Source organism: Bubalus bubalis, chromosome 13, assembly GCF_019923935.1.
Source record: "Bubalus bubalis isolate 160015118507 breed Murrah chromosome 13, NDDB_SH_1, whole genome shotgun sequence".
In the NCBI taxonomy this organism is placed as follows: Eukaryota; Metazoa; Chordata; class Mammalia; order Artiodactyla; family Bovidae; genus Bubalus; species Bubalus bubalis.
The window spans coordinates 67,941,758-68,063,078 of NC_059169.1; the positions used below are offsets into that span (position 1 = coordinate 67,941,758).

Genomic DNA, 121,321 nt, shown 5'->3' on the forward strand with positions numbered 1-121,321 from the left:
GAAGGGGACGACAGAGGATGAGATGGTTGGATGGCATCACTAACTCCATGGACATGAGTCTGAGCACACTCCGGGAGTTAGTGATAGACAGTGAGGCCTGGTGAGCTGAAGTCCATGGGGTCAAAAAGAGTTGGACATGACCAAGTGACTGAACTAAATTGAGACTGGTATAAAATTAGTAAGAGGACCAGAAAGGACTAGAAAACAAATCCAAAGGATACGCTAATGTTCACACTAATCCTGCTGGCTGGAACATCCCAGGGAGCCAGCAGACACAGTCGAGGATTGAGCGGGTGGGAATCAGGCTGTACTCCACACAAAGTCAGGCTGAAGAAGGCATCTCAGTGAACGAACCGGGTCACGCACCACGCTAATGCTGGTCGTGAATCTGTTAGGAGAGAACGTGTGTGAGTGCTAAGTCACTTCAGTTGTGTCCAACTCCGCCAGGCTCCTCTGTGCATGGGATTCTCCAGGCAAGAACTGAAGTGGGCTGCCATGCCCTCCTCCAGGGGATCGTCCCAACCCAGGGATCAAACCCACGTCTCTTATGTCTCCAGCAGTCAGGCAGGTTCTTTATGACTAGTGCCAGAGGGGAAGCCCCTAGGAAGGGATATTGTGAATAAATTTGCTGTGAGTCCTTTTAAGGGTAGGCATCCCAGATTCACCACTCTAAAAGCCATGCATCAGAGAGGCAGATCTAACCCTGGTTAATAGTGAGAGCTCTGGAGGAAATGGCTGGAGTACTAGCTTGATTCCTTCATTTTCCCAGTGTGAACATGGACGAGCTCTTGACCCTCCCTGGGTCTCAGTGTCCTTGTCTGAAAACATGTACCTCACAAGGTTGATGTAAAGATTAAATTATTTAACACATGTAAGTGCCTTTACCAATGTCTCATAAGTAGCAAGCTCCCAACAGATATCAACTGTGTTAGATTCAAATACTGGTCCCTGCAACAAATCCCAAGCAGACAAGCTTCTTTGAACTTAACCTTTAAATGTCCAAGTTATACCCATTGAGCTCTAACATTTAGATATAAAAACAGTGGTATTCATCTCTGGTACAAACACTGGCAGGTTATTTCTTTAACGTTCTGGAAATCTAAGTATATACAGTATATTGCCTTGCAGCTACTTTTTCATAGAAGTGTAACTCTACATGCTAATTTCAAAGCCCCATTTATTCCAACTTGGCCTAGCGCCTCCTTCCTGTCCTCCGTCCTTATCTCCAGCCACTGGCCCATCGCTGCCAGACACTGTCTCAGGAGGGTTTGCAGCCCCTCCCAAACTCAAACGTTCCCTAGTACTGCTGCTGCTGGTTTTTTGTTTTGTTTTGTTTTGTTTTTCCAGCTTTGTTGTTGGTCAGTTGCTCAGTCATGTCTGACTCTTTGCCACCCCATGAACTGCAGCACGCCAAGCTTCCCTGTCCATCACCATCTCCTGTCCATCTCCTGCTCAAACTCGTGTTCATTGAGTCAGTATTGCCATCCAGCCATCTCATCCTCCAGTGCCCCCTTCTCCTCCCGCCCTCAGTTTTTCCCAGCATCAGGGTCTTTCCAGTGAGCTGGCTCTTCACATCAGGTGGCCAACGTACTGGAGCTTCAGCTTCAGCATCAGTCCTTCCAGTGAATATTCAGGGTTGATTTCCTTTAGAATTAACTGCTTTGGTCTCCTTGCAGTCCAACGGACTCTCAAGAGTCTTCTCCAGCACCACAATTCAAAACTGACAATTCTTTGGTGTTCACGTTCTTTATGGTCCAACTCTCACATCTGTACATGACTACTTGCTTAGCTTTTTAAAAAGTACTCTCAGAATTTCTGCCTTGCCAAGCTTGTATAACTTCTGCCTACAGTTAATAAGCAGTTGTGTTTATACTCACCACACCCTTTTAAACTCCAGAAAACAGTCAAATTCCATGAAAGTAAATTTTGTGCTTTAAAATTGTTTTTAAATGGGGGAAGGCCTCCTCTTTCCCTTAAGTTGTTTCTTATGGGATGGGTCATAAAACTTAAACTAGGTAATAGAACTCTGCATAGGTCACCCTAGCACCAAAAGTATATCCTGTATTCCATTCACTAATCACTTCCTGATGTTATTAGAGGCTGGAAAGGAACACCCCAAAATGAAAAGCACTGTTAGGGATCTGGGATATCTTTTCTCTTCTTCAAAAGCTTCCTTGAGTCTTAAACCAGAATTTAAATATATATGGAAATTAAGTTAAAATTACTCATAATGACTTTTCTCTTTTGACCCATGTAAATTTCAAACATTCATTATTCATGACTCTCACCTCTTCAAACATCAGAATCAATTGTTTTTTTTTAAAGGTAGGTCAAACAAACATCCTTGTCATAACATTTTTTTTTTTTTTACGACTGTGAGCAAGGAACCCATAGTAAGTTCCTGCTACCCCTCCTATTTTAGAAGAAGTCTTTCCTGCAATAGCTCAGACTAGAAATTTAAATTTTTTTTCCTGGGACTTCTCTGGTGGTCCAGTGTTTGGGACTTCACCTTCCAAAGCAGGGGGTGCAGATTCCATCCCTTGTCGGGGAGCTAAGATTCCATACGCCTCTCAGCCAAAACAACAAAACATAAAACAGGAACAATATTGTAACATGTTGAATAAAGACTTCAAAAATGGTCCACATCAAAAAAAAAAAGAAAATATTTTAAAAATAATAATAATAATAAAATATTTTTTTATGTCATGCTAAAACCCAAAGTTTAATATAGTGAATGAAGGGTCACACGACTGATTGAGAACACAGCACAAATGCCTCAGATGAATTGTGTTTTAATAAAGCATGGCTCAAAATAGCCAAAGTCCAACCTCCATAAAATACTGCTCTGCCTGGATGTTCTTGAACAAAGAAATTTCAGTTGGAAAACATTCACTGCAGGGTTTGTGCTCGGAGGTTTGGAGCATCTGGACTCAGCGATGGTTGGACAGAAACAGCTGGTCACCTTCTGGGAGCAGTGCTGGGGCTCTTGCACTGCTGATCACATATAGATTATAAAATTACTATTCTGCTCTTCAGTCAGTTCAGCCACTCAGTGGTGTCTTTGTGACCCCATGGACTGCAGCACACCAGGCTTCCCTGTCCATCACCAACTTCTACTTTTCAGTGTCCCCCAGAATGATGGGAAATCGTGTGTTGCCTCAGGGATCTGTGGAAAGGACATGGTATTCGGTCCAGGAGATCGTTCCTGGCCTGGATGATGGTTGTGTACCCTTGAGCAAGTTCTTGTTCTCTGAGCCTTCCACGGCCACAAAATTCAATAAGACAGCATACACCTGTGCAGCTAAAAAGTGCTTTTTCATTACTGGAAAAAAAAAAAAAAACACGTCTCTGTAGGGTCTTTTGGGAAATCACCCATAACAAGCCCTTCTTTGTAAACTGTTTCCATAAGTTGTAGCAGTCAACAAGGCTCTTAAGAGAAATCAGATAAAGACACAATGCCCATAAGTTCTGAAATCTCGGCTAAACCAATGTTGAAGACTAAATTCTAATTTTAGGCCAGTTTGATGCCCAGAGGTCCCTCTCCGGTTTCTGCTTCCTGTAAGCTTGGGTTTCCTGCCTTCAGGAGTCTCGTGCAGTCTGTAAACGAGTGAAGCAAGATCACAGGGAGTACTAGGAACTGTGGAAAACTGGACTGTATCAGCCCCATCAAAAAAAGAAAGATTCTAATTCAAACATTTTGTCCAAAACTCACCTGTAGGCTAAAGCCAAATCTCAGGCAAGCAGACATTAGCTTTTCCAAAAAATTTTTATTTACTTATGGCTGTACTGGGTCGTTGTTGCTGCACTCAGGCTTTCTCTAGTTGCGGCGAGCAGGGGCTGCCCTAGTTGCGATTCACAGGCTTCTCACTGCGGTGGCTGCCCTTGTTGCAGAGCACGGGCCTCCAGGGGACGTGGGCTCGGTAGTTGTGGCACACACACTTAGTGGTCTTGTGACACATGGGATGTTCTCGGGCCAGGAATTGAACCTGCATCCAATGCATTGGCAGAATTCTTAGCCACTGCACCAGCAGGGAAGCCCTGCTTTTGTTCTTTACTGGGTATACCTTAACAGAATGAAGTGGGCATTAACTGACATTCAGTCTTGTAGTCATACGCAGTGCTTTGCTAAACTCTGAGTACTACATTCCTAGATGCTCACTCAGGCTTGGCCTTTCTCTTCCTGCATCATCTAGCCAGTATGCTAACACATCTTGCAGCTGTCAGCAGGAAGACATTATTAAAGGATGTGTGGCCAGCTGCTCCTGGGAGCTCATTCAAGCCGTATCCGGCAGAGTAACTGGACTCATTCAACAGGCATTTGTAGAGCACCTACCCTGAGCAGAACCACACACCACACATGCATCTAGGCAGGTTTTCCTACTTTTCAGACCCTATTTTACTCCAAGGATTTGGATTTAGCAAGATTTAGCAAGTCATGTCATCAGTTTCCTTATTCCTTTAAATAAACAGGCACCTTCCAGTTATCAGCAGCAAAATGTTTTACTGTTGTTATTTGTAAGTAGAATCATAGCAAATCTGCTTCTAATCTTGTCATTTCTTTTGTTTTTTAAATATTTACTTTATTTATCTAGCTGCACCAGGTCTTAGCTGCGGTAGATGAACTTTAGCTGTGGCAGACGAATGCTTAGTTACGGCATGTAGGATCTAGCTCCCTGGCCAGGGATCGAGCCCTGGTCCCCTGCATTGGCAATGCAGAGTCTTAGCCACTGTACCACCAGACAAATTCCTAATCTTGCCCTTTCTGAGCTTGCTTGAAAGTTGTTTTGAACTCTGCTTAAGTCACCCCAGATGTAGAAACGATGCACCAGGCACTCTGCTCAAGCATTGCAAGGCTTTATCCCCTTCTGGAGTTTGTGATCTAACATGACCACCTGTGACTCTGGTGAACACAAAATGGATAAACGGAATTATAAATGCCCTACAAAAGCAGACAAAATACAGAGATTTTAGAATGGTAAAATGTATACACTGGTTGTCACAATAGACTTCTTGGGATGCAATGTGAAATAATGATTATAAAGTTCCAGTGAGCAAGGGCAAAGATCTTGAAATTAGAGAGACTTTTTACTGGAGTCAGTTTCAGTCTACTGAAGGTAAGAGCCAGATGCAATGAAGTTAAGAGGGAGTGGGACGGGGAGAGAAGAAAAGAGCTGGTAGAAGGGAAGAAAATAGCAGAGAGAACTCCTCCAAGAAGCCCAGTGGGATCAGAGAAGGCATGCGCTCCTTAGCACAGGTGGAAGGGACAGCAGAAATGTAGACTGAGAAGGGTTTGGAAGCAGACAGTTTGTAGTTGGAGACCAGGAAGCAGGGCTTCGAGGTTGCATAGGTCCTGAGGACTTGGTTCACGGTGTAGACAGTGGGCATGTTGCACCCTGGCGTTGTGAAATTGGGTGTTTCCATCTCACTCTCTCCATTAACTCCATTTTAGTTCTGAATTATGGAGAAGGCAATGGCACCCCACTCCAGTACTCTTGCCTGGAAAATCCCATGGACGGAAGAGCCTGGTAGACTGCAGTCCATGGGGTCGCTAAGAGTCGGACACAACTGAGTGACTTCACTTTCACTTTCATGCAGTGGAGAAGGAAATGCCAACTCACTCCAGTATTCTTGCCTGGAGAATCCCAGGGATAGAGGAGCCTGTTGGGCTGCCGTCTATGGGGTCACACAGAGTCGGACACGACTGACGCGACTTAGCAGCAGCAGCAGCTCTGAATTAAGAAGCAAAAACACCTATTTCCAACAGAGAGAGCACAGGGACAATCATGATGGGAGTTGCCTGGTTGGGACAAGGTAATAGAGAAATATGATCTCTTCCATGCTTCCCTGGTAGCTTATATGATAAAGAATCCTCCTGCCAATGTAGGAGACCTGAGTTTTGATCCCCGGGTCGGGAAGATCTCCTGGAGAAGGGAATGCCTACCCACTCCAGTATTCTTGCTTGGAGAATTCTACAGACAGAGGAACCTGGTGGGCTATAGTCCATGGGGTCGCAAAGAGTCAGACACAACTAAGCAATTAAAACTACACTTTCAAATATGTCAAGTCTATCAAAAGAGTTGATGTCATGGGAGGACATGGGGAGTTGAATCTTGGGACAAGTCAAATGGTGGCCAAGGGACACCAGGAGCTTGGAAAATGGCTGGACCACACGCGGGGGTCCTTCGCTCATAACATCTCACTCAATACAATCAACAGTCTAGCAAGAAGAGATGATTCTTCCTTTATGGATAAGAAACCTGAAGTCCATAATGGTGAAGTCCACACACAAGCTCACACAGTGGGGAACTTGGAAGAGCCAAGACTCCACAGACAATGAACCTTCCCCCTTTGAGTGCTTCAAGTGCTGCTTGAGACACAGAGGAATAGTGTATCCGATCCCTGCTCCCAGCTCTCACATGCTGTTGGGAACAATAGCATATGAATAACCATAAAGCAATGAGATGAATGCAAAACTGGTTTATGAGCAAAGTACTGTGGGAACACAGGTTTGGAAATTCTCCCAGGCAGCTGTATATTTATGGTTGGCAGGGAGGGAGAGTGAGAAAGGGATAAATGATTATAAAATATTTACTTTTTAAAACTCCATGAGTTTATGGAGAGGGAAGGTGGCCATCACCACTTTCATCAGGTGTTTAAGCATTGCTAATTATGGGGCACCTGTATCTCTTGCTGTGATGTGACACAGAACACCCAAACTCCCTAGGAGTCTTCAAATGAATCCAAGCAGGGCTTTAGACATGACTTTCTGGTTACAAGAAATATAGAGAAAGAGGAACACATTACCACTGTCAGCAGGCAATCGGATTTGACAGGACATTTGACAGGACAACTGGCAAAGTCAGTGTCGTTTTTTTACGTATGTGGAGGAACAATCCAGGACACAAGAAAATATAATCAAATGCAAAGCAAGAATCTCAACTAGATTCTGAGTCAGAAAAAGACATTTAGGGGACAACTGGGGAAATCTGACATGGACTGGATATTATTCGGGGGAATTGTTTTGTTGTTCAGTTGCTCAGTGTCCAACTCTTAGCAACCCCATGGACTGCAGCACACCAGGCTTCTCTGTCCTTTACCATCTCCCAGAATTTGCTCAAACCCATGTCCATTGAGTCAGTGATGCCATCCAACCATCTCATCCTCTGTTGTCCCCTTCTCCTCCTGCCTTCAATCTTTCCCAGCATCAGGGTCTTGTTTTCTTAGGTGTGATAATAATATGGGTTTTGTAGAAGAATGTCTTTATTGTTAGAAGATACATTTTAAAGGGTCATGTGTATCTGCAACATATTATTTTTCCTTTTCTTTTTCTTTCTTGGTCACACCTTAGAGTTTGTGGGAACTTAGTTCCCCAAGATCAGGGATCAAGTCCCTGTCCCCTGCAGTAGAAGTGTGGAGTCCTAACCACTGGACTTTCAGGGAATTCCCTGCAACGTATTTTTAAATTGTTCAGCAACACACATACACACACAATTGAACTATAGGAAATTATTTATATTCAACTATTTTCTATTACAATTTCATATGGTCCAACCTAATAAATGGAAGAAATTTCCCAATTGGAGCAAAAATATGTAAAGTATGAAAGTATGAAATAGACATATACACAAGATCACTCCAGAGGGGGTCCAATAAAAGAGAAATAACAATTCCAGGAAGAATAGAGAAGACTGAGGGGAGAAAGACACCAAAGATACACCACAAAGAAAATTTTCAGAACTAAAGAGACATGCTTTCCATTAAAAAGGGCCTCCTGAGTTTTAATTAGGGGGACTGGAAAAAGCCACATTTAATTTGGAAGATATTAAGGAGGTTATACAGGAGAGGTCTTAAGAGTTTTCCTGGGACTGGGAAAAATCAACTTCTACAAGAAAGAAGGGGCTTCCCCAGTGGTTCAGTGGTAAATAATCTGCCTGCCAACACAGAAGACTCAAATTCAATCCGTGGGTCAGGAAGATCCCCTGGAGTAGGCAATGACAACCCACTCCAATATTCTTGACTAGGAAATCCCATGGACAGAGGAGCCTGGCAAGTTACAGTCCAGGGAGTTGCAAGAATTGGACAGAATTTAACGACTGAACAACAAGAAACAAGGTTAACAGTGGCATTTGATTTCTCACTAGCTACACTAGAAGCACAGGTAGAATAGCTTCAGAATTCAGGGGCAAAACTGGTTTTCAATCTGGAAAACCCATACCTAGTCAAATTACTTGTGAAAGCAAAATGAAGATTTTTTTTTAGTCGTGCGAATACTCAGAAAGCTTCCTTGCCACAAACCTTTTCTTAAGAAGTTATTTGAGCACGTACTCCATCAGCAAAACAATGTGACCAAGATCGTCTGCTGTTTGAATGGATGAGCCACCAGTTCATATCTGAGCCAAGAGAAGGGCTCCAGGAACAAAGGGATTTCATAAGACATAGAATCAAAAGAATTTACAGATGCACTACAAGCAGAGGATGCCTGGAAAGAAGAAAAGCAACTAGAAATTTTTTTTAAAGACTCTAGACAAAAGTTCCAGTACAAATACGAATCAAGTTAGAAGAGGAAATCAATGGACTTCAAAAAGGAAAAAAAATTATTCCAAGCAATAGATAGAATGGAGAGAAGCCACAGATGTCCTCTTTCAACAAGAAAACACTAGGAAAAGAAAAAAAAATAACCTTGATTTTGAGCAATTGAGAAGCATAGGGTTGTGATACGTTACAGAGCAGGAAACATACTTCTTGTCTCTGCGATGAATTTATATCATAAACAAATTAGCCTTCATGCTGTTTATTGGTTACTGTCAGACTAGACCTCAGACAGTAGAGGTTACTAGACTCGCACCCGAGGACAAATTTTATAAGACTTAATTATGCTTACAGACTAGAATGCAAATATCCTCAGCCACAGAAATCTAAGAGTTGGAGCACATCTTGATGAAAAGTTTGGAAGCGGAAGCACAGGTGGAGAGCCTAGGAGAAGTCAGGAGCTCAAACACCCTCTTCTCATGAAATGGAAAGCCAAGACATGTTGTCTATATTTAGGAGAACTAAAAACAAAAGTTTAAGGAAATTAAAGTTGCAAAAGTGAACAACAGAGCTAAAAATAGTGATGTAACAATCACATGTACAGGGGTGATATGAAGTTAAGATGAATCTTTAGCACCAAGAGTCAGTAAGCAATGTCATGAAATAGCAGCTCCATCATTTTAACACAGTTGGAAAGCTTCAGCAGTGGTTGCCCTTGCAAAGTGGAACTGAGGCTATGGAATTAAAAGGAACCATTGCTTCCTGTTGTAAATCTTCCTGTACTATTTGTCTTTTTAAAAACTGTGACCAAACCAAACCAAACCAAATATATCTTACAGGGTTATGGTGACGGTCAGGGATAATCTATTATGAAATAGTGTTATTATTGGACGTCCCACCTCCCTCTTCCTAGATCTGTTCCTTCCCTGGGGATCCCAGATGGCTCCACTGCCCAGCTGCCCTGTCAAGCCTACTGTTTCTGCAGCACTCCAGCTTCGAGAATGGTCTCTCACTGCCCACCTCTACTCCGGATGCCACCTCCGCTGCTGGGGCGAGTTCCCATCCTGTGTTTACAGCTCCTGTCACTTCTCTCCCTCCTAACACACATCAAGCTGTGTCTTATTATTACACATCGACTGATATAAATTTATCAGTTCAAATGCAGGCACTTGAAAACTTAACTTTAGCACACAAACATTTTGTTTAGTTGCTAAGTCATGTCCAACTCTTTGCGATCCTATGTATGGTAGCCCTCCAGGCTCCTCCGTCCATGGGATCTTCCCAGCCAGAATACTGGAATGGACTGCCATTTCCTCCTCCACACCATCATATAAATATTCAATTAAAAATATAGCTCATAATATACAACACTTCATAGCAGTTTTTGCTGTTTCTGAACTTTACCCCAAAGGACTGCTTTAAAAGAATTTCTCTTTACAAATAAAGCAATATAAGCTCACTATCAAACATTTGAAAAAGAAACATAATTGCTTCATTCCTCTCCATCAGCTTGGGATACAAGCAGAAATCCTGTTTTGTTAAAATTAGATGACTTGGAGTCCCTACACCACTTTTACAGAAGAGGTCATCTTTCCTCTTTGAGCCCTGTGTCCTGAAATAATTCCCAGCCCCCTTTGGATGCTTACACCTCCTCTTCCTGAAATGTCATGCTGGCCAGAAATCTAGAAGCCATCCTTTCCTCTTCACTCTTCAGATTTGCTCAACACTAGGTCCATGGATTGGAGGAGCCTGGTGGGCTGCAGTCCATGGGGTCGCTGAGGGTCTGACACGACTGAGCGACTTCACTTTCACTTTTCACTTCCACGCATTGGAGAAGGAAATGGCAACCCACTCCACTGTTCTTGCCTGGAGAATCCCAGGGATCGGGGAGCCTGGTGGGCTGCCGTCTCTGGGGTCGCACAGAGTCGGACACGACTGAAGTGACTTAGCAGTAGCAGCAGCAGCAGGTCCATGGATAAATTAAGTACTTCACCCAGGTGACACAGATTTTGGTGGGTGGGCTTTAGGAGCCAAAATCTAGTGTTTAGGAGGTTTGTTCCAAAACATGCTGTCCTTATGCTTCTGGGGAGGCATCACGGGGGCTCCACGGAGGATCTGGGTAGTCAAGTGTCGCCCAGTTCCCCTTCCCTCCCCAAGAACCTTCTTCCCTTGGCATCACTGCTGTCGTGCAGCTGTGTGTGTGTGTGCTCAGTTGTGCCAACTCTTTGCTACCCACCAAACTCCTCTTGTCCATGGAAATTCTCCAAGCAAGAATACTGGAGCGAGTTACCATTTCCTCTTCCAGGGGATTTTCCTGACCTAGGGAATTGAACCTGTGTCTCCTGTATTGGTAGGCATATTGTTTACCACTGAGCCACCTGGGAAGTCCTGTCATACAGCTGCTAAGTGTCAAAAGCGAGAGAGTGCATTTTTATGTGAAACTATTACTTTTTAAATTTTGCTACTTCAAAATGTTATAAATGAAATTCCCAAGTATCCAGAAAAGCTGGAAAAAAAATAATACAGTAACACATATATCCACCATGAGACTCCACCAACAACTGTTAACAAGTATTTGCTATACTTGTTTCATTCATCTACTGATCTAGCGATTGAGCTAGATTTCCTTTTCCAAGGGTTCCTTCTCATTTTCTGACTCTTCCTTTTCGTAACATGATGTTTTTTGTTTAACAGATGTAATATCATTTCACATCTCGTGCAGTTTAGTTCAGTTCAGTTGCTCAGTCGTGTCCGACTCTTTGCGACCCCATGAATTGCAGCATACCAGGTCTCCCTGTCCATCACCAACACCCAGAGTTCACTGAAACTCAAGTCCATCGAGTTGGTGATGCCATCCAGCCATCTCATCCTCTGTCATCCCCTTCTCCTCCTGCCCCCAATCCCTCCCAGCATCAGAGTCTTTTCCAAGGAGTCCACTCTTTGCATGAGGTGGCCAAAGTATTGGAGTTTCAGCTTTAGCATCAGTCCTTCCAAAGAACACCCAGGACTGATCTCCTTTAGAATGGACTGGTTGGATCTTGCAGTCCAAGGGACTCTCAAGAGTCTTCTCCAACACCACAGTTCAGAAGCATCAATTCTTCGGCGCTCAGCCTACTTCACAGTCCAACTCTCACATCCATACATGACCACTGGAAAAACCATAGCCTTGACTAGACGGACCTTTGTTGGCAAAGTAATGCCTCTGCTTTTGAATATGCTATCTAGGTTGGTCATAACTTTCCTTCCAAGGAGTAAGTGTCTTCTAATTTCATGGCTGCAATCACCATCTGCAGTAATTTTGGAGCCCAAAAAGATAAAGTCTGACACTGTTTCCCCGTCTATTTCCCATGAAGTGATGGGACCAAATGCCATGATCTTTGTTTTCTGAATGTTGAGCTTTAAGCCAACTTTTTCACTCTCCTCTTTCACTTTCATCAAGAGGCTTTTTAGTTCCTCTTCACTTTCTGCCATAAGGGTGGTGTCATCTGCATATCTGAGGTTATTGATATTTCTCCTGGCAATCTTGATTCCAACTTGTGCTTCTTCAAGCCCAGTGTTTCTCATGATGTACTCTGCATATAAGTTAAATAAGCAGGGTGACAATATACAGCCTTGACGTACTCCTTTTCCTATTTGGAACCAGTCTGTTCCATGTCCAGTTCTAACCGTTGCTTCCTGACCTGCATACAGGTTTCTCAAGAGGCAGGTCAGGTGATCTGGTATGCCCATCTCTTGAAGAATTTTCCACAGTTCATTGTGATCCATACAATCAAAGGCTTTGGCATAGTCAATAAAGCAGAAATAGATGTTTTTCTGTAACTCTCTTGCTTTTCTGATGATCCAGCGGATGTTGGCAATTTGGTTCCTCTGCCTTTTCTAAAACCAGCTTGAACATCTGGAAATTCATGGTTTATGTATTGCTGAAGCCTGGCTTGGAGAATTTTGAGCATTACTTTACTAGTGTGTGAGATGAGTGCAATTGTGCGGTAGTTTGAGCATTCTTTGGCATTGCCTTTCTTTGGGACTGGAATGAAAACTGACCTTTTCCAGTCCTGTGGCCACTGCTGAGTTTTCCAAATTTGCTGGCATATTGAGTGCAGCACTTTCACAGCATCATCTTTCAGGATTTGAAATAGCTCAACTGGAATTCCATCACCTCCACTAGCTTTGTTCGTAGTGAGGCTTTCTAAGGCCCACTTGACTTCACATTCCAGGATGTCTGGCTCTAGGTTAGTGATCACACCATCGTGATTATCTTGGTTGTGAAGCTCTTTTTTGTACAGTTCTTCTGTGTATTCTTGCCACCTCTTCTTAATATCTTCTGCTTCTGTTAGGTCCATACCATTTCTGTCCTTTATCGAGCCTATCTTTGCATGAAATGTTCCCTTGGTATCTTTAATTTTCTTGAAGAGATCTCTGGTCTTTCCCATTCTATTGTTTTCCTCTATTTCTTTGCATTGATCGCTGAGGAAGGCTTTCTTATCTCTTCTTGCTATTCTTTGGAACTCTGCATTCAGATGCTTATATCTTTCCTTTTCTCTTTTGCTTTTCACTTCTCTTCTTTTCACAGCTATTTGTAAGGCCTCCTCAGACAGCCATTTTGCTTTTTTGCATTTCTTTTCCATTGGGATGGTCTTGATCCCTGTCTCCTGTACAATGTCACAAACCTCCGTCTATAGTTCATCAGGCACTCTGTCTATCAGATCTAGTCCCTTAAATCTATTTCTCACTTCCACTGTATAGTCATAAGGGATTTGATTTAGGTCATACCTGAATGGTCTAGTGGTTTTCCCTAATTTCTTCAATTTAAGTCTGAATTTGGCAATAAGGAGTTCATGATCTGAGCCACAGTCAGCTCCTGGTCTTGTTTTTGCTGACTGTATAGAGCTTCTCCATCTTTGGCTGCAAAGAATATAATCAATCTGATTTGGTGTTGACCATCTGGTGATGTCCATGTGTCGAGTCTTCTCTTGTGTTGTTGGAAGAGGGTGTTTGCTAGTGCATTCTCTTGGCAAAACTCTATTAGCCTTTGCCCTGCTTCATTCCGTATTCCAAGGCCAAATTTGCCTGTTACTCCAGGTGTTTCTTGACTTCCTACTTTTGCATTCCAGTCCCCTATAATGAAAAGGACATCTTTTTTGGGTGTTAGTTCTAAAAGGTCTTGTAGGTCTTCACAGAACCATTCAACTTCAGCTTCTTCAGTGTTACTGGTTGGGGCATAGACTTGGATTACTGTGATATTGAATGGTTTGCCTTGGAAATGAACAGCGATCATTCTGTCGTTTTTGAGACTGCATCCAAGTACTGCATTTCGGACTCTTTTGTTGACCATGATGGCTACTCCATTTCTTCTGAGGGATTCCTGCCCGCAGTAGTAGATATAATGGTGATCTGAGTTAAATTCACCCATTCCAGTCCATTTGAGTTCATTGATTCCTAGAATGTCAACATTCACTCTTGCCATCTCTTGTTTGACCACTTCCAATTTGCCTTGATTCATGGACCTGACATTCCAGGTTCCTATGCAATATTGCTCTTTATAGCATCGGACCTTGCTTCTATCACCAGTCACATCCACAGCTGGGTATTGTTTTTGCTTTGGCTCCATCCCTTCACTCTTTCTGGAGTTATTTCTCCACTGATCTCCAGTAGCATATTGGGCACCTACTGATCTGGGGAGTTTTTCTTTCAGTATCCTATCATTTTGCCTTTTCATACTGTTCATGGGGTTCTCAAGGCAAGAATTCTGAAGTGGTTTGCCATTCCCTTCTCCAGTGGACCACATTCTGTCAGACCTCTCCACCATGACCCTCCCGTCTTGGGTGGCCCCACATGACATGGCTTAGTTTCATTGAGTTATACAAGGCTGTGGTCCGTGTGATTAGATTGACTAGTTTTCTGTGATTCTGGTTTCAGTGTGTCTGCCCTCTGATGCCCTCTTGCAACACTACTGTACTTTAGTGATAAGTAATTCATTTTGTATGTTTTTATTTGATTCTTCTCATATTCCCTGAATTATACATTTCTTCTGGGGTCAGTTTTTCTCTTTTTACGTTTGTCATACTGTTTTCAAGTGTTTCATGAATCCAGTTGTCAGGCTCTTCTTATGACTGAGAGAGGAGAAAGGCTGACCAGGACACAGTGCACGCGCAGGACGTGCTGAGCGGCAGGCTTCAGTTGAGGGTGAACAGTCCGAGATCTGAGTGCTGAGACTTCTCAAATGCTGGAATGAGATGGCTTTGTGCCAGGTTACCAACGACAACTACTGCCGTTCAAGTTTCCTTGGAAACAGGCTTCGCTGTCTTTATAAAAGTCGCCTCTGGTCATTGGTTGGTTGTTTGGTTTTGGTTTGGTCTGTGGTTGAACATCCAGTTGCTGGGAGTTCTTGGCACCAGCGCTGAAGAGTAGGAATGGAGGATGACCGTTTCATATAGAGATCTTCACTATTCTTCTGTCTTCTCTTCACTCCAGTGACTTTTCTGAGTCCCCAACCTCAGTGAGGGGCTAGCACAGAGGCAGGGCCCCCATGTTCTGCAAGACCCTCTAAACATATCCTGGACTAAAGCTTCTTCCATTCCATGTTCTTCCATGTACTTTGTCCTCTAGAAATCCATGGAAATCACTTCATCTCTTATTCTCTTAACTGCTTTTGGTATTGTATGTTTTATATTCGAATCCTAGGAGGGCGAGGAAATAAATATATATACTCAAGTCCCCATCTTGAACCAGGGATGGACATTTCCATTTTACACTGGGAAAAAAAAGAGGCTCGTGTGATTAAGTGACTTACCTAAGATCACACAGCTAGAAAGGGAAGGGCCAGAATTAAACCTGTGTGCTTTTGACTGTGCCAAATACTTCTTTTTGTACAAATCATGACTCAGCTGGTATGGCCTGGAGAAACAAGCCCTCACATAATACAATATGTTTAAAATACACTGTCATCTGTGTATAAAAATGACTCATAAACTGCCTGGACTAAAAATTGTACAATTTTTACAAGTTATGTATCTAGAATAAAATGAAAAAAAATCATAAAAGTAGTAAAACAGCAGTTTGATATTTTGTGGGTCAGTCTGGAGTGGAACAGACCTCGAGGAGAGAAAATTGGGAGGAAGCCTAGGTCATCGTTTGGGCAGTAGTGGCAAGGGCTTGGCACACTGAGTGCTCTCAGGTCTATGAAATAAATCCACTTTAGAAGTCACATCTGGGCAGCAATTGACCAAACGAGATGGTGCGGACTCCAGGCAGTGGGGTGAAAAGAAGACTTGCTAGGAAGACAGGGCACCCTGTCCATGTGGAAGCCACTCTCTCATATACACTCAATACTTACTTACTTGCACAGACACTGCAAAAGGCTCTGCAAAAATGCCTTCATCTTTTGCCAAAGCATTATCCTGAAAAGTTAAGGATTTCTTCATTTTGGAATGCTTCCAGAAATTAAAAACCCCACAGTATCTCACAGGAACCCATCCCATTCACAATGGTTTAAGATTTAAAGTGTCGTAAGAATTGTCCCAATTCAACCACAAATATAGTTTGAGGGCTTTTGAATAGCTGTCATTTATTCAACAAATCTTTATGGAGCTTCTACTCTATGGCAGCCACTAGGGCTAGGACCTAGGGACATTGTGGTGAGGAATAGGAGATTATTTCTAAGGAAGTTAAACACTTCTCCATCAAAGACAGTGCTGAAACATCCACTTTTCTCTTTCTCAGAGACAGAGGCCAAATTAGCTTAATTCTGAAATGTAGAGACTGACCCACAGAAAACTGGGCTAGGTGGTTGGTGAACATATTACATGTTGTTATTAATTCACTGTGACATTAATTTAGATGCGTGATATACAGGGGAAAGATATAAGTTAACAGAAAATCTTTCCATTCACAGTGTTTTCCTCTAATTTTCACCTTCCCCATAGCTGTTTTTATCTCAGTCAGATGAAAACAATTTTTTGGAAATCCATCGTGAAGTTCAGAACAAGCAAGTACACCCTCTGTTAAAGGTTGGCACATAATCCTGTGAACTCGGAAAGAGAACAGAGCTTTCCAGTAGGACAAACAAAGAAAAGGGAGATTAAGAAGTCTGATTTCCTCTTCCTCCCATCAGTTGTCAGACACCATTGAATAATCAATTTCTCCTGTTCCTGAAAAGTAGATAGCTATTATTAAAGCATTTCCAAAAGGAAATATATTTTGGTTTTCATTAATAATGGAACAAATGAAGTGGTACTGAGACAAAATAAACTTTTTGAGGTACAGTAATTGCATTTGTGATTTTTACTTTTCCCCATCTAATTGCACTCTCTCCAGTGGTCCCTGAAACCTCGCCAGCAGGCTGACAGCCTGATAAACTCTAAAAGGAAGAAGGAAAACAGAGTCTAAAAGGCAGGGTAGGTGTGGCAGCTAACAAAGGTCAAGATGAACAAAGAAGAAAGTGCAATTACTGAAGTGTATGCAGATAAGGCGTCAAGTTCAAGGTCTGAGAGGAAGTACACCAGATTGCAGTGTCCACGTGGCACCTGATGACAGTGCAGTGACGGAGCCCAACCTCTAGGTTCTTCTCAAACAGGAGGGAAGGGGGCAAGGCACAACATTTAAAAGAATGACATACTCCAAGGACTGGACACAAACTGATTAGAACCAAATAGGTCCAAGATGGCAGAAGAGTCCAGTTCCACTAGACTTTGAGCCTCAGTGTATGCTCATTGTAACACATCAGCATGCTAAATGACACACTCACAGGCATGACAGTTCCAAAGGCTGACATAAAGATCAAAATGTGGGTGGTGGCCCAATTTCTGGAAATCCCCACCTCTTTCCCAAAAGAGCTGGAAAACTCCTTCCACTTCTTAGCTTATGAAATGACCCACCCCTGAGTATCTTTCCAGGTGGCATTAGTGGTAAAGAACCTGTCTGCCAGTGCAAGAGACACAAGAGACATGGGTTCGATCCCTGGGTTGGGAAGATCCCCTGGAGTAGGAAAAGGCAACCCACTCCAGCCTTTTTGCCTGCTAAGTTCTATGGACAGAGGAGCCTGGCGGCTACAGTCTATGAGGTGACAAAGAGTCAGACGTGACTCAGTGACAACATGTGTGCTAAGTTGCTCGGTTGTATCCAACTCTGCAACCCTATGGACTGTAGCCTGCCAGGCTCCTCTGTCCATGGGATTCTCCAGGCAAGAATACTGGAGTGGGTAGTCATTTCCTTCTCCAGGGGATCTTCCCAAGGCAGGGATTGAACCCGGGTCTCCTGAATTGCAGGCAGATTCTTTACCGTCTGAGCCACCAGGGAGGCTCAGACATCACCCAATTCTCGCCTGAAAACTATTCTGGAATATCTATGGTATCATTATTTCTAGGTAGGCTAGAAATAGCCATCATTGACAATCAGCCAAATATGAAACCTATTTAATTCCGCCTGTGCAGGAATCAAATTCTGAATTATCTATAACTTAATAAATTACAATTCACAGTTGTGTTAGTGAGCTTACTTTGTTCCAGCACTTCTTACATTGAAACACTCAGATGTGTTTCCAGTTGGAAGCTGCCAATGAAGTGTTCATAGCATTTCACACTCACATGCTGTATCTTGTCATTTTTGATACTCACATGAGAGACCAAGCCCTGTTTTGCTCTTGTTTAAATTTTATTATCATGGTTAGTAGTGATAAGCTGACAGAAACAGGCTAAGGAAGGGGAAAAGTTTGAGATAAATAACTTCTTATGAACTGAAACACATGTGCACACTTGTGAGTTACCGCCTCGCCCACATCCTGCCCTGCTGTACTTAAGAGTCCACAGAACACTGTAAGCAGCTGATCCCTGGATCTGGGCCCAGGACCCCGCTGTGGGAAGTCTAGGGGGTGATGTCGGTCTAGATAACCAGCTTCTCCACACTCAGCGTACTTGTGGTTTCATCCTCTTCGTTCGACCCAAAGTATCCCGGGAGATCCAGCATCCGCTGCTCTGCCTCGGTGAGGCCGAAGGACGTATTGTCGTAGAAGGCGAACTCCGGGTGGGCGGGGAAGCTCTGACACTTGTCTTTTCTGCCCTGAGAAGGGCTCAGGGGGCTGACCCTCTGGTAACCATCTTTGGGCGCCGGCGGGGAAGGCTGCTTCCTTGAGACACTCCTGTGACTGGGGGACGGCCCCCTCCGAGCCCGGGGAGGCTCCGGTCTCTCACCTGCCCCCACGAATCCGGCCTGGCGATCCCCCAGGTCCGGTTTTCTTGGGGGCGGCCCCAGGGAGTGGGGTTTGGGGAGAGGGCTTAAGGGACCACTGGCCCCCGCTGCCCCTGGGCCATGGTCCCGTTTCTCCAGGAACAGGGCAGCGCCTCGACTCGGAGGCCGGCCTCGTTCTCCGGCCTGGTCCCAGGTCCGGGCCCTGGGGCCATGGGCGGGGGTTGGCCTAGGGGTCAGCGTGGACAGGCTCCTCTCCCGGTACGGCCGGGCCTGCCTGGCCTCGTGGAAGCTCGCCGTCCTGCGGAAGTGGGACCCCCGGGAGTGGCTCCTCACCTGCGACTTGCGGAGGAGGGTCTGGCTGGGGCTGACGGCGCAGCTGGCCGCCGAGAGTGGATGCTCCAGCCGGGAGGGGGGCCTGTCTCCAGCGCCCACCGCGGGGGGGTGCTCTAGGAACGGGGATTTGATCCGGAACTTGCCAGCCGCAGCTTCCTCGGGGCTCTCGGACCCTCCAGGGGATGCTGTTGCTGCTGCTGCTGCGGCAGCGGCGGCATCGATGGCCGTGTCCGTCAGGGGGCTCTGGGACACGTGGTACACCTTGGTGGTCTCCGTCAGGCCTTTCTTCTTCATCTCCTTCAGCTGCTGCTGGGCCAGGCGGTAGCTGAATAGGGGCGGGATGATCTTCTGGGCGTTGGCCTGGAAGCTCTCGCTCCCCGAGGCCTCGTCATCGGGGGCCGCTGGCACGCTCCGCCGGTAGGTCAGCGGGATGCCTGGGTCCCCGGGGCTCCCCGCAGGCCCGTCACCCGCATCCGAGAAGCTGCCGCGCGGCTCGCTCAGCTCACAGATGTTCTCTTCGTCGGAGTTCTTCCGGCAGCCCGGCCCGTGCAGCGAGTTGTGGCGGGCGGGCGTGCTGCACTTGGGGGCGCGGCCCAGCTTCCGCCAGAGCGTGATGAGCACGGTGGCCACGATGATGAACAGGCACAGGGATATGCCAGTGACCGTCACGACGTTGTTGGACTTCACGGGAGCCTGGGGCTGGAGAGGAGATGGGCTGGATGGTTGGAAAGCTACCAAAAAAAAAAAAAAGAACAAATGCATCCTCTGGTATGGTTCTCTCTGCGTGGGTCTAAGGTCTCTGGGTGGCTTGCTCTAATTATCTAGCAGTTAAAGTGAAATAAACAAGGACTAGGACTTCTGGTCGTGCATATTTCTACAGACGACAACTTAAGTCAAAAGGAAAAAGAGAGACCGGTAGAAAGAAGTGCGGTGACCAGATGGGCCACATCAGGGTGACTCCTGGCCACACTCAGCGTCTGCTGACACTTGAACCCGAATTTCTACACAGAAGCCTCAGGAGGAGCGTTTCAAGGTAAAAAAAATCAAGGTTTTTCACTTAAGGTAAGGTAAATAAGGGCTTCCCCGATGGCTCAGTGGTAAAGAAACTGTGTGCAATGCAAGAGACTTAGGAGATGTGGGTTCAGTCCCTGAGTGGGGAAGATCCCCTGGAGGAGGAAACGGCAACCCACTCCAGTATTCTTGCCTGAAAAACTCCTTGGACAGAGGAGCCTGGTGGGCTATAGTCCAAAGGGTTGCAGAGAGTTGGACACAACTGAGCACTGGGCTGCTGCTGCGGCTGTTAAGTTGCTTCAGTTGTGTCTGACTCTGTGCGACCCCATAGATGGCAGCCCACCAGGCTCTCCCATCCCTGGGATTCTCCAGGCAAGAACACTGGAGTGGGTTGCCATTTCCTTCTCCAATGCATGAAAGTAAAAAGTGAAAGTGAAGTCGCTCAGTCCTGTCTGACTCTTTGCGACCCCATGGACTGCAGCCTACCAGGCTCCTCCGTCCATGGGATTTTCCAGGCAAGAGTACTGGAGTGGGGTGCCATTGCCTTCTCCACAACTGTGCACTAGAGCAAGGTGAACATGGGATATCGACAGTTAAATGTACCTTTGAGATGAATGTTGGAAAATTTTCAGTAACACTTGAAGTGCAAAGTAATTTAGGCAGGTTGCAGTTACATGTGCACATCTCAAGAGAAATTAGTAGGTGAAAATAGGTCTTTTGGCAATATATTACAACTCAATTTTTCTCTCCCGTGTCCGGGAACTGCCTTTCCTAGCTACTGGAGCCTCTCTTTTCCCACTTCTGCTTTCTCAGCTCTCTTATCTCCTCCCTCCCTTCCATGTGGTGCTGATTTTCCTCCTTCTTCCCTGGCCTCTCAATCTGGCGTGTCCCACGGTCATCAGAATGTTTCACCAAGACTCAGACGCCACTTGGGACCTCAGCCTGTACTGCCACTAAAGTACCCAGGAACCTGAGACCACCCAGTTCCACCCGGCAGGACCTCTCTTTCAACTCTTAGGCCACTGTCCATCATTTAAGCCCTTCCAGTCACTCTTTTTTTTTTTAACTAATTAATGTGGTGTGCTGTGATTCATGGGGTCGCAAAGAGTTGGACACGACTGAGCGACTGAACTGAAATGGACTGAGTTAATGTATGTATCAGGAGCAATCAGGGTCTTGCAAGTCGTGAGCACGCAGAGCCATTAATCATGAATCATGTGAGCTCCAATCACCACATTCTATTCTGCCCTCCAAAAGGGGGAACAGGTAAGGATTAGCCTACCAGATGATTTTTTAAATTTATTTTTAATTGGAGGGTAATTGCTTCACCACAACGCTGTGCTGGTTTTGTCCGGTGTCTCTCTTCCCCAGTCGTACCCCCAGCTCCGTGAGTCATCTCCTGGACCCATCCCCAATGCTCCCCTCCCCTTTCCACTGCACCCTATGAGACACCTATAGCCAAAGACCTCACCATCCAGAAACTTTCCACAAAACACTGCTTGTCTCCTTGCCTGACCTGAGGATGGGCCCTCCCGCAGGGCACAGCCTCCTCCACCCACTCTTGGGTGGGAGCTTTATTAGCAGAGCCAGCGGCAGGGCGTGTCCCTCAGCCTCCTCATCCCTGGCTGCCATCTCAACCAACTCTTTCACCTCCGTGTAGAAGTTCTACTCTTCTGATGCCCATGTCCATCCACCCAGACACCCCACTACCTCTCCTCAACTCTTGTCATCTCCCCACTTCCGGGCAGTCATCAGTCAGCGGTACCCGGGTCCAGTCTCCCTCACCATCCCAGAGCTGGGACCCATCCATGCAGTTGGCAGCAACAGAATCCTAAGTTTCATCGGGATGCTCCCCTCTCCACGCTTGCCACATCCAGAGTTGGTAAATCCTCTCCTCTGCATCCCACTGCCTTGGGTCACTGACAAACTCTTTTAACAGGCCTCCCTGCAGCCATTCCTGCCCCTTCTGATTTCTACTCCACACTGCAGCAGAAAGAGCCCTCTACAGCACAGGTCCAATCTTTCAAGGGCCCTCAGGACCTGGCTTGTCCAGCCTCATTGTGTGTGTGTGTGTGTGTGTGTGTATTTTGCAATGCTATGCGGCTTGCAACATCTTAGTTCCCTGACCATGGATTGAACCCAGGCCCTTGGCAGTGAAAGCACTGAGTCCTAACCACTGGACTGCCAGGGAATCCCCCTGTCCAGCCTCATTTTTATCCCTCCTTCCTGACACTGTCCGCCAGCCACATCAAACTGTTGTCAGTTCTCTGGGTTTCTTAAGGTGCCCATCATTTGCCGAGCTTTCATCTATTGCTCCCTTTGCTAAAACTCCCCTTCTCACCTAGTTCACCAGGTGACACTTATTCAGCTTTCAAACTTCAGCTCCCATATCACTTCTTCCATGAACAGAGGTGTTCCCAGCCTGGATTGTCGCCAAGTATCCATAGCAAGCTGTGGATATCTTCTATTGTACTGGACGCTACACCTGCTTAGCACACCTGTGTCTGCTAAGTTACTATATCATACGCCCCTTCCAGACAGAGAGACATGGCTTACCTATATATTTCCAACTCCAGTCAATAACTGGCACAGAGCTGGTACTCAATCAATGTTATATTCAGTAATTGATTCATTATCTTAAAGGTAGTAACAAAATGTTCAACATCCCATCTGATAGAATGTGGGTACATGGCAACTGGATCCACCCACTGCTGCGGTGAACAAGAAGGGCCAAATTAATGTAGAACCTCACTTAGACCTTGGCATAAAAACATCCTTTCAAAACCAAACAGAACTCTAGACTTTCAAACAAGTGAAAATAGTTGCATGATGAAAGACTTGTTTCCTGGATGATCATGTCTTCGTCTGCAGACATGATCAGCTGCCCCATCAGTGGCAAACGTACATGACAGACCTCTTAGCTGTCACCTTGGACTCTGGTTGGAATCCTTTAAAACCACAGCTGGAGAAAAGCCCCAGAGGTGCTGACCTCACCCATCTCTGCCTCATCTCGTCTTTCCCTGAAGTGAAGGAGAGCTTCCTGATGCTAAGCAGCCTGCAAACAGGTCTTTACACTTCCAAGGAGTGGAAAACAGCCTAAACCGCAAGCAGAAACACTTGGGAGAAATGATCATTTTTATCCACATGAGCATTTATCTGAGGACCACTGACAGTAGAAGCAGGGGTGTCTGTAACACTTACCCTTTTTGCTAATTTATAATGCACAAATTTCTAGTTCCCACCCAGGATTAAAGAGATTAAGATGCCAAAACATGAAATAATACCACAGCCGCAAAAACGGACTGCTAATTCCAGGATGCTTTTAGAAAGCTAGACTGACCTGTAATATATAGACGCAAAGTATTCAAGTTAGGGAGCTTAGGGTGAGGCCAGATCTAGTCCCTTGCTTTCTAGCTCTATGGTCTTGGGCAGGTGGCTTATCCTCTCTCTGCTACAAAGTTCGTACCTGTATATGGAGATAATGATGGACCGACTTTATACATGCAAGGCACTTTAAAAAAATGCCTGGCAGCATCAAGCTCTCAAAATCTGAGCCCAGCATAAGAATCCTTGTCTTGTAGAATTATGAGTTTTGAGTGAGACATGTAGTAAATGGTTGATATTGCTGTTGTTGCTAAAGGTGCAGTAAAAGTCAGGGGCAGTTGATTTTTACTTCATTTGAGTATCATGGAACTCTAGATGGAATAGCTTAACACAGCATGCCCTCCCAGAATGAAAAGCAAGAAGTTACACACAAGGAAGGATCTATGGAGAGTAAGGGGACTTATAAAGAAAAGGGTAGATGGAGAAGAAGCCTTAGAAGACAGTATGAGATGCAACTGGAGAAACAGATTTGGGGTGGGGCCCAGAGCTGATGAAAGAGGAGGGGAAAGCTGGGGCCTGGGAGGACAGCCTGCGTCTGAAGCTGTAATAGGAAAATCACAGAAGAGAGAATGGCCTTAGGATGCTGGAATAAAGGGAACAAGGCCTACAGCATGGGCTGCAAAGAGGAGACAGCAGGATTTTGGAAGGTCACAGGTGGGGACACCGGTCAAGGTACTGCCAGATGCTGGTGGTTTGCTCAACAAGCTACTCTGAGATCAAACACAGAAAACATCTAACTCCTCCAGGTCCCAAAGGGACAGGAACCGGGGATGGTTTTCAACCTGGAGTTGGAGAATGGAAGAAGTCAGGACTGGAGAGGGGCCTCACCTAAGGGTCAGGACCAGAGCAAAGGCTGGTCAACTTAATGGAGAGCTGGCTGTGTCTCAGATGGGGGATAGTGTGTGCAAGAGCAAAGATTCCCTTTTACTGTAACCTATGGGAAATGAATGGGATTCAGCTCCATAAGCTGCGGCAAACCCAGCTGAGTGACCTGAGCACCCCACCACAGACCATCCACATCAAGTCCTCACTGAGCACCTGCTGGTGTGGGCCTTCGAGATGCTCAGGAGGATGAATGACAGGCCAGTCTCCAGGTGATGGTAACGTGAAATGCCCCACCTTCTCTTCCCAGGCAGGGGAGTAAAGAATAAATATAGGGCCCTTCAGGGGATAAGGCAGGGCATCTTGCCCCATTTTGGACAATTGATCTATATGGTTCCCTGGGACTTCTTGGAGATGAGGAGGAGAAAAACAATTTTTTAATGTTTCCCCACAGTTTTGATGGAGAGAAGTTAAAGGAGGGAGAAACAGCAAGAAATCTTGGGAAGAAATGATCATCCCTCCCAATTTTGCATTTTTAAAAATGATTTTGTATGTCTGAACCTTTCATTTAGACCGATGTCCTTGTCATGTTACCATTTTTGACAGTGTTAAGTCCCCGGTCATCTTGCTGGCAAGCCAGCCCCAGCTGTAGATACACTGAGGGGCACAGAGTCCGTACAGCCAGCAGCAGCGACAATGCAGTTAAGTCCACTCCTGAACGCAGACTGGCGACTGCCAGGCAGCCTGAGTGCAGCAGCCCCTCCGGGAGAGGCTCGGGCGGGAGGATGGATACCTACCAGCACAGTCCTCCAGGGAACACGGGGAGGTCTCCGAGGACATTCCGGGGCAGCCAGGTCGGGAGGGGGAGGAGGTCAGGCACATGCGGCGACGCTCTCTGATACCGTCCCCGCAGGAGGCGCTACATTGGCTCCAAGGCTGCCACAGCCCCCAAGTTTCTGCAAGGACACCGGCCAGGCTTTTAATGCTAACTCACCTGGAGAATCAGAATGTCAGCGCACCCAAAGGAAGCGGCAAAACTCAAATCTCAGGCCACGAAAAGTCAGTAACGCAGAACATTCCCAAAGATGGGCAAAGCTGGAATATTGCTGCTACCCTTACAACAAAGGAAAGTGACAATGTGAGTAGCTCAGTTGTGTCTGACTCTGTGCGACCCCATGTGCCCACCAGGCTCCTCTGTCCCTGGGATTCTCCAGGCAAGAACACTGGAGTGGGTGGCCATTCCCTTCTCCAGGGGATCTTCCCGACCCAGAGATCAAACCCAAGTTCTCCTGCATTGCAGGCGGATTCTTTACCATCTGAGCCACCAGGGAAGCCTGTATAATTTATCAAATAGCAACCATTCTAGAACCCATCAGATAGCAAAGGTCACAGGACAACCAAATGGCCTGAATTATAAGGAAAGACAGACTCCTCCAAGGAAAGTCAGGATGCAAACATTATTTCCTGGGGCAGACGCCAGGCCTCACACAGCTGGTGAAAAGCAGTCATCTAAAAATGTAATGAAGGGGCTTCCCAGGTGGCTCAGTGGTGAAGAATCCACATGCCAATGCAGGGTACATGGGTGTGATCCCTGGTCTGGGAAGATCCCACACTAGGCCCGTGAGCCACGACTACTGAGCCCACGTGCTGTAACTACTGAAGCCCGCACGCCCGAGAACCCGTGCTCCACAACAAGACAAACCACTGCAGTGAGAAGCCCAAGCAGAGCTTACCGCCATTGGAGAAGGTCCACACGCAGCAACGAAGACCCAGCAGGGCCGTAAATTAATTAATTAAATTAAAAAAAAATGTAACAAACTATCAGAGGCCTGGTGAAGGCTAATACAGAACCCCTAGGAGCCACACTACCCACGGGAGATTTATACCCACTGGCAGGCTCTTTGCCACCGAGCTCACCAGGCGTTCACCAAGAGGTCTGAGGGCAGGTTCAAGACCGGAGAGAGCCTCCCTGAGGTGGAGACCAAGGAGGGGAGGAGCAGCTTGTGGGAAAGACACAGACCTCATCCAGATCCTCCTCTCCGTCTGTCATCAAGAGCGCCAACCACTAGGGACAGGCCGGGAAACCCCGTCACTCTAAGAGCACCAGCTGAGCCCTAGTGCTGCCCAGGAATAGAAGAAGAAGAGAAAGCTTCACCCTTAGAGAGGAGACCCAGGGCCGAGACTAATACAGAGCATCTACCACTGGTGAGGGGCGGCATCATCACAAAGACCCCACGTGGTGATAACGTTAAACACAAACAATCTAAAGACCAACTAAAAGACAAAGACTGTGAGGTCGGATAAAAAAGCATAACCCAGGGACTTCCTGGTGGTCCGGTGGTTAAGATTCCACGCTTTCACTGCAGGGGGCACGAGTTCAATCCCTGATTAGAGAACTAAGACACCTGCATGCTGCCCAGCGTGGCCAAAAAAAAAAAAGACACAACTATATGCTGTTTAAAAGAAACACACTTTAAGTATAAATACAGAAACAGGTTCAAAGTAAGAGGATAGAAGTTATACTTCATAAACATTAATGAAAAGAAAACTCAGTGGCTACATTAATATCAGACAAAGTAGACTGCAGAACAAGGAGTATTAGAAAGAAAGTGAAGTTGCTCAGTCGTGTCCGACTCTTTGCAACCCCATGGACTGTAGCCTACCAGGCTTCTCCGTCCATGGGATTTTCCAGGCAAGAGTACCGAAGTGGGATGCCATTTCCTTCTCCAGGGGCTCTTCCCAACCCAGGGATCAAACCTGGGTGCTCCGCATTGGAGGCAGACGCTTTTTACCCTCTGAGCCACCAGGGAAGCCTAGACTGCAGAACAAGGAGTATTACCAGGGACAAAGAGAGATGTTTACATAATGATAAAAGGGTCAATTCAGCAAGGAGACCTAACAACCCTAAATAGGGATACGCCTAACACCAGAGGGCTTGCAAAAAGTCAAGATATCTGAGTGATTGAGCACGCATGCACTAACTTCAGAGCTTCAAAATACATACAGAATACATCCAACACAGTCATTATTGATTGGCAAATGCAACCTTCTTCCCCAAGCATATATGTAATCACTGCCAGATAGAATAATTGAATAACCCCCTATAAATAATTATCTTACGTCCCTTCTCTATCAACACCCATCCAATCCCAAGATCTATCAGATCATGCCCACACTAGGCACCAAAACATCCTGTGCATAAAAGTCTCTCTTCATCATTACAGACAAAAACTCATCATGCAGTCAAGGGTCTACAAAGCACTACAAAAACATAAGGAGAACATGCAGGGCAGATACATTCTCAGGTGAGCCAAGTGGTGCAATCCTTGGAGTGAGTCATGGAATATGACTTCTTTACAGCAATTAAAAGTCTTGGATTTTCACAAGAGTGGGAGCATTACAAACCAGTATCCTGGACCAATGTCAAGTGAGGTGTGGTAATTATGTTCCATCCAGAGTTCCAACTGAACACAATATTGGTTCTGTGTCTCCCAGATTCACACTGCAGCTCCTCAAATGGCTGAACAACAAGCCAGCTTTGTCCTCGAGCTTCAGAGCTGTTCAGACACTAAGCTTCCAGTGCTTGTAAAGCTTTGGGAAGCTCCTAGTAAGTCTCTCTGAGCTAAAGTACTGTGATTTATTTCTGAAAAATCTCCTGGGAATTCCACTATTGTGACCTCTAACTGGCAAATTAAGTCAATGTATAGTTTATCCTTCTCTTGTGCTTGTATTTAAGACCACAAAAGGTAGACTACAAAAGCCAAGAATCCTTTTGTTATTCTTTCTTAACTCTTCTACTTTATATGCGCTGTTTTCATTTTTAATCTCTAAGTCCCATCCGACTCTTTTGGGACCCTATGGACTTATAGCCTGCCAGGCTCCTCTGTCCACGGGATTTCTAGGCAAGGACACTGGAGTAGGTTGCCATTCCCTTCTCCAGGGTATCGTCCCAAACCAGGAATCGAACCCAAATCTCTTGTATTGGCAAGATTCTTTACCATTAAGCCACCAGGGAAGCCCACCCTTTATATTACATAGATATTATTTAAATATATAGTCATATGTCAAACCAAAAATAAAAATTCCATTAGTAGGAACCAGAAAAAAAAATCAAAGTTCTGGTAAAAGCATGAATCTTAATGTCAAAAATCTCATTATGAAATGTGCTTTTTTCCTTTGAAAGTACAATCATGACTGGTAGGATCATTAGCCATTAGAAAAATATAAACATTTAAACTAAGTTTTAGTTCTTAAACTTCTAAACCAAATTAATCGAGCAGAAAATAAGAGAAATCACTCAAAGCAATAAACAAATTTAATCAGGCAAAATTTTTAATGCCTTAAATAACTCTATCTGTTCCCTAAAGATTTCTGTTAATAACACTGAAGAAAATACTTAGCAAAATGGGGACTGACTGGATAGCTACAATAAACATGGTAGAAATGAAGAGTAAGATGACCAATTTTCTAAATAGTCTTCCTTCATGAATGACAGGCTGTTTGTTTTGTCCTGTTTAGATGTCCATACATCATACTACATAGCAAACCTGTTTGGCCAGGATAAATGCTTTACAGGCCACTCTATAGGATATTAAACCTGAATGAGCAAAATGTGTTCAGAATAGGAAAAGGGAGATTTGTTTCCACTTCAAGCATATTTGAAGAGTAGGAAATGTTTACATTTGCAAGACATTTTGTCGAGTCTAATGTAACGAAACAAAACATGCTTATAAGAAAATTCAAGAGACTTTAGTGAGTAGCTAAGAGCAGCCGTGGGAGCAAAGACTCTTGGATCAGCAGTTCAGATTTTCTGAGCCTGACACAGGCTCATTCACATGAGACCACGCATGCTCATACCTGGGCCAGTGGGTTCCAAAGTGGGTAAGATGTCTTCAAGAGGGGTGGGCAGCACAAGATGAACCAATGAGGTGAGGAGGAAAATACTGGAACTTTTTTTTCAAAGAGTTTCCTATTACTTAATATCTAGATTGATAGATGACTGTATGGTAGGCAGCATGTAATATCGGTAATATAGCAAATGCTGGACTTCCCTGGTGGTCCAGTGGTTAAGAATCTATCTGCCAATACAGGGGACATGGGTTCGATCCTTGGTCCAGGAAGATTCCACATGCCACAGGGCAGCTAAGCCTGTGTCACACAGTTACTGAGGCTGCACCCTAGAGCCTGTGCTCCGCAACGAGAGAAGCCGCTGCAGTGAGAAGCCCGTGCACTGCAAATAGAGAGCAGCCCCTACTCGCCACAGCCAGAGAAAGCTTGCGCGTAGCAATGAAGACCCAGCACAGCCAAAAAAAAAAGTGCTCAAGCCAGTCTAATCACCAGCAGTTTTTAGGCCACCAACCTAACCTTTCTATGCCTCCCTTTCTTTACCTATACGGTTGACAATAAAATAAACCTAACCATACAGTTATTGTAAGGATTAAATGGGCTAATATTCATAAAGCACCCAAAACAGCTCTTGGTGCAAAGTAATCACTGTATAAATGTGACTGTGCCAAATGGTCACATAGGGTATGTCAGCTATTCTTAAAAAATCCCAAAGGAAGAGCAGGAGTTCCGCCAAGTGGAAGGGTTTACTGGTTCCTTCATTGTCAGAGAACTGCAGAGTATTAAAGCATTAAAGGGCCTGCTTACATTAAATCATATTTTCCAGTTTTAGGTAAACTAACTGGATGAGTAGTTTAAAAAGACTCTGGCAAAGAATTAAAGATGAAACAGTAATTAAGCACCTGCAAATAAACAACAGTAACAGGAGGACAGTACTCCTGTTCTTGACAAAAGCTCTTGTCCAGTCACACTGGGAATGAAAAACAAGACCAACTAACCAGTCAGAGAAAGAAGAACAGCCAACAGACTTAAATTATCGAGAAAACTATGTGCTGAATATTTACAATTTTTACTTGTCAAAAACACTATGTGACTCTGAATTTATACCCTCTATCAGTAATTCTCAACTTAGCCCTAAATATATGTATTACATATATATTTGCCTTGAGAAACAGGATCCATTATCCCTTATTTGACACCATTGGGGCAGATGAGCACAGAATTCAGAATTTCTCAATTTAGATTTTTGCATATTACTGCAGCACCTGTGCCCGATATTACTAACACTCCCCTTGCAGCATCTCATAACCACATATAACATTTCTGCAGAGAAACTCATAAACATTCACACTAAGTAGTATAAATGAAGATCGCAAATGATCATTTTTGACATTATCCTGTTCCTGTAAATTAGTATGTACATGTTTAAGGTCCTAAGACATATTTTGAAAAACAGACAAACATATCAAACCCATTTTCCCTTTTCAAAAGGAACTAATGGGAAATTCATTGTGCGTCAGTGAGTCGCAGCTCACGGTGGGCTCAACGCGGGGCGGGGGAGGGTTCCTGAACGATGCCATTTGGCAACAAGGACAGTCTTTACTGGTCAGAGCCAGCAATTTAAAAGGAAAGTGAAAGGAACTTGATTTATTCATTAACTTTTATACTAGAAACACAAAGGCACCGAGTTTCCATCACTAGCATAAATTTAATCGACCAGCCAAGCAGAGCCCTGCTGGGTGGCCACACACAGAGAGAGAATCTGAGGTTTCCAGGATCGGTTAGCCCCTCAAGGTTCTCCTTCCAGCCCTACTGCCTGATTGTATCTAGTGGCTGCAGCCCCAGAGGGAACCCTGAGCACCCTCAGCCTGGACACAGAGCTCTACTCCCTGTTCTGCCCACCCCCCACCCCAGGGTCTTCCCTCTGCTGCTGGGAGGGACTCAGTCTTTAGACACCTGTGGAGGAGTCAGCGGGAAGCCCCACAGCTGGGAGAAAGAACCAACATGGAGACCTCCTGCTCCCAAGGTCTTTCATCAAGTGGCCTGAACTCCTTTGCCTGGCCATGCTTTGTTTCCATTGTGTGTGTGTTCAGTCGCTCAGTCGTGTCCGACTCTTTGCAACCCCATGGACTGTAGCCCAGCCTCCTCTGTCTGCGGGATTTCCCAAGCAAGAATACTGGAGTGGGTTGCCATTTCCTTCTCCCCTGACCCAGGGATTGAACCCGAGTCTCTTACGTTTCCTGCAATGGCAGGCAGGTTCTTTACCACTAGGGCCACCTGGGAAGCCCTTGCTTCCATTAAATTCAGTCAATTAAAATTTTTTTTCCCCTCTTAGCAACTTCTTTTGAAATGGCAACCACATCTTGAATGATTAAATTAACATAATTGTTTTTCCACTGACACCTAGCTGAGACCTGTCACATCAGAGTACAACTTTCCCTTTACTAAATATGTACTGAGCACCTGTTAATGTGCCAGGTATATGAAGTGGGCCAAACAAAGATCATAAATAGCTTCATGGCAGCACAAGTCGGCTTTTGTCACCAAAGGAGCTTCTGTAATCTGGAGTTCAGGGAGGTGTGGAAATGTGGGAGAAAGACACTGAACAAGCAATGACCGAGGGATAAATGCCATGAAGGAGGGTCTAAGGATGCTGGGCCAGTTTATACCAGGGAGTTTACCGAGCGTGGTATCGAGGAAGAGTACCCAGGAGGAGACTTGGGGGATGGGTTAATGTAACCAAGTGAAGGTGGGTAGAGGGGTACCCAGTCTCCAGCCCATGGATGGGGACTGTAGGGGGTGGGGGGCAGCTGGCCACGGAGGGAGCATGGATGCTCATCCTCATAGGTGAGGTGTCAAGTGAGGTGACTGACAAGTTTCAAGCAAGAGAATAGCCCTCAGTCGACCTGAATTTTCAATAATCCCTCTCTGGCTGCCTTGAGAGAATGAAGGGGACGAGGGAAAAACAATTAGGGATCTATTAAAAGAGTCCAGGTGGGGGGCTTCCCAGATGGCACCAGTGGTAAAGAGCCCGCCTCCCAATGCAGGAGATGAGATGTGGGTTCAATCCCTGGGTGGGGAAGATCCCCTGGAGGAGGGCATGGCAACCCACTCCAGCATTCTTGCCTGGAGAATCCCACGGACAGAGGAGCCTGGCAGGCTACAGCCCATGGGGTCGCAAAGAGTCGGACAGGATGGAAGCACCCGAGCACACACACACTGGGAACTAAGATCCCACAATCCGCACAGCACAGCCAAAAACAGAGTCCAGCGGGGAGATGATGGAGGCTTAAAGCAAGGGGTGTTGGTGGAAATGAAGAGACATGGAGAGATTCAGGGATTTTTTGAAGAGACAAAATCCATAGGACCTAGTGATTAGTTCATAGGAGGTGAAGAAGAGGAAGGCTCCTGAGTTTGGGGTTCAAACAATGAAATGGTGGAGTCTCGTACTGAGGAGCAGTGTTGGGGGGTAAGCTGATGAGTCCAATTCCTCGCTGCTTTTGAGGGGCCTGGAAGACATCTGGGGACAACAGCTGTTCAGCTCTTGGATGCAGGTGAGAGACGCTAGCCTGGAGCCATCAGCAACAGGACAGCAATCACCTAGCAACTGTGAGAAGAATGAAAAAACGCAGAGGTTCCGATAAAGATGCAGAAGGCCAAATAGAAGACTCAGAAGTCCGAGGCTTAAGGGATGCAATGGGTGTAGAACAGGCTGGCAAAGGAAGGAAAGCCAGGGAGGTAGGAGGCAAACAAGGCGAGTGTGATGTCATAGAATCAAGGTCAACGAAGACATCGACGAGAAGCATCCCAGGTTTGGGGACCTAGAAGTCATTCACTGGCTGCTTTAATGAGAGCATTTGCAGGGCAGGCGTGAGAGTCAGGAGTGGGCTGCAAAGTGAACGGGGGTGAGGAAGTAAACCCCAAAGTACAGGTGCCTTTTTCAAGACCCAGGGCTACACAAGGAAGACGAGAGGAGGACGGTGTGTTCTGGGGAGAATGCAGAGGCGAGGGGCAAGTTTGTTTTGTTCTCAGATGAGACGACTAAGGACATCTCAAAGTGGATGCAGATGAGCCAGTAAAGAAGGGACAGTTAGAGACGGAGGAGAGGAGGGTAATCACGATTAACAGAAGGTTCCGGAGAGAGCAGAGGGGCTGGGATCCCCAGGGCAGGGGAGGGCTGACCTCGCACTGGAGGAATGACGCTGCTTCTCTGGGGACAGCAAAGGAGAGGACAGGACGGATGCCTACAGGCTTATGGGGATCTCAGTAGGAGAGTGAGAAGGCACGCCCCTGATGGCTTCCAGCTGATCTGTGTGGCTGCGTGAGCTCTGGGCGTGAGGCAGGGGTGGGGGTGAGGACAGGGGAGGGCCAACAGAGCAGAGCAGGACAGCAGGGGAGCGAGCAGCAGGGGGCGGTACGCTGGGTCCAGCAGGAGTGGAGGCACGTGTACCCCCAGTGGGCCCGCTCTGCCTGGGTGCAGAGGGCAGCAGCAGGGGCATCGGGACAAAGAGGCAGGGGCATTTGGGGTATTGGTAGGGGAGTTGTCAAAGGAACAGGCCGCAGAACGTAAGCTAGAGAGAGGTAACCACAAGCAGGGACGTGCCAGTGGTAGGGACGGAGTCACAAGCATCTCTCAGGAGAAGTAAGCAAATCTGGAACAAAAAACACGTGGGGCACCGAAGATCCTCAGAGGCCTGGGCCATCAGGGAGCACAGGGCCTAGTGGGAAAGTAGATGAGGGAATGTGTATGTGATCAGGAACATCTCTGCTAGATTAACCTCTTGCCAAGACCAGGCCTGCACCCAGGAAAAGGGAAAGAAATGCAAAGAGGAGCCTGGGGCCTGGGTGGAACCATAAATAACCCTACTTCTTTGTGCAAAGAATTAAGAATCTGAAGACGTTTCTAGAAATCTGGCTGTGAACTCTCACTAAAGAAGCATCATTCTTATAACAAGGGACTCATGACAGCAAAGAGACAAACTTGAAGACACTTTCTAGAAGAAACACAACACTACTCACTACAATTTGGGATTTAGCTATGAATCCTGACTTGCCATATGATGTAATCATATAATATTTAAATACATACAAAAGGATGAAACTAGAACATTCTCTAAAACAAAAACAAACTCAAAATGGATTAAAGACCTAAAAGTAAGACAGGCTACTATAAAACGCTTAGAGGAAAACACAGGCAGAACACTCTTTGATATAAATTTCAGTAATCTTTTTGGATCCACCTCCTAGTGTAGTGAAAATATAAACAAAAATAAACAAATGGGACCTAATTAAGCTTAAAAGCTTTTTCACAGCAAAGGAAACCATAAACAAAATGAAAAACAACCCACAAAATGGGAGAAAATATTTGCAAATGAAGCAACTGACTCCAAAATATACAAATCACTCATGTAGCTCAATATCAAACAAACAACCCAATCAAAAAGTGGGCAGAAAATCAAAATAGATATTTCTCCGAGGAAGACATAGAGATAACCAATAAACACATGAAAAGATGCTCAATATCGCTAATTATTACAGAAATGCAAACCTAAACTTCAATGAGGTTATCACTTCACACCTGTCAGAATAGTTATCATCAAAAAATCTACAAATAATAAATGCTGGAGAGGGTGCAGGGAAATCCTCCTACACTGTTGGTGGAAACATAAATTAGTACAACCACTAGGGAGAACTGTATGGAGATTCCTTAAAAAACTAAAACTAGAACTACCATGTGACCCAGCAATCACACTCCAGGGCATATATCCAGAGCAAACTATAATTCAAAAGATATATGCACCCCAAAGTTCATGCAGCACTATTCACAATAGCCAAGAGATGAAAGCAACCTAAATGTCCATCAACAGAGAGATGAATAAAAAGATGTGCTCATATCAAACCAGCCAATCCTAAAGGAAATAAACCCTGAATACTCATTGGAAGGACTGATGCTGAAGCTGAAGCTCGGATACTTTGGCCACCTGATGCAAAGAGCCAACTCACTAGAAAAGACCCTGATTCTGGGAATGACTGAAGGTAAATGGAGAAGGCAGCAGAGGTTGAGATTATTGGATAGCATCACCAATTCAACGGACATGAACTTGGGCAATCTCTGGGAGATAGTGAGAGACAGAGAGCCCTGGTGTGCTGCAGTCCATGGGGTCACAAAGAGTTGGACATGACTTAGTGACTGAACAACAGCAACAGTATATATATAATGGAATACTACTCAGCCACAAAAAAAGAATGAAATAATGCCATTTGCAGCAACATGGATGGACCTAGAGATTATCATCCTAAACAAAGTAAATCCAGAGAAAGACAAGTATCATATGATCTCACTTATATGTGGGATCTAAAAAAAATGATACAAATAAACTTATTTACAAAGCAGAAAACAGACCTACCAACTTTTAAAACAAACTTATGGTTACTAAAGTGGAAAGGTGGCAGGAGGATAAATTAGAAGGTTGGGATTAACATGTACACACTATATATAAAAAAGATGATCAATAAGAACCTACTTCATAGCACAGGGAACTCAGTATTCTTTAATAACCTGTATGGGAAAAGAATCGGAAAAAGAATAGAGATAAACATATACATATAGCTGATTTATTTTGCTGTACACCTGAACCTAACACAATATTGTAAATCAGCTATCCAATATAAAATAAAAGGACAAACATACCTGAAAAATAAAATACAGTGTAGTAATAGCTGAAGTTTATCAGTGCTTCCTACATGCCAGGCACCATGCTAAGAAATGTACACACTGATTTTCCTTAATTCTCACAACTCTCTGAGGCAGATACTCTTATTATCCCCACTTTATTGATGGGGAAGCTGAGACCTACAGCAGTTAGCAGTGAGCTGGATATGCTTACCAATATTTTTCATTTTTCAGATAAGGATGTTATCATTTGGAACATTACATCATAAAAATGATGGCAGTTGATAGAACATTCAGGTATGACCTAAATCAAATCCCTTATGACTGTACAGTGGAAGTGAGAAATAGATTTAAGGGACTAGATCTGATAGACAGAGTGCCTGATGAACTATGGATGGAGGTTTGTGACATTGTATAGGAGACAGGGAGCAAGACCATCCCCATGGAAAAGAAATGCAAAAAAGCAAAATGGCTGTCCGAGGAGGCCTTACAAATAGCTGTGAAAAGAAGAGAAGCGAAAAGCAAAGGAGAAAAGGAAAGATATACCCATTTGAATGCTGAGTTCCAAAGAACAGCAAGGAGAGATAAGAAAGCCTTCCTCAGCGATCAATGCAAAGAAATAGAGGAAAACAATAGAATGGGAAAGACTAGAGATCTCTTCAAGAAAATTAGAGATACCAAGGGAACATTTCATGAAAAGATGGGCTCGATAAAGGACAGAAATGGTATGGACCTAACAGAAGCATAAGATATTAAGAAGAGGTGGCAAGAATACACAGAAGAACTGTACAAAAAAGATCTTCAAGACGCAGATAATCACGAAGGTGTGATCACTCGCACTCACCTAGAGCCGGACATCCTGGAATGTGAAGTCAAGTGGGCCTTAGGAAGCATGACTATGAACAAAGCTAGTGGAGGTGATGGAATTCCAGTTAAGTTATTTCAAATCTTAAAAGATAATGCTGTGAAACTACTGCACTCAATATGTCAGCAAATTTGGAAAACTCAGCAGTGGTCACAGGACTGGAAAAGGTCAGTTTTCATTCCAATCCCAAAGAAAGGCAATGCCAAAGAATGCTCAAACTACCGCACAATTGCACTCATCTCACACGCTAGTAAAGTAATGCTCAAAATTCTCCAAGCCAGTCTTCAGCAATATGTGAACCGTGAACTTCCAGATGTTCAAGCTGGTTTTAGAAAAGGCAAAGGAACCAGAGATCAAATTGCCAACATCCGTTGGATCATCAAAAAAGCAAGAGTTCCAGAAAAACATCTATTTCTGTTTTATTGACTATGCCAAAGCTTTTGACTGTGTGGATCACAATAAACTGTGGAAAATTTTGAAAGAGATGGGAATACCAGACCACCTGACCTGCCTCTTGAGAAATCTGTATGCAGGTTAGGAAGAAACAGTTAGAACTGGACATGGGACAACAGACTGGTTCCAAATAGGAAAAGGAGTACGTCAAGGCTGTATATTGTCACCCTGCTTATTTAACTTCTATGCAGAGTACATCATGAGAAACGCTGGGCTGGAGGAAGCATAAGCTGGAATCAAGATTGCCAGGAGAAATATCAATAACCTCAGATATGCAGAGGACACCACCCTTATGGCAGAAAGTGAAGAAGAACTAAAGAGTCTCTTGATGAGAGTGAAAGAGGAGAGTGAAAGAGCTAGCTTAAAGCTCAGCATTCAGAAAACTAAAATCATGGCATCTGGTCCCATCACTTCATGGCAAACAGATGGGGAAACAGTGGAAACAGTGGCTGACTTTATTTTTCTGGGCTCCAAAATCAATGCAGATGGTGATTGCAGCCATGAAATTAGAAGACACTTACTCCTTGGAAGGAAAGTTATGACCAACCTAGACAGCATATTAAAAAGCAGAGACATTACTTTGCCAACAAAGGTCCGTCTAGTCAAGGCTATGGTTTTTCTAGTAGTCATGTATGGATGTGAGAGTTGGACTGTAAAGAAAGCCGAGTGCAGAAGAATCGATGCTTTTGAACTGTGGTGTTGGAGAAGACTCTTGCAAGTCCCTTGGACTGCAAGGAGATCCAACCAGTCCATCCTAAAGGAGATCAGTCCTGGGTGTTCATTGGAAGGACTGATGTTGAAGCTGAAACTCCAATACTTTGGCCACCTGATGCGAAGAGCTGACTCATTTGAAAAGACCCTGATGCTAGGGAAGATTGAGGGCAGGAGGAGAAGGGGATGACGGAGGATGAGATGGCTGGATGGCATCACTGACACAATGGACATGGGTTTGAGTGGACTCCGGGAATTGGTGATGGACAGGGAGGCATGGAGTGCTATGGTTCATGGGGTCGCAGAGCTGGACACGACTGAGAGACTGTACTGAAGTTCATAGAAAATCAAGTTCATCTAAATTCAAAAGAATAATTTTGATTGTATGAAGATACCAATTTCATTAAAAGAAAAAAACGGTTTTAAAATCGCAATACCAACCTATACTTCTCCGAATTAGCATGCACTCCTTCTCCTTTGCAGAAAACTGGCTTTGGCTTGAAACGCCAAAGTCAAAGCAGTATTTATTCCTCCCCATGTCAAACAAAGTGCAGTTGAATACTGTTCTCCTCTCTCCCAAGGCCAGGCTGTTTTCAGCCAGCCGATTGGTCCTCTCCCCGGGGAGTCTGGGGGCTTCCTTGAAGACGGCGATCACCCCTTGGACGAAGATGCAAGGCGGAGGCAGCACTGTGACCTCCACCCCGGCCTCGCAGGTGAGCTCCGGCTCCATCACCAGTTTGTACCCAAATTTCTGGGCCAGGTCAATGGGGCCTGTGGACATAATGATGGAGTCTCGGCCCAGCAGCTTCAGCACCACGGTGACCGTGACGTAGGCTTCCGGCCCCACAGGGGGGCAGTCGAACTCAACCCACTGGCCTTGAGCGAGCTCCACCCTCTTGCTGGCCCTAATCTCCAGCGGCAGGGCCTGACCCGCCCTTGCCTCCGGGAGGCTGTTGGTGAAGGTGACTTCCAACAAAATGTCGGGCTTGTCCCCGGGGAACGGGCACAGTGGCTGACTGGTGAAAAGGCCCACCTGGAAGGTGCCTTCAGCCGCCATGGACGTCCTGCTCAGGTCAACGTGGAAGACGGGCCATTCCACCTTGAGAAAGGCGCTCCTCTCCCTTGGGGGGACCGGGAGGCTGCTGTTTGTCGCTTCCCGGGTCATCACGAACCAGTAGTCGCCTGCCTCCTTGAAGTAGAAGCACTCAAACTCGAGGGTCCCCTGGGACTGGTTGGTCAGGAGGTATTTGGTGGTAAGAGTCTGGTTGGAGCTGGCCTCCACCAGCAGGACAGAGACATTCCTCAGCGTCCCGTTGGCACCATGGATATCCACCATCACTGTGCTGTTGCTTAGTGCTACATGGCCCGGCTCCCCCAGCACGAGATACTCAGCCTCTCCAAGAACTGAAAGGAAATGGTCATAGTGAGTTTTAAAAAGGGACATCTGAGCGGCAGTACTGATGACATCGATGAAAACAGCATTTTAGACACAGGAGAAGTTTGAACTGAGCCAAGGATGACATAAAATGATGTTGAGTGCTAACCCTGGGAGCTGGGCCCTGAGCCTCTTCCATTCTAAAACGGCTCAGGTCCTTCATCTCCATCTTTCGTGATTCTCGTTCAAAATAATGAATGGATACTCTGAATTCTCAACAGTCAACAATAGAATCTATCCGCGAAGAAAACCTAATAAGGCACGAGTAACGATTGACAATTCTCATGATAAAAATCCAACACTTCACTTTGCTCACTTTAGTCATATTGTAGTATTTAGGTATTTGCAGGAAATAGCTTTACACCGAGGGCTTCCCCAGTGGTAAAGAATCCATCTGCAATGCTGGAGACACAGGAGGCGCAGGTTTGATTCCTGGGTCAGGAAGATCCCCTGGAGGAGGGCATGGCTACCCACTCCAGCACTCTTGCCTGGAGAATCACATGGACCGAGGAGTCTGGCGGGCTACAGTTCATAGGGTTGCCAAGAGTCGGACATGACTGAAGTGACTTAGCACGTGCGTGCACACACACGCACACATCCACAGGTTTACGGTGAAGTGAAAGAAAGCCTGATTTAAATGATAGAATATGAAGTACTCTAGATTACTTAACATGGACGATTCTAAATATACAGTTGATGCTTGAACAACACGGGTTTGAACTGCAAGGGTCCACTTATGTCCAGATTTGTTCCAACAGTAAATAGTAACTAGATGATCTGCAGTTGGCTGAATCTGCAAATGCAAACAGCAGATATGGAGGGCCAACTATAAGTTATATCAGGATTTTCAACTGTGCAGAGGATCAGACTCCTTAAACCCCACGTTGTCCAATGATCAGCTGTACCTGTAAGTTACTGCTTTCTGACATTCAAGACAAGTGTGTGAGTATTTTTACCAATAAAGAAACTGCCTTTCGTTTGTATAAGGCAGAAATTTTTAGATGAATAAGAAATGTTGACATTCTATCCTACATGGATTAATTCAGGGGACAGAGTGAACATTCATGGCATAACTAACCATGTCCTTGGTGATTTTAATGACATTATAGTAACAGGCCTAGACAAGATAGATGACTACTAGCCCAAAAGTATCACTTAGTTAGGATAATCATATCTTTTTTTAAAAAAGAGACCCACTGGAGCAGCTGAAGTAAAAAGCAGAAAGAACACAGACACACAGGAATCCTTGTTTCTATTTTGAACCCTATCCAAATACATACCAAAAGAGACAGAATTTGGCAATACAACAATCAACTGGCCTGTGGCTAGGGTAAGAAGCATTCTAGATTTAAGAAAGTGCAGTGCCCTTTGGTTTGAAAAATAACATGTGTAAGTAGGAATTTGTAAGTCTTCTTATATATACATGATAATAAAATATATTAATATAATAACAATAATTATATATGTCAGATATGCCCAAAGGACCTCACTGTGTTGTCTGGGCTGGTAGTCCTTAAATACATTCAATCTATAGCAGAGACTGACATAGTATTGTAAATCAACTATACTTCAATACAAAATAAATTCACTTGGCTATACAGCAGAAAACAATCAACACTATAAATAAACAATATGCCAGTAAAAATTTTTTCAAAAAGAAAAAGTAGACTATTCAAGGATATTAAAAAATGAAATTATTTTTATTAGAATCAGCACATGAAATACTGTCACATGTGGGTCTGTTTTGATCGCCTCAGCACTTCACTCATTTCTTATTTAAGATAAGGGGAAATAAAATGTATAAAACTCGGATAGATCTGGACACTTGAAAGACCATAATAGGTTTTTTTTTCATCAACATACAAATTGAGGAATACTCCCTGTTGGATGGTGGTGACTCAGGGTTAAGGAAGGCGGTCGCTTTTGATGTAGCTTCTGTGCGCATTCAGAGCTGACCTCCAGTGCTCACTGCAGCCCAAGGAGGAGTAAGGACTGGGAACAAAGCTTGTATTCATTTGCGTCCGATGGGGCAGAATGGTTCTGTGATGCATTTTAAGACTGAGAAGCACACCACACTTAGTTAATTAATGAAAACCTATTGTCAAGGATACGGTTACCACAGAGGCAGATCAGATTCTAATTTGCTGGGCAGCTAGTCAATGAAAGAGACACATGTGTCCCTTTGGAAATGGACAGGAAAGAGACAACTGATGAATCTCAACAGCAGCAGATAGAAGGTGTGTACTGAAGAGGGAACTTGGCTGCTTTACACTTGAACTCTAGTTTCTACAGGCAAGAATATATTCTCATTTAGAAAACTACAATTTGGTCATACCATCAAATTGACTACTGCAGTTCAGTTTTCTCCATTCATTCATTTCCTCTCTCCCATTCCTTTAAAGGAACTGGTGTCTCAATATAAACATGGATTTCAAAAGAAATCTAACTGGTAATAGTCTGTTTTGATCAATTTCAAATGGAGAAGGGGATAAAACCCCACATATATGAAAATACCTCCATTTTTAGTAGCAGCCTTTGCACTCAACTTTTATGCTTTATTTTCTGCTCAATCAACTTTTTTATGTGCTGGTAAAATATTCTGTTCTCAACAATAACAAACATCCTTGCAGACTATTTAAAGAGAAATTTTTGATGTCTTTATCTTTATGAAACAAAGTACCCTTTTATAGCTTTTTGTATAAGGCTGTTAGATGCAGAGCAATGTTTTCCCCAGTGGCTCAGTGGTAAAGAATCTACCTGCAATGCAGGAGATGCAGATTCGATCCCTGGGTTGGGAAGATCCCCTGGAGAAAGAAATAGCAACCCACTCCAGAATTCTTACCTGGAGAATCCCATGGACAGAGGAGTCTGGCAGGCTACAGTCCAGGGGGTTGCAAAGAGTCAGATACAACTGAAGCAACTGAGCATACACGAGTATGCACACAAAAGACTTTAAAAGAAATGAATCCCAGAGACTTCCCTGGCGGTCAAGCAGTTAAGACTCAGTGTTTCCACTGCAGGGGGTGTGGGTTCAATCCCTGGCTGGGGAACTAAGATCCCACATGCTTTGAGACACAGTGAAAACAAAACAATAAACAAAAACAAAACTAAAAAACAGTACACACACAAATGTATAATACTGAAACACTAGGAAATCAATCAAAGTGAGGGCAACATGTTTGTCTCCAACTTGTGAAATGAAAGTGAGTTAAAAAAAAAAACTTTAAAATATATTTTAAATGAAATTTGAATTAATAATGCAGAACCTTAAGAGAACCTAGGGTTGCAAGAATCATGGTTTAAAAGGCACTGAACTGGAGTCCCTGCCCTGCCTCCTTCATAGAGAGGCATCAACATTCATGCATTTAAAAACCTCCCATTTCTGTTTCTTCACTGAGACCCACAGCATAAGTGCACTCAACACTTACCATAGTCACAGAGCACCACCAGCAATAGATTTGAAAAGTCTTTCAACGTTTGTTTCATTCTGATTAGCAAAATCCCAGGTCTTTGGTCTCCTCATGTCCTTTCTCACATCCAAATTGTGGAGTCTTCTTTCAAAAACACCTGCAAGGAGAACCTCAAAGAAATATTGGCTCTGTTCAATGTGATTCATAAAATAGTAACCCTGAGATGACAAGACCATTCTAAGAAGTCAGACTTCCTAGTTAATACTGAAAAGAAAACAGGAAGGACATTACTGTTGCCCCCAGGGAAATGATCGGTAATTATACACGTTCCTTTCCTTTCATTATAGCTCACCTGCTAAGAACATTTAGGTCTGCCCACAGCAAGACTTTCTCTGCAAAACTCCATGTCTTTTATCTTTATAGCAGGCCCTTAAGTGGACAGTTGGTTGCTCTCTGCTTAATTTTATTGAAGCTCATACCCAACCTTGATAATATATCTTCGCACATTTATACGCATGGCATAGCAGGCTAACCAACTGATTAACATTTTGCCAAATTTTTGAATCTGTTGTGTAGACCCGCCCTGCTTCCACAAATGGACTTATATTAACATTGTCTTACAAAATTGGTGTGTTATCTGGATTGCTCCACTTCTTAATGCCTAGGAGCTATATCAAAATTATTAAGCCTTAAAAAAAAAGGTACTCAGATTATTGCAATTAAATGTGAACTTCATGTGGCCCTGACTTCACTTGGTTAGGGCATTCTAAAGACAAAACAGCTATCATCTTTGGCAGCCTTCCAATACTTGTTGCTGCTGGCTGGCATGCATCAGGAGATGTACGATTTCAGGCAGCAATCTTCCCAGACCACCTAGGAGGGCAGGGAAGACCTTGATGGCCTGTGGTTCAGAATGATTTGTGAGAAGTGGCACTTTACTTTGATATAAACAAACTAGTACACAACAGAATGAGATGCAGGGCATTTAAGAGCCAGTTTTTTTCATACTTGAGTCTAGGAAACTATTGGATACTAAACATTACCAAATAGATATTTTTCTTAATGTCTACATTCCCCCCTATTATGCACAGTTAATCTACTTTTAGTAAGTTTTTAAAAAGCATATTATATTCAAAATATATGTATGTCACATCCCTTCAGATAAGGCAGGAATTAAGGGAATTAAGAAGACTGATTGAAATAATCAGAAATTCGGTGGAAAGGAAACAGGTCTGTCTCTATTAGCTTTCTCTCTGTAGGAGCTGGTTGAGCAAAAGGAAATGCTGAACTTCCTCAAGGAGAAGCAGAGATATAAAGTGTAATTATGCAGACAATTAGGGCTCTCGCCCTCTCCAAAAACAACCAAAAAAGAAAATTCAGTTTTGTTGGAATTAGGCATAGATTTGACCCAATCCTTTCCTTTTACATGAATTGGGAAACCTGGCCAAAGACAGCAGATGAGCATCACCGCATCTCTGGGGCAAGTGTGGGCACATAGGGCAATTAAAATGCTTCCTTTAAGTCACTGATACTCAGTAACCAAGGTAAGAAGAAACAAGCAATCTCTGGCCCCCAAAAGTGGAACCGACTCCTCCCAATTGCTTGTTTCCGCATGACAAACAGGCTTCCTTGGTGGCTCAGATGGTAAAGAATCTACTGGCAATGCAAGAGACCTGGGTTTGATTCCTGGGTTGGCAAGATCCCCTGGAGAAAGGAATGGCTACCCACTACAGTCTTCTTGCCTGGGAAATCCGATGGACAGAGGAGCCTGGCGGGCTAGTCCACTGGGTCCCAAAGAATCGGCCGGCAACTGAGCAACTTTCACTTCACTTCACCATGCCATGACAGACATTTTCAAAGAAGTTCTTAACCACAACTGATTTTCTGATTATAACACATTTTCTTTCTTATGAAAAAGATCAGTAAAACAGGATAGTGATAATCTATATTTAGAGCTATGTGGAAATGGAATTATAAAATAATCCAGGCTATCTGAAACCAGGCTGTTTTATTTTATAAGACATAATATGGTTTGCATACTATGGATTTTTTAAAAATACTCTCAAACTTTTGAAAATAAATCCTGATTTTTTCATTAATATGAAGATGTTAACAGAGCACCCTAGAATATCATGGAATGATGGGTTAAAAAAAGCACTACTTTTTTTTTTTAAAGAAAACAGCGAGCTTCTTTAATTTGTTTTAAACCTTGCTTATTTTCTTTCAACAGGTGTTCCCAATACCATGACTAGCTACTTACAGTGTTTGGCTTGATAATCGTTCTTTGAGAAAATAAGAACTTGGGCATCCTTTATACACATTTAAAGAAAAAAACTTATATACAGCACTCACATAGAGAAATGTTTAGAGACATTCTAAACATAGCAGCTACAGGGTAGGGGCATATTCTCAGTGGCTAATGACATGACGCAGAACTCAGATCCCAGTACTTTGCTGAAATCTGCTAAGATAAACTCTTATCTGCCCCCTAGGGCGTCTTCAGAACTCAGAAAAAGAAATTGAATTACGCTGAGGTTCATGAGACCAATGACTTAGGAAAGAATAAAAGGAAAAATGATCCTATCCCTTCTGACAAACGTGCACACGCTCGTGTGTACGTCTAATGATATTTATTAAGAGGAAATCCCTAAATTCCAAGCAGGGTGCATTTATGTATTCAGCCGAGTCGGCGGTGCCTGGTCCCCGCGTCCACCCAGCTTTTCCCAGGCCCGCAAGTCAAGGTCACGCTTGGAAATCTAAGGCGGCCGGTGTCCTCAGCCCAAAGTCCTCCTAAAACGGCACGTATCTCATACTGCTTGTATCCCAGAAAGGATTTCTTTCTGGAAAGACGCAAGCCACTTCTGAAACGCAGAATATCCCAGACGCTGATTTTCAAGGGTCCCAAACTGTCCGGACTCAACGCCCATCTATCTGCGGTCAGCCTGGGTCCCTCGGCCACGCCTGCGCCAGGTGCAGGTTGAAGTCGGGACTCGGAGAGGCGGAGACGACACTTTTTAACGCGCGTCCCCGGGGCTGAGCCCCGGGGAGCCAGCGTCGCGGACTGGGTGCGTGGAGGGGGCAGTACCGTCCACCTGCGCGTTCCGGCGGCGGGGAGTGGGGCAGCAGGGTCCCGGGAGCCTCCGGGAACCCCGCGGGGAGGGCGCAAACCAGGTCGCTTCCGGAAGGTCCCTCTTACCTCTGGGACGGGCGGGCGGGACGGCGAGGCGGGCGGAGGGCGAGCGACTTCACAGGCGGCGAAGCAGCTGGCGGAGCATCCCGCGTCCCGGGACTGCGCCCGGGGCAGCCGCGCCGCTCCCGCAGCCCCGCCCGGGACCGCCCTCGACGGCGCGGGGAGGGCGGCACCCGGCGGGCGGGGACCTCCGGGAGCCCGCCAGAGCCGCCCCGCCCGCTCCGGGCCGCGCATCCTTTCCTGCCCGCGCCCGGCTGGCCCGCGGCTGGACAGGAAACCCGGCAGGAAACGCGCGGCCGGCCGGGGCCTGCGGGGAGGAGGCGCGGACCCCAACCCCGCGACCCGGAGCCGGGTTTCAGGGCGAGCCGCCTTCTCTCCCTGCATTTGAGATCCAGTCTCTTCTCCCCCGACCCCTCCTCCGCCCCCTTGTCATTATCTTCTGGGGGACCACGAGGCAGTCATTGAAGTTGGCTGTAAACTGGGTTTCCCAGACGTCATTGAAGAGCTTAAAAAGAGAAGAGCTCACGAAGGTGCCTCTTCATTTTTCTCCGGAGCCAGAATTGGTTATTTACATTAAAAATAACATTTTAAAAACTCGAATCCGAAAGTGTTCAAGTTGTGTTTTTAAAACAATAGGAGAGGATAGAGTTCCACCATAACAGCCGGGCTTGTTTTTGAATAGGGTGTAATGTGCAAGACAGTTTACCATTAGCATACCAATGTGTGGTAAGGAAATCGGAGCCCAGATTTGGTGGTCCCTGGGGAGCAGGTGATTGGAACGAGGCTCCAGGAATCTGTGCGGGGAGGAGGGGCGGTGGTGTGTGCGGAGTGGGGATAGATACATTCTGTTGGTTGAGGTGTGATTACACGGATTCATTATGTATTTGTCAAAACATCCAACTTAATATCCGTGCATTTCACTGTTTGTAAATTTTACCTCCATTTTTAACTCAGAAACGTACCATTTGCAGGTCCTTGAATCTATCACTTAATTTTTTAAAAGGTAGCCCAATTATTCGGTTATCAGAGCTATCAGAGGTTATCAGAGGTACCAAATTTGCAAAGCACTGTACTGATTCAATCCAGCCAAAGATTCAAAAAAGGCTTTAATGTGTGGAATGAAAAAAATATTCAATGTGAGAGTTGTGAGTTGTTTTTATTTGGAGCAAAATGAGGACTAAAGCCCAGGATTCACCTCTCAGATAGCTCTGAGGAAATGCTCCCAAGAGGTAGGGTGGGAGGTCTGTATATATACGTAGTTTGTGCTAGTCACCAGGCACAGATGTCTCTGTTAATAATTTTAGTGCTATTCTAGATATAAGAGGCAAGAAACTGAGCTCATAAAATCTGAAAAATACCTAACTACCTGAAGACCTGTTCTGATATTGTTTCCCAACGCACATGCATGCATGGATGCTCAGTCACGTCCGACACTTTGTCACCCCATGGACTGTAGCCCATCAGGCTCCTCTGTCCATGGGATTCTCCAGGCCAGAATACTGCAGTTGGTTGCCATGCCCTCCTCCAGGGGATCTTCCCAACCCAGGGATGGAACCCCCATCTCCTGCGTGTAGCTTCCTGCATTGGCAGGCTGATTCTTTATTGCTTTGCCACCCACGTGGCCTTCCAGGGCAGTGTCATTCTTGATCTCCACCCTAAACTCCTTTCAGGGGTGTGTTAGGGTCAGTGATTGCAGGGACAGGTTACCAAATCCTTACAGAGGCAGGTAGCAGGTGACAATTTTTAGTTGGCAAAGGTCACCATCCAATTTCAAGGTCAGAATTATCTAGTCCAACATCTATTCATCAACCAAGTGAGAACTCCTTTTAAATACATGCCACAAGCCCTGCCATTTTTGGTTTTGAAAGCAAGAGCTCATTTTAAGAGTGGGAGTTAGATGCAGCAGAAATAAAGTCCAGCCTTGCCTCCATCAGTCAGTTCAGTTCAGTTACTCAGTTGTGTCCGACTCTTTGCGACCCCATGAATCGCAGCACGCAAGGCCTCCCTGTCCATCACCAACTCCCAGAATTTACTCAGACTCATGTCCATCGAGTCGCTGATGCCATCCAGCCATCTCATCCTCTGTCATCCCCTTCTCCTCCTGCCCCCAATCCCTCCCAGCATCAGGGTCTTTTCCAATGAGTCAACTCTTCACATGAGGTGGCCAAAGTACTGGAGTTTCAGCTTTAGCATCAGTCCTTCCAATGAACACCCAGGACTGATCTCCTTTAGGATGGACTGGTTGGATCTTCTTGCAGTCCAAGGGACTTGCAAGTCTTCTCCAACACCACAGTTCAAAAGCATCAATTCTTCGGTGCTCACCTTTCTTCACAGTCCAACTCTCACATCCATTCATGACCATTGGAAAAACCATAGCCTTGACTAGACAGACCTTTGTTGGCCAAGTAATGTCTCTGCTTTTGAATATGCTATCTAGGTTGGTCCTAACTTTCCTTCCAAAGAGTAAGTGTCTTTTAATTTCATGGCTGCAATCACCATCTGCAGTGATTTTGGAGGCCCCAAAAATAAAGTCTGACACTGTTTCCACTGTTTCCCCATCTTTTTGCCATGAAGTGATGGGACCGGATGCCATGATCTTAGTTTTCTGAATGTTGAGCTTAGGCCAACTTTTTCACTCTCCTCTTTCACTTTCATCAAGAGGCTCTTTAGTTCCTCTTCACTTTGCCTCCATAACCTCGGGCAAATACTTAACCCCTCCTTTCCTCCACTGCAAAAGACATCTAATGTAGTCATACTGAAGTTTTGTGGTGATTGAGTGAAATGTATAGAAAGCAACTTGCTCAGTGTTGATCTCTCAGACACACACTCTTCCTAGAAACCCACTCTGCCTCAATTGAAGTGCAAGGGCCTGGGATCAATGTGCTTGGTCAATTTTTAAATAAGAGCATTATTGAGATGTTTGGTCATTTTTGCTTTAATTTGAATTCTTGCCAAACTGTTTACTAGATAGTTAAGACAGTTTAATCCTTTCTAAAAAGAAGCCAACAGAAATTTAAAGGAAAAAAGCTTTCAAAAGAACCGTGGTATGGTCTTAGCTGTATTAAACTAAAACAAGCTGGCTGACAAAGATATCTTGAGTAAGTGACTGGTCAAGGGATCTTTTGCAAATTGTGTAAAATGTGTTCACTATCTCAATAACACCCTTTATATAAATAGGGAGATTTTCCCCCCCTAGATAACACTCTTGAGAGACAAGCTTTAACTGACTCGTGATTATTAGAGCACAAGAAAGAAAATGATTGACCCAATTGTCACATTGTGAAAGTAAGACCTTATGTGTGTGTTAATCTAACTTTTCTGGAAAGCTTCCCGCATCATGGACCTGGCCCATGTTATGGAATTTGAATAAGACAGCGTATCTCAGACAGGCTGAGGCTGGACAAGTGTGGATAAGAAGCCTCTTGGAAAGAGGGTAAAGGACACAGACTAAGGTTTCAGACTCAAGACACACTATAATTCAAAAGCCACTCAACTGAGTGAATACTTAACTAGGAATCTACCATGTACAATTATTGATGTAGGTCACTGGGAATTCCAAAGAGGTGCTATGTGATATTCCTTATAACTTAAAGAAATCTAATTTCTCTGTTTTCTTGTGGCATCGAGATAACAGAGAACAAGATAAAAGACAGTCAAGTGTTTGGGCTGGCCAAAAAGTTCATAAGAGCTTATGGAAAAACCCAAAAGAACTTTTTGACAACCCAAAATATGGTTAATTGGGTTTCAGAATAGTAGTTGTGTCCCGGAAACAGATTTTTCTAGAGCAGGTGGGAACAAGCAGAGTATGGTTTTGATTATTAGGGTAGGGGTGGGTGGATGGGAGGAAATAACAAAGGGACGTCTGAACAAGGACAATGTGGCCCAGGGAGAGGAAGGGCCTGACCCAATGCCTTCCCCTGACCATCTCTTGGTTCTCTTGAGCCTAGTGGATCAGCTCCTCCTCTCCCACCAGACCTTCTCAGACCATCTTCCATCAGAACAGAAGCCTCTCTCCTCTGTCCTCCAAGCATGGCACCCATGCCCCTGCCATGGCACAGACTTCATTCCCATCTTCAGTTAAGGCTGCTCACATGTCTATGTCCCAGTGAGGCTACCCTCTTAAAAGCAGGGGCTGCATCTCATTCACTTCTGTATCCCCCAGTGGCCCAGTTCCTCACACAAAGTCAACAGGTATTCAAAAATGTTTCTTTTTATTGAATTCAATGAGAGATGAAAGTAGGGTGAAGTGAAGCCCATTTATAAACAGGCGCACACAGGGGGTCACTCGTTTGGTCGTCATTTTGTTGGACGCTTACCGTGTGCCAGGCCTCACTCTAGGCGCTGAGGGCACATCCGTGAACAAAGCAGAGAAAAATCTCCGCCCCCGTGGAGCTGACACTTAAGATCTCTCATAAGGAGTAGGATCAGCGATACATTTACATAAATTCAACCATACCTATCAGCATAGTGAAGAAAAAGGAAAAAAAAAAGACACATTTAAGTACTTTAATTATTGGTACTACAAAAGTCTACTGTTGATATATAATCTTTTATTATATATTTTACTTGCTATAGTCATAAAATATTCATAGCCATGTATCACTTTACAGCCATTCTACTTATAAGATTATATACAGAACTTTATTGGCAATTTCAGAGATTTTCACGGATCATTTTGAGCATGCTTGATTCCATCTTTAAGCATAGTCCTTAAAACCTACCCATCATAGAAGTTGTGACTCTATCAGATGGAAACTCGGAGGTTGTTGGGCAAGGAAGAACCATTCTAAGTATCTGAACATGAGAATAATGACATGATAAATCCATGTCTGGTTGGCTTAGTCTGGTAATAGGGAACAAGAGATAGTACCTTCACATAAATACACATGGTCAATCAACAGTGGAATTCACATCAAGAATTAAAAAAAATAAAAAAGAACAGTTTATGAGTCATTTCCCATTTTTTTAAGACAACTAAAATAGTAAGACCTTGAGGTCAAAAATATTTATAATCAACTCGATTATAAAATCTAAAAGAAAAAATCTTAACATACTAGCTTAGTCTAACTAAACCTTTATCATTTTCATACATTTTTCAAAGAGTATTTAAAAAGAACACCAAGTCAAGAAAAATCATTTTTAAATTTTGCAATAATTTTACTCTGTATACATTAATACCAATCATTTAACCCTGAAAACATTCTTCACTTGTACAATGTAAAAAATTGGACAGTATGTGACTAGAAATATTCCATTATCATAAAGCTACAGATTTGTGCTTTGAAGAGCAAAGTTAGAAAGCAAAAATAATAATATAACAGTGATAAGCACCAAGAAGACAGAACTTTTTTGCACTTAGGGCCTGACTGGTTGTATTTAAACATAACCTCTACCAACAAAGGAATGAAAATGACACCTTATTTGGCAAAAACAAAACAAAAAGATATACATATAGAGGTCTGGAAACAGTGAAGAATGCCCACTTTAAAACAATAAAATCAATCATACCTGTTTTTTACTTAATGTGACATTTGCAAAATTAGATTCATGTCACTTTATATAATTCCGACTGCTCCATTTTTGTTAATGTGTTGTCACACTAGTATAAATAAATATGCTGACTCACGAGTCTGCTGTAATGAATCAACACCATTACAGCTAGAAGACCCAGTAGCTCTAACAATCTTAGTTGCAACTCATTCCAACTGGTGAAACAGATTATTTATCTGTGTAATTTTTAAAAATTTTGGCCAGATGAGATATGGAGTGAATGAGATGAGTGTGTGTGTGTGTGTGTGTGTGTGAGAGAGACAGAGTGCCTCCAGAGAGGAGTGACACGCAAACAACCATACACAATGGCTCCAAAGACTTGGGCAGCCAGACACTGAATTTCCCCCCAAACAAACGAGAGGGGATGTTAAGGGGGGTGTCATCACCACGTGGGATCAGCGACGGATTTGGAACTAAGGCAGGATGCCTCAGCCACGACGTTCCCGTGACACTGGAGGATGTGAAGCAGCAACAGGGATCAGGCAGGGGTCAGGGATCGACTCTGGCTGCACGTGGAGGGTTTCCCTGGGTCTGCAGCTGAGGGTCCCCAGACCTTGCCCCTAGGGCATCTGCAGCGGCCCGGCAGTGGTCCTGCACTTCTTAGTGAGGATGTCTCAGGGAGCCCAGAGTCTCAGCCTGAGCGTTCCCGCCTCCTGCTCTCAAAGGTTCTCTCAATACAGATACCACCCCTTTTAGAGGCTTGGCCAAAACCTATCAGTGACCTTCCACTGCCAACTCAGCCTTGAAAGGGGCTCTCCCTGTGGTGTCCCTGAGTTTGAGGTAATGCCAACGGACTGTACGCCGTGTTGCAGTAATGAAGTCAGGCGGTCACTAGAAAACTCAAGCGATCTTGATTCAATATTTGCCAGTCATCTCAGTAATACTTTCTAGTGAGAGTTTCTCCACACAAATTATAATGTGTGGAACAAAGGAAAAAAATATTGCTAGAGGATGATAGAGTTTTTTAAAGTTCAGCAGTAAAACTCCTTAAGGGAAGGAAAAGGAGACATATTAACATTTCCACTTTCTATTTGTCCATCCTTGGCTTTGAGGTAAAAGAGCACCAAGGTTCATGTAAAGCTAGTTAAAGGTTCTTCCAGGCCCCTCCACCCACACAACAATCTGAGGGAAATCCTGAACAGTCTACTTCCCAAATTTGTAACCTTATCTCTGGGCATGTCCATACAGCTCTTTAATTCACTAGCAAAATCCATAGCAGTTTTTAAAACAGAATGACATAGTTGCATTCTTTAAATGCCAGCCACGAAATCATCACTTAAAAAAAAGAAAAAGAAACTAGTCAGATTATATATATGGAAGTCAAGAAAAATTCTTTTTTTTAAGCTGCTTTATTTGGTCTGCTGAAGACATGCCTATGGCTGCTTCTAAAAAGCTCTTAGGAAGAGCCTCACGTGACATCCTGCAGTTGGATGTTGTCAGGTTCTTAAACTACACTGTAGGTCTAAACTTCTTCATGAAAACCCCTCAAAGGTGCACACTAAATGCAAAGAAAAACTTCTTTTATAACTCAGTGAATTTCAGTCAAACCAAAATAACGATCTAACCTGTCCAAACACGCAACTTCTCTTTCTCCCCCAATGAACTAAATTCTTTTCTTTAAAAAATGGTCAGATTTGAAGATCGAGTTAAAATCCACCAAATTTCCAGTTAAACTCTGAGGGTTTCTATACAACGGTAGCATGATTTTGAATTCATACTGGCATTCAGCTTTCTGTATTTTTCCTATATATAGCCTAGAGAAGCTTCCTGGATCATAATATTTGGGGAGAAATTAAAAGGGTCTTGTATGATACTGCAAAGTTCCAGTAATTCTGTTTATCAGGGTTTACCCTTAGCTCAATGGCATTCAACCTCTCCATGATGCAAGTATATGGATAACAAGTTATTTCAGATACAAAACTCTTAGCTCTGTGTCATAAATAAATTTGGGTAAAACCGCAAGCCTTCCACTGAATCATCTCGGCAAAGATGGCCCATCTTCTCAGCAAGAAGCAACCTAGGAGTCAAGGGGAAAAAAAACACCATCATCCATCCATTCATTCAGAAACACGAATGATAGCTACAAGTGAGCAGCAGAGAACTCGCTTACCTCTCTTTAGCCAGAAGGACAGACATTCCCACGAGCTTAGCAAACTCTTCTGATGTTAACGATCCCTTCTCTGAAACCTAACAGAAACACAGAGCAAGAAAAAAAATGTGATCATTTAGGCCACCTTGGTACTAACCTGAGAATATCTATGTGTATACTCAGGAAATAATTGACTGAATTTTCTACTAAAATCACTCCAGAACTAAAGCTTCTTCACTAATGCTTAAGTCTACAAAAGTGGAAGGACCCAAAACAAACACTGTAGACTAAAACATTGTGCAATAGAGCAATGTGTACATATGTGTGCGAGGTCCCTTAAGTGCTGTCCAACTCTTTGCAAACCCATGGACATAGCCCGACAGGCTCCTCTTTCCATGGAATTTTCCAGGCAAGGATGCTGGAGTGGGTTGCCATGCCCTCCTCGAGGGGATCCTCGGGACCCAGGGATTGAACTTGTGTCTCTTAAGTACCCTGCATCCGCAGACAGGTTCTTTACCACTAGCGCCACCTGGGAAGCCCAATAAAGGCAATGTACTTCATCGTCTGAAAAGGAACATACAACAAATTCTAACTGAGTGCATAGTATATGCTCCAGTGAAGGACCCTTATCATAGGATTGGTTTTAAGTATGTGATCGGAATATGTATAGTCTTGAAACTTTCATCAAATTTAAAATAAGAGGTATAATAAATGTGAGTTATTCTAAGTATACAGGCTCACCAAAGAAGCTAAAAGGCAGTAATATTTCAAGGTCCTAACAAATAATCAGTTTGGCCAGCAAAATCCACCTAAACTACAGTTGCTTTCCATATTTTTTGAAGCAATTATTTTACAAAACAATTTGCAATGTTTACAATGCAGCTTATGTGGGTATGACTAAAAGAAAAAGTTCAATCATGGGTAACACTCTGACAAAGTTAAAAACTTACTCTCAAGGCTGAGTTTCAAACAGAAAGGGAGTAAGCACCTCCCTCATTCTAGCTCCCCTTACTTACAAGATGTTATGAGTGTTGGCAAGTTTCAAAGAGCTTTCAAAGTATAAATGTGATGAATAGTCGCTCATTGTTAATGATCAACCGTTTTCAATTGGGTCTGTGAACATTACTTTTTAGCAAAGTTAAATTCAAAAGGAAATCCTGTTTCTCAAGTTGCTAAGTGCTGGGGGCTTCGGGGGGCAAGCTCTAACGAGGGAGGGAGGAAACGGGGTCCCCGTACCGTCTCCAAGGCTGAGGCCACCATTTCCTCCTCCTTGTGGGACTGAAGTTCAATGACCATGACGCCGCTGTCAAACACGCGGAGTCTAAAAGTCGCAGAAGGGAGAACAAAGCCGTGAACATCTGGGATCTTGGACCCTCGGAGAGGCGAAAATATTTTTTTACTTTCATTTATGCCCAGGTCTGAGGGCAATATTAACACAAAACAGCATTTCAGATATAATGACCATGGGTGACTAAAGCATAACCAAAAAAGCTCACGAATAAACAGTTAATGAAATTCTGAACTGTAATCCACATGCTAAGTAAAATATGCCTGGCTACTTTTTTTAAAACCTGAGGATAAGGAAAATACAATTCACAGCTGACTGTACTTCCAGGTCTCCAGAGACTAAGACAAAAAAAATTGTGTAAGGACAGAAAGACTGGTCACTGTGACCTCATGGGAGGAGCCCACATTGGCAAGAGTCTGACCACCTGCCCCTGAGGCCCTGCACAGCCCTGAGAAGGATGGAAGCTGGGATGACAGATGCCCATGGTGCCAGGTGATTCCTGCCCACATGTGAGAGAAACTTCCAGAAGAGTGATGTATATGCTGGCTCACCACGCAAGAGGACAGACCTACAGGGCTGTTCTGTCTACTCAGGGTGGAATTGTGACAACAGACGGCAAACTTCCCACAAGGTTCTTTTACCTGAGAGGTAATTTCAGAGCTTCCAGCATCTTGCACGCATTCACTAAATCTTCTGGTGAAAGCAACTAGAGAGGGGGAAAAAAATACAAGTTTACCATTTACACTGCAAATTTAATAGAGTGATGCTATGTAATTATGATGACCACTCAAACAGAAGAGGTAACTGTAAAATGATCATGCATCAAGGATTTTAGGTGGCTTACTCACTTACAAGGCAAAAAGGATTAACAAAGAAGCAAAGACGTCTATTCATTAGAGCAGTGCTATCCAAAGAAATATAATACAAGTCATATAGGTAATTTAAAACCTTCTAGCAGCCACGTTAAAAAATACACAGGTTAAATTAATTTTAATGCATATATTTTATTCAACCCAACAGAGCCAAAAATTCACCATGTAATTGATATAAAAATCATTAATAAGAGAGTTAACACTTCTCTATTCTATATAAAGTCTTCTAAATCCAGGGCGTAATTTACACTTGCAGCACACTTCAGTTTGGACCACCTGCATTTCAAGTTCACGATCGTCACCCATAGCTACCTAGAGGCTACCTTCTGGCTCACGTGGCCTTGAAGAATCGGCTCAGCACAGTGGTGACCAGCAGCTGTGAGTCACACGGAATAGCTCTGGAGCCAGTCCAGCCTGAGTCCCAATCTCTGTCAAAAGACTGTCTCCCGGTAGAGCCGTGGTCAAGCTTTTGAATCTTCCTGAGCCTCGGTGTCCTCATCCCCTAATTGTCCGCCAGATGGGGAGAGTAATAGCTACCACACTGAGTGATGGGGAGGATAAGCAGAGAACACGTGCAGAGCGCCTGGTGGATAATAAGTACCCACCAGGATGATTACTATGACTGCTCAAATTAAAACACAGAGCAGAGGGACCTCCCTGGTGGTCCAGTGGTTAAGACTCCACACTTCCAATGCAGGGGGGTGTGGGTTCAATTCCTGGTTGAGGAGCTAAGATCCTGCATGCCGTGTGGCACAGTCAAAAAATTCAAAAAAACAAAAAAACACAGAGAAGAGCTTTGACTTGGGGAACCCGGGTGAGCACTGGAAACACATGTGTGAGCTATCTGCGTGGAGGGCAGAGAGACTGCACAGACAGACCCTTGGAGGCCAAGGACATGTGGGTGGAAAGGACAGCGAGAGCTGAGGTGTAGCTGGGGCTGATTCTAAGCCAAAGGAACAGAGCAGCTTCCCCGCTGTGTTATCAACAGGCAATCTGAGTCCAGCCAGGTTCATTCAAAACAGTTAACAATCACAGAGTGAGGTCACCAGGCATAGTCTTGCTCATCATGACACAAACACAGGCTATTAGAACGCTGAGGTATCACTCAATCTAAACCCTATCTTAAAGGTAAAAAACCTGAGTTCCAGAGAGGTTAAGGAAGCTACTCAAAGTCACTGAGCAAAACTAGGAACAGAATCTACCCTCTAGATCCCAGGGCAGTGTTCTTTTCACTGCACCACACTGCTTTTCAAAATATCAATACTTTTGATACTCACAGCCCTTCCTCAGATTGTATTCATTGTAGGAGAATTTGTATTCTATCAAGAAAGTCTATAGTTAGCCAAAAGCATATCTAAAAATTCTTACTTCCATTCCTCGAGCTCGGTTTACTAAACAGTACACCTCCGTAAGTGACATTATTCCCCCTCGTTCCTGTTAAAATATGAAATAAAAAGAAACATTATAATTAGCACTAGTTAGCACTTCCTAATAGAAATCATAATCAGAGCAAAATCAGAAATTATAAAATTTCTTAAGAAGCTTTTGAAAACTATATTTACATACCAGGAACCTATTCAGATACCAGGAGGCACTTCAAATTCCCTATTTGGACTTTAATACCATAATTACTGTTTTAACATTTACTTAAATAAAAAGAGGGGTTGGACACTACGTTTCAAAAAGTGTATTTAAATGTTTTAAGTTATTCCAGCTAATAACTAAATAAATGATGGAATTAAATATCACCATTTTGCAACCCCTAATGAAGTAACAGATATAGATAATGACTGTCAGTAGCTGTTAATATCACACAAACAAGATAATCAGATATAACATACCTCCTGATGGAAACGCACAAAACCCTCTATGGAATATTCTTATTAGGACAAAAAAAAAGAACTTCTAGATATAACTACCAATTTACAGGGAACACATAAGACGGTGAAGCATGGTAACTTACAGTTAGCAAAATCCAACTCTGAAACACTATAAGATAAACTACTAGCTTCTTCAGTAAATAAATTGTATGATGGGAAAAAAGAGATGGGAGAAGGAAAAACCCATAGAATTAAAAAAAAAACAAAACAACCTTGAGAGCAATCAAACATTTGCAATGTATCTTGGCTTGAACAAATCAACTGCAACAGAAAATGTGAATACTAACTAGGTATCCGATAATACTAAAAAATTATTTTTTAATTTTTAGGTGTGAAATGGGATTATAATCACATTTAAAGGCATCTTTATCACTATAATTACATAGTTAAATGTTTACAGGTAAAGGGATATGATGTCTGGGATTCGCTTTAAAATAATTTTGAATGGAGCTGGACAATGGGGACATAGGGATTCATTATGCTATCCTACTCTGTCATCTGTTTGAAATATTTCTTAATACAGGTGCTTTAATAAAGTTTTGATTCCCTGAATAATGTTAAACTAGAATACGAAACTTTATTATGAAGTTATTAATAGCACACAGTATATGAAAAAAATGTGTCTAAAATATATACAGATTATATATTTCCTTTTGAAAATAAGAGATAAGAAAGACTTTTTGCATCAAACAGATTTAGATATCTGAAATGGAAATTAAAAACAATTTAGAAAATTATTGACAAAGAATCACTGTTAAGTGCTAAGTCGCTTCAGTCGTGTCCGACTCTGTGCGATTTTATAGAAGGCAGCCCACCAGGCTCCCCCGTCCCTGGGATTCTCTAGGCAAGAACACTGGAGTGGGTTGCCACTTCCTTCTCCAATGCAGGAACGTGAAAAGTGAAAGTGAAGTCGCTCAGTCGTGTCCGACCCTTAGCATGGACTGCAGCCTACCAGGCTCCTCCGTCCATGGGATTTTCCAGGCAAGAGTACTGGAGTGGGGTGCCATTGCTTTCTCCAAAGAATCACTGAACTAGTTTAGTTTATTACTGCAAGGAAAAATAACATGTTGGTTGAATAGAAGCCACATCATGAAAGGAGTTAAGCTCTTAAAACCTCTGATGACACAAAAATAATTTAACACAATTTAAAGAGACCATTAATATTTTGTTTTTACCTCCAAAGGTGCCTGCAGTATTCCAGCCAGCTGTTTGGCCAGCTGCATGTGGTACTGTGTGCCAGAGCCGTAGGTTTCCCTGGTAACCGGGTTAGCTATCCCCATGCTCAGCAAATAGGATTTAAACCTGATGGTCTATAAGGAGAGGGAAAGATACACAAAAAGACTATGCAGATTTAGTCTCTCTACCCAGTATCTGAAATCCATCAGACATTCAGTTCCACTCAATTATTTCTATATCTACCCATCTCTTCTACTGTGTTTCTATGCTGTGAAATATATGAGTGAATTCCTAGTATTTCCTAGCATACATCGGATCATTACTCTCCTCCTGCCTTAGTATCTCAGTCTCTATTTACCCCACAGGGTTGGTGGCAGATGAGACTCAGGTAACAACCATCCTTCTGCTTAATGTCAACCAAATGATAAAACCAAAAACCTAGGAAAATGGCTGTGACCAGATTGTAGACAAATTTAATGAAACATATCAAACTTAAGGGTATGTCAAGAACAATCTTCCACATTTCAGTATCTCTTATTTTCTACATTCCAGGAAAAGTACTGAAATATCCTTTAATTATGCTAGAGCTAACAAAGTTTTTATGGCTGACTTTTTCTTCCACATTGTCATATATCCTCAAGTCCTACAAGAAATCAAACACTATTTTAAGAAACAGCATGCTGGTAAACCACCAGAATGCCCTTGTGTTATCTCTGTAATCTAGTTCTCAAAGCCTTAAAGAGGCCACCCGTGTACCTCATCTTCTGTGATGTCACCTTGCTTGTCTTTGATCTTATTAGCAATGGACTTTGATAACTCCACCATTTCCTTAGCCTGTCAAGAGAACAGAAAAAGAACAAAAAGAAATAATGTCCCTAAATGTCTGCTAACAAAATATATTTTCAAAAGTGTATTATAATTGGTATGAATTTAATACATGTAAATGACATATACCTTGACCATTAGCTTGCTGAGGTCTTCGAAGGCCTGAAATGAGAAATGAGATTTTGTTGGAATCTGCCTAAAGAACTGAGACGTTTTAAAGCAATGAAGCACTCTATTTTCTTCCCTATGACAGAAATTTATGAAATTTTCTGACAAATATCAATTTATTTATATGAATAGTTATATAGTCATAAATCTACCTTATCCTAAAGAATTCAGTTTAGCTTAGAAGCTGTCAAATTTCCAAAACCAACTACAGAAAACAAATTTTCAGAAAGAAAACAGTTACTGATTAAACAAACAAAAGGTGACATAATAGTTTAGAAAATATTATTTCTTTGACACAAGTAAGAAAATTTGTCACTGGTTTTTCCCAGATAAGAGGTCAGGAATCACAGGTGTTGTACAGTTTTCCTGGCCGAAAATGGCAACATGCAGCTGCAGGAATACTTATTTGGGTCCAACAATTTCGGCTTTAATAGCAGGTATGATTAACTAAAACCATAAACCTCAGCCTTGAATATTACACAGATTATACTTGTAGCCTTGGCTAAACTGGATATCACAAGAGAACATTTAAATACCACCAAAGCATGTCTAAATAAAACCCATCAACTACAATGAACATCCATCCCCTCCAAAGACCTCTTCAAACTTAATCAGATATATTTATAATTCAAGTATTTGTGGCTCAATGATAAAGAAGTTGCCTGCCAATGCAGGAGATGGAGGTTCGATCCCTGGGTCAGGAAGATCCCCTGGAGGAAGGCATGGCAACCCACTCCAGTATTCTTGCCTGGAGAATCCCATGGACAGAGGAGCTTGGCGGGCTACAGTCCATGGGATCACAAAGAGTCGGACACAACTGAGCACACACTCACACACTTCCAGTGCAGAATAGCATCTAACTGATGTGCACAGATGTTACTTTTTAAAACCAATTAAGCTGCTTATCATTAATTGAAAATTCTTTCAATCTACCGAGAACAGTGGTCCACAGGTTCAGCCTGGCTGGTGCCCGTCTTAATGACATGCAGGAACATATCCCCCATCTGCAGAAAGATTTTGCTAAAAGAATAGAGTGCTGTGTACAATTCTTATGGTCAACTCACTGGGCTGCTACCGAAAACAAAGGGGAACGAATGTGCACACACCTAACAGGAATTTCCTCAGATAAACAAAAGGCTTAAACACTGGATTCTTATCAGCAGTGGCCAGCAGATGCAGGAAACCTTTTGTGGGAAACTTTGGGCAACGGCCCTGAAACTCAGGCTATTCGAATGTTTAAATGGAGGGCAAATCGCATACCAACCTCATTTTCAAATAAAATTAAAATGCAGACACTTTACACACTTAGACTTGACTTTGTATATACAGTTACTAGATTTCTTTTACCTAAGTGAAAAGAAAAGACAACATTTCTAAATTTTTATATGGTAAGTCATTTTATTTACTGTATTATATTTTCATAGAAAAAGTCTGCTGAAAATAATGGTAAGTCTACGTAGAATACACAAATTAACCCTTAATGTGCATAGTCCATAAAAAATAAATACAAATATTTTAGTATTTTGGAAGAAGTACCTATAAAAAATTCTAGATAATTATAAAGCATAATTAAAAGCGTCCTCACTTCTATTTCTATTATTATTCTAAAATTTGGTATTAGCGTTGAACATGTTAGTCGCCCAGTCGTGTCTGATTTTTTGTGACCCCATGGACTGTAGCCCACCAGCTCCTTTGTCCATGGAATTTGCCAGGCAAGAATACTAGAGTGGTTTGCCACTTCCTACTCCAGGGGATCTTCCCAATCCAGGGATCAAACCCACACCCCCTTGTGTCTCCTGCATTGGCAGGTGGGTTCTTTACCACTGCACCACCTGGGAAGCAGAGCAAGGACCATCTGGTGAAGAAATCAATGACCTGTACAAGCGCCCAATGCTTGTGTAGACTCCTCTGACTATGCAACTCTGAAAACCACACTGAAGTGGAATAACAGTTCATAAGCTAAGAAAAATGTTATTCTGAACACCAAGTTAGTATGGCAGCCTTTAGAAAAAGGAATACTGATAATGCAAAATTGGTTCATCGCTCCATGCCACCTCCAAGTGTCACACAGAAGGGTGACTACAAAAGCCACCGCAAGAGGACAGCGACAGCACCTTCTGGGTGGCAGAGAGCGCTCGGGACGTAGCAGACCACACTCGTCTGCAAATCAGGAAACCCGAGTCCTCATAACCCTGGTTCCAAGTCTCGTCACCAGCCCTGAGATGATCCCCTCTCTGGACAGTAAGAAGTGCTCTCAAGAGAAAATGCTGGAATTTTATGGGACTAGAGGATTCTGGGAAGATGGGGGCTGTAGCAGCATCATTTTTGAATCTCTCCAAATCCCACCATGAAAATGGGCCAACGAGATCTCAAAACCTCTAAGACCCACAGGCAGCATATACGAAGAAGCTGAGTGACGAGATCTCCACAAGAACCCCAAGACACAAGCTAGTGGAGACAAGCCACCGAGAGCCCCAAGAGCTGCCTCATCTTAACAATGAGGCAGAGAGAGAAAAGGGAGGCAACAGAGCAACCGACAGACCTAAGGAGAGGAGACCCCGAACCAGCCAGCGGGCATCACTCGAGAGCAGACGGGCAAACCTGAGGTCAGGAACTGAAATGGGGAGAGCTTTGCCCACTTCAGCAGTGGGTGCGAGCAAGGGGTCCTCAGGCAGGGCTGAAGCAGCCTGTAAACTCTGGAAAGGGCTCCTCCACCCCCAGGCTTCCCAGCCAGGACAGGAGCCCACACTGGGGAGAAACTACTGAGACAGGAATCAAAACCTGAGTGAGGCTGGAATAACAGAGGAAGGGGGGAAAGGGGCAGCTAAAGACAGGGGTGGGTACAGGGCCTGGAAACCACGGACGGCAAGTCACCTCCCTTGTGTGCCCCGCATGAACAGAGCACAAGAGAGTGAGCTCTGTGGAGTAAGAGACGCCACCCTGAGCTAGGCCTTCCTCTAAAAATTCAGGAAAACTAATTTCACATGAAAATTAGCAACAGCAAAGTATCAAGGTCAAATCCCACACAAGGTTATTACAAGAAAAAAAGAAAATCAGGAGCCGTGTAACATTACAGATAATGAAAGAAAGCCAGAAAGACACGTTCACAGATCGGATCAAAAATTAACCTTTGGTTTCAAGATGAGCTGATAGATGTTAATAAAATGATAGAAGTTGTGAAAGAATAACATAAATCAGGAATGAATTTTTTAAAATCATTTTTAAAATAAAGCCTATACTAGGGACTTCCCTGGTGGTCCAGTGGTTAAAGCTCTGTGCTTCCAATGCAAGGGGACCAAGTTTGATCCCTGGTCAGGGAACTAAGATCCCACATCTAGCAGGCCACGTGGTGTAGCCAAAAATAAATAAATACAATGAAAAGTTAAAGAAAAAAAAAGACTATACTACTAGATGAACACAGGAGGAATAAACACAACAGATAATATCTTAAGAGAAACAACAGGTGAAAAAGAGGACATTTTTCTAAAATAAAAAAGCCAAAAAGGGTTGGAAAGAAAGTCACAAAGAGGGAAGACTGGCAATAAACTGCAACATACAGCTAATAGGAGTCTCAGAAGAAAAAAATACCAAAGCGATTATTGAAAATTATAGAAAAACTTCTCTGAAATAAAAAGAAAACATGTCTGAAATCAAATACTGAAAGCATACTGTGTCCCTGAGAATAACAATCCGGAAAGACTAACACTTAACATTCTAGTAAAATGACAAAAGATTAAAAAAAAAAAAAAAATCTGTTGAGCATCTAGAAAAAATAGCAAGTGACTTTAAAGAACGGAGAATATCAGGTTTTCACTACTCTGGCGGCAACACTTTATGTCAGACGAAAAAGTAAAAGTCACACATTGAAGGCACTCAGGAAAGAAAATGTGAGCCAAGGACTATAAATCCAGCAAAACTGACCTTCGTGTACAAGAAACACAGAGATGCCAGAATTCAGGGAATATTATTCCCATGAGCACTTTCTCAAACATCTATGAGAGGATGAGCGTCAGACAACAGAAATGAACAGAGGGAAGTGAACGCAAGGACCAGGCGTATCACACACAGTTATTATCACGAATGAGACTGAATGACAGGGGAAATGGAAGAGGGTACATGGTGGCTGAATGCACAGACAGTGTATTAATAGATACAGCATACCTATGTTTTACATTTGGGAAGAAAGGGAAGAGCATATACAAAAATACATATATATACTTTTTAACTGTTTAAGTAATTCTTCGCTAGTGTAGTCCTGAATTTGAATAAGAAGCATCAGTGTGACCTTTTGACACACTTTTACTAAAAAAAAACCCTAGCTTTTTCCAGTGGAAAGGGCTACAAATAAAAATCAACTCAATAGAGATGCAAATTTCTAGCAGGCAGATTACGGTTTTGAAATACTGGGCCTGCTGCTGCTAAGTCGCTTCAGTCGTGTCCGACTCTGTGCGACCCCATAGACGGAAGCCCACCAGGCTCCCCTGTCCCTGGGATTCTCCAGGCAAGAACACTGGAGTGGGGGTGCCATTGCCTTCTCCGTTTGAAATACTACTTCTCCTTAAAAGAAACCTTGACTAACACAAGTATCTGGTAACTATTTGCAGTTTGGACTTTATTTGATTGAGGTAAATCTTTGAAATTCTATGAACAGCACTCATCAACGGAATTTTACTTACAAACTATTATAAAAAATTCTAAAAATTACTTCATAAAATCATCTCATAAAAATGTAAGACCATTTTCATATAAACATGGGAAAACTGATGATATGTTTTAAATGTATTAACTGACTGCCCAAATCTAATGCACTGCTCCTTTTTTAAACTAGAGTTCCTTCCCCTTTACTTGCTGCTGCTGCTAAGTCGCTTCAGTCGTGTCCGACTCTGTGCGACCCCATAGACGGCAGCCCACCAGGCTCCCCCGTCCCTGGGATTCTCCAGGCAAGAACACTGGAGTGGGCTGCCATTTCCTTCTCCAATGCATGAAAGTGAAAAGTGAAAGTGAAGTCGCTCAGTTGTGTCCGACTCTGAGGGACCCCAAGGACTGCAGCCCACCAGCCTCCTCCATCCATGGGATTTTCCAGGCAAGAGTACTGGAGTGGGGTGCCATCGCCTTCTCCTCCCCGTTACTTGAATTTCCTCAAATATGATGAGGTTTCAGAAGCACCAAAGTGCAAGCTGTGCTCCTAGAAGACGTAATGTGCCGGTCTGAACCACTCTTACTACCTCCGTGCCTGGTGCCCGAGTGGTCCTCAGTCCGGAAGCCGATGGTGCCCAATCAGACTCAGGGCCGCAGAATAGCATTTGCCCCTTAACTAAGTTAACCGAACATTCAAAATAATTATACAGGGGACTTTGAATTCATTATGAGTACCATCCAGTCAATGCCACCTAGACTTTAAAATATATGCACAATAATTCATGACGTTTTCTAACATCACAAAATCAAATCTGTATTTCTTTTTTATTCCTTTCTGGAAAACCTTTTTAAAACACATTTGGGCTTAATTATGCCAACCTGAAGTAGACACATTCAGTGGGAACTGTGGCCTCAGGAAAGCTATATTCCAATACACAGAATGGAGGCAGCCACAGCTGTATCCCAAAGAATAAGCAAGACGGCTGACAAAGACAGCTGACAGGAACTTGTGTAAGAATTACCTCAGAAATGTTTTTGTCAGTTTCTTTTCTTTTTTCTTCCAGTTTCCTTTCAATACCTACGATTCCTACAGCCCTTATTCTTCCTGGCTAAAAAACAAAAGTAGAAAATAAAACGTCCCAAATAGGAAGAACACACTCTTTTGTAACCCCACCACACCGTGTGTTCAATGGCGAGAGAGGACGCGCAAAGAACCAAGAAAAACAGCACACAATTACATCCAGTTTCCTTTCAAAACGTTTGTCGGTTTATGGCCACACATAATGGCCTTCAAATCATTATAAATAAAAACTGAACACAACAATAGATGGCATATTTTTACTCTGTATTTCAGGTATAAATTAAATTTCCTCTTCAATTTTGTTTTCTGGCAAGTCATCATGCATGTATCAGATATTTAATAGGGCCTCAAATGTGCAAAAAATTAAGAGTTAAAATTCTGGTACTTGACAGTTATTATACAAGCTACTTTTACACATTTGAGTGCCTGTCCAGAGTTGGTGGTGAATGAGACTGGCCTGGAAAATGTCACCCCGTGGTACTGCTGTCTGTTCTGTCAGATGCCACGCTAATTATGAAGAACAGAATGCCAGAAGATGGACTCTAACTCCTGCCACCCTGAAATTACATTAGTAAGTAGTTAATCATGTGTTATTTACAAGTGTCTACTGTCTAGAGAGTACTAAGTCAGGTTCTGTGAAAATAAGGTTCTAATTAGAACATCATCATTTTGCTTCTGGCGAGCTCTATAATCAGAGAACTCTTTTTCCTTTAATGAAGATGCAAAGACAGAGCTGAAAACACTGGATTAGGAAACAGTTAAAAAAATACCTGGGGTCCTCGATTTGTTTGTAATGACTGGGGAACTGGCATATTCTCCCATCTTCGCTGTGTCATCTCCTCTGATAGACGCCTGTAAAACTGTTATGCACATACAAAAGCTTTATTTTTTTAATTTGTTTAATTCTTTTTAATTGAAGGACAATTGCCTTACAACACCGTGCTGGATTCTGCCACACATCAACAGGAATCAGCCATAGGTATACATATGTCCCCTCCCTCTCAAACCTCCCTCCCACCTCCCAACCATCCCACCCCTCTAGGTTGCCGCAGAGCACTGAGCTGAGCTCCCTGCGTCACATAGCAAGTTTCCACGCTGATCTAATTTTACATATGGGAGTGCATATGTTTCAGTGCTACTCTCAATTTATCCCACCCTCCTTCCCCCACTGTGTCCACAAGTCTACATTTCCACTGCTGCCCTGCAAATGGGTTCATCAGTACCACCTTTCAAGATTCCATATATATGTGTTAATACACGATACTGGAATCAGGCAGGCTGTGCCATCCTCATACACATCATTACTTAACATTTGTTTAGTTGAGAGGTCTGTTCGGTCATTTGTGAAAAGCCCAGAATTCTCAGAGACATCAAAGGAAATCAAAGGAAGTTCTTTTCTTGGATCAACTTCAGAAAACACAAAGAAAAAAAAAAAAAAGAAGGAACTGACCTTCTACATAAAGTGAACTATTCTCAACAAAGAGATGAGTGACAATGAAATAAATAGACTGACTTTAAACAATCCTGCATGTGTGGATTGTTTTCGATCCATACTGAAATTGACCCAGTGCCAAGAAAAATACACAACCATTATCCATGAAGGAAGCAGAGAATAATTTGTCTAGTTAAAATGTGAGGCCAGATTTTAGGGCCAAAACATGCCTATGCTCGTAAAAAAAAAAAAAACAACTGTATCTTTCAACTACAGTGAGAATGACTTGAGTTAGTCACTTCAATTTGCTCAGAGCTTGCGGATCGAGAACACTGGGTCAGATGCTATAAAGAAAAAGAACATACATACTTTATGATCCTGGTGGGGAGATAAACACAGGCTTATCAATGTCTAAAGAATATTTACATACCAACTTAGCCAGAACGTATAAACCATGATACTGTGGAATAAGAACTTACACAGTTAGATTTGTATGGAGTTAATAAAGGTAGACTGCCTGGTGTAAGGCTGGTGAACGTTCAGGCACAGAGGAAGTTACACATTTCACTGCATCATCCTCTGTCCCTTCATCCAAACAAATTACAGCACCGAACCCTTCACTAGTCACCTAGTGCCACGACTTAGCTCATTTCCAGCCTCCGATCTTTCCTGTTCCCACATCCTCCTGCTTCCTGTTCCCACTGAAACCTAAACTTCATATTCTTCACTGATCAGGTTTAAGAGATGATGAAAATTTCATTGGAAAGTTATGGTGAAAACGGGTATGTTGAGCAATACTGCCTTCCATCCTATAAACAAACAACAACCAGAATTTATACAAAGCCACTTTTCTAGTTCAGTTTTATTCATAAGGAGACTTACTTCAATCTGGCCATGTTCCTTGAAGGAGAGCTTGATGTAGGAGTTCTTACTGCTCTGGAATGGGCCGGGTTCTTTGTTAGAAGCAGCTGGGTGAAGATGAACCACTATTTTGGCACTGAAGAAAAAGCAGATGGAATGTATTGGATTGCCTTTTAAGAATCACTAATTTGGCAGCTTCTTTAGTGGCCCAGTGGCTAAGAATCCACCATGCAACTAAGGGAATACGGGTTTGATCCCTGGCCCGGGAAGATCGCACGTGCCACAGAGCAACTAAGCCCGTGCACCACAACTACTGAGCCTGTGCTCTAGAGCCTGGGAGCACCAACTACTGAAGCCCACGTGCCCTAGAGCCTGTGCTCTGCAACAAGAGAAGCCACCGCAGTGAGAAGCCCCCACTCACCCCAGCTAGAGAAAGCCCACATGCAGCAATGGAGACCAGCGCAGCCAAAAAAAAAAAAAAAAAAAAGCCACTAATTCTATTTTTGTAACTTTTAACGTATTTCAGATCACTTAAAAAATTCATGTAGAAACAAAGAACATCCTGAAAGGAATCCTTTTAAAGTCTGTATCAATTCAGTATTAATGAATCTCTCAAAAATTTCTCTACTTAACATGTATATGCTGTGCACCAAAAAAATTAAAGTTACCAGCTCTATAGATTAAATAAAAATGTGGTTTTATGAAATCAGTTCAAAATAAACTTGCAGAATGTGGGGTGGTTTATGATGCTGGTTGACAATCAGGTTTTCCACCCACAGAGTCATCTCCAAAGGTGACTAGGGGGCCGATCATCTCTGCCAAGGCATACGACCGTACTCATTTGAAAACAAAATGTGATAACTTATCTGCGTAAAACTGGCCAGCTGACATTTTATTAAAACTCCATCCAAAACTAACATTCCACAGTGTCATTTTTGGAAAATGCCACTCAGTCAATGACATGATTTAGAGAGATATCCTGCAGCAAAAACAATTCTCAAAACGCTGCTGCCCCAGGATCACAAACTGCCAGGATCTTTATGACAACTGCTATCTTCTATGCCATTACAAACACCACTGTGTTTGTTCAGTGCTGTGTCTTTTCCCCCCCACCAGCTCAATAAACAATCTCCTAGCAACATGAGCAAAACTGAAAAACTCAAAGTATCTTGCGTACCTAGCTTAGACCTTTTTCTCTATGACCACATTATATTGGCTTGGCCACAACGTTCGTTTGAGTTTTCCTATAACATCTTCTAGAAAAACCCAAACAAACTTTTGGGCCAACACAAGGAATATACCGATTACGCAGTATTACTTTGTTTAGGCCCATAGAGCTGCCTAAATATCATCCTAAAATTGAACAACCACGTGTGGGGCCTCCGTGACGTCACAAATGCTTTGGTTAGTGGACTGGGGCTAGGCGTGGACGGACTCTCCATGGGTTCCTTCTTGGGGACTATCTTTAAGTGAAGCGAGCAAATAAAACCGTGTAAGCAGAATCCCAAGACTGTTTGAAATGAACTGTCAGGGAAACAAACAAACTATGACAGTCAGGATCAGTTAGGAATGAGCACAAGCACCATACAACCCATAAAACTAAAAAAAACCTGGAGCCCTAACTATCAGGACTTTTCAAAGGAAACTCAATGAAAAGCTAAAAGATGATACAAAATGAAGTATAAACAAAGTCAGCATAAAAAGAGTCATGCTGGAAATTCCCTGCCAGTCCAGTGGTTAGGACCCTGTGCTCTCGCTGCTGAGGGACCCGGTTCTTTGATTGCAGGATCTGACTACATGAGAGCTAAAGATAAGCCCAGGTAGGGGAAAAACTCCTTACCAGCAATATTTGTTTGCAAGTTGTCCTCAATTACATGCGCCCAAGTATATATAAGCCAAAATGTCTTATATACTTGAATAAACAGAAACATTTCAACCTCTGGCTTTAAAACAGGGTGACTACATCTCCTGGTTTGCTTGGGGACAGTCCTGTTTTTTATACTCGTCTGGTCTAATGATAAGTAGGGTCCCCTATTATTCTAATAAATGTCCCAGTTTGGACACTAACTCTTGTGATGTTCTATTCAACACTGATGCCTGAAAAAGTTGAAACTGAGAAACTTATGGTCAACTAGAATTAGGAGTAAAGTCAGGCATTTTTCTCAGATGGGTCATTTCTGATCTTAAGTACTGTCTGAGAAATATTATTGTTGTTCAGTCATTAAGTCATGCCAGACTCTTTGTGCCTCCATGGTCTGCACCATGCAAGGCTCCTCTGTCCTCCACCATCTCCCAGAGTTCGCTCAAACTCATGTCCATTGAGTCGGTGATGCTATCTAACCATCTCATTTTGTCCCCTTCTCCTCCTGCCTTCAATCTTTTCCAGCATCAGGGTCTTTTCCAAGGAGTCAGCTCTTCGCATCAGGTGACCATGAGAGATACACAGATGCATAAAAGCAAATGTCAGGGGAGTTCCCTGGTGGTCCAGTGGTTGGGACTCTGCACTTTCACTGCCAGGGGCCTGGGTTCAATCCCTGGTTGAGGAACTAAGATCCTGCAAGCCATGTGTCAGGGCAAATAAAAAGATTCAAGTGTCTGAAAATATATTCAGTGACAGCTGACCCACACTTATTTATTATGACCCGAGGATACTACAACAACCTTAGTACTTGATTCATGCTTTAAGAATGACTTCCATTTATCAATGAGTTTAAAGTAGGATAACATCTCTTTGTAAACATAGATATTTTCCCCCAGTTTTGAGATATAACTGACATATAACACTAGAAGTTTAAGGTATGGAGCATAATGATTTGACTTACACACATCATGAAACAATTACCAGAGTAAATTCAGTGAACATCCAATACAAAAATTAGAAATAGAAAAAAAAATTTTTTTTTTCCCTTGTGAGGTGAACTCTTAGGATTTACTCTTAACAACTCTCATATATAGTGCACAGCAGTGGAATTACATTCATCATGTCGTGCATCACATCCCTATTGCTTATTTATCTTATTACTGGAAGTCTGTGCCTTTTGACCACTTTCATCCAATTTTCCCTTCCCTCCCAGCACCATCTCTGGCAACCACAAATCTGATCTCTTTTCCCATGAATTTAGTTGTTTTTGAAGTATAACTGACCTCCAACACTATGTTAGTTTCTGTTACACAACAGACAGGTTTGATGTTTCTATACATTTCAAAACCACCCCATGATAAGTCTAGTTATTATATGAAAGTGAAACTTGCTCAGTGTCCAACTCTTGGCCACCCCATAGACTGCAGTCCGCCAGGCTCTGTCCACGGAATTCTCCAGGCAAGAATACTGGAGTGGTTACCATGCCCTTTTCCAGGGATCTCTCTGATCCAAGGATCGAACCCAGGTCTCCCACATTGTATCAAATTCTTTACTGTTTGAGCAAATTCTTTACTGTTTGAGCTACTCAGGAGTCTGCCTATTATATGACACCGTACAAAGATATGACCTAATTTTTTACTATATTCCCCACACCGTCCCTTTCACACCCATGACTCAATTATTTTGTTACTGGAAGTTTATGCCTCTTAACCTTCCTCACCTATTTCTCTATTCGCCCAGGACAATACTTTCTCAAGGTAAACACAACCAACAGATTCGCTCACACATAGGCTGTCATGGCCATGACTGACTGGGCAATGACACAACCAAGTTAATGAGGATGGCTTGACTGGAAATGTTTTTGTGCATAAAGACTGTCATATACAGACCTTACCTTTTTCCAATTCCAGCTGCCTGTTCTTCAATGAACACGATCTGGGAAAGAGGAATGGCCATGCAGCATTCCTGGGAGGGAATCAAGAGAAAACAGGATCCATAAGATTCCTCAGAAATCCTTGTTTTATAAATTTATGGGGTGTGTGGCAAGTTGAGAAACTTATGATCAACTAGAAATAGGAATAAAGTTCTATAATGACTTTTTGTTCCATTATGAATGATTGGCATTGAATAGGTCTAATGATAGCCATTTTAGCTTCCTTCCATGATAATAAAAAAAAGTATACCAAGAATAATTTATAAATATATGGCTTGAGGACAGCTATCCCTCCAAAAATAGATGTCTTTCTTGAATGCTTATTTCTTTAAAAAGAAAGGATTAGGCAAATTACCAGTTCTGAGGTACGCATTATCAACAAGGGCAGTATTACCACCAAGGGGGAAAAACTGTTCTTGCAGGGCAAAAAGAGACAAAATTTGCAGTGGTTAGTGACCTTTCCAAGAGCCTCAGTACAATGCATAGTTTACCTGTAGAACTAAAAGTTCATGGGGTTGGGGGCCATGCTGTGTTGCTTCTTTTACAAGACAGAAACTTACACACAGATACACACACACACACTTTCAAGTTAAAGCTCTTTGAGATCAAGATATCAGGTGTATACATATAACTGAGTCCTCTCCTCCTAGAAATGCAAAAAACGGGGCGGGAGGGGGTCTCTCCTCTTGCTGAGTGACCCAGAGGCAGTTCCCCTCAACATGTAGGTGGAAGCATGCCCTTGGCAGCAGGCGTCCTCCTCCTGTTTCTCAAGAACAATCAGGGAGACTGGGTTGCTTGAGGGACTGCTGACTGATGGGGACACTCGAATGTGGGGGAGGATCTGATTTGGGCTTAAAATCCAGGAGTCATCAAGACTCTCTGTACAGTAATTACCGTCTGTTTCAGGGTTGAATGAGAGGCTAGACCTTAACTCCTCTATCTGCACCCCATTGAGAGAGACCATGGGACACATTCTTCTGACATCTGAAAGCAAAAATTTATCGCATCTACTTATAGCTTTGCCAGAAAGAAAAAATTAAAGCAATTAGTGACTTAAAACCTAGAACTAATGCAAATAATTCAAACCTACATGATTCTTCTGATCTCTCCAAATTAGACGGTGCGTACTAAGAAGGAGGGTCCCGGGATCAAATTTTATCTAGAAAAACAAGATCATCACAAGATATTAATAACATATCACACAACATGGCCCAGATTTTCTTCCCCATGAACTGCATGATAGTAAGTCAATCACATAAACATTTTAGAATTAGGTTTGTCATAAGTCAAAGAGAACCAATGCTACACACTTCATAAGCCTTGCTAAAATTAGGAAAAAAATTGCAAACCACCTAGCTATGTAACAGTAGGGGAGTGGCTAAATCAGGAGTGATACATTCATACTATGAAATCCAGGCAGAGATGAAAAAGAATGATGAGGTGGAGCTATATAAACTATCATGAAACTCTAAGACATAGGATGAGCGGGGAAGAAAGCAACCAAAGGATATTGCATATAATGTAACTAGACAAATAGACAGATAGATATAGATATCAATAAACTCCATATTTCTCAAACTACATGTGAGATATATCTATAAATAGACAGATAGATGTGTATATGTACTATGAAAACAGATAAATGAGATAAATGGTAGAAAAAGGTCTAAATGGGATCCATACTCAATGATCTGTTAATATTATCTTAGAAAAAGTATGAAGGAATGGAAGAAAGAGAAGCCAAGGGCTCTTTTCCAAAACCATATATCTCACTATTGATTGAATTTTTACCATGAGACTGAAAGTGTATAACATTCATATATATTTTTAAAATGGTTTTTAAATAACAAGAAAATCCAGAAAAAGACACACACACATGCAAAATGAGTGTGGATGGAGATTCAATAAATGGTACTAAGACACTTGGATTGCTCAGCAGGGACAAAAAAAAACAAAGTAGGATTTATACCTAACACAACATGCCAAAACAAATTCTGGACAGAGTTAAAAAATTGAAAATTTATTAAAAAAATATAAAATTATTTGAGTTAAAAATTATAAAAGCACTAGAAAAATCATAAGAGAATTTTTGAAATCACTTCGGAGGGGAGAAAATCTTTCTAAGAAAAACAGTAAACCCATAAGCATTAGAGGAAAAGATGGAACAATTCACCTACACACACACACACACACACACACACATTCTTCATGGCAAAAATCATCAAGAGCAAAGATGGCAGACTGGAAGAAATAGTTGTAACTCACATCAGAGACAAACATGTACATCTCCTTAATATATAAAATACTCTTACAAATCAGTAAGAAAATATTCTATAATCCATTAGACAAATGGGCAAAGACTATTAACAGAAAGTTCACAGCAAAGGAACTACACATGCCTCCTAAACACATTAACTGATGGTTAACCTCACTGATGATAAGAAAAAGGCAAATTGAGAGAACACCCGGCTACCCTTTTCATCCATGAGATTGGCAGAGGTTCAAAAGTTCGGTAACACTGAGCGGCTGACATGTTGGGAAAATAAGCATTTGCACATATCGCTGGAGGGCAGTGTACTGTCATCTATCAAAAATATAAATACACCAACCCTTTTATCCAATCAATGTCCTTCTAGAAAGGAATCCCACTGATGAATTTGCACATGTGTATATAAGGTTCGGAGAAGGCAATGGCACCCTACTCCAGTACTCTTGCCTGGAAAATCCCATGGACAGAGGAGCCTGGTAGGCTGCACTCCATGGGGTCGCAAAGAGTCGGACACAACTAAGCGACTTCACTTTCACTTTTCACTTTCATGCATTGGAGAAGGAAATGGCAACCCACTCCAGTGTTCTTGCTTGGAGAATCCCAGGGATGGAGGAGCCTGGTGGGCTGCCGTCTATGGGGTAGCACAGAGTTGGGCACGACTGAAGTGACTTAGCAGCAGCAGCAGCAGCAGCATATAAGGTTACTCATTACTGTTTTTTAAAAGCAAAAGATAGGAAACAATTTAAATGTCCATCACCAGGGAAATGAAAGTCCACACGAGGAATGACAACTTAGTCATTAAAAAGAATGAGGAGACTCTTCATGTATTTATTGTATCTGATAAAACCTAAGATGCCATTAATCATAAGATACATCTGGCTTCCAGAGTTGTTAAAATGTGTGTGGGGGAGAAGGGGGTTGAGGGGAATGTACATTTAGAATTAATGAAATACGGTAAATTCTCTACATAGATTAAGTGAAAAAAGCAAAGTGTCAGAACTTTGTATGCATAGTATAAGGTGATACTTTAAAAGGGAAGAGACTGTATTTTACGTGAACACCTGTGTATGACACAAATGTATAACTCTAGAGTGAAGCGCTGGTGACTTCTGAGCGGGCACTGGGGACAAAGTGTCTCTCCTAGGATGGGAGGGAGACTTTTAGCTTTTTATTTTTTAATCATGGAATCGTGTCATTTATGCAAAATACAAATGTTAAAATGTTTTTAAAAACTATAATACAATCACAAAAAAAGCCAGCTAGGTCTTTAGAACCAAACTTTTAATCCTCATAATTTGTTACTATGCACTGGAAGTATTTTGCAAAGTCGGACACGACTGAGTGACTAAAGAACACATACAGGGTGGGTTCTTGATATACACTGTAAATTATTTAAATAAGCAAATTTTGGAGTTGGAACCCAACAAGACTGGAAAGCCAAACCTCTCCATTTGTGTTGAAAGCAAGAAATACATGGGAAGCTTCTATTCACTCTAATTGCTAGAGAGTAGAATTGGCCATAGGTAGGACGTGCTCATATCCTTTTGAGGAGCAGTTATTTCAAAAGATACAAGCTTGATCCTATTTATAAAATAGAAATTCGAAAGGATTTTAGTAAGGGTCCAGATGGAGAAGGCAATGGCACCCCACTCCAGTACTCTTGCCTGGAAAATCCCATGGATGGAGGAGCCTGGTAGGCTGCAGTCCATGGGGTCACTAGGAGTTGGACAGGACTGAGCGACTTCACTCTCACTCTTCACTTTCATGCATTGGAGAAGGAAATGGCAACCCACTCCAGTGTTCTTGCCTGGAGAATCCCAGGGATGGGGGAGCCTGGTGGGCTGCCGTCTATGGGGTTGCACAGAGTCGGACACAACTGAAGTGACTTAGCATAGCATAGATTATTACCAATAATAATTCTTTTGAGTTTAAAATAATGTGGTTAAAAAATGTATATCAAGTAAATAACCAATTAGAACATTATGTATCATTCTTAAGTAAAAATATACATAAATGTACTTATATAGGCACTTGACAATATATTACAAGATACTCTTGATACTAATAAAGTGAAGTTGCTCAGTCGTGTCCGACTCTTTGCGACCCCATGGAGTGTAGCCTACCAGGCTCCTCTGTCCATGGGGTTTTCCAACAAGATACTCTTGATATTAATAAAGAAGGAAGCAACACACAGAGCATGCTTACACACACACCTGCACAATCACACAGACAGAATGTGCCAAAAGGAAAGGAATACTGATTATCTCAAGCTACTTCTTTCAGCTTACCCATCTTTAACAACTTTATTATTCATCTAATAAGAAAAGACAAAGGAATTTGTTACAGGTATATATGACTTCATGCAACTCTGAAATGTATATAAATTATTTTTTATTAAATCAAACATAAGCAGAAACACTCTTTTTGTCAGAAGTCCTTTTCTAATACATGGAATTCTCCAGGCAACAATACTGGAGTGAGTTGCCATTGCCTTCTCCAGGGGATCTTTCCAACCCAGGGATCAAACCTGGGTCTTCTGCATTGCAGGCAGATTCTTGACCATCTGAGCCACCAGGGGCTTATCCTAATACATAACCAATACTTTTTAACACGAATTTTAAAAAATGATTTTCTAAGAGTAACACTGACTGTATCGCTGCTGCTGCTGCTAAGTCACTTCAGTCGTGTTCGACTCTGTGCGACCCCATAGGCAGCAGCCTACCAGGCTCCCCCGTCCCTGGGATTACCCAGGCAAGAACACTAGAGTGGGTTGCCATTTCCTTCTCCAATACATGAAAGTGAAAAGTGAAAGTGAAGTCGCTTAGTCGTGTCCGACTCTTAGCGACCCCATGGACTGCAGCCCACCAGGCTTCTCCGTCCATGGGATTTTCCAGGCAAGAGTACTGGAGTGGGTTGCCATTGCTTTCTCTGACTAACTGTATTACTAATATCTTAACATTAGTGACTTTAAATAATACGGTTAACAAGCATGCACGGGAAGAAACCTGCACTGCCTGGCTGAAGACACTCTGAGAGAGATTACTCCACCAAGCACTTCAGCACCTCAGAGAAGTAACATCTGAAGTAACACATACTCATTCCTGGCACTTATTTTGGTCTGGCGACGAATGTTTTGGCTAATGTGGCATACACAAAACCAAATGATTGAGTTCAAGCTATTTTTTAAAAATCTCTTTTTTGCCAACGAGTAAGACTGCCCTTTCCCAGGAGCAAATATTTTGTCAGCTTGAGAGTACCTGATGCCACATTACACAGCATAACTACCTAATAGTCCTGGTTAAGAAACTGCACCTTATCTGTCTGAAATCCAAGCATAAGGCTGCGAGTTTAAAGCTGAAGCCAGAGGACGTTTCATTACTATGGGGTGAACAATGCGCACACGTAATGCGTAAAGCGTTGCTGCCCTCAGTGAAGACATTGTGTAATAATCGTTGGCTTCAGGGATTGCAAGGGATTACGAGCTCAAGCCCACAGACAAGTCTAGGCTGGTTTGTGCTTACCACTCGGAGCTAGAATAATTTCAACTACTTAAAAGTTAGGAGTTAAAATAACTTAGGCATTCGCTGAATAAACTCTTACTGTTTTAACGTTTGTCTGCCATAAAAGTAATATGCTGTTGAAAAAAAATTTTTTAAGTCTGAAAACAAAAATGAAATCATTCATAATTAGACCAGCCAGGATGTGTGGATATAAACTTAAAATGAGGCCATGATATTTATAATTTTATAACTTGCTTTTTTCACTTAGCAGCCTATTGTTAGTCATTCCTCAAGCTGGTTAGGGCATGTCATATTTAATTAACCAAGCCCCATAGTGGACATTCAGATTGCTTCCAATTTTTCCCTATATTGCAGAATAATCAGATCAGATCTGTCGCTCAGTCGTGTCCGACTCTTTGCGACCCCATGAATCACAGCACGCCAGGCCTCCCTGTCCATCACCAACTCCCAGAGTTCACTCAGACTCACGTCCATCGAGTCGGTGATGCCATCCAGCCATCTCATCCTCTGTCGTCCCCTTCTCCTCCTGCCCCCAATCCCTCCCAGCGTATATACGCTATGTGCTGTGTAAGTTGCTTCAGTCGAGTCTGCCTCTTTGTGACCCCGTGGACTGTAGCCCGTCAGGCTCCTCTGTCCATGGGATTCCCCAGGCAAGAATATTGGAGTGGATTGCCATGCCCTCCTCCAGGGGAACTTCCCAACCCATGGATCGAACTCTTGTCTCTTATGTCTCCTGCATTGGCAGGTGGGTTCTTAACCACTAGCACCACCTGGGAAGCCTATGTATATCTATATATATATAGAGAGAGATGTCTATATCTATACATATAATATTGCTGACATGCACATATGCATTCATTATAGTTTTTATAGTTTTATGCGTCCCTGACTATTTCCCAAGGGTAAATTCCTAAAATTTAGGAAGATCAAACCAGTCAATCCTGAAGAAAACCAGTTCTGAATATTCACTGGAAGGACTGATGCTGAAGCTGAAACTCCAATACTTTGGCCACCTGATGCGAAGAACTGACTCATTGGAAAAGACCCTGTTGCTGGGAAAGACTGAAGGCAGAAGGAGAAGGGGCCAATAGAGGATGAGATGGTTGGATGGCATCACCGACTCCATGGACATGAGTTTGAGCAAATTTCAGGAGTTGGTGATGGACAAAGAAGGCTGGCATGCTGTAGTTCATGGGGTCGCAAAGAGTCGGACACAACTGAGCAACTGAACTGACCTCAAATTCCTAAAAAGTGAAATAGCCAGCTTAAGAAAATACATTTTCTAAATCTTCTAGGATAAGCTAGCAACTTGACACTTGACACACCACTAACCTTCTTACATTACTTTTTAAATTAGCTGAGGCTAACAGACGCTTCTGTGAATTGAAACAAATGACCTGTCTACAATGCTTATGAAAACAACACATTATCCGGTCATAAGGGGCCCATGAAAACTGTGCCTGTATAAACAAGCAAAAGGCACCTGGGCGGTGGAAAGAGCAGTGGTCTGGCTCCACCATTACCAACTGTGTGACCCTGGACAGGTTGCAGTTTTCTCAACCACCCACTGAAGGTCTCAGCGTCCTCATTTTCAGAGGACACGCTGTTTCAAAAACGCATTGCATGTGGAAGATACACATTACACGACAGAAAGGGGCTGGCACTGGTGACTGCTGTGTTTCTGAAGCACTCCAGCACTGTGAACAAAGCACAGGCTCTGGCAATCTGATCAGCAGAGATTTAACCCCTGGCTCTGTGGTGACCCAGGTTCAATCCCTGGGTTGGGAAGATCCCCTGGAGTAGGAAATGGCAACCCACTCCAGTATTCTCGCCTGGGAAATCCCATGGACAGAGGAGCCTGGCCACTTACAGTCCATAGGGTCTCAAAGAGTTGGACTCAACTGAGCACACATGCTTCTGGTAATCTACTTCAGCGGATCTTAGGCAAATTATGTTACCTCTGAGAGTTCTCTTCTCATTCAGTAAAATAGTCACCTCATATGCCCACTGAGATGATTAAATCATGAAAAGCTTCTGGCACATAGTAGGTACTGTGTCTATTCAAGGTGCGCTTGCTTTAATGTATTTCACACTCACAAAGAGCCAGAAGATACAAGGTTGAAGAGAGAGCACCCACTGGTCTTAGCCCTGTGCCCGCTGGCTGGGGGAATGGGTTGAGTGCAAAGCTGAGAAGGCTGGCAGGTCTGCACTGTGGAGCTGAGACGAGGGGGCAAGTGAGAGATTCTGAAAGGGCTCCTGCTCACATATGGAAGCTGATGTGCAGCTTCCTGGAGGCTTCAGACCACGGGCCATCTGGACACCTTCCAGCAGAGCAAGGAAGCCAGGACACAAGACTGCCCCTGGGACTCAGTTTGGCCTCAGGTGGTACTCGAGAAGGCTCAACCAGTGACTGAGTAGATCTGGCCTGGGGACCACATTAGAGCCCTGCTTTGATTCCAAGACACGTACACCCCTCCCGCAGCACCCCCAACTTGCAGAACAGTTAAGAATTCTTGACTAACAAGGACCTACTGTGTAGCACAGAGAACTATATATCTCGTAATAACTTCATTGGAAAAGACCCTGATGCTGGGAAAGATTGAGGGCAGGAGGAGAAGGGGGCGACAGAGGATGAGATGGGTGGATGGCATCATCGACTCAATGGATATGAATTTGAGCAAACTCTGGGAGATGGTGAAGGACAGGGAGGCCTTGAAGGCTGCAGTCCATGGGGTCACAAAGAGTCTGACATGACTGAGCAACTGAACAACAACAAATAACCTGTAATATAACAATTGAATCACTTTGCGGCACACGTGAAACTGACACAGCATTGTAAGTTAACTATACTTCAGTAACAAGAATTGGTTATTTAAAATAATAATAATAATAATTGACTTAAAAGGCTCAACTAAATTTTTCCCATAACTTTTTTCTTAATCCTCTGATACCTATATCTACTTGTCCCAAAAACAAGCAGAAATATAAATAAAGGAAAAACTAAAATTTGCTGATTCAGCAATGGGTTTTTTTTATATCCAACTACTAATAGTTTTGATTTTTTACTGTTTTAAAGATATTATAGTTATATTGTGTTAGCCAAGATGTCTCTAATTTGCATTTTGGAATTACGGTAGAACAACACTGTGGTGATCTGCAAAAGCAAGACTGCTATCAGAGGGTGACTTTGGAGCTGTGTTTGAAGACCAGTTGTGTGGGGAAGTTCCAATCCCCTGAGGAAGGGGACATTGATTAAGCTTCCCAGTCACCACAGTTCTATACGTGGAACCTCCGTTTACAAAAACAAAGACATTTAGCTAATCATGCCAAGCAAAAGATGCAAACCCAATTTGAGATCAAGTTCATAAAAATACTGAAGCAGTAAAAAGAGCTGTTGTTTTAGTTCCATACCCGGTGTCCGCCCCTTCGACCCCAGGGACTGTAGCCTGCCAGGCTCCTCTGTCCATGGGATCCTCAAGGCAAGAATACTGGAGAGGGTAGGCATTCCCTTCTCCGGAGGAATCTTCCTGACCCAGGGATCGAACCCGTGTTTCCTGCCTTGGCAGGAGAATTCTTAACCAACTGAGCCACGGAGGAAGCCAGGAAACAGTTTCTGCTGCTGCTAAGTTGCTTCAGTCGTGTCCGACTCTGTGAGACCCCATAGACGGGAGCCCACCAGGCTCCCCCGTCCCTGGGATTTTCCAGGCAAGAACACTGAAGTGGGTTTCCATTTCCTTCTCCAATGCATGAAAGTGAAAAGTGAAAGTGAAGTCGCTTAGTCGTGTCCGACTCTTAGCGACCCCATGGACTGCAGCCTACCAGGCTCCTCCGCCCGTGGGATTTTCCAAGCAAGAGTACTGGAGTGGGGTGCCATTGCCTTCTCCGAAACAGAGTTTCTAAGTCCAAACAAAAAAAAAAGGGAATCTCGACCCAATAATAAAAACATGCAAAAATTCCCTCGAGGAGGCAGGGCACCGGGGTCCCCAGGCATATCAGCGGTGCCTTGGGTGGCTGAGTTAAGCCCCGCCCTGGAAGGAAGGAGGCCTCAAGCTACTCTCCAGTACAGACAGGAAAAGCTCTGGGTCAGGCAACGAGTTCCAAAGTACAGGAGGAAGTTTCTCTCTAAGGAAACTACAAGGAAGGAGAAGGTAGCAAGTGAAAACTTCTGGAAACTAAAAATGCTGATAAGCAATTCCCACCCCCCCCTAATTCCAGCTCATACATTTCATTCAGAACAGGATGATCGTTCGTAGTATGACGGTAGTCTCCAGTGAATGTTAACGTGTCCGTGAAACACAGGTAATATTTCTCCCTGCCATCTGCAAACACACCTCTTTATGATTTACGCTTGGATTACCAGGCACGGCCTGTTCCATCACTCGACAAAACAATCAAACCTCCTTTCCAACGTCTCTCCCGGACCACGAGCAATCAACAACACACACACAGCCTCTGGCCGAGGCGTCCCAGGAGAGGCGGGCTTTTCTCTTCGGAAATCCTTTCGGTTCGCCCCGCTCCCGCTCCGGCCGGGACCGCCCTGTCCCCCGGGCTCCCCCAGGTCCCGGCGCCCGAAGCCACGCCCGGTTCGGGAGCTCAGGACCCGGCGGCCTCGGGACAAAGGCGGAACCGGCCTGCCCGGCGCTATCGGGGGCGAGGACTCGGGGTTCCCTGCCCGCGTCCGTGCCGCCCGGAGCGGGGGTCTCTGCCCGGGCTGGGAGCGGGGCGCCGCCCGCGCGCTCCCCCCGGGAGCCGTTCCCGAGTCGGGCCGGAGCCCGGCGCCGGGCGGGCGTGGACAGCGGGGGCGGCGCCGATCGACGAGGCCAGCCGGGGAGCTGGGGTCGCGGAGCGAGGCCCGGCCGGCCGCCGCCCTACCTTCTCCTCGCCGTCGTAGATGCGCACCCCCCGCTGCTGGATCACCAGCGTTTCGTTAATCTCCAGGAGGCCGCTGGTCCACACGAAGCGGTCCATGGCCGCCGCCTGGCCGGCCTCCGCCGCTCGCCCGCGCTGGCGCTCCGGGACGGCGAGCCGAGCCGCCGGGCAGCCTGCGGCGCCCCCTAGCGGCGGGCGGGGCAGAGGCCGGCAGGGAGGGAGCTGTCTGGCCCCGGAGCCCTGCGGAGCGCGCGCGGCCCTGGGGCTCCCGGGTACGTGGAGACGTGCTTGGTGCGCCCTCTAGCGGTCCATCGGCCACAGTCCCGATGAGGACGTCCACCCCATCCTTTGTCCTTGTTGTTCAGTCGCTCAGTCGTGTCGAACTCTGCGACCCCATGGACTGCAGCACACCAGGCTTCCCTATTCTTCACCATCTCCCGGAGCTTACTCAAACTCGTGTCCATCGAGTCGGTGATGCCATCCAACCATCTCGTCCTCTGTCGTCCCCTTCTCCTCCTGCCTTCAATGTCTCCCAGCATCAGGGTCTTTTCTAATGAGTCGGGTCTTTTCTAATGAGTCGGCTCTTCGGCTCTTCGCAGCCGGTGGCCAAAGTATTGGAGCTTCAGCTTCAGTCCTTCCAATGAATATTCAGGATTGATTTCCTTTAGGATTGATTGGTTTGATCTCCTTGCAGTCCAGAGGACTCTCAAGAGTCTTTGTCCTCAGCTGCAAACCCAGAGATTACAAGAGACTTTTAGGGAGCCCAGAACGCAGCTTGGACTTCCCGATTATACACTATTCCTGCATATTTGTGCCCTTTTCGTGTCACTTCCCAGCATGCTGCCGTGTTCATTAAAGCCTGTCATTGATAACTTTTTTCCCAGATGAATATTTATGACCTGATTTGTTTTCACACAGCTTCAATCAATCAGATCAGTTGCTCAGTCGTGTCCGACTCCCTGCGACCCCATGAAACGCAGCACGCCAGGCCTCCCTGTCCATCACCAACTCCCGGAGTTCACCCAGACTCACGTCCATCGAGTCAGTGATGCCATCCAGCCATCTCATCCTCTGTCGTCCCCTTCTCCTCCTGCTCCCAATCCCTCCCAGCATCAGAGTCTTTTCCAATGGGTAAACCTTCGCATGAGGTGGCCAAAGTACTGGAGTCTCAGCTTTAGCATCATTCCCTCCAAAGAAATCCCAGGGCTGATCTCTTTCAGAATGGACTCGTTGGATCTCCTTGCAGTCCAAGGGACTCTCAAGAGTCCTCTCCAACACCACAGTTCAAAAGCATCAATTCTTCAGTGCTCAGCCTTCTTCACAGTCCAACTCTCACATCCATACATGACCACAGGAAAAACCATAGCCTTGACTAGACGAACCTTTGTTGGCAAAGTAATGTCTCTGCTTTTCAATATGCTATCTAGGTTGGTCATCACTTTCCTTCCAAGGAGTAAGAGTCTTTTAATTTCATGGCTGCAATCACCATCTGCAGTGATTTTGGAGCCCAGAAAAATAAAGTCTGACACTGTTTCCACTGTTTCCCTATCTATTTCCCATGAAGTGATGGGACCGGATGCCGTGATCTTCATTTTCTGAATGTTGAGCTTTAAGCCAACCTTTTCACTCTCCACTTTCACTTTCATCAAGAGGCTTTTTAGTTCCTCTTCACTTTCTGCCATAAGAGTGGTATCATCTGCATATCTGAGGTTATTGATATTTCTCCCAGCAATCTTGATTCCAGCTTGTGTTTCTTCCAGTCCAGCGTTTCTCATGATGTACTCTGCATAGAAGTTAAATAAGCAGGGTGACAATATCCATCCTTGACGTACTCCTTTTCCTATTTGGAACCAGTCTGTTGTTCCATGTCCAGTTCTAACTGTTGCTTCCTGACCTGCATACAAATTTCTCAAGAGGCAGATCAGGTGGTCTGGTATTCCCATCTCTTTCAAAATTTTCCACAGTTTATTGTGATCCACACAGTCAAAGGCTTTGGCATAGTCAATAAAGCAGAAATAGATGTTTTTCTGGAACTCTCTTGCTTTTTCCATGATCCAGTGGATGTTGGCAATTTGATCTCTGGTTCCTCTGCTTTTTCTAAAACCAGCTTGAACATCTGGAAGTTCACGGTTCACATATTGCTGAAGCCTGGCTTGGAGAATTTTGAGTGTTACTTTACTAGCGTGTGAGATGAGTGCAATTGTGTGGTAGTTTGAGCATTCTTTGGCATTGCCTTTCTTTGGGATTGGAATGAAAACTGACCTTTTCCAGTTCAATCAATATGTAAGTACTATTTTGTAAAAAAAAAAAAAGGTACTATTTTGTGCCCCACTTTTTTTCCAATTAAAATCCTTTTCATTTAAACATTTCCAGTATTGACACAGACTTCACAAATTTACTCTAGATAGTATTTCAGGATTATATAGATCTATGATAATTTACCTGCGGGTGGGTCTCTGCAAACCAGTCCCTGACTGCCACTCCCACCTGCTGGGCCTTGGCTGCTGTCCCTTTCATTTCTTTCTCTATCTTGCATTATAAATGAAGCACCTGCATTTGTACTTCTACAACTGATATGTATTTCCCCCTTTAGGATTATTTTCTTAGAGTGTCTTCCCAAAGTAGGATGACTGCTTTTAAGAGTTTGAACCCATGCTTCGCAAACCTGCTACATATTGGGAACTTATTGAGGCAGGCCATAGGGCCACCAGCAAATTGTTCTTCATCCAAGCCAAGTTACCCTGGCTACATTAGATGTTATTGTTTTTGTTATCTTTTTGTCACTTGACTATTATTATTTTAATTAATTTACTTTAATTGGAGGATATTACAATATTGTGTTGGTTTTGGCCATATATCAACATGAATCGGCCACAGGTATAGATGGGTCCCTGACATCCTGAACCCCCCTCCCACCTCCCTCCCCTCTATTCTTTTTTCTTGTTTTCACTTACCAATGAGACAGTTTCTCAATACCTTTTAATCAAAAGAAGATCTTTGTCCTGAAGAGTGGCTAACACTGTGGACAACTCCTGCTCAAAAGCTGGGGAATATTCATTTACACCGAAGCATACAGGTCAGGGGAGGAAGGGGTGTGGAGAAAGATGGAGAAGGAGCTGCTTGCTGGTGAGGTAGGGAGACAACCAGGAGCGTGTGGGGTTCTGGAAGCCAAGAGAAGAGGGGGTGCTGTGAGGAAGAAAGCTGGGCTGTGACAATTCTGCTGATGGGGCAGCTGCTGGGGGACTGATCCCTGCTTTTCTCACGTGGACATTTTGGTGGCCTTGGCAGGAGTGGTCCAATGGGGTGGTGGAAGAAAAAATCTTCATGATCTGATTTGAAAAGAGAAAAAGAGGAGGGGACTTATAGACAGGGAGCATAGATGTTCCTTTTGAGGAATTTTGCTGCCAAGAAAAGCAAAGAAATGGGTTGGTTTCTTTGCTCAAAAACAGAAGAGGAAGTGAGATTGCGTGCGAGTTGGGCTGGTTTTTGTTGTTGTTATTCGTTTGGCCTGGCCTTGCGCCATGTGGGATCTTAGGTCCCTGATGGGGAATCGAACCTCTGCCCCTGCAGTGCTGCACAGAGTCCTAACCACTGGACTGCCAGGGAATTCCCAGAGTCCAGATCATTTCTTGATGCCCTTCCCAGTGATAAATTCTATGATCTGAGTTTCTGGAAGATACAGTTTGGATCATTACAACAAAATGCTTTATCCTACTTGGAAATTTCAACATGGGAAAGGACTGACTCTGAAATCATCGATTTCTTTTCCAGGCTGTACGTAAGCATCGGCTACTGGAGACCCTAAGAGTGACACAAACTCAGATTGAACATCTGCGAGTCTCATAAAAGATGATTTTCAGAGCCCTGTGCAAATGAATGTGAAAACTTGATTGCAGTGGGTGCTGGGAGACCATGAACATTCAAATTAACCCCAGAAAAGGATTTTTAAAGCCTAAAATTGAGAAAGTCATCAAAGAGTTACCAAAAAAAGAAAACCAGAAAACACTTCAGGTCCAAACAGATTCACAGGTGAATTCTTTAAAACCTTGACAGAAAAAAAATAATTCTTTTAGCAGTTAAAGTTTTCCAGAGCATAAAAAAGGAAAGTTTTCAAATTCTGTTTGTGAAGCCAGAGAAACACTAATCCCAAAACTCAACAAAAATACCACATTAAAAAACAGTCACATTAGTATGAATGCAAAAGTATATACTAAAATATTAATAGCAAAAATAAGTAAACAGAATAGTAAAAGAGTGACAGCGCAATTCAAGTGCAGTTTATCCAAGGAGTAACAAATACAGTTCAGTATTAGGAAAACTATTATCAAAATTTAACCCGTTGAATATGTGTATATATATGGCTGGGGCTTCCCACGTGGCGCTAGTGGTAAAGAACCCGCCTCCCAGTGCAGGAGACACAGAGACTCGGTTCAATCCCTGGGTTGGGAAGATCCACTGGAGTAGGAAGTGGCAACCCACTCCAGTATTCTTGCCTGGAGAAATCCCATGGACAGAGGAGCCTGGTGGACTATAGCCCAGGGGCCCCAAAGAATCAGACACAACCGAGTGATTGAGCACACACAGCACATATGGCTGAGTCCCTTCACCTGAAACTATCACAAAATTGTTAAATGTCTATACTTCAAAATAAAAAGTTCTTAAAAAAGAGTTAACAAACAAAAAATTTAACCCACTGATAGATCACAGAAGAAAATCAAATGATCACCAAAGAAATCATAAAAGACATTTGATGCAATTCAACATTGAGACGCTTGTCCAAAAATGCATTTGAGCACAATTTCCTTCCTTCCTTCCTCTCTTTTGGGTTCTTGTATTTATTTAGGTATAATTTATATGCAATAAAACTTACCAGTTTTTAAATATGCAATTTGATGAGTTTCAACTACCAATACATATATATGTATGTGTGTGTGTGTAGCCATTATGTAGAGAATATTACCATCACACCAGAAAGTTTCCTTGGATCCCTTTGTATTGGGATACTTCCCAATACAAAGGATATACATACTTCCTGGCATCTAAGAATCACTGATCTGCTTTTTATCACTATTGTCTTGCCTTTTCTAGCATTTCATATAAATGAAATTATAAGGTCTGTAGGGAGAAGGTGGTGGCACCCCACTCCAGTACTCTTGCCTGGAAAACCCCATGGACGGAGGAGCCTGGTAGGCTGCAGTCCATGGGGTCGCAAAGAGTTGGACACGACTGAGCGACTTCACTTTCAATTTTCACTTTCATGCATTGGAGAAGGAAATGGCAACCCACTCCAGTGTTCTTGCCTGGAGAATCCCAGGGACGGGGGAGCCTGTCTATGGGGTCGCACAGAGTCAGACACGACTGAGGCAATTTAGCAGCAGCAGCAGCAGCAGTCCTTTGTATCTGACTTCTTAAACATAATGTCATGTTTTTGAGATGCATCCATTGTCAGATAGAAAATACATATTGGTCTCTGCCCCAGGTACCTGGCATAGAACTGAAACCCCAGTAAATCCCATAGTGATGACAGCAAGTAGGAGTGTGTCTTCTAATGAGATGACTCCGGGTGGGCTCCTGGATGGCTCCTGAATGAGGGTGATCACCAGAAAGACTGAGCCATGAATAGACGCTTGAAAATTTCAGCCCTTCTACTTAGTTTCAAAACGTTTCCATCACTTCAAAGTAAAGCCCCTAACCTGCTGTCTGTCCTAACTTCCCTCTGACCCCAGTTCTTGGCAGCCCCCAATCTGGGTTATGTCTCTTTGTGACCCCTTGGACAGTAGCCCGCCAGGCTTCTCTATCCATGAAATTCTCCAGGCAAGAATACTGGAGTGGGTAGCCATTTCCTTCTTCAGGGGATCTGCCCAACCCAGGGATCAAACCCTGGTTTCCTGCATTGCAGGCAGATTCTTTACCATCTGAGCCACCAGGGAAGCCCTATGGCTCTGTGGATTTATCTGTTCTGGATATTTTATGTAAATGGAATCATACCAAGCATGTGACCTTTTGTGGCTAGCTTCTTTCATTTAGCATAATGCTTTGGAGGGTCAAGTCACTTTTTAACTGTTCTATTTTGTTAAACTGTTTTCTGTCACTTAATGGGAATCCCTGGTGACCCAACCTCTCTGGTGAAACTTTAGTAAATAATCAGCAATACTCACAGTAATATCTAAACAGCAGTGATGTCTTAGGGCTGGTGATGATGCTGTTTGACTGTTGGTTCTCCCAAAGATGGCCTTAAGTGTAGGCAAAGTTACACTAAAAATGGGATATTTCATCGAGAAAAAACAAAACTACAAAATATCCCAAACTAACTTCCCAAACTAATTTAGCAAGATTCTAGCATAAAATGCCTGAAGGGAAAAAAGCAGAGAAAAATGGGAAAAACTGACCACAGTTGACAGCCATCTGTGGAGGCCCTCTAACATGGGCAGGGAAGATTGGAATTGCATCTTCCCATCTGTTTCTCCACCTTAAACATCTGGCTGAAACATTCCAGACAAACCTAGGTTCAGTGATCAAGCAAGGCAGAGAAAAGGTATGATTACTGTACTCAAAACCAGAAAGGCACAGCCCAGAACTCTATCTCTCCATCCACTCCTCATCATTCAGAAAACCATCTAGGTCTAAATTATTTCATTTTGTCTCATCCATTAGGTGTCTGCGAGTGCTTTACGAAGTTAATATTTTTGGATGGGGACTGAAAGATTATGGCAGCACACTTAAACATACAAATACACAAAATGCCTATGAGAAACCCTGGTTTTGCCTTCACAGGATATGGGAATACCAGACCACCTGATCTGCCTCTTGAGAAATTTGTATGCGGGTCAGGAAGAACTGGACATGGAACAACAGACTGGTTCCAAATAAGAAAAGGAGTACATCAAGGCTGTATATTGTCACCCTGCTTATTTAACCTATATGCAGAGTACATCATGAGAGGCTCTGGACTGGAAGAAACACAAGCTGGAATCAAGATTGCTGGGAGAAATATCAATAACCTCAGATATGCAGATGATACCAGCCTTATGGCAGAAAGTGAAGAGGAACTCAAAAGCCTCTTGATGAAAGTGAAAGTGGAGAGTGAAAAAGTTGGCTTAAATCTCAACATTCAGAAAATGAAGATCACGGCATCCGGTCCCATCACTTCATGGGAATAGATGAGGAAACACTGGAAACAGTGTCAGACTTTATTTTTCTGGGCTCCAAAATCACTGCAGATGGTGACTGCAGCCATGAAATTAAAAGACGCTTGCTCCTTGGAAGGAAAGTTATGACCAACCTAGATAGCATATTCAAAAGCAGAGACATTACTTTGCCAACAAAGGTCCATCTTAGTCAAGGCTATGGTTTTTCCTGTGGTCATGTATGGATGTGAGAGTTGGACTGTGAAGAAGGCTGAGCGCTGAAAAATTGATGCTTTTGAACTGTGGTGTTGGAGAAGACTCTTGAGAGTCCTTGGACTGCAAGGGGATCCAACCAGTCCATCCTGAAGGAGATCAGCCCTGGGATTTCTTTGGAGGGAATGATGCTAAAGCTGAAACTCCGGTACTTTGGCCACCTCATGCGAAGAGTTGACCCACTGGAAAAGACTCTGATGCTGGGAGGGATTGGGGGCAGGAGGAGAAGGGGACGACAGAGGATGAGATGGCTGGATGGCATCACTGACTCAATGGACGTGAGTCTGAGTGAACTCCAGGAGTTGGTGATGGACAGGGAAGCCTGGCGTGCTGCGATTCATGGGGTCACAAAGAGTCGGACAAGACTGAGTGACTGAACTGAACTGAACTGAACGACTAACACTTTTCTTTCACTTTTTCCTCTGTACTGCACAACTATCAGATGTGAAAAAGAGGAGAGGAAGAGAAAAGTTTAAAATGAGGATCAGATCAGATCAGATCAGTCGCTCAGTCACGTCCGACTCTTTGTGACCCCATGAATCGCAACACGACAGGCTTCCCTGTCCATCACCAACTCCTGGAGTTCACTCAGACTCACGTCCATTGAGTCAGTGATGCCATCCAGCCATCTCATCCTCTGTGGTCCCCTTCTCCTCCTGCCCCCAATCCCTCCCAGCATCAGAGTCTTTTCCAGTGGGTCAACTCTTCGCATGAGGTGGCCAAAGTACTGGAGTTTCAGCTTTAGCATCATTCCCTCCAAAGAAATCCCAGGGCTGATCTCCTTCAGGACGGACTGGTTGGATCTCCTTGCAGTCCAAGGACTCTCAAGAGTCTTCTCCAACACCACAGTTCAAAAGCATCAATTTTTCAGCGCTCAGCCTTCTTCACAGTCCAACTCTCACATCCATACATGACCACAGGAAAAACCATAGCCTTGACTAGACGAACCTTTGTTGGCAAAGTAATGTCTCTGCTTTTGAATATGCTATCTAGGTTGGTCATAACTTTCCTTCCAAGGAGCAAGCGTCTTTTAATTTCATGGCTGCAGTCACCATCTGCAGTGATTTTGGAGCCCAGAAAAATAAAGTCTGACACTGTTTCCAGTGTTTCCTCATCTATTCCCATGAAGTGATGGGACCGGATGCCGTGATCTTCATTTTCTGAATGTTGAGATTTAAGCCAACTTTTTCACTCTCCACTTTCACTTTCATCAAGAGGCTTTTGAGTTCCTCTTCACTTTCTGCCATAAGGGTGGTGTCATCTGCATATCTGAGGTTATTGATATTCTCCCGACAATCTTGATTCCAGCTTGTGTTTCTTCCAGTCCAGAGCCTCTCATGATGTACTCTGCATATAGGTTAAATAAGCAGGGTGACAATATACAGCCTTGATGTACTCCTTTTCCTATTTGGAACCAGTCTGTTGTTCCATGTCCAGTTCTAACTGTTGCTTCCTGACCTGCATACAGGTTTCTCAAAAGGCAGGTCAGGTGGTCTGGTATGCCCATGTCTTTCAGAATTCTCCACAGTTTATTGTGACCAACACAATCAAAGGCTTTGGCATAGTCAATAAAGCAGAAGTAGATGTTTTTCTGGAACTCTCTTGCTTTTTCGATGATCCAGCGGATGTTGGCAATTTGATCTCTGGCTCCTCTGCCTTTTCTAAAACCAGCTTGAACATCTGGAAGTTCACGGTTCACATATTGCTGAAGCCTGGCTTGGAGAATTTTGAGCATTACTTTACTAGCATGTGAGATGAGTGCAATTGTGCAGTAGTTTGAGCATTCTTTGGCATTGCCTTTCTTTGGGATTGGAATGAACACTGACCTTTTCCAGTCCTGTGGCCACTGCTGAGTTTTCCAAACTTGCTGGCATATTGAGTGCAGCACTTTCACAGCATTGTCTTTCAGGATTTGAAAAAGCTCAACTGGAATCCCATCACCTCCACTAGCTTTGTTCATAGTGATGCTTTCTAAGGCCCACTTGACTTCACATTCCAGGATGTCTGACTCTAGGTCAGTGATCACATCATCGTGATTATCTGGGTCGTGAAGATCTTTTTTGTACAGTTCTTCTGTATATTCTTGCCACCTCTTCTTAATATCTTCTGCTTCTGTTAGGTCCATACCATTTCTGTCCTTTATTGAGCCCATCTTTGCATGAAATGTTCCCTTGGTATCTCTAATTTTCTTGAAGAGATCTCTGCTGCTGCTGCTGCTAAGTCGCTTTAGTTGTTTCCAACTCTGTGCGACCCCATAGACAGCAGCCCACCAGGCTCCCCCGTCCCTGGGATTCTCCAGGCAAGAACACTGGAGTGGGTTGCCATTTCCTTTTCCAATGCATGGAAGTGAAAAGTGAAAGTGAAGTCGCTCAGTCGTCTCCGACTCTTAGCGACCCCATGGACTGCAGCCCACAAGGCTCCTCTGTCCATGGGATTTTCCAGGCAAGAGTACTGGAGCGGGGTGCCATCGCCTTCTCTGGGAGAGATCTCTAGTCTTTCCCATTCTGTTGTTTTCCTCTATTTCTTTGTATTGATCGCTGAGGAAGGCTTTCTTATCTCTTCTTGCTATTCTTTGGAATTCTGCATTCAGATGCTTATATCTTTCCTTTTCTCCTTTGCTTTTCACTTCTCTTCTTTCACAGCTATTTGTAAGACCTCCCCAGACAGCCATTTTGCTTTTTTGCATTTCTTTTCCTTGGGGATGGTCTTGATCCCTGTCTCCTGTACAATGTCATGAACCACATTCCATAGTTCATCAGGCACTCTATCAGATCTAGGCCCTTAAATCTATTTCTCACTTCCACTGTATAGTCATAAGGGATTTGATTTAGGTCATACCTGAATGGTCTAGTGGTTTTCCCTACTTTCTTCAATTTAAGTCTGAATTTGGTAATAAGGAGTTCATGATCTGAGCCACAGTCAGCTCCCAGTCTTGTTTTCGTTGACTGTATAGAGCTTCTCCATCTTTGGCTGCAAAGAACATAATCAATTTGATTTCAGTGTTGACCATCTGGTGATGTCCATGTGTAGAGTTTTCTTTTATGTTGTTGGAAGAGGGTGTTTGCTATGATCAGTGCATTTTCTTGGCAAAACTTTATTAGCCTTTGCCCTGCTTCATTCCGTATTCCAAGGCCAAATTTGCCTGTCACTCCAGGTGTTTCTTGACTTCCTACTTTTGCATTCCAGTCCCCTATAATGAAGAGGACATCTTTTTTGGGTGTTAGTTCTGCAGAATGTGGTCCACTGGAGAAGGGAATGGCAAACCACTTCAGTATTCTTGCCTTGAGAACCCCATGAACAGTATGAAAAGGCAAAATGATAGGATACTGAAAGAGGAACTCCCCAGGTCAATAGGTGCCCAATATGCTACTGGAGATCAGTGGAGAAATAACTCCAGAAAGAATGAAGGGATGGAGCCAAAGCAAAAACAATACCCAGCTGTGGATGTGACTGGTGATAGAAGCAAGGTCCGATGCTGTAAGGAGCAATGTTGCATAGGAACCTGGAATGTCAGGTCCATGAATCAAGGCAAATTGCAAGTGGTCAAACAAGAGATGGCAAGAGTGAATGTCGACATTCTAGGAATCAGTGAACTCAAATGGACTGGAATGGGTGAATTTAACTCAGATGATCATTATATCTACTACTGTGGACAAGAATCCCTCAGAAGAAATGGAGTAGCCATCATGGTCAACAAAAGAGTACGTAATGCAGTACTTGGATGCAATCTCAAAAACGACAGAATGATCTCTGTTCGTTTCCAAGGCAAACCATTCAATATCACAGTAATCCAAGTCTATGCCCCAACCAGTAGCGCTGAAGAAGCTGAACGGTTCTATGAAGACCTACAAGACCTTTTAGAACTAACACCCAAGTCGTTCGGTGGTGTCCAATTCTTTTCCATCCCATTGGCTGTGGCCGGCCAGGCTCCTCTGTCCATGGGATTCTTTAGGCAAGAGTACTGGAGTGAGTTGCCATTTCCTTCTCCAGGGAATCTTCTCAGGGATGGAACCTGCATCTCTTGCATTGCAGGAGGAGTAGACCCTCATTTCAGTTCCTCTTCGCAATCTGTGCCAACGTGGACATGTAGCTACTGAGCCTGATAACTTCCCACTTCAGGGCGGTGATGCGGCAATGAATATTTGTGAAAGGGAAATACACACGCTCTGGGTACAGCAGTGGGCACTTATAACTGTCACGCCAGTGTATGTTCCTCGGTTCTTTGTCTCTTCACAACAAAGATTTGGAGCGATGGACATTAAAGCCCTTGGTGCATCACAGCTTTTGGGTCTTGGACAAACCGTACTACAGCTCTTAGGCAAATCAGTGTTATAGCTCTATTTTATTTAGAAGATAGCAGGAGAGAGAGAGAGAGCGAGTCCGTCAGAAAGCACTTTGGCTCCTCCTTTTATATGTTTTTTCCTCCACCTTGGCCTGCCCTGTGCAAATTGGGCTTAGCCAGGAGCGCTGTTTGTTCTGCCTGAAGCCTTCACTCTGGTCCTTGGACCTTCCTTTGACCTTCTTTTGTTCTATTTTCGCGGGCTTTTCCCTTCCTTGTCTTTTAGCCACTGCCATTTTGGACTCCTTTTCCCTAGTCTACTTACCTAACATAACCCTCAGTGAAGCTGGAACTCCAATACTTTGGCCACCTCATGCGAAGAGTTGACTCATTGGAAAAGACCCTGATGCTGGGAGGGATTGGGGGCAGGAGGAGAAGGGGACCACAGAGGATGAGATGGCTGGATGGCATCACTGACTCGATGGACATGAGTTTGGGTGAACTCTGGGAGTTGGTGATGGACAGGGAGGCCTGGCGTGCTGCGATTCATGGGGTCGCAAAGAAGACACGACTGAGCGACTGGACTGAACTGAACTGAAACACACCAGACAACACTTTTCTCCTCTGCCTTCCTCAATGCAGTGTGAGCGTCTAAAGAAGAGATCTATCTGCTACTGAGCAGAGACAGCAGGCCGACTCCTCTCACATGGCCAAGTCCAAGCCCAAGCCCAAGCACGCTGTTTAGGTTTGAAAACCCACTGACTCAGTCCAGAGCGGTCCTAACCGAAGTCGGGAGACGCAAGCCCCGCCTCTGCAACCGTAGCTCAGGCCCCGCCCCTCTACGCCCATTGGCTTGTTCAATTCACGCCGAGCACCAATGGGCGGCCGCGCTGTCTAAGGCAGAGCCCGCGCGCCCAGAGGCAGAGAACAGCAGCAGCGTCCGGAGGAAGTTTACGCCGGAGACACGTACCGTGCTGCCCCGAGCTGTGATGAGCACCCCAGCCATCCCCCAGGACCTGCAGCTGAACCCGAGTCAGAGGACCCAGTCCGCATTCAGAGGTGAGGCCCGCGGTGGCGGGAGTGGCGCGAGCCGGACGGTGGATCGTTTGCCTGAGGGGCCGGGGCGGCTGCAGGGGCGGGATGGCTCGGGCAAGGCCGTCAGGGCCGCGGGGCCGCAGACCGCCTTCCCCCGCCCCCAACCCCGGTACGGTTGTGTGAGAAGCCCGCACGGGGCCTTGGCCTCTCGCGGCCGCGTTCTCGGCGTTTATGAACTGGACAATCGGAGTGGTGCCCGCTGTGTGCTGTTAGTGTACGGACTGAACGCCTTGCGTGCGGTCGAGACACGCTGGCGGGGGAGACGCGCCTCAGGTGAGAGAATCCGTTTAGCCGGGGGCGACGTAGGAGCGAGTGTTCTGGGCTCCGGGCCCGCGGGGGCGGGGCGGCGCGGGGCGGGGCCGCGCCCGCCCGGGTAGCTGCGCCTGCGCAGGGCCCTCCCGCCTCCCGAGTCGGGAGTTCATTTTTGCCGAAGGGTGTGCGCGTTTGATGCTTCAGATTGAACTCGTTCCCTTCGAGTTCAGAGAAATCTCGAGTTGTCCGGGTCTTCAGAAATAATAGCTGTTTCTTGGCCTATGAATGGGAAAACAAATTCTCACCCACTTCTGGTATATTAGAACTTGGAGTCAGGTGTCTCATCTCTACCATTTAGCTCTTAAAACTTGGCTTTCGGGAACTGTATGTGATGCTCTCCAGACTTCACTTTCGGACAGTAGGCAATGTTATTCTTGTACATAACAGAGTGGTTATGGGGACCAGTTATAGTAACAGTAATTTAAAAATATGATTATTTCTCAAAGGCAGTATTGAAATGGGAAATTTTGGGTTGTAGACAATATGTGATCTCAAGTAGAATATTTTTCGAAGTTAAATCAGTATTGGAGTTATTGTAGCTGATGCTGACCCTTAGCTCTTTTGTTATTTAGAGCAAAGAAGACAAAAACTCAAGGAGCATCTGTTAAAAAGAAAAACTTCCTTTGCGTGCAAACAGGAAAATCAGATGTTACTCAGGTGAGGTCAAATTTTTTTCAGTTCACGTCTGTCAAATTAAAGCTGTCCAGTAAAGATGTAATGTGAGCCACATGTGTAATTTAAAATTTTCTAGTGGCCACATTTTTAAAAGGAAATGAATTTTAATAACATTTTATTTAATCCAGTATTTTAATTTGCATTTCTTTATAATAGGTACTGTATTTATTGATATAGTTTGTCTTGATGAATGCTTCATACCCTTCTCCAGGGTGGAAACTTCTGCTTATATTTAGGAGATAGAGCTGGCAGGACTTGGTGATGGATTAGCTGTGGGATATAAAAGAAAAAATAGAGTCAGAGATGATCCTGAATGTCCAGGTTAAAGGAGGCTAAAGAGATATGACAGCTAAGTTCAATACCTGACCCTTATACTGTGTTTGATAGTGGAAAAGGAAATACTGTGAAGGACATTATTAGCTCAGTTTTCAACTGTGAACAATAAGGTGGTAAATCAAGGTAAACTTATGAATTTGATGACTGTTCTGTGAGTATATAAAATTCCTGTTTTTAGGAAATAAACATCAAAGCATTTAGTGGTAAAGAGCCATCATGTATATAACTTAACTTGAAAAGTTCAGGTAAAAAGTTGTATATATTCTACACATAGATACGTTCAGAAAGAGTGCAAATGATATTGGAAATGAGATAAAAATGTTAACAGGAGGCAAATCTGGGTAAAGAATATATGCATATTCTTTATTTATAATTTTGCAACTTTAAGTTTGGCATTGTTCCCAATAAAAATTAAAAAAAATTTTTTTACATTAATTAGTTTCTTTCAGTTCAGTTGCTCAGTCATATCCGACTTTTTGCGACCCCATGAATCACAGCACACCAGGCCTCCCTGTCCATCACCATCTCCCGGAGTTCACTCAAACTCACGTCCGTTGAGTCAGTGATGCCATCTAGCCATCTCATCCTCTGTCATCCCCTTCTACTCCTGCCCCCAATCCCTCCCATTATAAGGGTCTTTTCCAGTGAGTCAACTCTTCTCATGAGGTGGCCCAAGTATTGGCGTTTCAGCTTCAGCATCAGTCCTTCCAATGAATACCCAGGACTGATCTCCTTTAGAATGGACTGGTTGGATCTCCTTGCAGTCCAAGGGACTCTCAAGAGTCCTCTCCAACACCACAGTTCAAAAGCATCAATTCTTCGGCGCTTAGCTTTCTTCACAGTCCAACTCTCACATCCATACACGACCACTGGAAAAACCATAGCCTTGACTAGACAGACCTTTGTTGGCAAAGTAATGTCTCTGCTTTTGAATATGCTATCTAGGTTGGTCATAACTTTCCTTCCAAAGTGTAAGTGTCTTTTAATTTCATGGCTGCAGTCACCATCTGCAGTGATTTTGGAGCCCAAAAAGATAAAGTCTGACACTGTTCCCACTGTTTCCCCATCTATTTCCCATGAAGTGATGGGACCAGATGCCATGATCTTCGTTTTCTGAACGTTAAGCTTTAAGCCAACTTTTTCACTCTCCTCTTTCACTTTCATCAAGAGGCTTTTTAGTTCCTCTTCACTTTCTGCCATAAGAGTGGTGTCATCTGCATATCTGAGGTTATTGATATTTTTCCTGGCAATCTTGCTTCCAGCTTGTGCTTCTTCCAGCCTAGCGTTTCTCATGATGTACTCTGCATAGAAGTTAAACAAGCAGGGTGACAATATACAGCCTTGACGTGCTCCTTTTCCTATTTGGAACCAGTCTGTGGTTCCATGTCCAGTTCTAACTGTTTCTTCCTGACTTGCATATAGTTTCTTTACTTTAGAATAAACATTTTCTTTCACAAATCCCAATTTTTTTGTTCAAGACAAAAAGATGATCCTAGACTTTTGATTTGAATAACTGGGTGGATGGTGATCCTGTATATTGAGATGGGAAGCGTGAGGGAGGAGTGGGAGAATCCAGAGCTCTGTTTGACCATGATAAGTCTGAGGTAGCAAGAAGACATCTAAGTGGAGATGCCAAACAGTGATGTGTCTGAAGTTCAGGGGGTGAGAATTGGACTAGAGATAAAAACTTGCGAGTTGTCAGTGTGTAGATGGTATTTATTTAAGACCTTGAGGTGGAATGAAATTAATAGAGGGAAAGCAGAGAAAGAACATTAATTCAAATGTGACTGTGACTCTCAAGTTACTTATTTAAATAAGGAATCCAACTGGGTTATGGGGTTTAGAGTACTCTTATACACAATGGGAAGAAAAGAACAATCTAAACTATAGAGCTCTCAAACTCTGTTGACCGTAAAATATACATTTTGTTCACATTTTTGTATCTATGAAGTTGAAATCTGACTTAGAATCAAAGGCATGTCCAACTGACCCTTTTTTCCCCACTTTGTTCACAGAATACGAAATCATTTGCTGAGAGAGTCTCATGGCCTGTACTAACTAGCCTATCTCTGTAAAAAGAAGTGTGGGTTTAATTCTTTTTTTTTTTTAATTGAAGAATAATTGCTTTATAGAATTTTGTTGTTTTCTGTCAGACCTCAACATGAATCAGCCATAGGTACATATATATCCCCTACCTTTTGAAACCTCCCTCCCGTCTCCCTCTGCATCCCACCCCTCTAGGTTGATACAGAGCCCCTGTTTGAGTTTCCTGAGCCATACAGCAAATTTCCATTGGCTGTCTTTTACATATGCTAATATAAGTTTCCATGTTATTCTTCCCATACATCTAACCCTCTCCTCTCCTCTCCCCGTGTCCATAAGTCTATTCCCTATGTCTCCGTTAGTGAAGTCGGTTAGTTGTATCCTACTCTTTGCGACCCCGTGGACTGTAGCCCACCAGGCTTCTCCGACCATGGGATTCTCCAGGCAAGAATACTGGAGTGGGTTGCCATTTCCTTCTCCAGGGACTCTTCCCAACCCAAGGATTGAACCCGGGTCTCCCGCATTGCAGGCAGACGTTTTAGCCTCTGAGCCACTAGGGAAGTCCCATTGCTGCCCTGTAAATAAATTCTTCAGTACCATTTTTCTAGATTCTGTATACGTGCATTGGAATATGATATTTATCTTTCTCTTTCTGACTCACTTCACTCTGTATAATAGGTTCTAGGTTCATCCACCTTATCAGAACTGACTCAAATGCGTTCCATTTTATGGCTAAGTAATGATGGGGAAACAGTGGAAACAGTGTCAGACTTTATTTTTGGGGGCTCCAAAATCACTGCAGATGGTGACTGCAGCCATTAAATTAAAAAATGCTTACTCCTTGGAAGGAAAGTTATGACCAACCTAGATAGCATATTCAAAAGCAGAGACATTACTTTGCCAACAAAGGTCCATCTAGTCAAGGCTATGGTTTTTCCAGTAGTCATGTATGGATGTGAGAGTTGGACTGTGAAGAAGGCTGAGCGCCGAAGAATTGATGCTTTTGAACTGTGGTGTTGGAGAAGACTCTTGAGAGTCCCTTGGACTGCAAGGAGATCCAACCAGTCCATTCTGAAGGAGATCAGCCCTGGGATTTCTTTGGAAGGAATGATGCTGAAGCTGAAACTCCAATACTTTGGTCACCTCATGCGAAGAGTTGACTAATTGGAAAACTCTGATGCTGGGAAGGATTGGGGGCAGGAGGAGAAGGGGACGACAGAGGATGAGATGGCTGGATGGCATCACTGACTCGATGGACGTGAGTCTGAGTGAACTCTGGGAGTTGGTGATGGACAGGGAGGCCTGGCGTGCTGCGATTCGTGGGGTCGCAAAGAGTTGGACAAGACTGAACTGAACTGACTGAATATTCCATTGTGTATATGTACCACAACTTCTTTATCCATTCATCTGTTGATAGACATCTAGGTTGCTTCCATGTTCTAACTATTGTATATAGTGCTGCAGTGAACAGTGGGATACATGTGTCTTTTTCAATTTTGGTTGCCTCAGGGTGTATGCCAGGAGTGGGATTGCTGGGTCATATAGTGGTTTTATTCGTAGTTTTTTAAGGAATCTACATACTGTCTTCCATAGTGGCTGTATCAATTTACATTCACACCAACAGTGCAAGAGCATTCTCTTTTCTCCACACCCTCTCCAGCATTTATTGTTTGTAGACTTTTTGATGATGGCCATTCTGACTGGTCTGAGGTTGTGGTTTTGATTTGCATTCTTCTAATAATGAGCGATGTTGAGCATCTTTTCATGTGTCTGTTAGCCATCTGTATGTCATCTTTGGAGAAATGTCTGTTTAGGTCTTTTCCCCACTTTTTTATTGGGTTGTTTGTTTTTCTGACGTTGAGTTATATGAGCTGCTTGTATATTTTGGAAATTAATCCTTTGTCAGTTGTTTCATTTGCTTTTATTTTCTCCCATTCTGAGGGTTGTCTTTCCACCTTGCTTATAGTTTCCTTTGCTGTGCAAAAGCTTTTAAGTTTAATGAGGTCCCACTTGTTTACTTTTGTTTTTATTTCCTTTACCCTATGAGGTAGGTTATAGAGGATCTTGCTTTGGTTTATGTCATCAAGTATTCTACGTTTTCCTCTAAAAGTTTTATAGTTTCTGGTCTTACATTTAGGTCTTTAATCCATTTTGAGTTTATCTTTGTGTATGATGTTAGGAAGTGTTCTAATTTCATTCTTTGACGTGTAGCTGTCCAGTTTTCCCAGCACCATTTATTGAAGAGGTTGTCTTTCCCCGCTGTGTATCCTTGCCTCCTTTGTCAAAAATAAGGTACCCATAGGTGCATGGGTTTATTTCTGGGCTTTCTATCTTGTTGCATTTTGTCTATATTTCTGTTTTTGTGTCAGTCCCATACAGTCTTGATGACTTTGTAGTATAATCTGAAGTCAGGAAGGTTTGATTCCTCCAGCTCCATTCTTCTTTCTCAAGACTGCTTCGGCTGTTCGGGGTCTTTTGTGTTTCCATATGAATTGTGAAATGTTTTGTTCTAGTTCTGTGAAAAATGCCATTGGTAATTTGATAGGAATCACACTGAATCTGTAGATTGCATTTGGTAGTATAGTCATTTTCACAATATTTATTCTTCCTACCCAGGAACATGGAGTATCTCTCCATCTGTTTATGTCATCTTGGATTTCTTTCATCAGTGTCTTATAATTTTCTATGTACAGTTCTTTTGTCTCCTTATGTAAGTTTATTCCTAGATATTTAATTCTTTTTGTTGCAATGGTGAATGGGATCAATTCCTTAATTTCTCTGTCTAATTTTTCACTGTTAATATATAGAAATGTAAGTCACTTCTTTGTATTGATTTTGTATCCTGCAACTTTGCTAAATTCACTGATTGGCTGTAGTAATTTTCTGATACTATCTTTAGGGTTTTCTATGTACAGTATCATGTCTTCTGTAAACAGTGAGAGCTTTACTCCTTCTTTTCTGATCTGGATTCCTTTTATTTCTTTTTCTTCTCTGATTGCTGTAGCTAGGACTTCCAAACTATGTTGAATAATAGTGGTGAAAGTGGACACCCTTGTCGTGTTCCTGATCTTAGGGGCAATGCTTTCAGTTTTTCATCATTGAGAATAATGCTTGCTGTAGGCTAATCATGTATGGCCTTTACTATGTTGAGGTAGGTTACTTCTATGCCCATTTTTTTGAAGAGTTTTAATCATAAATGGGTGCTGAATTTTTTCAAAGGCTTTTTCTGCATCTATTGAGATTATCATATGGTTTTTATCTTTCAGTTTGTTAATATGGTGTATCACATTGTTTGATTTGCGTATATTGAAGAATCCTTGGATTCCTGGAATAAACCCAACTTGATCATGGTTTATGAGCTTTTTGATGTGTTGCTGAATTCTGTTTGCTAAAGTTTTGCTGAGGATTTGTGCATCTATGTTCATCAGTGATATTGGCCTGTAGTTTTCTTTTTGTGTGTTGTCTTTGTCTGGCTTTGGTTTTCAGGGTGATGGTAGCCTCATAGAATTGAGTTTGGAAGTGTTCCTTCCTCTGCAATCTTTTGAAAGAGTTTGGAAGGATAGGCATTAGCTCTTCTCAAAATGTTTGATAGAATTCTCCTGTGAAGCCATCTGATCCTGGGTTTTTGTTTATTGGAAGATTTTTTATCACACCTTCAATTTCAGTGCTTGTAATTGGGTTGTTCATAATTTCTATTTCTTCCTGGTTCAGTCCTGAAGATTGAACTTTTCTAAGAATCTGTCCATTTCTTCCAGGTTATCCATTTTATTGCCATATTGTTGGTCATAATAGTCTCTTATAATCCTTTGTATTTCTGCATTATCTGTTTTAACCTCTCCTTTTTCATTTCTAATGTGTTGATTTGATTCTTCTCTTTTTTTCTTGATGAGTCTGGCTCAAGGTTTGTCAATTTTGTTTATTTTCTCAAAGAACCAGCTTTTAGTTTTATTAATCTTTACTATTGTTTCTTTAATTTCTTTTTCATTTATTTCTGCTCAGATCTTTATGTTTCTTTCCTTCTACTAATTTTTGGGGTTTTTTGTTCTTATTTTTCCAGTTGTTTTAGGTATAAAGTTAGGTTGTCTATTCAATGTTTTTCTTGTTTCTTGAGGTAGGATTGTATTGCTATAAACTTCCCTCTTAGAACTGCAGCAAAAGCTGCTCCCATAGGTTTTGACTTGTGTTTTCATTGTCATTTGTTTCTAGAAATTTTTTTATTTCTTCAGGAACCTGTTGGTTATTTAGAAATGTGTCGTTTAATCTCCATGTGTTTGTGTTTCTTACAGTTTTTTTCTTATAATTGATATCTCGTCTCATAGCATTGTGATTGGAGAAGATGCTTGCTATGACTTCAGTTTTCTTAAATTTATTGAGGTCTGATTTGTGACCCAGAACGTGGTCTATTCTGGAGAATGTTCCATGTGCACTTGAGAAGAAGGTGTATTCTTCTGCATTTGGATGGAATGTCCTGAAGATATTAATGAGATCCATCTCATCTAATGTATCATTTAAGACTTCTGTTTTCTTATTAATTTTCTGTTTTGATGATCTGTCCATTGGTGTGAGTGGGGTGTTAAAGTCTCCTACTATTATTGTGTTACTGTCCATTTCTCCTTTTGTGTCTATTAGTGTTTGTCTTATGTACTGAGGTGCTCCTATGTTGGGTGCATAGATATTTACAATTGTTATGTCTTCCTTTTGGATTGATCCTTTGATCATTATGCAGTGTCCTTCCTTATTTCTTGTAATCTTCTTTATTTTAAAGTCTGTTTTGTCTGATATGAGGATTGCTACTCCAGCTTTCTTTTGCTTCCCATTTGCATGGAATATATTTTCCCATCCTCTCACTTTCAGTCTATATGTGTCTTTAGGTCTGAAGTGGGTTTCTTGTAGACAGCATTTGTATGAGTCTTGTTTTTGTATCCATTCAGCCAGTCTGTGTCTTTTGGTTGGAGCATTTAATCCATTTACATTTAAAGTAATTATTGATACATATGTCCCTATTGCCATTTGCTTAATTGTTTGGGGTTGATTTTGTAATTCTTTTTCTTTTTCTTGTATTTCTTGACTATATAAGCCCCTTTAACATTTGTTGTAAAGCTGGTTTGGTGGTACTGAATTCTCTTAACTTTTGCTTGTCTGAGAAACTTTTTATTTCTCCATCAATTTTGAATGAGATCTTTGCCAGATACAGTAATCTTGGTTGTAGATTTTTCTTTTTCCCTTTCAGTACTTTAAATATATCCTGCCATTCCCTTCTGGCCTGCACAGTTTCTGCTGAAAGATCAGTTGTTAAATGTATGGGGTTTCCCTTGTATGTTACTTGTTGCTTCTCCCTTGCTGCTTTTAATATTCTTTCTTTGTGTTTAGTCTTTGTTAGTTTAATTAGTGTGTGTCTTGGCATATTCCTCCTTGGGTTTATCCTGTATGGGACTCTTTATGCCTCTTGGACTTGATTGACTATTTCTTTTTCCATGTTGGGGAAATTTTCAACTATAATCTCTTCAAAAATTTTCTCATACCCTTTCTTTTTCTCTTCTTCTGGGACCCATATAATTCTTCGAATTGTTGGTACATTTGATATTGTCCCAGATGTCTCTGAGAATATCAGTTCTTTTCAGAAGTTATTTCCACCATTTTATCTTCTAGCTCACTGATTCGTTCTTCTGCTGTTATTCCTTCTAGAGTATTTTAAATTTCATTAATTGTGTTGTTTGTATGTTTATTCTTTAATTCTTCTAGGTCTTTGTTAATTGATTTTTGCATTTTCTCCATTTTGTTTTTTGATCATCTTTATTATCATTATTCTGAATTCTTTTTCAGGTAGCTTGCCTATTTCCTCTTAATTTATTTGGACTTCTGTGTTTCTAGTTTGTTCTTTTATTTGTGTAGTATTTCTCTGCCTTTTCATTATTTTTAACTTATTGTGTTTGAGGTCTCCTTTTCCCAGCCTTCAGGGTTGAATTCTTTCTTCCTTTTGGTTTCTGCCCTCCTAAGGTTGGTCCAGTGGTTTGTGTAAGCTTCTTATAGGGTGAGATTTGTGCTGAGTCTTTGTTTGTTTTTCCTCTAATGGGCAAGGCTGAGTCAGGTGGTAATCCTGTCTGCTGATGATTGGGTTTGTATTTTTGTTTTCTTTGTTGTTTAGATGAGGCCTCCTGCACAGTGTGCTACTGTTGGTTGGGTGATGCCGGGAATTGTATTCAAGTGGTTTCCTTTGTGTGAGTTCTCACTATTTGATACTAGAGTTGGACATGACTGAGCGACTGAACTGAACTGAACTGAAGAAAAGAGATCAGCCCTGGGTGTTCTTTGGAAGGAATGATGCTAAAGCTGAAACTCCAGTACTTTGGCCACCTCATGCGAAGAGTTGACTCATTGGAAAAGACCCTGATGCTGGGAGGGATTGGGGGCAGGAGGAGAAGGGGACGACAGAGGATGAGATGACTGGATGGCATCACCGACTCGATGGACATGAGTATGAGTGAACTCCAGGAGTTGGTGATGGACAGGGAGGCCTGGCGTGCTGCGATTCATGGGGTTGCAAAGAGTCAGACACTACTGAGCGACTGAACTGAACTGAAGGTTAGTTGTCTGGTAGTCTAGGGTCTTGGGGTCAGTGCTCCCACTCCAAAGGCTCAAGGCTTGATCTCTGGTCAGGATCAAAGCTTCTACAAGTGGTTTGTTATGGCATTAGGTGAGATTAAAACAAATATCCAAAAATGAGGGACCAAAGATGAACTCCAGACAAATGGCAGTTACAAAATCAGTCAAATAATAATTAAAATAATGGAATATACATATACACCCATGAGCAAAGTCAGAATAGTCCAACAAAAGTAAAGTACAATAGATTGACCCAGAGAACAAAGGAAATAAAAAATTATATTTACCAGTTAAGAATAAAACTAAGTAAAGCACAAACTGGAAACCAAAACTAAAGCAAGGTGTCAAGTGGGTAATGAAGCAATGAAAACAAAACTAACAAATATGTTGAGAGGAAAGAAAAGAAAGAATAGATACGCAAAGTTAAATAGAGGTATATGCAGAAGATTTATATGTATTAAAGATTAATTGCAGTAGGAAAGGCAAACAAAGGAATAAATGTAGAAAAAAATAATAGGTTTAGAAAATTTAAGTTAAAATTATAAAAAAGAGAAAAGAAGAAAGAAAAAAAAACATAACAGAATTGCAAAAGCCCAATGCAAAGGCAGAGGTTTATAACAATAATAAAAATAAAAAGTGTGACTGAATATACACATAAACACCCATAAGCAAAATGAAAACAGTCCAACAAAAATAAAGTACAACAGATTGACCCAGCAGACAAAGGAAACCAAAAATTATCTCTACCAGAACAAAACTAACTATCTGAAGAACAAACTGGAAAACAAAACTAAAGCAAGGTGCCAACTGGGAATAAAGCAATGAAAATAAAACTAACAAATATGTTGAGAGGAAAAGAAAGAATAGATATGCAAGGCTAAACAGAGGTAGATAAAGAAGATTTATATACATTAAAGATTAACTGCAAGAAAAAAAAAAACAGTAGGAAAAGCCAACAAAGGAATAAATGTAGGAAAAACAATAATAGGTTTAAAAAATTTTAAAAAGAGAAAAGAAAAAAAAAAGGAAACTCCCCAGAACTGCAAAAGCCCAATGTAGAGGCAGAGGTTTATACAGTAATAAAAAATGTGACTGAGAAGAAAAAAGAAAAAGAAAAAAAAAAGCTCAGAAGCTTAATTAGATTTCATAGTGCCAATAAAATCAACAACTATAACACAGGGGGAAAAAAAGAAAAAAAATACCAAAGAATCTTCAGAACAAGTCAAAACATAAGAATAATAAAGGCTTTTCTTGAGTCACTGCTGTCAGAGTCCTTTCCCTCGCTGGGAGTCACCGTCCGCCTCGCCTCCCTAGGATGCCTCCAACACTGTGCTGATCCCTGCACCTGCTGTGGGCTCAGATTCTAACCTGGTCTTACTCCTCTGTATTCTTGCCTCCAATGCCCACAGCTATCAGAACTAATACGTTTTCTTTTGTGGGAGCTCTTAATGACCTTTTATATATTCCGTAGGTAGAGTCTACATAGTTGATCCTGTGGATTTAATCTGCAGCTTGTACAGCTGGTGGGAACGTTTTGGGCCTTCTTCCTTAGCCGCATTGCCCCTGGGTTTTAATTGTGGTTTTATTTCCACCTCTGCATGTGGGTCGTCCACTGGGGTTTGCTCCTGAGGCTGCCCTGGAGGACTTGGGTTTGCCCCTGTGAGGGCCAGGTGTGGAGGTGGTGCATGGGTCGCAGGGGTTCTGGCAGCACCAGGTACTCGGGAGTTGGCAGTGAGGGAAGCAGGGAATATCGTGCTCTAGAAGGGTATGGCCACCCGCACTGGCCAATACACTCCAGTATTCTTGCCTGGAGAGCCCCTCCATGACAGAGAAGCCTGGAAGTCCACAGTCTACAGGGTCTCAGAGTTGGACACTACCAAAGCAACCCTGTGCACAAAGACGCAAGGCTTTTTTTGCCTGTGGCAGCTCTGCCCCCGTAAGAGTTAAGCATGAAGGTGGCGCAGCTGCTTGACTTGTGGGGACCCTGGTGGCGCCAAGTGTGCAGTGACACCGACTACCTCTGCCGCAGGGGTTATGGCCGTATCAGAGTCTTTTTTCAAGCCTCTTGTAGCTGGCAATCAGAAGGCCTCTTTGGCCAGTCTCTATAGCTCCGCTCCTTCAGGCACTTAGAGGGCTTCCTTGCCTGGAGTCCTTCTCTGTTGTTTGGTGCATCAGGCACATAGAGGGGCCCCCCTGGCTGGGGCCCTACTCTATAGACTGGTAGGTCAGGCGCTTAAAGGGGCACCCTGGGTGGGGTCCTAGTCTGTAGTTCAGTGCCTCCAGTGTTTGATGGGCCAGCCTCTCTGTTCAGCTGCGGATTCTGGCGTGTGGGGGGAGAGAGGCTATGGTGATGGCTCCACCCCTACATGGGACTCAGCAGTGTCGCCCTTCTTCCATGGCTGCCTGGCTTTCCTCCACAGGCACTTCCCACCACAGTCTCCTCCCTCACATCCCCTCAACCCATCTCTCTGCAGTCAACAGTAGCCCTCACCCCGGGATTGCTCCACAATCCCTAAACTCCAGCTCCCAGCCGCTGTGCCTTCCAGGGCATCTACAGCCCTGTCTGGGGTATGTATGGCTGCAGCAAGGACTGTCTGAGTCTCATTCCATTTAGAATGCCACAGATCAGCTGTTGCACTCTCAGCCTTAAATGTTTCTCCTCTGACTCAGACAGTTGCCCCAGTGTGGGGATCAGACCCCTGCTTCAGTTCCCCCACCCGCCTAGGTCAGGCCTAGTCCTAACTAACACTCCTGTTTTTCCCTCTAGTTCCTTCATTCTACTGAGTTTTGCGTGGGTCTGTATATTCTTTTATGCTGGTCAGATCCTCCTGTCCGCTCGCAGCTGGTGTTCTGCATGCACTTCTGTGTCTGAAGGTGTATTCCTGATGTATCCATGGAGAGAGATAGACTCCATGTCCACCTACTCATCCGCCATCTTGTTCCTAGGTTTAATTCTTGAAGAATCTTTAGCTTGGGATGTATAGTCTAAATGCAATGCCCTCTGGAAACTAAAATCCACATTAATTAATAAATTGTGTGTTTGAAAATTTTTGGTTTTCTTTTGGGAGACCTATTTCAAAATAATTTTTTTCAAGGAAAGTCTGGTACCAGATACGTAAAACTAACCAAAGAAAGTGTTGCTTAACAAAGATTTTTGAAGACTCGTTTGAACAACTAGAGAATGGTTTAGAATGAGATTATGGCAGGGTTTAAGATCTTGTAAGAAAATATCTTTAGTTTCCCTAGCCATGTTGTTTACGCTTTAAATCACCCTACAATAAAGAAAAGTTTTGCTTAGAACAAGTCAATCTCAGCTCAGTTCTTGTCTCAATTTAGAACTACCAAGTCTGAGAGTGGTTACATGATCTTATACCTCCCCCCAAAAAGGAAGCATTATCTAAAAGCATGTGGATTTTCTTTTTTTTTTTTAAGTGATGGAGATCAGAGAGTCAGGACATCTGAAGGCCAGATCCAAGAAGGGAAAAAAGTTCTGAAAACAAAGACAAAAATGGTAAGATATGGAGTAGCTCTCCATCCCTTTTCCCTCATCCCTAAAGAAGGTTTTTTTCCCTAAACTCTTTCTGAAAGAAAGGAATTCTAAAATACTGATTTGTCTTAAATAACTCTTTTAGGCTGATAAAGAGAATGTTGGTAGACCTACCGGGATCAAAAATAATTTAACAGTGGAAAAAAACTGTATTCCTTTAAAATCTTCTAATGAATTAACCAATTCAACTCTAGCCACGGATCCACCTAATTCTGAGGATAATAATCAAACTCTGCCATTGTTACCAGTTAAAGATGACCCCCAAAGTCAACATAGAACATTAAGCCAAACATTTCACCTCAAAAACAACAGTAAAAAAAAACCAGTGATTACAGAAAAACCAAAGCATGATGCTAACGTGCCCAAGAAACCTGTGCTTGGAGCATATCGTGGCCAAATTATTCAGTCTAAGATTAATTCCTTTAGAAAACCACTGCAAGTCAAAGATGAGAGTTCTGCAACAACCAAGAAACTTCCAGCGACTGTCTCTAAAGCCACAAAGCCTCAGCCTGGAGACGTCAGCAGCATAACAGTGAAAAGTGATAGAGCCTCACATATGACGTCTGCCACTAAATTTGCGAGCGCTACATCTCAGATCCGACACCTTGTGCGACCTCCTATTAGAAGTCAGCACAACAAAGCCCAGGACACCATGAAACCCGGCAACAGCAGGATGTCTGCCAATGTCACAGTTCGGAAAGGGCCTCGAGAGAAAGAGTTAAATACAGTTTTGTCTGGCATCAAGACCGGTTCTTCGCAGGACATAAAAGGAGATAAGACACTATCAAAAAGCATGGCAGCTGGAATGGTAGCCAGGCCTGCTACATCTTCTAACACTAAACTGATAGAAAAGTCAAAAACCGCTGGCCAGCGCAGCCACACTACGGTGAAAGCAGCTGTTGACAGTAGATGGACTCAGCCCAAAGAAACTGCGGAGGAGAGAAAGTAAGTAGATGTAATTTTATTAGCTCAATTTTCAGTAGAGTCCCATTTGTGAATTCGGCTTATCATTTCCTTGATATTAGAGTATTCGAGTTTTTTGTACATGGATTCTCTTCATGTGCAGATCAGTCTAAGCTTATTTATATTGTGGAACAGTATATCCTAAGTTACTATGCTTGAGTATGTTTAATTGGGCTTCCCTGGTGGCTCAGTGGTAAAGAATCCACCTGCAATGCAGAAGACACAGGTTTGATCCCTCGGTCGGGAAGAAACCCTGCAGAAGGAAATGGCAACCCACTCCAATATTCTTGCCCGGATAATCCCATGGACAGAGGAGCCTGGTGGGCTACAGTCCATGGGGTCGCAAAACAGTCGGATATGACTTAGCGACTAAAACCAAACCAAAACATGTTTAATTAGGTTGTTTTATGTAGTCAAAGTTAAAATGGTTAATGAAATTGGGAAATGTTTTATAACCTCTCCATTTAAAAATGCATTCTTGAGGTCTCTGTGCATATAGTTAACACTGATATGTTCCCTGTTTATCTTCAGACAGGTGAACCATATACGTGCCACTAGTGTAGAATTAAAGACTGGAAGTGCTGTTCAGCTTTCGCTGTGTTTGACAGAATCCTGTCCTCAGTGTCACAGTTTTCTGCTAACGTTTCTGCTAACGTTTATCTGCTGCTTCTGACTGTAGAGCTCGTCTGAGTGAGTGGAAGGCTGGCAAAGGAAGAATTCTGAAACGGCCTCCGAGCTCAGCAGTTACCCGGCCTGAGCCCGAAACACAAAAGGAGCAACCTGTTGGATCCTTCTGGACTACCATGGCAGAAGAAGATGAGCAACGACTGTTTACTGAAAAAGTAAACAAGACATTTTCTGAATGCCTGAACCTGATTAATGAGGTAGAGTCTTTATTTTATATTTGTTTACAGCTTTATAGCTTATAACTTAATAGCTTACAAATTAAGTTCATAGCTTACAAATTACCTTCATCAGTGTTATCTCATTAAATTATATCATCAGTCTTTTATGACCAATTAATGTGTCAGCGGTGTTATAGAGACTTAATTGTGAGATTGTTTCTCTTTAGCCTTTAATGGGCTACATTCTAATTGAGTTCCTATAAATAAATCAAAGGGATACTTAGATTTTTTTTCCATTGAGTTTATAAATATTGTATTTCTCTAAGATATTATTATAGAGTAGGCTGGGGCTGGGTATTTGCTCTGATACTTCTGTTTTTTACATTCAATCAACGTATTTACAAATTATTTTTTCTACTCATTCTACACTGTACCAAAGACTAGCAACACAAATTATTATCACAGATTAAATTTAACTAAAATATTTGTAAACCAAATCCCATTAATCTAAACCAACATGGTCTTGAACTGTAGAATTTAATGATTTGGACCAGAATCCTATGGGTATGATAATCAACTTCGGAGTGTGTGTGTGTGTGTGTGTGTGTGTGTGTGTGTGTGTGTTTTTCTCCTGATGTCTCTTTAATCTTGCTTTGGTCACTCACTAGTGTCTAAACATAGCAAGACTGATGAATACAGAGTGTGATTTCAAACCTTTTCTCTAGTCTTTATGAATATCTTTAAACATTTTGTAGTTCTGACAGCCAGTGAAAATTATGGTCAGGGAAACTGATTCTATTCCTATCTACTCTACTGGGGTTTTTTATTGATACTGTGGAATTTTCTGCCCTTCTACTTACCTGTATATAGCTGTTAATTACATAAGCCATTACAGATTCGTTTTTTTAATCTTACTATTAAAACCTGACAAAGATAATTAGGGGAAAAAAAAAACTAGTGAGCTGTTTCCATAAGCATTTGGTAGGTTAAAAAATTATAAGTAAAGAAATAACAAATAGGGACTCCCCTGGTGGTCCAGTGGCTAGGACTCTGCGCTCCCAATGGCAGAGAACCTGGGTTCCATCTCTGGTCGGGGAACTGGATCCCACTTGCTGCAACGAGAAGATCCTGCAAGCCACAACTGAGACCAGGCAGAGGCGGGAAAAGTGTAAATGCATGCACACACCAACAGATGTACTCCATCACACACACGAGGCCAGACATGGAGACTGAGCAGCATGCTAGCCGCTCTGTTTACTAATTTTTTCTCAACTAGGGTTTCGTTTTTCTGACTCTTGACTGATCTACTTCTTGCTAACTATTCAGAATAAGTTTGGAGTAAGGAAAACAATGGTGACTATTTTATGAATAATTTTCTACCACCCTTTTTTTCTCTTTACCACTGATCCTGATTGTAGTAGGCTTACTTAATTGTTCATAGTTTGTAGACTAAACAGCATCACTCACTTTATTTCTTGCTGTTTTAGGGGTGTCCAAAAGAAGAAGTATTAGTTACACTAAATGACCTGATTAAAAATATTCCAGATGCCAAAAAGCTTGTTAAATATTGGATATGCCTTGCACATATTGAATCACTCACAAGTCCTATTGAAAGTATTATCGCAATCTATGAGAAGGCCATTCTGTCAGGAGCTCAGGTGAGATGATAACTTACGTGTCTTTATTATTTCAGTGTAAATAATTCAGAATTATTGTGGAACACATCACCATATAACTTGATACAATTTTGCTTATTTATGTGGCAGTAATGAATGTTTAAAGACCACAGAATTACATATTATAGAGGCTGTTTCTCACCCTTCTAAAGCTTGCTCATGTACTAGGGATAGTCAGACCTTAGAAAATGGATATAAGCTGAAATATGCGTTTCCTAAAATGTGATGTGAGAAATAGTTTACCACAACATGTCATTTTGGACATCCTCTAGTGGAGAAATCTACTGAAAGACTGAATTTTCAGTATTAAAAAGTATTTATTTAATAGAAAGCAAATGGAATTAAATTAACTTTTAAAATGTTAGCAAGCTCTCTGACCAGAGAACTCTCACTTTACAAGTCTATCTTTATGGACTCACATTTATATGCCATATGTTTGGTCCAGTCACATATAGAAAATGGCAATAAACGAATTTCTCTGACATTATTAGCACCATAGTAGTTTAACATTGTATCTGTTACCTCTTCCCATTGTGCTGCTACAAAAAAGCCCTGGGGTATAGAATAAGTCATATCTTGAGTTTTTATTTGGTTGTTTTTTTTGTTTTTATGGGCAGATATTCCTAAATGTATTTCCTTCTGGCCAAGTGTCTCAGAAGTGCATTCTTGGAAATTGTTTACAAAGAGAATTTTTAAAAACTTTTCTTTTTCAGCCTTTCCTTAAGAAAGGTCTATATCCTTTAGTACCAGCAAAGCCAACAAATACTATCTGATCTTTCACCTGAATTAAAATATCATATATTCAGCAGGTATTCTCTCTAAATGTGTAAGACACTTTGCTGAAGGATAATTATATTCCACCGAACTTTACCTGGAAGAGAATGTTAGGTCCCTACTACATTGAGCCAGAGGGACGTTGCTTAATGGTGCTTATGACAGTATAGCTAAGATGCAAAACTAGAGCCAGGCATTCATAGAGAAAGCAGTAAAGAGATGTGAGACCAGAGCAGAAGTTGGGGAACAGGGATCAAAACTGGACAAGAAAACTGAACACCTGATGGGTGAGTCCTTCAGGACCAAGTTCAAGAATTAAGACTGTGACCCCGAGCTTCCCTTTTGTACCATACTTTGAATATACTCCATTAGCAGGCACTGTGCTTCAAGGGAATGTAGTAAGTACTTACACTATATGACGTTTAATGCATGGTTTCTGAGCTGCTGAGTTTTTGAATAAATGAAATGTTAGACTAATCTACCTTGAACTCTTCAAAGATGCATTTAATAGCATGTGAAACAAAAATATAACCATGGGCTGGAATGTAGGAGAAAAGGAATAAAGTAATACAAATTTAGAGTAAAAAATATGATCAGCTCTTTGATAGATACTAATAGTCTTAATTTGCTACTTGTTCATTCATTTTGTTCCTGTCAAGCAAGCAGTAATAGTTACCATAGGCTTAAGAAAAATTAACAGAAATTTTTTAAACTGATAAAATTCTATCCCTTAACCCTGGTGGCTCAGAGGGTAAAGCATCTGCCTGCAATGTGGGAGACCTGGGTTCAATCCCTGGGTCCGGAAGATCCCCTGGAGAAGGAAATGGCAACCCACTCCAGTGTTCTTGCCTAGAGAATCCCATGGACAGAGAAGCCTGGTGGGCTACAGTCCATGGGGTCGCAAAGAGTCGGACACGACTAAGCAACTTCACTTTCTTCCTTTTCTTTAAGTTCATTTTTATTTGGAAAAGACAGTTGCGTTTTTCAAATTGAGGAGCAAGAATTCTGAGAAAAATGGTCTAAGAACCATTGCTTTCTTTTAAAACATGTAATCACTGGTTTTAATATTTTCAACTTGGATAACCTAGTTAATGTTTGAAATATAAAACTTATATGGGTCTGCTTTCTTCATTAAAATAAAAATAAGCCCATCGAAGAGATGCGACATACAATTGTTGACATTCTGACAAGGAAGAGTCAAGAAAAACTTAAATTTGGTAAGTTAGTTTCTTTTGTTTCCTTCAGGTAAATTGTGATTTAATTTTAAATTTCTTTGCTGAATTATTTTTATCTTTTTAAACCTTTTTTAATATTTAAGTTGGTTCTTTCCTCATACTTCTGTTGACTTACCTCTGAAATTCATTGACTCTACATAGTATAAATAATTCTTAACTAGGAGATCTGGTTCAAAATCGTTATTATGTATCTGTGAAAGTTACCTTACCTCTCTAGCCTTTTCCTGTCTTGGTTAGGAAGGTCTCCTGGCGTTGGGAATGGCAACCCACTCCAGTATTCTTGCCTGGAGAATCCCATGAACAGGAGCCTGGCAGGTTATAGTCCACGGAGTTGCAAAGAGTTGGACATGACTTTCACTTTTTTGACTAGATGACCTCTATAAAGATTTTTTAGTTAAACAGAGAATATTTCTATTTATGATTGCTGTTAATAAGTACCAGTGGGACATACAGGAAATCAATATGATCTGATCTTAAAGGCTGTATTTAATGAAGGAGCTTAAGAGGGAATGGGCTTCCCTGGTGGCTCAGATGGTAAAGAATCTGCCTGCCGTGCCGAGACCTGGGTTTGATCCCTGGGTCAAGAAGATCCCCTGGAGAAGGAATGACAACCCACTCCAGTATTCTTGTCTGGAGAATCCCATGGACAGAGGAGTCTGACAAGCTACAGTCTGTGGGGTCGCAAAGAATCATACATGACTGAGCAACTAATACACACACATGTAAGAGGGAATGATCAGGGTGAGAGAAGGAAAAACCAGGAAAGACTCAGTTCAGTTCAGTCACTCAGTCGTGTCCGACTCTTTGCAACCCCATGAATCACAGCACGCTAGGCCTCCCTGTCCATCACCAGCTCCCGGACTTCACCCAGACTCACGTCCATAGAGTCAGTGATGCCATCCAGCCATCTCATCCTCTGTCGTCCCCTTCTCCTCCTGCCCCCAATCCCTCCCAGCATCAGGGTCTTTTCCAATGAGTCAACTCTTCGCATGAGGTGGCCAAAGTACTGGAGTTTCAGCTTTAGCATCATTCTTTCCAAAGAAACCCCAGGGCTGATCTCCTTCAGAATGGACTGGTTGGATCTCCTTGCAGTCCAAGGGACTCTCAAGAGTCTTCAACACCACCGTTCAAAAGCATCAATTCTTCGGCGCTCAGCCTTCTTCACAGTCCAACTCTCACATCCATACATGACCACAGGAAAAACCATAGCCTTGACTAGACGAACCTTTGTTGGCAAGGTAATGTCTCTGCTTTTGAATATGCTATCTAGGTTGGTCATAACTTTCCTTCCAAGGAGTAAGCGTCTTTTAATTTCATGGCTGCAGTCACCATCTGCAGTGATTTTCGAGCACAAAAAAATAAAGTCTGGCACTGTTTCCCCATCTATTTCCCATGAAGTGATGGGACAGGATGCCATGATCTTCGTTTTCTGAACATTGAGCTTTAAGCCAACTTTTTCACTCTCCACTTTCACTTTCATCAAGAGCCTTTTTAGTTTCTCTTCACTTTCTGCCATAAGGGTGGTGTCATTTGCATATCTGAGGTTATTGATATTTCTCCCAGCAATCTTGATTCCAGCTTGTGCTTCTTCCAGTCCAGCGTTTCTCATGATGTACTCTGCATAGAAGTTAAATAAACAGGGTGACAATATACAGCCTTGACGTACTCCTTTTCCTATTTGGAACCAGTCTGTTGTTCCATGTCCAGTTCTAACTGTTGCTTCCTGACCTGCATACAAATTTCTCAAGAGGCAGATCAGGTGGTCTGGTATTCCCATCTCTTTCAGAATTTTCCACAGTTTACTGTGATCCACACAGTCAAAGGCTTTGGCATAGTCAATAAAGCAGAAATAGATGTTTTTCTGGAACTCTCTTGCTTTTTCGATGATCCAGCGGATGTTGGCGATTTGATCTCTGGTTCCTCTGCCCTTTCTAAAACCAGCTTGAACATCTGGAAGTTCATGGTTCACATATTGCTGAAGCCTGGCTTGGAGAATTTTGAGCATTACTTTACTAGCATGTGAAATGAGTGCAATTGTGTGGTAGTTTGAGCATTCTTTGGCATTGCCTTTCTTTGGGACTGGAATGAAAACTGACCTTTTCCAGTCCTGTGGCCACTGCTGAGATTTCCAAATTTGCTGGCATATTGAGTGCAGCACTTTCACAGCATCATCTTTCAGGATTTGAAATAGCTCAACTGGAATTCCATCACCTCCACTAGCTTTGTTCATAGTGATGCTTTCTAAGGCCCACTGGACTTCACATTCCAGAATGTCTGGCTCTAGGTCAGTGATCACACCATCGTGATTATCTGGGTCATGAAGATCTTTTTTGTACAGTTCTTCTGTGTATTCCTGCCCTCTCTTCTTAATATCTTCTGCTTCTGTTAGGTCCATACCATTTCTGTCCTTTATCGAGCCCATCTTTGCATGAAATGTTCCTTGGTATCTCTAATTTTCTTGAAGAGATCTCTAGTCTTTCCCATTCTGTTGTTTTCCTCTATTTCTTTGCATTGATCGCTGAAAAGGGCTTTCTTATCTCTTCTTGCTGTTCTTTGGAACTCTGCATTCAGATGCTTATATCTTTCCTTTTCTCCTTTGCTTTTTGCTTCTCTTCTTTTCACAGCTATTTGTAAGCCCTCTCCAGACAGCCATTTTGCTTTTTTGCATTTCTTTTCCATGGGGATGGTCTTGATCCCTGTCTCCTGTACAATGTCATGAACCTCATTCCATAGCTCATCAGGCACTCTTATCTATCAAATCTAGGGCCTTAAATCTATTTTTCACTTCCACTGTATAGTCATAAGGGATTTGATTTAGGTCATACCTGAATGATCTAGTGGTTTTCCCTACTTTCTTCAATTTAAGTCTGAATTTGGCAATAAGGAGTTCATGGTCTGAGCCACAGTCAGCTCCTGGTCTTGTTTTTGCTGACTGTATAGAGCTTCTCCATCTTTGGCTACAAAGAATATAATCAGTCTGATTTCGGTGTTGACCATCTGGTGATGTCCATGTATAGAGTCTTCTCTTGTGTTGTTGGAAGAGGGTGTTTGCTATGACCAGTGCATTTTCTTGGCAAAACTCTATTAGTCTTTGCCCTGCTTCATTCCGTATTCCAAGGCCAAATTTTCCTGTTACTGCAGGTGTTTCTTGACTTCTACTTTTGCATTCCAGTCCCCTATAATGAAAAGGACATCTTTTTTGGGTGTTAGTTCTAAAAGGTCTTGTAGGTCTTCATAGAACCATTCAACTTCAGCTTCTTCAGCGCTACTGGTTGGGGCGTAGACTTGGATTATTGTGATATTGAATGGTTTGCCTTGGAAACGAACAGCGATCATTCTGTCGTTTTTGAGATTGCATCCAAGTACTGCATTTCGGACTCTTCTGTTGACCTTGATGGCTACTCCATTTCTTCTGAGGGATTCCGGCCCGCAGTAGTAGATATAATGGTCATCTGAGTTAGATTCACCCATTCCAGTCCATTTGAGTTCGCTGATTCCTAGAATGTCGATGTTCTCTCTTGCCATCTCTTGTTTGACCACTTCCAATTTGCCTTGATTCATGGACCTGACATTCTAGGTTCCTATGCAATATTGCTCTTTACAGCATCAGACCTTGCTTCTATCACCAGTCACATCCACAGCTGGGTATTGTTTTTGCTTTGGCTCCATCCCTTCATTCTTTCTGGAGTTATTTCTCCACTGATCTCCAGTAGCATATTGGGCACCTATTGACCTGGGGAGTTCCTCTTTCAGTATCCTATCATTTTGCCTTTTCATACTGTTTATGGGGTTCTCAAGGCAAGAATACTGGAGTGGTTTGCCATTCCCTTCTCCAGTGGACCACATCCTGTCAGATCTCTCCACCATGACCGTATCACAAACCAAAGGCAGAGGAAGGTCTAAGAACAGCCTAACCCACTGAAATGGGTGAAGGGAGGTCAAAAGATACAAACTACCCGTTATAAAATAAGTAAGTCCTGGGGATGCAAAGTACAGTGTGGTATCTGAAGTAATAACACTGTGTTGCATATTTGAAAGTTGAGAGAGTAAACCTTAGAAGTCCTCATCACAAGAAAAAAAGATCTGTAACTCTCCATGGGGACAGATGTTATCATTTCACAATGTATGTGGTCGTCATTTCACGATATATACAAATATCAAATCATTATGTTGTACACTTGAAACAAATATTATATGTCAGTTATACCGTAATTTTTAAAAATTTATATATTCTAAGCATGCTGGCCCTTTAATTTTGTCTTAGTAGATCATTTTTAAGCTTCATACCAAGATTGTCCTCCTTCTGTCTTGTACTCATTTTTCAAGACCCCATGTAAATGTCATTTGTGAAGCCTTCCTTTGCCATCTCCCTGTCCTCAAGCAAATTCAGTTATTTCTTTGTATGGGTTCTTGTGACCCTTTGTTTTTTTAACCTCCTGTATAGCATTTTTCACATAATTATTTTAAAGCATGTCTCTTCCACAGAATGTGAACTTCTTAAAGGGTGTGGATGATTTCCTTTTGATATTCATTTCTGTAATCCCTGACACATAGGAAATATTAGGTATTTGTTAAATAATTGTTAGCAGTATCTGCTTAGAAAAAGTAAATGGTTACAAGATGGCAGTGTGGTTCTTTGATTTTGTAAATTCAGCTAACTGTAAACAAACTTGTCTTCCGAATTTGTTCTTTATAGTCAAACAAAAGCTTCGTCTATAAATCTCTCTGTAGGAGGAAACATTGAGGACACTAGTGCAGCCAAAGAGGAGACCCAGGCCCACGCTGACGGAGCCGGTGCTGGTCCAGAACCAGGAAAACTGGAAATGGAAAATAAGCCTCCTAGAAATGTGTTTCAAGACTGTGAAAAAGAGCAAGATGACAAAGTAAAAGACCCAACCAGTGATGTTAAAACCCCAAGTACAAACACTAGGGCAGGTTGCTTAATTAAATATAATGTGTCTACTACGCCATACTTGCAAAGGTAAACTTTTAAAATGTAATGTGCTCTTGTTTTTATGCTTAGGGATCATGCATGTGGTATTTTGAAATCTTTAAGCTCCTGATTAGAACTATTTGTTAATAGAAAGGTTTCAAACAAAATGTGATTGGAACATTTCACCTGTACTTGCTTTGCTTTTTCCTAAATATTACCATTTTAAAAAAGAAAAACTTTAATTTCTGGGTATTACTAATAACAGTGGGTTTTGGAATTGAGCAATTAGCCAATTCTATAGGTATTCAAGTATCTAGTGTGTACAAGTTGTAACAAGCAACAAATGGAGAAATGAAAAAGTTCCTGACTTCAGGGAGCTGGCAGGCCCTCTTTCTGTAGGACAAGTCACATGGATAAATATTTAGTATAAAAATATGAAGTGAAAATGGGAATAATTTTGTGGGTCTTTCTTTTTTAGTGTAAAAAAGAAGATGCAGTTTGATGAAACAAATTCAGCATATAAAGAGCTAAAGTTTCTAACACCAGTTAGACGTTCTCGACGTCTTCAAGAGAAGACCTCTAAATTGCCAGATATGTTAAAAGACCATTATCCTTGCGTGTCTTCACTGGAACAGTTAACAGAGTTGGGATGTGAAACTGATGCTTTCGTGTGCCGCCCCAACGCAGCCCTGTGCGGAATGTTCTCTGAACCTGACTCAGCAGAAGAGGAGTGAGGTTCTAATAAGGAATGGGGTTATATTATATTCCAAGAGTGGTTGGTTGGTTGTGGTTTTGTATGTCCTTTAGGTCAGGAGTTGCCAAGTACCTAAGTATTCACGGCAGAAAGTTAATCCTGCCTTGTTGATCTCAACAGACCGAGTTTTTCTCTGAAATAGGTGATTTGTTAAGACTGAATTAGCTCACTCTGTCGCCCAGTTCTGCGGTCTCCTGTGTCCCTGCCTGCTCACAGCTGCTCTCCATCAGTGCCGGTGGCTGCATCTGTGGTCTCTTGACCGCTTTCTTTTTATTATAGCCAAGGTCATAAGAAGGATAGTTAACTACTCCATTTCTAAGGGCAAATGATTTGTGGTAAGAAAGAAAACGTGCCAAAGCTGATGGGTCTTTGGAACTTTAAATCTGAGTTCCTTTCTTAAGTTCCTTTTCTAACTTGACTATTATCTAAAATACTAAAAAAATTTTAACCCCATCGCTTCGTTTGATAACCGTTTATATAGACCATTAAAATGGAATTAGAGAAGGAATATATACTATTTCATAAATGTCATTCTAGTTTAAGTAGTATTTCTAAAATAACTAATAACTTAAAACTGATTTTTTCCTTGTAATGTTAGTATAAAAACTTCACCATTAAATCATGTCTCCTAAAACATGATAATCATACACAGTAGTAGGACTCCTCTCACACATAAATACCACCAGTAAAACTGTTTTGTAAGTCTCCAAACTAATACTTAAGTGGCATATATCCTTTATCAACTCTACAGTTTCAAGTAAGGATTTGGTCATTGTAAAAGATTAGATAGTTTTAAAACTGCATAATATAAATATAGTTAAAAATCACTACTTATTTATGTTCATGAATCCCATTTATATAATAGTGTCAATCTTTGTTCTATTTACTGTCTCATGTTCTAGAGAGTAGGATTTTTATTCCTTTTAAACTATGTATCTAATACGTATACAATAAAGTAAAATATCTATATAACGATATTGGAATTATATTTCTTTCAACAAATATAAAATGCAGTTTAAGCACAGTGAGTGTTTGAACCCTTGCCTTTGAAATACATTACAGTCAGACTGGACTTTATAGGCTTTTGAACACTTATAAAAAAAAGTGTGTGTTTAATGGTGTGTTTCCTTTTGAAAAATTAATCTATTTATCAAAACTTTTACCTTATTCTTTTTTCATATTTTATATAAATGGTGCAGAACATGCCATTTTGAAAGAAATTTTCAAAATGTTGCTGGCCTATACGGTCACCTTTATACAATCCATACCGTATGGTTCGTTAGGCCATGTAACATAGCTTATAATATCTCAGCGAAAGAGAGCTAAACTGTTCTCTGTTTGAACAGGTTTCGTAGAGTGGGTTTTTTTCCTTCAACTGAGGGGAAATCTATCTAAATAGTCATAATTCTAACACTTAAGAGATATAACTTCTTTTCATATGCTTAAGAAGTTGGGGCTTCCCTGGTGGCTCAGAGGTTAAAGCATCTGCCCACAATGCAGGAGACCTGGGTTCGATCCCTGGGTCAGGAAGATCCCCTGGAGAAGGAAATGGCACCCCACTCCAGTATTCTTGCCTGGAGAATCCCATGGACGGAGGAGCCTGGTGGGCTACAGTCCACGGGGTTGCGTAGAGTCAGACACGACTGAGCGACTTCACTTTCACTTTCTTTCATTTTAAGAACAGTTAACACCTGT

The 121,321-nt window shown here is 42.8% G+C and overlaps 3 protein-coding genes and 1 non-coding gene across 10 annotated transcripts; 1 reads left to right on the plus strand and 3 right to left on the minus strand.

Moving 5' to 3' along the window:
• Positions 1-18,158: 18,158 nt before the first annotated feature.
• On the minus strand, positions 18,159-45,984 carry THSD1 (thrombospondin type 1 domain containing 1). 2 transcript variants are annotated; one of them, XM_006065766.4, is made up of 5 exons: positions 45,850-45,984; positions 42,672-42,810; positions 38,250-39,212; positions 25,059-25,217; positions 18,159-19,775 (listed from the first exon to the last, which is right to left on the minus strand). In XM_006065766.4, exons 2-5 carry the CDS (start codon positions 42,727-42,729, stop codon positions 18,406-18,408), a joined length of 2,550 nt encoding a protein of 849 aa, XP_006065828.4. In that variant the 5' UTR covers positions 42,730-42,810; positions 45,850-45,984; the 3' UTR covers positions 18,159-18,405. The 2 variants fall into 2 exon arrangements, with proteins under 2 accessions (XP_006065828.4, XP_006065830.4); XM_006065768.4 differs by lacking the exon at positions 25,059-25,217.
• On the minus strand, positions 21,213-21,344 carry LOC112578592. Its single transcript, XR_003102933.1, has one exon. It is a non-coding gene; the product is annotated as a U8 small nucleolar RNA (small nucleolar RNA).
• Positions 45,985-50,373: 4,389 nt separating the features above from the next.
• Positions 50,374-82,329, minus strand: VPS36 (vacuolar protein sorting 36 homolog). Of its 2 annotated transcripts, none has more exons than XM_025262942.3 (14): positions 82,160-82,329; positions 72,588-72,656; positions 71,459-71,529; positions 67,725-67,839; positions 66,181-66,270; positions 65,352-65,438; positions 59,653-59,685; positions 59,455-59,532; positions 58,698-58,832; positions 57,011-57,076; positions 55,412-55,476; positions 54,719-54,803; positions 53,504-53,580; positions 50,374-53,410 (listed from the first exon to the last, which is right to left on the minus strand). In XM_025262942.3, the coding sequence occupies exons 1-14, from the start codon at positions 82,253-82,255 to the stop codon at positions 53,317-53,319; spliced, it is 1,161 nt and encodes a 386-aa protein (XP_025118727.1). In that variant the 5' UTR covers positions 82,256-82,329; the 3' UTR covers positions 50,374-53,316. The 2 variants fall into 2 exon arrangements, with proteins under 2 accessions (XP_025118727.1, XP_006065826.1); XM_006065764.4 differs by lacking the exon at positions 82,160-82,329 and adding an exon at positions 81,619-81,829.
• Positions 82,330-94,717: 12,388 nt separating this feature from the next.
• CKAP2 (cytoskeleton associated protein 2) lies at positions 94,718-120,598 on the plus strand. 5 transcript variants are annotated; one of them, XM_025262944.3, is made up of 9 exons: positions 94,718-94,894; positions 95,815-95,899; positions 108,332-108,410; positions 108,532-109,391; positions 110,089-110,293; positions 111,742-111,912; positions 113,852-113,921; positions 118,671-118,920; positions 119,351-120,598. In XM_025262944.3, the coding sequence occupies exons 1-9, from the start codon at positions 94,825-94,827 to the stop codon at positions 119,604-119,606; spliced, it is 2,046 nt and encodes a 681-aa protein (XP_025118729.3). In that variant the 5' UTR covers positions 94,718-94,824; the 3' UTR covers positions 119,607-120,598. The 5 variants fall into 5 exon arrangements, with proteins under 5 accessions (XP_025118729.3, XP_044782719.2, XP_044782718.2 ...); XM_044926783.2 differs by lacking the exon at positions 94,718-94,894 and adding an exon at positions 94,901-95,203; XM_025262945.3 differs by lacking the exon at positions 94,718-94,894 and adding an exon at positions 95,351-95,496.
• The last annotated feature ends 723 nt before the right edge of the window (positions 120,599-121,321 follow it).

What these genes read in the sequence shown, in the direction of transcription:
- THSD1 (XM_006065766.4), bottom strand. Translation starts at nt 42,729, where the DNA reads ATGAAACAAACGTTGAAAGACTTTTCAAATCTATTGCTGGTGGTGCTC. An exon ending in GGTGGTGCTCTGTGACTATG is followed by an intron (nt 39,213 to 42,671) that starts GTAAGTGTTGAG and finishes ATTTCCTTTCAG; the next exon opens with TTCTTGGAGAGGCTGAGTAT. An exon ending in GCTAATTCGGAGAAGTATAG is followed by an intron (nt 25,218 to 38,249) that starts GTTGGTATTGCG and finishes GTGTCCTTGCAG; the next exon opens with AAACTTGGGGGCTGTGGCAG.
- VPS36 (XM_025262942.3), bottom strand. Translation starts at nt 82,255, where the DNA reads ATGGACCGCTTCGTGTGGACCAGCGGCCTCCTGGAGATTAACGAAACG. An exon ending in GTGACATCACAGAAGATGAG is followed by an intron (nt 58,833 to 59,454) that starts GTACACGGGTGG and finishes CTCTCCTTATAG; the next exon opens with ACCATCAGGTTTAAATCCTA. An exon ending in ACCGAGCTCGAGGAATGGAA is followed by an intron (nt 55,477 to 57,010) that starts GTAAGAATTTTT and finishes CCCCCTCTCTAG; the next exon opens with TTGCTTTCACCAGAAGATTT.
- CKAP2 (XM_025262944.3), top strand. Translation starts at nt 94,825, where the DNA reads ATGAGCACCCCAGCCATCCCCCAGGACCTGCAGCTGAACCCGAGTCAG. An exon ending in GAAAATCAGATGTTACTCAG is followed by an intron (nt 95,900 to 108,331) that starts GTGAGGTCAAAT and finishes TTTTTTTTTAAG; the next exon opens with TGATGGAGATCAGAGAGTCA. An exon ending in TGAAAACAAAGACAAAAATG is followed by an intron (nt 108,411 to 108,531) that starts GTAAGATATGGA and finishes TAACTCTTTTAG; the next exon opens with GCTGATAAAGAGAATGTTGG.